The sequence below is a fragment of the Littorina saxatilis genome, linkage group LG1, assembly GCF_037325665.1.
Source record: "Littorina saxatilis isolate snail1 linkage group LG1, US_GU_Lsax_2.0, whole genome shotgun sequence".
Lineage (NCBI taxonomy): Eukaryota > Metazoa > Mollusca > Gastropoda > Littorinimorpha > Littorinidae > Littorina > Littorina saxatilis.
In genome coordinates this window covers 104,997,886-105,126,185 of record NC_090245.1, presented here as the reverse complement: position 1 = coordinate 105,126,185, position 128,300 = coordinate 104,997,886, and the positions used below count along the sequence as shown (strand labels likewise).

General features: G+C 44.1%; 3 protein-coding genes and 2 non-coding genes across 7 annotated transcripts; all 5 read left to right on the top strand.

Annotated features, from left to right (window-relative positions):
* The first annotated feature begins 10,960 nt into the window (after positions 1-10,960).
* Positions 10,961-88,466, top strand: LOC138948762 (alpha-2-macroglobulin-like protein 1). 3 transcript variants are annotated; one of them, XM_070320373.1, is made up of 39 exons: positions 10,961-11,090; positions 14,548-14,762; positions 17,311-17,478; positions 18,151-18,203; positions 18,517-18,586; positions 20,373-20,486; positions 22,418-22,502; positions 22,985-23,084; positions 23,446-23,557; positions 24,114-24,229; positions 24,780-24,956; positions 28,187-28,405; positions 29,758-30,169; positions 30,737-30,939; positions 31,122-31,271; positions 32,178-32,277; positions 34,103-34,233; positions 34,529-34,604; positions 45,132-45,285; positions 46,272-46,500; positions 48,997-49,146; positions 50,452-50,547; positions 51,081-51,132; positions 51,581-51,667; positions 54,001-54,177; positions 70,814-71,042; positions 71,946-72,057; positions 72,797-72,968; positions 73,810-74,024; positions 74,530-74,757; positions 75,518-75,651; positions 76,373-76,466; positions 77,537-77,620; positions 78,482-78,590; positions 79,243-79,365; positions 80,756-80,805; positions 81,565-81,646; positions 82,308-82,451; positions 86,596-88,466. In XM_070320373.1, the coding sequence occupies exons 1-39, from the start codon at positions 11,017-11,019 to the stop codon at positions 86,742-86,744; spliced, it is 5,445 nt and encodes a 1,814-aa protein (XP_070176474.1). In that variant the 5' UTR covers positions 10,961-11,016; the 3' UTR covers positions 86,745-88,466. The 3 variants fall into 3 exon arrangements, with proteins under 3 accessions (XP_070176474.1, XP_070176481.1, XP_070176490.1); XM_070320380.1 differs by lacking the exon at positions 45,132-45,285 and adding an exon at positions 42,668-42,809; XM_070320389.1 differs by lacking the exon at positions 45,132-45,285 and adding an exon at positions 37,928-38,042.
* LOC138951387 (5S ribosomal RNA) lies at positions 56,851-56,969 on the top strand. Its single transcript, XR_011451108.1, has one exon. It is a non-coding gene; the product is annotated as a 5S ribosomal RNA (ribosomal RNA).
* Positions 63,447-63,565, top strand: LOC138951379 (5S ribosomal RNA). The gene has a single exon (XR_011451107.1). It is a non-coding gene; the product is annotated as a 5S ribosomal RNA (ribosomal RNA).
* Positions 88,467-94,603: 6,137 nt separating the features above from the next.
* LOC138948751 (metabotropic glutamate receptor-like) lies at positions 94,604-109,112 on the top strand. The gene is made up of 7 exons (XM_070320361.1): positions 94,604-94,912; positions 101,498-101,739; positions 102,082-102,195; positions 103,339-103,508; positions 106,165-106,491; positions 107,960-108,484; positions 108,727-109,112. The coding sequence occupies exons 1-7, from the start codon at positions 94,890-94,892 to the stop codon at positions 109,012-109,014; spliced, it is 1,689 nt and encodes a 562-aa protein (XP_070176462.1). The 5' UTR covers positions 94,604-94,889; the 3' UTR covers positions 109,015-109,112.
* Positions 109,113-109,243: 131 nt separating this feature from the next.
* On the top strand, positions 109,244-121,778 carry LOC138958022 (metabotropic glutamate receptor 7-like). Its single transcript, XM_070329055.1, has 9 exons — positions 109,244-109,294; positions 109,625-109,771; positions 110,629-110,967; positions 111,845-111,997; positions 112,706-113,170; positions 114,358-114,498; positions 115,290-115,438; positions 116,378-116,562; positions 117,482-121,778. Exons 1-9 carry the CDS (start codon positions 109,244-109,246, stop codon positions 117,844-117,846), a joined length of 1,995 nt encoding a protein of 664 aa, XP_070185156.1. The 3' UTR covers positions 117,847-121,778.
* The last annotated feature ends 6,522 nt before the right edge of the window (positions 121,779-128,300 follow it).

Below are 128,300 nucleotides of genomic sequence, written 5' to 3'. Positions count from 1 at the left end.
CCGAAAATAACTTTGTTAGGGGTTTAAGCGGTGTGGCATAGTAAGAGCCCCTTTTAGTGACCAAAGCTTTTTTCTCTAGCAATTCGCTCGCTATTGACCGGCCCGCATTACGACGATCAACTTTGTCTGATGTGTATCAGAAACTTGTACTTTACAGTCTCTGTGTCTATGTTATGCAGTGTGCTCTCACTATGATACCCTTATCTTTCGCAAATATGCACATCAGAGCAACGAATCTCCGCCGATTCCTTGCCGATCACTGGCATCTGATCATCAAATAAAACACCTTTCTCATCGAATGTATATAAATCATCATAACATGATTGTACTTCCTTTATTATTTGCGGCCCTATGCTCCACAGGGAGTCTACAGGAATAAGTCAAGTCAAGTAAGTCAAGTCCTTTATTATTACATGTCTAATTTGTTTTAAATTACAAAAATATTCACCGTCCGAAATCCATTTTGTACGGGTTCTTATAATCATTCCGTCAATTTTCTTTTGTCGAATTGCAAAATAAACAAAATATTTTCACTAAAAGTTGTCTCTAAATGTTTAATTTCGTCCACCAATTTACTTTCCCGCTGTACGCTTTCTTTCTTTTTAAAGGATGCTTATGTCATTTTGTTGACAACATGTGTAAATACATCGATCCGTGCAAATGGAAACAAATATGAAACGTTTGTTCAGTCACACACCACTACATTTTAAGTTGTTGTTAATTGGTCTGTGATTATATAGCCTGCTGTTTCCCAAAAGCTAATTATCAACCATTGCCCAACAACCTCCATTCTTCTCTCGTTTGCCATTGTCCCCAGATACATCAGCAAGCAAAGTGCAAAAGCACGCAAAACACTTAGATGGTTTTGTCTCTCGCTGCGTGCACATTGTTGTCAGTTACGAGCTGCCAGCTATATCATTCGACTAACAGCATGGCGTCCATCAGGAACATTTTCCATTTTTATGTAATATTTTAATGGACAAAAAAGTGCTGTTATTGTTATTATTATGTCACAGGTGCAGAGAGAGAGAGAGAGAAAGAGAAAGAGAAAGAGAGAGAGAGAGAGAGAGAGAGAGAGAGAGAGAGAAAGAGAGAGAGAGAATTGAATTGAATTGAATTGAATTGAATAGAACTTTATTTCAAGGATTAAGATTTAAGGCTACGCCTTTTCTTACAATCTGTCCTTGGGACGCACAGACACACAATGATAAAATTGCAAAAATTAAAAAGTTAAAAAGTTTACCATCAAAAGGAGGTCAGAAAACTTCAGCAAAACAGTCTAAGAGTGAGTGTGTGTGTGTGTGTGTGTGTGTGTGTGTGTGTGTGTGTGTGTGTTTGTATGTGTGCGTGTGTGTGTGTGGGTGTCTGTTTATGAGTGTGTGTGTGTGTGTGTGTGTGTGTGTGTGTGTGTGTGTGTGTGTGTGTGTGTGTGTGTGTGTGTGTGTGTGTGTGTGTTTGAAAGAAAACGTTTTTTGCAATGACTTTTTCATGTTATTTCTATAAAGCTGAAATTGATTCATAAGACATTTGCATTTATGAACAAACATTCTGCACTTACATGAAGAAACATTAGTTCTTAGATTGTCTTTCTTATGTTAATCTACCTTGTATATATATGGAAACAATAAAGCAAGAGCAATTATATGTAAGGGACAGTTAGATTAGATGTCTATATCTGAACACTTTGTTTTATTTTAGTCTTGAGAAGAGAATAATAATGTTGTAGTTCTGTTAAAAGATGGACAAAGGAACTATTTTGGTCGTCAATGTGATTACTTTTGGTATTTAATTGGAAAACAGTGAGAAGTTATCATGAATATTTGATGAAAAATGTTTTTGACATTTTCCTAAAATTTCACGTTTAGGGGGTAGGGGAGAAATATCTCATCTGGTGTCGCAACAAATCCTCTCAGGAATTCCAAATGGGGCTTGAAATGATCCAAAGGCATTGTAGTTTCTAAAAAATGAAGCAGAAAACCCAAATTTGCTGAAACCTTTTTCTTATCAAAGTTGACAAGCTTTGCGCACTGTGAAAATGACGGTTCGCGCCTATCAAGCATCACTACAGCCAACCTATCAAACATTGAACACTGTAATGGGTATTTTTTACAAGATTAATGATCAACTTAACTGTTTTGATTTCAAAAAGTGGTTCTCTGTTCATTAATTGCAGCTGTGCATTGTTGTGATTGCACAGATAAATTTAGCGTTCAAGGGGGTACCCTTAAACAAAGGGGCATAATTAGTAGTGGGAATGAGTTTTTTCGTGGCGAACTTGTTAAAACGTGTTCAGTAGACCCAAATGAATATCTCTAGCCTAATGAAGCTGGATCCTGAGGGGGGTGCACGGTAGGCCTAGCTGGCTTGGAGCCTACAGGCCATCGAAATGCTCAGCCTACAGGATATGCGTTTGTTAATGACCTACACTCTTCTTGTCAAAGTGTTCTTTCTTCATGTGCCTGTGCTCTATACGACCTTCATCCTCTTGTGAAGTCCACTCCACCCCAGAGGCGCGTTAATGAAGTCCATTTATGGGCTCTCATCTCAAACGGCTCTGGCATTGCATGGCGCCTGGTTCCGCAGAAGTGGGCCGCTACTACAAACGTTCGCCGGATCAGAAGCACGATCTCGACTCGCTGCTGATGAAAGTTTAATAACATCAAAGGGCATGGTGTTATCTGAAGGAGACCTCGCAATTAGCCAACAGAAAGCGAAACTGCACTGATGATGGTTAATGCAATTAGCCTAAAGGGACGCAGAAGCGGTATAGGCCCTGTGCTTTTCTCTGTTTGATTTGCGCGTATGTGTGTGTGTGTGTGTGCGTGTGTGTTTGTATGCGTGTGCGTGTGTGTGTGTGTGTGCGCGTGTGTGTGTGTGTGTGCGCGCGCGCGCGCGTGTGCCGGTGTGTGTGTGTGTGTGTGTGTGCCGTGCGTGCGTGCGTCACTGCGCACGTGTGTGTGTGTGTGTGTGTGTGTGTGAGTGTGTGCGTGCGTGCGTGCGTGCGTGCATGCGCGCGTGCGTTTGTGTGTGTGTGTGTGTGTCTCACTGTGTGCATTTTCCGGCCCGTCTGCTGCTTTTTCTATGATATTTTGATATGCATTATTTCTGGAGCATCGGTGCATTAATGTTGTGCTTGTACCGGGCTTCCACAAGGAGCACACTTTTTGTGACCTTGGAATACCCAATACTAATTGTCGACCAACAAATCGTGAGAAATGGATAAAGCCCACCCAAGTAGTATAGGTAGAGCACTGGACTTGTGATCCTAAGGTCTGTGTTTTTTGTGTGTGTCTTATTTAAAATGTTTCATAACTTTAACTTGGATACAGTTTTTACTTCCAGCACATGGCGAATGTTGTCCACTCCCCACAAACGTACAGCCAGGAAACGAACAAACACAGACAGACATTTATTACCAACACTTCTTCGAATCCAGTAGGCTACTCTCTTTCTCATTTGCCCCAACACTAAAACAACCAAACGAAACAACACCAAGTGCACAAGAACGACAAAATCGTCGATCTTTGCAGTTCAAAGTTCAGGTCTGTTTATGATCGAAGCTCCGGATAAAACTGACTGATAACAGAGTGAATTTGTAGATGAAAAGTAAAGCAAAATGGAACGCCAACCTCCTCCTGCTTGACACATCTTTCATTTGCGATCCTTGGTTTGTTTTTACTTTCGGATTTCAAAAAAACTGAACATTCTCATTGATTCGGTTTACAGCACTGTTGTTCGAACCCATAAAACAGCTTTTAACGCAGCAACGCATTCCTTTCTCAGGCATTTTGGTGGCAGATTTGACGATCACAACAGACAGATAGCGTACTTTTGAATTATGGACCTTATCAACATGGCGACGCGCAATGCGTGCTGGGATTGACTGACGTCACACGCTCGGTGCCTATTGAGCAAAGCTGCTCAGCACAAAAATGTAGGACTTTTGGTGTAATACCATCCGGGCCTGTTGCCTTCTTAGCATTAGACTTCTTGAGCTGTTTCACAACATCCTCCTCAGTCACAGACATGATTTCGCCCTGCTCATTCATAGGAGTGTTCACGAGTCGATCGGTCAGTTCAGTCCTGGTCTGGCTGAAATCATGCCTGTCAAACCGTTTGTAAAACGCATTGAGATCGTTCACATCATAGTCACTTGGAACAGAGCCACACATTATAAGTGGGTATAACCATACAAAACAAGAAATTCCTCCGAGGTAGGAAAACCACCCCCGTCAAAGGGAAATAACCTTCTCAGTTGGTGGCAGTGAGAATGGTTATTTCCCTTTGACCATTAATATGTCCCTCTATAAGTCCTTGTATAATTTTAATCCACCAATAACTCCCTAACCGTGTGTTTGACTGGTCCCAATTTTTGTAAGGACCGTCTCAGGAATGTATAGAACCTGTTCACCAAGTTTGGTGACGATCGGTCCGTTCATTCTTGAGATCTATATGCGAACACAAACACACAAACAAACAAACACATCGACCGAATCCTATACACACCCCTATACCGGGGGTGTAAACACCCCTATACCGGGGGTGTAATAATTACTGATACACGGTGTACTGAGTTGACTCTGCTGTTGCGTCGTAACAGGGAGCCAGTTTTGTTCAATTGCAGAATAACGTTTAGTTGTGCACACGTGTGTGAGTGAGTGGTTGTTACGGGACTTAGATGGTGTGACTGCACCATTAGGGTCCTTGTTCCAGGCGCCCGCTTCCAGACTCTTTTACTGCAAACGTTAGTGTTTTTATCTCTTTTATCCCTACGCTTTTTGTTGGGGTGGGGGGGGGGGGAGTGTTTGTATTGCCTCCAAATGCCAGGATATGGATTTTCATGTCGGCAATAAGGACTACTGAATAAGCTCATGCTTTATGTGTCCTCCGCCAACCCTCATAATTCTTTTTCTTACTCTTTTACTCCATAACGGCATCAACTTTGCTTCGTCTGAGATACCCCCCGCGGGTTAGGGGGAAGAATTTACCCGATGCTCCCAAGCATGTCGTAAGAGGCGACTAACGGATTCTGTTTCTCCTTTTACCCTTGTTAAGTGTTTCTTGTATAGAATATAGTCAATGTTTGTAAAGATTTTAGTCAAGCAGTATGTAAGAAATGTTAAGTCTTTTGTACTGGAAACTTGCATTCTCCCAGTAAGGTAATATATTGTACTACGTTGCAAGCCCCTGGAGCAATTTTTTATTAGTGCTTTTGTGAACAAGAAACAATTAACAAGTGGCTCTATCCCATTCCCCCCCCCCCCCCCCCCCCCCCCTTTCCCCGTCGCGATATAACCTTCGTGGTTGAAAACGACGTTAAACACCAAATATAGAAACATTCGTCTGAGCACTGCCACACGGAGAGAGAGAGAGAGAGAGAGAGAGAGAGAGAGAGAGACAGAGAGAGACAGAGAGAGACAGAGAGAGACAGAGAGAGAGAGAGAGAGAGAGACAGAGCTCGGAGAAAGAGACTGTAGACAGACAGACAGAGACAGAGAGAAACAGAGAGAGAGAGAGATTATGTGTGTGCAAGATTATTGTCTCTGTACAGCACATTTTCCATAGCGACCACCTGTATATAAAGACCACTCTTTGTCGGTCTCTTGCGTGGTCGTTATGTAAATTTTTGACTGCAGTAGGTTTCTATCGCTAACATCATACAGAAATTGACAATCCGGCTCAAGTGTATCAAAGTTATGAGAGGCACCGCTGCACACCAAACCCTCAACAATGATTCCGTACACTCCCTGACCCCCATTTTCAACACCCCCACCCCCCCCCCTCGAATTTTCCGGACTGTCGTAGAAATGATCGATCAAAAGAATCTAGAAAAAAAAAGTTTGTTTTAGATATATATCTGTCAAGCGAGACTCGCGCGCAAAAGGAATAAGGTTTATGTCGAAGAAGTAAGCCGGCAAGATTATCGCCTCATCCTCAATTCCTGGCTGCCACCCTGCGACTGATTTAGACTGCACTTTTTTCTTGTGACAGAATTCGGAGCGACGGTGTCTGAAAGCTTTTCTCACTTGTTGGTCCAAGCGGCAAGTTCCGGACTTTCCACATTGTTGTTTGTTCCGGCCTTGACGTCGGAGTTGAGCCCCTGTGGACGGGCGCCATCTTCCGGCCGGAAGTCGTCTGCTTCAGCGAGTCGACTTGGCTGCGAAGAGGGCTCACGGTCTTCAAGTCTTAGACGTGGTGTTGCCCGCGGAATGATAACGAGAAACGAAAACGACGCGTTCGATTTCGAAACTATTTTAAGCTAGCTGACAAACTTAGATTGATTTAGGAGAAGATTGGTTTGAAAAACGTGTTTTGAACCCTGTGGAAACTATATGTTCAAATGTCATACTTGGCCAAAATGACCGTCTAAACACAGAGTCTGTTCTTAGCCCGACTTACTAATGAGAGAAAAATAGTCATACACATCTAATGCCTTGAACCCCGGCGTCAGATACGCAACATTACGTAATGATGATTTGACTGATTCTAAAATATTGTGTTCGTGATTTGACCAAAGCAAATAACCCCTCAAAGACAGCATCCTTCCGGTGTAAACCATAGCCGAAATTCGTCCCGGATTTTACAAGCGCTATAACAGCATCCTTCCACTCAAACACGTCATTTTCTCAGCCTGTTTTTTTTCTGAGCTGAAGTCTTCCATGGGGGTTACTGAATAAGATCAATTTCGTGTCATTTCACGCATGTGAAACTTTTGTAAACATACACCTGCCCAACCAGGTTCGCCTGGGAGTCAGAAAAATGATCAACGGTCAAGGTTTATATTTATAATCTTACTTGTTAGTTTTGCAATGACCCGTTGATATTATAATGAATGGACCAGAAGACCTATTTTCCCTAATATTCGCTTTATTCCTGAATATCATGCAGCCACCTTGTATGAGTCAAATAAGTCGAAGCAGGATGGATCTGCAAGCCAAATATATGGAAATCGTAACTGCGTCGATGTGTAAACAAAGAATATGGCAGTCAAAATAGAATTGCTTAAATACGTGCCAGTCGAAAGAGCATTGCTCTTCTAGCCAAATGGATGGCAGTAGACACGGTAGTGATATGTTAGCAAAATAATGGCAGTCAGAACAGCATTGATCTGTGAGCCAACTAAATTATGTATGGCAGTCGAAACAGCAAAGGTCTGTCAGTGAGTCAAATATATGGCAGTCGCAACAAAACTGGGCTGTGACTGATACAGACTATGGCAGTCAAAACAGCAATGATCTGGGGGCCAACAGGCTATGCATATATTGCAGTCGAAACGATCTGTCATTCAAATATATGGCAGTCGCAACGAAACTGGGCAAATAACTGCAGTCAAAACACAGCTTTTGTGATCGGCGAACCAAACTACATACGGCAGTCGATACAGCATCATTTGATGTGTATTTGAGTCAAATATTTGGCAGTCGATACAGCACCGAGCTGTGAGTTAAACGGTATGGCCGTCGAAACAGTAATGGTCGTGTAACTTGCAATTTGCTGGACGAATGAAAGACAACGCCGAGAAAAGATAATGCATCGTGACTGTGACTTTAAACTGAAGCTACTTCGCCGAAAAGCAGCTTAGTGCGGCAGGGTTTGTTACTGGTTTGCTGTCCATGCACTTCCTCTAAAGAGCATTAACTTCTTGAGTGATTAGCCTAATTGAAGCAACAACAACAAACTTTTTTTTAAGCTCTGAAGGATAATAACTAAGGTTGACTGTAGCCATTGACTGATCGGGACAGTCGAGGAAAACTAACGCTTTCGTTATGACAAAATGACAAACTGAAACACAAATAATCAATCGCCACGAAGGCGGGGAAAGACTTAGGCCTAAAGCTTTCAATCAGTTGCCATAATATCGCAATAGCTGGCCGTCTTCCATGATTCGGTAAGTTGACATCAGTCCATGGCACTTCAAGTTAACGTCGAGTCACAATGTATTCAAAGTCAAATTGACACTGGGACACGTAACCTTAGGTAAAAGCCGGCTAGGCCGTTATACCCTCAGTGTTTAGCCGGGTCAGTTTCCACGGCCACCCCGGCCAAAGTCAGTTTTCCCAACTCAGGTTATGCCTTGTACATATATGTATTACACCTCAGCGGATTGTGAAGACTTTAATGAATAGCACTTGATTAATGCCATGTTTGATCGGTATATGTGTCTAGCCATGAATGCAACGCTCTTGTCTGGGTAACAACAACATTTTGAGTACGTATTACGTGTTTACGCGTCAACAGTATCTGACGACTGAGTCTGACACAACTGACCCAGACTGAGGGGAACTGTACTGATGTACAACGCCTCACACAGCGGCCAATTAGTCACTCTACACTCTTTGCTCTTAGTGCCGGTTGGCTGTCCCACGGTAGTGTCGAAAACAACTGAAACCAAACAACACAAAGCATAAAGAAAACAAAACGAAGGCCAAAACTGAAACATGCAAAGAAGTGTAGAAAATACTGCGGGTCCCTTTTCAGTGAAGGCTGTGTCGCAACTCAGTGGCGGCGGTGTGGTCCACAATCGGTAGGCCTATAGAAAAAACAAGTCGCGAAAGGCGAAATTACTACATTTAGTCAAGCTGTGGAATTCACAGAATGAAACTGAACGCACTGCATTTTTTCACAATGACCGTAGTCCGCCGCTTGTGCGTAACGGAGTGAAACTGACGAGCCTGTTTAGCGCGGTAGTGGTTTCGCTGTGCTGCATAGCACGCTTTTTATATTTAGTCAAGTTTTGACTAAATATTTTAACATCGAGGGGGAATCGAAACGAGGGTCGTGGTGTATGTGCGTCTGTCTGTGTGTGTGTGTGTGTGTGTAGAGCGATTCAGACTAAACTACTGGACCGATCTTTATGAAATTTGACATGAGAGTTCCTGGGTATGAAATCCCCGAACGTTTTTTTCATTTTTTTGATAAATGTCTTTGATGACGTCATATCCGGCTTTTCGTGAAAGTTGAGGCGGCACTGTCACGCCCTCATTTTTCAACCAAATTGGTTGAAATTTTGGTCAAGTAATCTTCGACGAAGCCCGGGGTTCGGTATTGCATTTCAGCTTGGTGGCTTAAAAATTAATTAATGACTTTGGTCATTAAAAATCGGAAAATTGTAAAAAAAAATAAAAATTTATAAAACGATCCAAATTTACGTTTATCTTATTCTCCATCATTTGCTGATTCCAAAAACATATAAATATGTTATATTCGAATTAAAAACAAGCTCTGAAAATTAAATATATAAAAATTATTATCAAAATTAAATTGTCCAAATCAATTTAAAAACACTTTCATCTCATTCCTTGTCGGTTCCTGATTCCAAAAACATATAGATATGATATGTTTGGATTAAAAACACGCTCAGAAAGTTAAAACAAAGAGAGCTACAGAAAAGCGTGCTATCCTTCTTAGCGCAACTACTACCCCGCTCTTCTTGTCAATTTCACTGCCTTTGCCATGAGCGGTGGACTGACGATGCTACGAGTATACGGTCTTGCTGAAAAATGGCATTGCGTTCAGTTTCATTCTGTGAGTTCGACAGCTACTTGACTAAATATTGTATTTTCGCCTTACGCGACTTGTTTGTACCTCTCTTGGTTTAAACAATGTTTTATTAAATCAAACATTTAACTTTCTGAGCGTGTTTTTAATCCAAACATATCATATCTATATGTTTTTAGAATCAGGAACCGACAAGGAATAAGATGAAATTGTTTCTAAATCGATTTCGGAAATATAATTTTGATCATAATTTTTATATTTTTAATTTTCAGAGCTTGTTTTTAATCCAAATATAACATATTTATATGTTTTTGGAATCAGGAAATGATGTAGAATAAGATGAACGTAAATTTGGATCGTTTTATATAAAACAAATTATTACAATTTTCAGATTTTTAATGACCAAAGTCATTAATTAATTTTCAAGCCACCAAGCTGAAATGCAATACCGAAGTCCGGCCTTCGTCGAAGATTGCTTTACAAAAATGTCAATCAATTTGATTGAAAAATGAGGGTGTGACAGTGCCGCCTCAACTTTTACAAAAAGCCGGATATGACGTCATCAAAAGTATTTATCGAAAAAAAGAAAAAAACATCCGGGGATATCATTCCCAGGAACTCTCATGTCAAATTTCATAAAGATCGGTCCAGTAGTTTGGTCTGAATCGCTCTACACACACACACGCACAGATGAAGAATAAAATAAAAGTAATTTTGGATCGTTTTATACAAAATTAATTTTAATTACAATTTTCAGATTTTTAATGACCAAAGTCATTAATTAATTTTTAAGCCTCCATGCTGAAATGCAATACCGAAGTCCGGCCTTCGTCGAAGATTGCTTGGCCAAAATTTCAATCAATTTGATTGAAAATTGAGGGTGTGACAGTGCCGCCTCAACTTTTACAAAAAGCCGGATATGACGTCATAAAAGACATTTATCGAAAAAATGAAAAAAAACGTCTGGGGATATCATACCCAGGAACTCTCATGTAAAATTTCATAAAGATCGGTCCAGTAGTTTACTCTGAATCGCTCTACACACACACACGCACAGACACACACACACACACACACACATACACCACGACTCTCGTCTCGATTCCCCCCTCTATGTTAAAACATTTAGTCAAAACTTGACTAAATGTAAAAAGTAAGCCAGTGTCAGTTTGTGTGGGTGGTATCCTTTTCTTTAAACTTGTCAGTCAACAAACTTGATCTTTCTCGGCTTATTTCCCAGTTGGGAACGTTCCTTTTGAATGAGTTTCCACCTACGGAATTGTTTGCCTGCTGCACCATCAAAAACATCCGATTCGAAAATTGAGGAGGAAACAAATTCTAGCTAAGCAGTCCCATAGCTGAATGGCCAATCCCACACTCAATGCGAACACTCTCAATTGCGCACAAAACCGGGAACGGGGCTAACCGGCACTAATCACGTGACTTTCCTGGCCGACAGCGCGCGAGTAGCAGACGGCGTTTGATCGTCGACTCGTCCACACTGTACACAGAGCGAGGATGGAGAATTACCACGTTCTTTACCAAGCTGTTGCAGCATTGTGTCTCACATGCTGTGGTCTTAGTAATGCCTCGTAAGTGCTATGGATTATTTTTTGTATTTTGTGCCCTTCGTACTTGTGTGTATTTTGGATTTTCCTTCGCAGCATCGACGCAGTCAAGTTTCTTCTGTCCAGTGACCCCCTCCCCTCCTCTTCCTCCGTTCTCTTCTGGTTCTCTGACTTGATTTGTGGAAGAAGTTTCCGATGTGCGGTGTCGACACACACTAAAGTTGAATGGTGGGACAAAGAACTTATTGATTCGGATTGGAAGTTTTCCTCTAAATCAGTGGAGAATATTACGGGAGCTGACTCCTCCTCTTCCGACTCGCAGGCTGAACTGGAATGGAAACAGGAGTCCGTGGCTGTCCGGATACCTTGCCGCGGCTTTGGGATGGCTGGATTTTGTTGTTGTTGATGATCATTATCGTTCCATTTACTTTTGTCTCTTTGCATCTTTCATTTGTCTTGTTTTTCTTCTTCTTTTTATATTTAGTCAAGTTTTGACTAAATATTTTAACATCGAGGGGGAATCGAAACGAGGGTCGTGGTGTATGTGCGTGCGTGTGTGTGTGTGTGTGTGTGTGTGTGTGTGTGTAGAGCGATTCAGACTAAACTACTGGACCGATCTTTATGAAATTTGACATGAGAGTTCCTGGGTATGAAATCCCCGAACGTTTTTTTCATTTTTTTGATAAATGTCTTTGATGACGTTGAGGCGTTGACGATGAAAGTTGAGGCGGCACTGTCACGCCCTCATTTTTCAACCAAATTGGTTGAAATTTTGGTCAAGTAATCTTCGACGAAGCCCGGGGTTCGGTATTGCATTTCAGCTTGGTGGCTTAAAAATTAATTAATGACTTTGGTCATAAAAAATCGGAAAATTGTAAAAAAAAAAAAAAAATTATAAAACGATCCAAATTTACGTTTATCTTATTCTCCATCATTTGCTGATTCCAAAAACATATAAATATGTTATATTCGGATTAAAAACAAGCTCTGAAAATTAAATATATAAAAATTATTATCAAAATTAAATTGTCCAAATCAATTTAAAAACGGCGAAGTCGGCTACCCGGCGAAGCGGGTATTCATCTAGTATATATATATATGTAGATAGATTTATATATACACAGAATTCAAGAAACTCTTTTTCCTCTGCACCACTCCACACTAAGACTTTAAAATTGGCAATCTAGTGGCTGTTCCGCATGGCGTCTGGCATTATGGGGTTAATGCTAGGACTGGTTGGTCCGGTGTCGAATAATGTGACTGGGTGAGACATGAAGCCTGTGCTGCGACTTCTGTCTTGTGTGTGGCGCACGTTAAAATTAATGTCAAAGCAGCACCGCCCTGATATGGCCCTTCGTGGTCGGCTGGGCGTTAAACAAACTCTCTGATAAACTCAGACTCTCTCTCTCTCTCTCTCTCTCTCTCTCTCTCTCTCTCTCTCTCTCTCTCTCTCTCTCTCTCTCTCTCATACACACACAGTAACAACGACATGATTGTAGCTGAGATCTGTCAGCTTGGACTAACAGTTGCATTTGCAGAGTGTTTGTCTCCTTAGAACTGGTCAGCAGTACACATAAATGATTCAGGTTGTCAAGGGACTTTGTTTCCCAGCTAATTGCCTTTGACATGGGGCCTGTTACAGAGGACACTCGCCCATTACTGAAAATCCCATCAGAGAATTGGGCTCATTTGGACTTGGAGTGGCGGACAGCAGTAAACTGAACCTTCCAGAAAGAGGAGGAATGCCCGAATGGCATATCTTGCAATTTCAGTTTTCTTTTATTCCTTGAATTTGACAGCATCATGAATGTGCCTGTCTAGTACATACAAGATCTCATGTTGGTTGCCTTTACCTTAACAATGGAGTGCGCCTCATAAAAGTGGCCACAAAAGTAACTGCAATTTTGGAAAGTTAAGAAACCTTCCCATCTTTCCCCAACCATGAAAAGGTTTGGCGGCTGTGCAAAATTGATGAATTTCTTTTCGCAATCTAAAATATAAGATTTGGCATTCTTCCAGCGTTGAACAACATCCCTGCAAGAACAAATTAGCCAATGGTTTCCAACTTCTGAGACTTAGTGACAGTGGAGTCGAGAAGTAAATTTCAAGTCTGACTTTGGAGGTACTAACTGACCAAACATTTGTATCCCACGCTTAGTTTTCCAGCTGAGACCAGGAGGAAAGCTCCATCCCTTGAGAAATTATGAGTGTTTGCTGGGTTTCTATAGCTAGAGACAGCTGCACCAGCAAAGTCTTGCCCAGTCCAGGTAATTGGGTGGCTGTGCTGGGGTTAAACCCTTAAATGTCACCTTTGGTACATTTGGGAAGTAGGCGTGCTTTGTTACTGTTACTAGCCTCTAAGTGCCATTCCCCCTATGGTATTACACGCTCTCGCAAACTTTTAAGCATGTGGTACAGCTATCTCGCGCGAGCTGCAAAAGACGAGGTTTGACGTTCTTGCGACGTTCAAAGCATACAAAGAGTGTCTCATGGATATCTCGCGAGAGCTGCTCAGATGCCGAAAAGGGTATATTGAGTTTAACGTGAAGTTTATTACGAGTACGATATTGTATTATACTTGGTGATATTGCTTACTGGTATTCTCTTTTGTTAATGTTGGTAAGACTAAGAGGCAGAAGTAAGAATGCCATTTTACTTTGTTCCTGCTTTGCAAATTATATTGTGAAATCCTACTGTGCATTTGCCCTGCACCAACATCCACCCCGCCCACCCCACCTTTTCTCCCCTACCTTCCCACATGCAGTTGCAAAAATAATCCCTCAGGATGAAGATGAGTATTCTGTCAGGGTGTCACTAGTTTCAGCACAAATTTGTATGTAGGTATTTATAGCCTCATGCACTATCACATCCAGATACATTATTATATGTTTTTCTCTTTAGCATAGGATTTGAGAATGCACGTGTATGCTTTTTAATTTCATGTCGATAGACTGCCTGATAATATATTCAATAGAATTTACGGATGTGGGACATTAAGATGATGACATGTGACCCGTCCTCAGAGCAGAAATGGCGTGTGATTGAATGAGTGATTGTGATATATATATATATACTAGATGAATACCCGCTTCGCCGGGTACGGCTGCGCCGGGAAGAAGTCGAGCCGAATACCCGGCTGCGCCGGGGACCACCGCACAGAGGAAGGGAGACAAACGCGGCTGAAAACACTGGAGAAGATAAGGAAGAGTTACTGGGAATGGATCCAGAGAAAAACCAAAATCGGTTCAGCGCTGCGCGCTGAGAGCATGTGTTGAAATATCTCATCGATGAGGTTGTGTCCGGGGTGTAGCTGAATACGGACTCCAAATTTGAAAAAGATCCACCGAGAACTTTGGCTGTGCATCGCGGACACACACACACAGACAGACAGACAGACAGACACAAGTCGTATATGTATATATATACATAGATAGATAGATATACTGATATTGACACCTGTTGCATAATGTTCTTCTTGTAGGCCCACCTTGATACCCCCAACTCCCCCAGCCCCATCACAGATGGGGGGAGAAGAGCTGGGGTACCTGCTGACCATGCCACAGACACTGCAGGCAGGTTCTAGGGAGCAGTACTGTGTGACCCTGCAAGGCAACGCCCAGGATACGACCATCACCTTGGAGCTCTTAGAGGTCGAAAAGGGCATTGTAGATGAGTTCACCCACACTTATGTTAATGGTGAGAGTTTCTTTCTTCTTCTTCTATTTTGTGAATACTGTATTATGTATACCCGGGATGAGAGGTGGAAAAGAGAGTCTTTCTGGATTACAAAATTAAAAACTTTGGTGCCGAGTGGACTCAATTCTGATCCGTAAACACTCTTTTACAGCTTTCGTTTAGACCATGCAATTTGTGTTTGTGTGTGTGTGTGTCTGTGTGTTAGAGAGAAAGAGGGAGAGAGATAGTATAAGAATTTGTCATCGAAGATGGTTGTCCGAATGTTTATCAAAAGTCCATGAGCATGAAGATGTCTAAATCTTAGTGTATCTTCTGTATCGGTCTTCGAATACATCTACAGTGGAGTCCGGGTACAACGAATCTCAAGGGAGATACATTTTAGTTCGTTATATCAGTAATTCGCTGTATAGTTTTCAACCCTAAATGGCCTTAAGACAAGTTTTCCGACTCACCTTCAAATGATCGTCCCATCGATCTTTCCTTGGAGAGTACAATCTCTGCATGTTTTCAACATCTTCATAATATAATCCATAGAGGCATAGTTCAAATTCACAATTTTAGAAGTAAAATTTAAAAAGTCGTGTAAAAGCATGTACATGTACATTCTGATCAATCTCCGATTTCATGGTGTCCCAGTTCTGGTGCATGTACTACCCTGGCCAAGTTTCCTCTCAAGACATCAAAGAGACTGCCCCATAGGTTAAACTCCCCACTGACCGGGGTGCAGGAAGTGTTTCCTCTCTCATATGAAAGGGGAACCACCTCTCATAGCTAAAACTGGGTCAATGACCCCTGGGAAGAAGGTCAGTGTCTATAAACAAGACCACCCAGCTATCACAATGGACCTGCTTTTGATCTCGCCTCACACAGATCGTTGTAGCCTTGTGACTTTTTAGAGCACAGTCTTAGCTTAGCAGCTGATTGGAATAGTGAAAACACAGCGGCGGTGGCTGTTCCGTGCACCTCCCGCTGTTTGTTCAGAGTTCGCTCATGACGCGATGTGCACTTGTGTTTGTGTATTTTTGTCTTTGGAGACAATTATTGACATCAGTTCGTTGTAGCCTTGTGACTTTTAGAGACAAAACGGCTCTGGGGCGATGAAAACGTGTTTGTTATAAAAGGGGTTCGTTATGCAAATGAGTTCAAAAGGTTCGTTGTCGGAAAGTAACAAGTAAGAAATAGAAGGCTGTCTGCCGGGAAATCAATGGCAGTTCGTTAAAAGCGGGATTTTGTTATACCCAGGTTCGTTATAGCTGGACTCCACTGTAGTTGCGATACATTATTGTTTATCTATTCTGTCCGAAGGGTTAAGTGTTGTATCTTTATGCAAACCTTTGGCATAAAAAAATGCGTTAAAGTACTTATGCATAAGTGAAGAGACATTGGAATGATAATTTTGCCTGTTCACGCGAAAAAGTATCCATTTTGTTCGAACTTTGAAATTACGTCACCAGCGACGAATACGTCACTACAAGATAGGTATACCTTTGACGTAATAACTTTGGAATTCGCACGTGTACATTTGTTTTGATTACAATCAAAACGAAAGTAGATCTAAGCTTGAATGTAAATGTTATCTTTGAAATATGTGACCCTCCACCACGGAGTGAGTCACATGTCACCTCGCGCGGTTCTGCGCTAGGCTTAATATAAGTCCGGGGGGACTGTGGTAACAGTGTGAGGCCTGAGGGTCACCTTAGTCACAGGCTTATAACTCGAAAGATTTTCGCTCTTTTCTAAAACAGTTTTCACCACTGGATAGAGCATAAAAGTTAAACACTCTTCAGGAAAATGTAAAAATATGAAAATCATGCAAAGGTGACATGCGACTCATTCCGTGGTGGAGGGTCACATATTTGCTTTGTGATTCGTAACTGAAATAACCATGGTATTGTGTTGCTTAGTAATTGATGCATTAATTTGCAAATTAATTGAGCTGGAACATAGACCAAGCTATGTGTATGTATTATATATACATGTACATTTAAAATGAAACATTAAGCAATGACAGTATTAAAGTTGAATAGCTTGTTGATAATTCTAAAGCTTTGTGTTTGTTCTGTAAATCATTGAGAAAGATTAAAATTCAGACGCTTTAAATTGACAAATTAAAGTTTCTGACACGTCCGAACTGTGTTGATGTTTACATACATGTGTACTAAATAATGTATGCCAACCAGCATGCTTACAAATGAGATGTGTGGCGTCATTTGTTTGTTTTACTGAGCTGGAAACTCGTGTGTAAAATATATTAATATTTGTTGGAAGTGTGCACCCATTCTTGTATGCAGTCTTGCTGTCATATATATAATTGACAGAAACTTCAAGGGTGTCTGAATCCGATGTGATAGTTAGTTAATTTTTATAAGTACATGTACACACTTCAACTTCACAAATCTATTGAGTTGAAAATTTGACATTTTCCTGTTTTTAAACTGCATGTTAGAAGCTTTCTGAAGGCAGGTTAAAATAATCATTGAAATTCATCCGCATTAATGCGGGAGGAAGTCGTTACATCCAGTTTTCAACGATCACTTTTATTTGGCAGGTGAAAGTCAGTGCAACACTTTCACAGTGCCAAATGAACCTGGCACCTACGAGGTGAACCTGCAGGATGACACCCGCACCCTTGCCACCTCCCAGGTGCAGGTGCTGGGAAACAACCTCATCACCTTTGTACAGACTGACAAACCCATGTATAAACCTGGCCAGACAGGTGAGTTAATTTGTGAACAGATCCAATTTTCGCTCTTGCTTGAGTTATTTGTTTAAAATAAACTTTGCATGACATGTTTGCAATTTGAATAGTCTGACAAACTATGCCTGTGTTCTTGCTCACTTAGTTCTCTGTTGTGTGTTTTGTGATTGAATTAGTGACCCATAATATGGGGAAATTTTTTTGAGGTGATAGATTAGAAAATTGTATTACTGTCTCCCATCCAAATAAATAAGGATTTTTGTATTGTGAGTGTTTCAGTTGTAAATAAAAGGTTTTGAGTGTAACATGGACATTTTAGTTCAATTATATCTCCCAATTTTTTTCTTAACCCAGTACCCCTTGATGAGAATCCAACTTATCTGTATGGAGGGAAGCATGCAGAGCTGAAAGGAAAATTAATGATCATTGTATTGCATTGTGGAAGGGACAGAAATGCAAGTGGAAGAGAACCTAATAGCTAGCGGGTGCTACTGGGCATTTAACCTACACGGGACCACGCAGTTGGACTATACAGTCCGGATTATGTGGTCGACATGTGCGACGTCCCGTAGGCGAATTAGTATCCCGTCTTCGTTTTACATTCAAACACAAAATGATTAAAAACTTTTTAAAATAAAGAAGATTTCAAGCCTTTTTGGAAATAAATATGTATGTACATTTTTCTATCAGTCAAATTCAGGATACTGACGATGACAAGAAATCTACGCGCAAGAGTTGGAGAGGTATGATGTTTTTCCTTCTAATTTCCCGTGTGACTATACTGTATCTAGAATATTGTGGATGGATTCAATCTGCATAATAGAGATGGACAGTAATGGATGTGGTATGGGTGTTTAGTGGTGATAATAAAAGATAATCAGTGTATTTATTTATACATACATGTACGTGTGTTTGTATTTGTACAGAAAAGGGGATTGGGAGCAGCTGCAAGCGGGGGGGGGGGGGGTCTATTTTTTGTTAGCTACAACAACGTCTGTAGGAAATGTGTTTGATTTTGATCTTGTCCCTTTTAGTTTTAATCTCACTTTCTTGCAGATTGAGACAGTTTTTATCAAAGATCCAAACTCATTCAAAGTGAAGCAGTACAAAAATGTGGAATCAGAAGGTGAGTAGATTTGACAGTTTTGTAGGCAAGTTGTAAATGTAATACCGGCCGCGTGATCGGGAGGTCAAGGGTTCGAACCCCGGCCGGGTCATACCTAAGACTTTAAAATTGGCAATCTAGTGGCTGCTCCGCCTGGTGTCTGGCATTATGGGGTTAGTGCTAGGACTGGTTGGTCCGGTGTCAGAATAATGTGACTGGGTGAGACATGAAGCCTGTGCTGCGACTTCTGTCTTGTGTGTGGCGCACGTTATAATTATGTCAAAGCAGCACCGCCCTGATATGGCCCTTCGTGGTCGGCTGGGTGTTAAGCAAACAAACAAACAAACAACAACAACAAAAACTTACTATTGAGGTTGTGCAGGGTAGCATCAGACCTGCTGAAGTATTGATGCTATCCTCTATTTTTCCAATTGCAGTCTGAATGCTATGACCTAAAAAGAGTTTCAAGAAAACACAAGTAGGATGTTCTATAAACTGTTCCTGCATGTTGTAAACTTAAAAGATAATCTTCTTCTTCTTCTTCTGTGTTCGTGGGCTGAAACTCCCACGTACACTCGTGTTTTTGCACGAGTGGATTTTTACGTGTATGACCGTTTTTACCCTGCCATTTAGGCAGCCATACGCCGCTTTCGGAGGAAGCATGGTGGGTATTTTCGTGTTTCTATAACCCACCGAACTCTGACATGGATTACAGGATCTTTTCCGTGCGCACTTGGTCTTGTGCTTGCGTGTACACATGAAGCGGGATAAGCCACTAGCAGGTCGGCACATAAGTTGACCTGGGAGATCGAAAAAATCTCCACACTTAACCCACCCGCGGCCAGGATTTGAACCCTCGACCTTCTGATTAAGAGGCCGACGTCTTACCACCCCGCCACAGCGCCCATTTCATCATACTGTACTTTCATCATACCATCCTGAAGAAGGCAGTTTATCGCTGCCAAAATATTGATGAAGAATAACCAAACTTGCTTTCCTGTTGTGTCCTCTTTTTGTTTAGATAATAACATTGTATGAAATAGTATAATTATCATTGTTGGAGCATAATTATCAGCGTCAAACTGTACATGTGGGAGATTAATATATACATATGTAGTGTGTTTGCTGAAGTAACTTTTTGTACAGATCTCTTATTTTCAGTGGAGGAATTAAGTTTTACATTTTTTACCTGCATGCTGAACAAAAATTGAAACTGAATATATATATATATATCTTTTTGAGTCACTTGAGAAAAAGTGACTCTATGTAATCGGTCAGTGTTAGTCTGTCCGGCCGGCCGTCCGGCCGGCCGGCCGTAGACACCACCTTAACGTTGGACTTTTCTCGGAAACTATCAAAGCGATCGGGCTCATATTTTGTTTAGTCGTGACCTCCAATGACCTCTACACTTTAACGATGGTTTCGTTGACCTTTGACCTTTTTCAAGGTCACAGGTCAGCGTCAAAGGAAAAATTAGACATTTTATATCTTTGACAAAGTTCATCGGATGTGATTGAAACTTTGTAGGATTATTCTTTACATCAAAGTATTTACATCTGTAGCCTTTTACGAACGTTATCAGAAAAACAAGGGAGATAACTAGCCTTTTCTGTTCGGCAACACACAACTTAACGTTGGGCTTTTCTCGGAAACTATAAAAGTGACCGGGCTCAAATTTTATGTGAACGTGACTCATTGTGTTGTGAATAGCAATTTCTTCCTGTCCATCTGATGCCTCATATAATATTCAGAACTGCGAAAGTGACTCGATCGAGCGTTTGCTCTTCTTGTTTCACTTTATCTTCAGGGATGGCCAGCCTAGAATTCCAGCTAATCAGTGACGCAAAACTTGGCACATGGGCTATCGAGGTGACAATGGATGGGGAAGTAACGACGCAGCACTTTAAAGTGGAAGAATATGGTGAGTTGTCTTTGTTTCTCACAGTAAATGTCCTACTGCTGGACTATATGATGGTATCAAATCAGCGTAACTGTTTTCGATCCTTTTTTTGTTGTTGAGAGTTTACTGTAGTGTAGTTCAGTATACTAGATATGTATAAATGTGTCCGCCGTCGACCCCATCATCATCAAGGGCGAACCAGTCGAGATGGTGGATACCTACAAGTATCTGGGCACCATCATCGACAACCAGCTCGACTGGTCGCCAAACGTGGACGCCGTGTGCAAGCGGGCAAACCAGAGGCTCTTCTTCCTGAGGAAGCTGCGGCAGTTCCACGTCAACCCACAGATCCTCCACCTCTTCTACCAGGCGACTATTCAGAGTGTCGTCTCCTTCAACCAGCTCTGCTACCACAGCAGTGCAAAGAAAGGCGACATGGAAAGGTTGGAGAAGATTGTGAAGAGAGCAGGCTCCATCATTGGCTCTGAGCTTCAGCCTCTCAGCACTCGATTCCCGAGTGTGGCGCTGAAGAAGCTGAGCATGATCCGCTCTGACGACCGCCACCCTCTGCACCAGGCGCTCGCATCGTGCGAGCCCACGCGTGAGTCATCACGCCGTTTGGGGTGCTGGCGGGCCAGGACGAACCGAATGAGGGACTCGTTCCTCCCGATGGCTGTACGACTCTACAACCAGTCCCTGTGAATGTGACAGTATGCTAGATAGACTTGAGTGCTGTGAAATTTGACTGTGAGGACTATGGGTGATGTGAACTGTGATGTGAGGACTATGGGTGATGTGAACTGTGACTGCGGAAGGACAATGAGTGCTGTGAACTGTGACTTGGAGGACTATGGGTGATGTGTAGTAGGTGTGAGCGATGGTAGAGTAGAGGACGTGTGATTGGCGGGGGGGGGGTAAGAGTGAAATGTTGACGTCTGTTTACTTTGTATGATGGGGGGGGGGGGGGGGGGGGTGTTATAATGTAATGTATGATGATGTACTATGTGTTGATTGCGTATGTATGGGGGTTATGATGTAATGTATATGTATGATGATGTATTCTGTGTCGATTGTGAATGTATGGTGGGGTGGGGGGGTATGATGTAATTTAATGTACGATGATATATTTGGTGTTTGATAGTGTATGATTGTTTGTTAGTTGTAGATTATAGTACGATGTTTGATGTTGTAATGTTTGTGCGTGTGTTATAATGCAATATGTTATGATGTAATGTGTGATGATGTATTCGGTGTTTGATAGTGGATGTATGCTTGTTAGTTGTAGATCTAGTACGATGTTTGAGGCTGTAATGTTTGTGCGGGTGTCATATGTAGCCGTACGAGGGTTCCAGTGTGTGAGTTGTGCATGGCCGGGCGCTAGAGTGCTGCATGAATGAGTAAGTGCATGTGGAGTTGTATGGCTGGGTGAATTGTGGGTTGCGTACGTCCGAGGGGCACATGTAGCCTGTGTGTCTGAAGTAGTGGGTATGTGTGCGTAAGGGTGTGCTGATATTGAACTTCAGTTGTTGCTTTGTAAATGTCTATGTATCGGTGTATTATGTCTTGCCACACACATGCCAAATTTCCTTGTATTGATGAGGACAATTAAATTTCTTGTATCTTGTATCTTGTATATGTGTCCATTTTCTGGAGATAAGTATCCTGAATACACTTTGCTGATACGTACATGTATGTTACAATGTATGTATGTGGACTTGCATGGGTCGGAGTCGTCAAACTGTACATGTGGGAGATTAATATACATATGTAGTGTGTTTGCTGAAGTAACTTTATGTACAGATCTCTTTTCAGTGGAGGCATTAAATTTTACATTTTTTACCTGCATGCTGAACAAAAATTGAATTTACCTGTAACATACATATGCCTGATGTATTGTTTCATGCAGAACTGTTCTTGTGAGTTATGTGAAATCGCCCTTCGTATATTTTCAGTTTTACCGCGGTTTGAAGTGACAGTTGAGCCACCCTCTTATTTCCTTGTCACGTCAGAAACCTTTGATGGAACAATCTGTGCCAAGTAGGTGTTATTTCGTTTGTAGCAGCTGTGTTCTGTTTGCTTCGTTAAATGAAGTCATTTCACTTTCTGTCTACGTCGTGTACATTCAATCATGTTGAATTTGTTTGTGGTTAAAGTGCTTTAGTTGAGCTTATTCTTAAGAAAACAATTATTTGGGGGACATTTATCATGAGATTGAGATAGAGTATGCAATGTATGTTCTGTTGATCTCTCTAACCAGCCACGAGGTGGTTTATCATTGAAAGTTCTTGCTGTCTGTTGTGTATGCCTATATATGTATTGTATTTGTATTATATATGGATTATGAACGTATTTTTCTTATCTGATGTGGAACCCCCCATTTAGGACCCTGTGTAATTAAATAGGGCGGTTCCATTTCAATCTGTTCTGGTTGATGGAGATGCACAAGGTTCGCACAGTAGGTTATTGTAAGCATCTTGCTTTGCTTTCTATTATGGCTATGATTTTCATTTTTCTTCTAGATACACGTATGGAAAACCAGTCAAAGGATTCCTAACAGTCCAGGTGTGCCCATCTGGCTATGGGGCGTTTGGTCAGGCCTGTGCTATACGCCAGACACAGGTTTGTACACTGAATTTAAATCACATTGGTGCATCTTCAACAGGATAGGATAGTGAGGATGTGTGTGTGTAATGAGGGGGAGAGAGCAAATGTGTGGAGTGGTTGGAGGTGTAGTGTGTGTGTGTGTATGTGCAGAAATGTTTGAAGATTTTCTGTCTGATATGCGTGTATACTTATTGTGTGCATGATTTCTTTTGCATTGATTACTTAAATTCACATCGCACACAGAATGTTGTGTGTAAATGCAAATGAACAATGGAACAAAATTAAATAGTTGATGCAAGTTTATGTTACAAAATTGTCTTTTGAAGTTTCTTAATTTTTCCTAATTTCTTTTTCTTCTCTTTTAATTTTGGTGTAGATTGACGGCTGTCACAAGTTCTCGATCAATTCCTCGGAGATTCTATCGACAGACAGATACTTCTACGGCAGATCTTTCTCCATTGACGCCTCTGTCAGGGAGGCTGATACTGGTTTGTGTCTTATTGTTCTTTGCATCAGCAGTTAGAATGTGGAGAGTTTTGACTGCATATTGTACTCTTTGGGTCAACACCTAGAATATGAAATGTTTTAACGCCATGTACTCTTTGTGTCATCACTTATTATGTGAAAAGTTTGATCTCATTTACTTGCAGCTGCATCTGTTCCACAGAAAGCTACATTATTATTGTGCTATGCTAAATCCTTTGTGTACCCGCTCTGACTCGTCTGAGGTTATAAAAACCTTGTTATTTTGAGGTACTTGTTTGTGCAGCTTGGCAAGATGATTCAGCTTGCTGCTCGAGGCACATGTTGTCTGTGTTTATTTTTAGTGCAGTTTTCATGCCGGATGGCAAATGAAAAAAATAGTGCTACTGAGCAGGCCCCTAAAACTTTTTTCCTGTGCATTTTGCTATCACATTTAATAGGTCTGATTTTCCTACATAAACAAGGCAAGGTGAAAAGGCATATTTATCATTGTTAAAGAAAAATCATGATCTACTTCCACAGAAAAGGTTACTTCCAACTAAAACGAACTGTTTTGTTCAGGTGTGCAGGTGAACGGGACTGCACAGGGACCAGAGGTGTCCTACGATCCACTCAAGATGGAATTTCTGGATGATACCAATGGCTACTTCAAACCTGGCCTGCCTGTCTATGGGAAAGTGAGTTTGTTCTTTGCATAGTGTCATTCCCGCCCTGTACATACACATGCACATGCACACACACACACACACATGCACGCACACACACACACACACACACACACGCCCTCACACACACACGCCCTCACACAAACATGCCCTCACACACTCACACAATGAGATGTACACACACATTATACAAACAGCTTTCATGCAGTGATGTTTTTTGTTTTCCATTTACATAGTGTATGTGTGTGTTGATACTGTTTTCATTGTTCATTAAAACTTGCTCAATCTGCAAGCCATTTTTTTTGTTGAAGATTTGTTTGCAGGTTTACCAAGCTTGTATTATTTTAGTTTCTTGCCTCGTACAGAGAGTAGAATGGCTTACTACAGTGAGCAGTGTTTGCATTTCACTTCTGAGTTTTTTACCCTTGATCTAATATTTCTTTTAAATCATTTGATGACTTTGCTGTCCCTAATACATTTCATTTCAGAGTCATGCAGTAACAAACATTTACCCAACTTTTTTGTTAGATAATTTTAATCGTTTACCGGCTATCTCGTTCAGGTGAAGGTGTCAAAACCCGACGGCAGTCCGGCCGAGGGAGAGGATGTTCTGGTGACTGCACGTGACCACAGCAACAGCATTTACTTGGAGAAGGTGTTCAAGGTTAACGAGCTGGGGGAAATCCACTACAGTGTCTGCCAGGGCGTCATGGAGAACACGTCTTCTCTGTCCATGTTTGTAAGTACATGTGGTCTCTGTAATCTCTGTCAATTTAAATGTCGACTCAGTGGTCACTGCTCCCACAGTCTACAGCCTCAAGTGTAGACTGGATGCACACTGGCACAATCTTCCTTCAAAATATTACCCACATTGCCAGATCGTGACAGAGATTTCTTTTTACACCGCCGTGCATTGCCACCTTTTTGTGTATTTTTTCATCAACTTTGGAACCATGAACCGGCCCTCTAGGCCTCAACCACTGATCAAATCAAGTCAAAGTCAAGTTCATGTATGGGGTAAGGTGTAAGGCCTGCACTTGCACTCACCTACACTTGGCTTTTGCTTTGGAGATTAGGTTGACAGAGTCGCCTACACTTGGCTTTTGCTTTGGAGATTAGGTTGACAGAGTCGCCTACACTTGGCTTTTGCTTTGGAGATTAGGTTGACAGAGTCGCCATTTCACATGTGCGGGGGCATACTTTCTCTGCTAAAAAACCCCTAATATATATATGCAGACCTGTTTACCAGTACGATTTGGGCGTATTTTGTATGCCAAATTATTATCAGTACGCAAATACGCGACACACGCACAAAATACGCATAAGAAAAAGTCTAGAATACGTTTTCCGTTGTTGGTGTGCTGATTACGGAATGGTACAACTGATACCGGTTTCGGTCGAAGGGAGATAACCATGACAGCGAGTCTTCAGCTGTGGAAACCTTGTTCAGTTGTTAGCACGTGCGATCGTCTGGACAATCGTGGCAAAATGAAACGGAACAATGTGCCATTTTGGATGACTGTTCCAAGTCTAAACAGCAGAAGCAGTAGATTTTCTTGGAGAAATATAAGAAAGAGCCAGGAATTGTGGAGTCTACTATGGGAAAAAGTCATGCACACTGCAAGTATTGTAAATCAGATTTCTCCGTTGCCCATGGCTGGGAAATATGACATCGAACGACACTGCAGTTCCAAAACTTACCTGGACAAGGTTGCTGCCAAGGAATTATGAAGTTCATTCCCGCAAAGCAAATCCTGCCAGAAGAAAAGGCTGTAGTCCGCGCTGAAGCAATGTTTTCTGAGATGATAGTAAAAATGAACTTGCCACTGTCAACCGCAGATGTTATTTCACGAACTTCATCTTTTCATTATCAATCTGTTTGGAAGACACTGGTTATTATGATAATGCTATAAACTGACAGGTAAATAAAATTGTTTTATTCCTGTTGTATTGGAAGGAGTTAAATTCTGAAGGTGTTCACAAGTGACATGCTATTCTTACACAAACACGTTTGCACCCACGCGTACATTTTCCCTAGCCCATATGGCTTTGCTTGCAAAGTACACCAACTTTTTGAAAAATACACTCAACTTTTTGGGAAAGTACTCTTGCCTCGAGTGGAGGGTAAACAGGTCTGTATAATATGTGACAGGGAGACTACCGTCGCCCTTCACAGCAGACTCTGCAGAGTTGTTCGCCTTAGAAGTAGGCAACACCTGTGGATTGTAGAGTTCTGTTTGTGATGGGGTCTGGCGGCTTTTGTCTCTCTGTATGTTCATGGATTCCTTTGCGAATGCATAACAGTTTTTATAGGACTTAGAAATAAGCTCTAAAATTCTCAATCCTGTTTGATTGGACTTCGCCTCCAAAGGTGATTGTGGTGTTTTGGCACTCGGTTACATATAGGAGGCACCAAATGCCTTTATGGAAGTGATACCATTGTCTATCAAACAGAAGTTTGAAAAAAAAAGGTTCTTTCCGTATTGTTTTTCTTTACTTGTGAAATCCCCTTTTCAAGGGAATCCCCACTTGTCGCCTGTTGTAATCAAGCAGGTTTTTTTTAATGTGTTTTAACACAGCATTGATGATGTTTACTTTAATCTCACTCTAAATTGGTCCTTTCCTTTTCACATTCTGTCAACATTTGACTCATTGTCATGCTATAGACCCGGAATCAAGTGTGTGGTGAGGGTGTATATGTGTGTGTATGTAGAGCGATTCACAGAAAACTACACCACAGCTCTTCATGCAGCTTAACATATAAATTCATCCAGATGATATCCCAACAGGTGTTTTAGAGAAAAATATTGTTGATAAATGTCTTTGATGACGTTGACGGTTGTATCCGTCTGTTCTGAAAAATGTATGTGACGCTGGTAAGGCTGCTTTTTGAATCAATTGTATTGAAAATTTAATTTATTTGGTTGATGGGTTATGGTCAAGCCAAGACACAGTTTCGGTGAAGAGTGTTACAGTTCAGTTTCTATTTTGAAGCCCAAAGATTGACAATATTTTTCTATATCGCAAAACACACGTAGATTTCAAATTTAATGTTGTAAAGTACTTGGAGCTGTTTTGGGTCTCATACAATTATAAAGTTATTCTTCATCTTTTTCTTCCTTTTTCTGTTCTTTTCCTTGTATTTATTGTTAGTTCTACTCATAGCACAGTAGCATACCATTCCCCATCCCAATGCCCCTTTTAAGATCCCCCCCCCCCTCCTCTAGTTAAAGACTTCCCTCTTTTTAAGAACTTGCTGTTTGAGATTTACTGTTCATTATCTCATAAATTTACCACCATTTAAAAAAAATCCTTCCTTTTTAAGACCTGGTTTTCTCAGATATGTAAAGGTCTTGAAAGGTTCCCCCCCCCCCCCCCCCCCCCTCCCCCCCCTGCGGGTTAGGGGGAAGAATTTACCCGATGCTCCCCAGCATGTCGTAAGAGGCGACTAACGGATTCTGTTTCTCCTTTTACCCTTGTTAAGTGTTTCTTGTATAGAATATAGTCAATGTTTGTAAAGATTTTAGTCAAGCAGTATGTAAGAAATGTTAAGTCCTTTGTACTGGAAACTTAAGGTAATATATTGTACTACGTTGCAAGCCCCTGGAGCAATTTTTTGATTAGTGCTTTTGTGAACAAGAAACAATTAACAAGTGGCTCTATCCCATCTCCCCCCTTTCCCCGTCGCGATATAACCTTCGTGGTTGAAAACGACGTTAAACACCAAATAAAGAAAGTAAAGAAAGTCTTGAAAGGTGGTTTGATCTGTACCTGTATTCAAAACTACAGGGAGTATTTTAGTTCCATGTCAACAAAATGGAAAAAGACAAAACCTGTGGCCTGGAGATATCATCTGGATGAATTTACATGTATAGTTGCGTGAGGATCTGTGGTGTAGTTTTCTGGGAATCTGGTGGGTTGTTTTGTACCTGTTTTCAAAACTACAGGTAGTATTTTGGTTCCATGCAGGCGGAGGCCAAGAATTTCAAAGTGAACGAAGAGGCTTCCTACGGTCGTCGCCTGTACACGCCCACCGCCCACGGCAGTTTCCGCCAGTGGTTCTCTCCATCGTTCAGCTACATCCAGATCCCATCACTGAGAGCTCCCATACAGTGTGGAGAAGAGCTCAGTCTGAACATACCGTTCACACACGACGGCAGTAAACCCTACGTCAAATTCCACTACCAGGTGAGAAATGTCACCCATCCGTGATATCATATTTATATTAAAAAAACAAACCTAGCTGAGATATTTCATAATGTTATAACACAACACAAATCTTTACTCGCCAAGAAACACAGTAAAATTCCAGTATAATTTCTGATTTTTTCAAAAATACAAATAGTACTTTTAAAAAAAAATGGGAATAGTGCTGTGTCTCGTGTCTAGGTGAATAAAGATTTCTTGTGTTTTTTAATTAACATCCAGGGATGGCCAAATCTGAAAACATTCACTGGCCATCCGGCCGACTTACTTCAAGAGTTTTAGTTACTAGCCCATCAGAAATTTCACTGACCCGGTACATGCCACAGTTGCTGCATCTGGCATGTTTATTTGACTTTGAAACTCGATATTACAACCAAAAAGTGTTGCATTGGACCAGAATTTTCACTGGCCAGCTGGGCGAGTTGCCAGGTGTTTTTTTACCAGCCCTGTGGATTGTTTACTCGCTCCTGGCGATCGCACAGACAATTTGGCCATCCCTGACATCGGTGAAATAGTTAGGCAAAAAACAAGTCTGTTTACGGTATCCCGACCGACCCTATTTTTTTCGCACGACCCTAGACTTTTTTTTGGCATTTGGGGAAAAAAAAGAAGAAAAAAAATCTGTTTTTTGGAAAAATAACTTGAAAATATGTTTTTGGGGGGAAAAAAAGAAGAAAAAAATCCCGACCTACCGACCCTATTTTTTGGCCTATGTTACCGTAAACAGACTTTTTTTTTTTGTTGGCCTTAGAGGTATCAACCTCTGGGCCAGAAATGTACAGGGTACTCGTGCCTCCTGCCCCATAATTCAAGGGGAACCAACGTACTATCCGCGGCAGGAAATCACAGTTGATAACTATATAAATCACTGATACAGTGAAATCAACATTCTGTAACAATGTAAGACAGAAAAACAAGAACGGTATGTTGTTGGAACATTCCAGTGATATACCTTTCTTGTCTTTTGATTTTGGTCTCACGTGAGAGAGATGGTGAAATTGGTGCATGTGCTTTTTCACACCTCTGTCTATAGCAAGTAGTTGGGTAACCAACATTAATCTGAGAGAGCTTTTTGGGGGAAGAAAACACTTGCAACTAAAAGTTTTTACACCATAAACCATAATGTGGTTGGATGGGCCCCATTCAGTAGCAGACGAATTTTTGCGGCGGAATAGACACATCTCTTTAAGTGGGTAGTTTATGCACCAATCAGGAGCATACAATTGTTTGGGTCATACTGCGCATGTGCCATACACGTTGTTGACATTCCCAACGAAATTGGAGAAAGTAAGTTTCTGTTCTCAATTTCCTTGCGTTGTTTTTGTGTGACACAGGTCATGTCGAGAGGGCGCATCGTGCACACAGGAACCACGACAGCGCCAACACTGCCACGACCTCTGGATTTCATGGAGCCCTTAATGGAACACTGCCTGGAGGTCGGGGAGGAACCCACGCGACCCCCCTTGGTCACCGATATTCCGGAACCCCGAATATATGAAAATATGACTGACTCATCAGAGATGGCCCCCCGCCCTCCTGTCATGGTAGGTGAACCGGAAGCCTTTGATGAATCGTCCCTGTCGGTGGTGCTTCCCCCAGAACGAACGGCAGCAGTGGCGGAAGTGTACAACGAGCCGGAGATGGTCACTGCACCGGAGTTGCCTCTCTTGGAGCCCATGAGGATTGAGCCCATCTCCGAGTCACTGGACCTTGGAGATGAGCAGGTGCGACGAAAGAGAAGCATCAGTAAGTGTGAAAAAAGACAAGATTTAGTAGAGTGGAATGCCCCTCACCGCTGTTCCCAGGGCTTCACTTCTGCCTCTTTAGCTGCAGGCAGGCTGAGCTATTTTTTAGCACCCACCCTTATCCCACAGCAGACATAACACAGCAGCTTGGTGCCAGCCACTGATAAGTCCCATCTCCCGGTGCAGTGGGGAAGCATTTGGGTAAAACAAGCAAGCGAGCTTAACAGTGTGCTGGCTGCAGCTGTTGGTAGCCAAATGATTCCCTCTGCCTTGGCTATTTGTAACTCGTCCCTTCCCCAACTAATATGCAAGCCAGGAACAGCTGTGCCCTTATAGATCCACTGGTGTTAGACTTCTCTCCTTTTAGAATGTGTATTTCACTGATTCCCTGCTCACATTTACCTCAGTTCTCAGTGGAACCTTGTTTTATCAGTAGACCACAGCATGGAGTAATGACAGGGAGAAAGGCAATAGCAGTTGACTTGTGTACCCAGAACATTTTGGGATCTTGTTTTTAAAGAGTGTAAAAAAGGCCCCCTGAAACTTAAGCCCTCTTTTTTTTCTCCAGTGCCACCCTTTGGCGGTGGAGAAGAGGAGAAAATCGTGCGGTCAGAGAGCATCTCCGACCAGGTGTCCAGTGTGCAACTGGACATTCCAGTCACAGCCGAAATGTCACCTTCCTTCAGCATCCTTCTCTTCTACGTCCGAGATGATGGGGAGACAGTCGCCGACAGTATGGAGTTCTCAGTGGAACCCTGTTTTCAGAATGAGGTGTTTGTTTTTTCCACTGGGTTGCGTTGCGCTTTTGAACATGTCATGTCTAAACGAACTTCTTTTTCTTCTTCTTCTGCGTTCCCAATCTTTACGAACAATTCTGAAAAGCGTGTTGTTGCTGTGTTTTTTTGTCTGTTGTCTGTTTAAAGTGTTTGACAGCATATTCTTCTTTGTTCCAGGTGAAAATGGAGTTTGCAGACAAGACAGTGGCACCAGGGGAACAGACGGTGATCCAGTTGGAAGCGGCAGCAGGCTCAGTGTGTGGTGTGGGGGTGGTGGACAAGAGCATCAACATCCTGGGGGGTGACCACCAGATCACACCTGCACAGGTACTGCTCTGTTGTTTGTGGCTTTTTACCTTTTACTTTTAGCTCTTTTGCTTATAGAAGCAAGGATGGAGTTCCTTCTGTTTTATTGAGTCACTTGAGAAAAAGTGACTCTATGTAATCGGTCAGTGTTAGTCTGTCCGGCCGGCCGTCCGTCCAGCCGGCCGTCCGTCCGTAGACACCACCTTAACGTTGGACTTTTCTCGGAAACTATCAAAGCGATCCGGCTCATATTTTGTTTAGTCGTGACCTCCAATGACCTCTACACTTTAACGATGGTTTCGTTGACCTTTGACCTTTTTCAAGGTCACAGGTCAGCGTCAAAGGAAAAATTAGACATTTTATATCTTTGACAAAGTTCATCGGATGTGATTGAAACTTTGTAGGATTATTCTTTACATCAAAGTATTTACATCTGTAGCCTTTTACGAACGTTATCAGAAAAACAAGGGAGATAACTAGCCTTTTCTGTTCGGCAACACACAACTTAACGTTGGGCTTTTCTCGGAAACTATAAAAGTGACCGGGCTCAAATTTTATGTGAACGTGACTCCCAGTGACCTCTACACTTTGACGTCTGCTTTGGTGACCTTTGACCTTTTTTAAGGTCACAGGTATGTCTTGAAGGAAAAAAATTGAAATATCATATCTCTGAAACTATTCATCGGATTTGATTCAAACTTTATAGGATTATTCTTTACATCAAATTATTTACATCTGTATTGTGTTGTGAATAGCAATTTCTTCCTGTCCATCTGATACCTCATATAATATTCAGAACTGCGAAAGTGACTCGATCGAGCGTTTGCTCTTCTTGTATTTGAAAAAGGTGTTTTTGCTTCCCACTCTGTGTAGCGGTCACAAAACATTGTTTACACTGAAATAAGACTACATGTTTGAACATTGCAGGTGTTTGAAAAACTGAAAGAATACAGTTTGTCCTCGCGCAACCGCTACACATACTTCAGGAATGACAACAACTACTGCAAAGAAAAGATGGAGAAGAAAGGTGAGCACTCCCCTAATGCCTTGCCTGCACTAACAACAAAGGTTGCATATAATTATTCTGTTGCATGGGGTTCGGCACCCAAAATATGTGGGGATATGTGGGGTGTAACGTTTATCCCACTCCATCCTCCTCCTCCTGATCCTCCTGATCCTCCTCATCATCATCATATGCTTATTTTTTACACACCTTTTTTAGTTTTTAAGTTTAAACAAAATTTGTATTGTGTGTTTGTGCGCCCCAATGATAGATTGTAAGAAAAGGCCGAGCCTTAAATCTTAATCATTGTAAAATAAAGTTCAACTCAATTCAATTCAATTCAATTCAATTCTCCCCCTTCCTGATCTTGTTGCACAAGCCTCCGCTTGACTACCAGCTTATTAAGCAAATAAACAATGGCGACTGCACCGCAATGTCGTTTCTTAACCGCAATGTCATCACAAATTCCCAACCTTGGGCAATTAAAGATTCTGTATTCTGTATTCTGTGAGAGTCAAAGACCAAAAAGCACTGTACACACGTTAAAATGACGAACACGGAACAAATAACGGCGACGTTTTGACCTATGGGTCTTCTTCAGGAAGGAAAGAAGTGCACACTTACTAACACGACGGATACGAAACAACAAAGGGGTATAGTCAAGGTGATATGGCGAAAGCAAATAAACAATGGCGACTGCACGTGACCCAAAGGTCGAAACGTCGCCGTTATTTGTTCTGTGTTTGTCATTTTAACGGGAGTACAGTGCTTTTTGGTCTTTTTGTTACCAGCTTATTGTTTTTCAGAGTACCATGCTTATGTTTGCTAATTTCAATAACACTCAAATTCATGGTAATCTCATGGTACAGAACATGACCAGCTACTTGTGTGGTGAACTGGTTTTAGTGCAACTGAGTGCTATTTATAAAATTTGTTTTCAAAACATTCACACTTTTTGATGGAAACTAATCATGATAATCAAGGACTGGGTGGCCGAGTGGTACTTGCGCTCGGAAGCGAGAGGTTGCGAGTTCGACCCTGGGTCAGGGCGTTAGCAATTTTCTCCCCCCTTTCCTAACCTAGTGCTAGTCTTTCGGATGAGATGAAAAACCGAGGTCCCTTCGTGTACACTACATTGGGGTGTGCATGTTAAAGATCCCACGATTGACAAAAGGGTCTTTCCTGGCAAAATTGTATAGGCATAGATAAAAATGTCCACCAAAATACCCGTGTGACTTGGAATAATAGGGCGTGAAAAGTAGGATATGCGCCGAAATGGCTGCGATCTGCTGGCCGATGTGAATGCGGAATGTATTGTGTAAAAAAATTCCATCTCACACGGCATAAATAAATCCCTGCGCCTTGAATATGTGCACGATATAAATTGCATAAAATGATAAAATAAAAATAAATCCCTGCGCTTAGAACTGTACCCACGGAATACGCGCGATATAAGCCTCATATTGATTGATTGATGATGGAATTATTTCTCCTGCTGGTCGAGACCCTCGTCAGAAGGTAAATGTAATGCATTCTGGATGTTGGCTGTGGTAGCCAAACAGCTAAGCTTGTTTGTTACTTGTACAATGGTACCCGCCATGTAGGACACCCAGGGCACCAGCCAAAATGTCCATACACTGGAGGTGTCAAGTCGTGACAGGTATATTTCGGTCTGGGTTATAGACGGAAGGGACAACGGAATGTGTCCTTTCATGGGAGGTGTCCTCTCACCGGAGGGTCCACGCATCTCAGGCACCACTGTATTTTCATCTTCACTTTCATCACGATAACTCAGCTAAGCATGCTTCGCTATCCTCAACTTTGTCTGCATGTTTTATTTTCACTTTAGCAAAGTTGGAGGCTGCTGCGAACAGGGATGGTGAAGAAGGCGAGGAAGAAGAAGATGCTGAAGAGGGATTTGTTCGATTCCCCGACTACTGGTACAGGTCCAACTACGTTGATGCCATTGAGGCTTTCAAGGTCAGTTGATTCTTATGTTTTGATGTGTATGTGTGTTTGTGCGTGTGTGTTTGTGAGTGTGTATGTGTGTACAAATGCATATTCAAATGAATGTGCACACGCAGTTGTAGATGTGTTTGAGGGTATGGATGTCAGGCTCCTTTTCAATGATTTCAAACATGGTCTGCATACTGACAACAGTATGTGCACAAGCTGTTGTTTGTGGGTGGGTGTGTGTTACTGTGTGTTACTATGTGTTACTATGTGTGTGAGTGTTTTCAGTGGTTTCAATTGTGTAAAATAAATGTTTGTGCAGCAAATGGGCATGTTGGTCCTGACTAATCTTGCTGTAGAAACACGGCCATGTGCCAAGGACATACCTGTCTATTATGGTGAGTCCTTCATCTCAGACTGAATCATGCTTTATGTCTGTCTGTCCATCTGTCTGTTTGTATGTCTGTGTTTCACATCCTATGTGTTAATTTGCCACTTGCTTGTAAAGTGCTATGGTTTTGTAGTTGTATTGTGTCTCGCTTGAATTAATAGGAGTCTGTGTTGTTCTTTGAGGGTGTGTGTGTGTTTGTGTGCTGGCATGTCAATTTCTTCTTCCTTATTTTTACAAGGACTTGGCTTTCTGTCTTTCTGTCTATAGCTCTCTCTTTGTCTGGATCCCTAATGGGCTAAATTCTGAGTACATTATTCTATGCTCTGTTTGGCTAGTTTTGTTTGTTTTTTTGTTCTTAATGATATATAGTACAGTATACTACACAATCTGTGTACAGTTCAGTTAAGTTCATTATAATTTGGCCTTTTGTGTCTAATATATATAAATTTTGTAGAAGTTATATTTAGAAAAAAATGTTTTCTTTTCATAGAAGATGCTGAGAAAAGCTTAAAATGTGTTTGAATTTTGTATGTTGTTTCTTGTTAATGTTATCATTCAGAGTGCAATTTTCTTTCTTTTGAAGGATGGTTTGCTTCTCTTGTAAATTTCTCATGTGAACAAGTATAACTGATCTCTCTACTAACACTTCTTGCATTTGAACTGTTTTGGATTGTGTCTATTTATTCTATTAGTGCAGTTGCACCTGTCTGTAATAAACACCCAAGGGACCAACCAGAAGGGGTCCTGCTAGACAGGTAGTTTCTATGGAAAGGTGAATTATAACAGGGAAACAAGTCCTTGGAAACCCTTTGGAGTGGTTGTAATGGGCAGGTGGTTGTTAGGCCTAAAAAAAAATAGGTGTGGTTACGGTAACCCGACCTACCCTATTTTTAGGGGCCGACCCTATAACTTTTTATTACAATTGTCAACAACAACAAAAACAAGAGGCGAAGCCTTCAAGGCTCCCGTAAGAAATCGACAAACAGTAACATAACACAAACTCACTCACTCCGTAACACACACACACAAACACACACACACACACACACACACACACACACACACACACACACACGCACACACACACACACAGTTAAAACTAACGCATCATATCAACTCCATGTATAATTTTCAAAAGAAGGCAAACAGATAAAATGACTAGGGTAATAGGTTAGGTACCTGCCATGTGGGCACTTTTTCCACTGCTGTCCTCAGTCCTATACTTTTCATCAAGACTTGTCACCATGCCGAGTAGATCTAAATTCGGAAGTCTTCATGTGGCTGAGGCATATATCTGACATAGCGTCGATCTTGTTGTAGGTTAACCTCCTTTCTGAAACAAATGGCAAAATGCGATTAGTTATGATGACTACAACCTACACAAATATAAACAGTGTTTTGAAACAGAATAGTCAGGTTATACAAGCCACTTTACCTATGCAGCATGGTAACCCTACAATATGCGAAACATGTCGACTGCAGCAGCCTGGTTCTTAAAATAATTCTGACGGTCAACACAGCCAGAAATGCCAACAAAGACAAGAAAGCTGTGGCAAGGTAAGCTTACCAAACGTTACATAGCGAATCATATGATAGTGCGTAAACAGCAAACAGTAGATCTACAATCAAAGAGAGGATCGAGTCTGGAATGAAACGCGATACAGATCTAGCATTCAAAAACTGTCTTTCACGTTCAAGGAAGTTGTTGCAAAGTACTTAAGACTTACTAAATTGTACAGACAAAACCATGACAGTGCATGTTTTGAATCTGAGGAAAAAATCGTGATCATTTTGACTTTGAGAACAGATTCATTCCGTTTCCTTATATCTGCATGTTCAAGTAAATGGTGGACAGTTTTTTTCGGGCAGAGTAAACTTAACTTGAGACTCTACTGCAAGTCTTGAAATTCACATAAATCGAACCACGAGCAAAGACATCCAAACATTACAGGCACTTTAGATCAACTCATTTCACTAGAGGTGACTGCCTAGCACTGTGTTTGACATCCGTGTCTGCTGAAATAAAAAGAAATTAAAACAAAACGGATTAACAGTAGGTGACACGTTATCAGAGTGGGAGACACTAGATCTGTCTCTGAACTTACCGGGATACAGCTGCAAGATCGACACTGACTGCCGCGCTTTCGACAGCTCTTCCTCGCGTGGACATTGGAAACACGCTGTGCAGATCAAATTGTAGGAAATCTCCCTTTGGTATCTTCTTTATTTACTTTTCTGGAGCTTAGAAACCGAACAACATGAAATCGTCTTCCCCGGCGAATCGGCGAGGTGAGAACTGGACCACAATCCTTCGCGCGACCCCTGACCTGATCTTGACACCTGACCTGCCGTCTACATGCCAAACACGACACAAATCAGTCAACTGCTTGTACCCCTTCAAAACCCCCCACCACCCGTTTTCTTTGGATACACGCTTTAACTACACACATGCCGACACAATGTTGATCATTGCTTCAATAATTTGAAGATGGTGCTTGAAAATTAACCACGTGAAATGAGTATTTCGGTGTTTAGCCAAAAATGTTAAAGTTTCTACCACAGACATACACACATACATACATACGCACGCACGCACAGACAGACAAAGTTTACCATCGCATAGGCTACACTTACGTGAGCCAAAAACAAAACCACACACAAGAAAATGAGTGCAGAAAACACAATGAAAGCGAAAGCGCCCGAGTCGCACACTTATTATTTCCCTGTCAAGTAGGTTTAATTTGTACACATTAGAAAAAAAAAGTGATTGCCTACCTTCCTACCCTATTTTTTTTGGCTATGTTACCGTAACCACACCTTTTTTTTTTTTTTTGGCCTTATCAAGAGGATAGCCTTCTTCCCCTGGTTGTAGACTAGAAAGGACGTGACTGAAAAATCTCTGTTCTCCACAGGAAAAAAAAGAAAAAAATAAGAAAAAGATTCAAAGATGACATACATAGAAGTTTGGAGACAAAAAGGCGGTCACCACGGCAGGTTCGACTCTACTATATACTCTATTAACATGAACAGTTCCTATTGGGTACTTTGTGAACTTCTCCATCGAAAATGTGAGAGTGAAAAAATCATATGATCTTGGTAGAAACCCACAATACTGGGCTAAGCAATATTCCCTCTGGTGATCGAACTCTCAAATTTCTCTGTCACACTTTTAACGGAGAAGGACACATTTTGTGCATGCCTCTTTTAACTTTGCATTGTGTACAAGGTCTTGCAAGTCTTGTCTATCCCTAACACTTAAATGTATCTCTCTGTCCTCTCCTTGACACTCACTCACACATCCATCGCTGCTTCAATTCATCGTGCAAGCAGCTGCCAGGATGGAAAACGTGGGAGCTGGCAGTAGGGTTCTGAAAAGTGGAGATGATGATACAAGGGTGCGAACTGACTTCCCCGAGACTTGGTTGTGGAGTGTGGAATATGTGGGGTAGGTTGATATTGGGTACTATTGTAATTAGAGAGGTATGGTGATTCAAAGCTATGTCACTGACTTCCCCTATAGCTGTTGTTGAAGAGTAGAGTATGTAGGGTAAGTTGATATATGTCGCTATTGTTATTAGAGAGGTATGATGATACAAGGGTGCGAACTGACTTCCCCGAGACTTGGTTGTGGAGTGTGGAATATGTGGGGTAGGTTGATATTGGGTACTATTGTAATTAGAGAGGTATGGTGATTGGAGGATATGAACTGACTTCCCCTAGGCGTGGTTGAAGAGTGCAATATGTAGGGTAGGTGGAGTATATATATGTGAATAGTGTTAACAGAGGGGTCTGGTGATTGGAGGATATGAACTGACTTCCCCTAGGTGTGGTTGAAGAGTGCAATATGTAGGGTAGGTGGAGTATATATATCAATCAATCAATCAATGAGGCTTATATCGCGCATATTCCGTGGGTACAGTTCTAGGCGCTCTGCAGTGATGCCGTGTGAGATGAAATTTTATATCGCCAGTAATTGCAGCCATTTCGGCGCATATTTACCTTTCACGGCCTATTATTCCAAGTCACACGGGTATAGGTAGACAATTATTAACTGTGCCTAAGCAATTTTTGCCAGGAAAGACCCTTTTGTCAATCGTGGGATCTTTAACGTGCACACCCAATGTAGTGTACACGGGGGGGAGTTGGACACCGAAGAGAGTCTGCACACAAATTTGACTCTGAAATAAATTTCCGCCGAACCTGGGATCGAACTCACGCTGACAGCGGCCAACTGAATACAAATCCAGCGCGCTACCTACTGAGCTATACTGTTCAAAAAAAGAAACGCATAGTTGCTACTTGCCAAATTTGTTTTATTTTTCGAAAAAATTAACAGAAAATCCAATATTTAGATTATTTGTTTGAAATTTGGTATGGACACAGTTGAATGCACACACAGTTCATTTGCATCTTCAAATCAATCAGTCAATCAATACGATTGGGTGCCGAGGCTGTCAAGTCAGTAGGGGGTGTGACTGCCTTGAGCAGCAACAACTGCCCGGCACCTTCTGGGCATGGACTGGATCAGATGCCGGATATCTTGCTGTGGGATGGTGTCCCACTCTTCCTGAAGTGCCTGCAATAGATCGCGGTGATTTGCCGGCGCTTCTTCTCGCCTGCGCACACGTCTGTCCAATTCATCCCAGAGGTGTTCTATCGGGTTCATGTCTGGCGACATGGATGGCCAGGGAAGCACCTGGACATGGTGGTCGGTGAGGAACTGGGTGGTGAGTCGTGCTGTGTGCGGGCGAGCGTTGTCCTGCTGGAATATGGCATCCTGGTCAGCCAGAAGAGGAAGGGCGTGTGGGCGCAGAATTTCCTCCACGTATCGCTGGGCAGTTATGCGCCCTTGGACGTGCACCAGGGTGCTCCTTCCAGCGGTATTGATCGCCCCCCACACCATGACGCCTCCACCACCATGAACGGGTGCCTCATCCACACAGTTGGGCGCGTAACGTTCGTTTACTCTCCGGTAGACCCTCCTCCGACCATCATGTCGCTGGAGCAGGAAGTAGGACTCGTCGCTGAACCACACGTGTCTCCAGTGATTCCGGACGGTCCAGCGAAGGTGCTGGTTGCCCCACTGCACTCGGTTCTGGCGATGGCGGCGGGTGAGGACAGCTCCTCTGTGAGGTCTGCGAGCTCTCAAACCAGCTTCATGCAGGCGGTTCCGCACGGTCTGGTCCGATAATCGGTGTGGCCCGGGGAGAGCCTGGACAGAAGATGAGGCCGACAGGAAACGATTCCGGAGGTGGCGGAGCCGTATGAAGCGGTCGTGAGCAGCAGTTGTCGCCCTTGGTCTTCCCGCTCGTGGCAAGTCAGCAACGGAGCCAGTGGCTTGAAACCTGACCCACAGTCTACTGATGGTGCTCTGGGACACGTGGAAGTGCCTGGCGATTGCACTTTGACCTTGGCCTGCTTGTAAACGACCCAATGCAATTTGGCGGTCTTCTCTGCTCAATCGGGCCATCTTTCGTCGCTGAATTGTCGTCTGATTTCTTTGTGGCGAACAATCCGCTTTTATGGGTTTTGGAAGACATGGTGAGAGCTCAATATTCCCCGAGTTTCACGAGATTACACTGAAGCATGACGAGTGGTCATGCCAAATGAGCAATTTTGACATTGTAGCCACTGATAACGCATGCGTCACGTGCAGAGCTCACTTGTGGCAATGGACGAAAGGTCGACGACCAGATAAACATTTTCTGCAGTTTGGTGGATATCCTTGTAGCCATATAACTAAATTAACCAAATATTACAAGCTATGCGTTTCTTTTTTTGAACAGTATATATCCCCGCCCCATATATATGTGAATAGTGTTAACAGAGGGGTCTGGTGATTGGAGGATATGAACTGACTTCCCTGTAACTTGGTTGTGGAACATGTCCGGTAGACGGAGAAAGTGTGGATATCATTAATCAGAGGGGGAGTGGTGTCTCTTCCTGCTGTCGAGACCTTTTGCGTGCACTCTTCTTCTTCTTCTTCTTCGTTCGTGGGCTGAAACTCCCACGTATTTACGTGTATGACCGTTTTTACCCCGCCATTTAGGCAGCCATACGCCGCTTTCGGAGGAAGCATGCTGGGTATTTTCGTGTTTCTATAACCCACCAAACTCTGACATGGATTACAGGATCTTTTCCGTGCGCACTTGGTCTTGTGCTTGCGTGTACACACGAAGGGGGATAAGCCACTAGCAGGTCTGCACATAAGTTGACCTGGGAGATCGGAAAAATCTCCACACTTAACCCACCAGGCGGCCGCGGCCGGGATTCGAACCCTCGACCTTCCGATTAAGAGGCCGACGTCTTACCACCACGCCACAGCGCCCGTCGAGCGTGCACTCTAAAACCAAGTGTCCTTCTCTGCCCACCTTGTCTGCGTCCTCTCTGCAAAGTGCTTTGGGGGATGGTTTTGGGGAGGCTTTCATAACGAGTAATGTGTGTAAACTAAGTCGGTTTTCAACATTTTACCTTTTTCTTAAAAGGTACTTCAGAGCTTACAAAGGTGTTACTGTTAATTACTTTCTTTCATTTATTTTATTATCCTGATGCTGGGAAATTCGAGTCGCTAATTCGTCCCAGTGGAAAGCTAGCAGCAACAAGAGTCGCGCTACCCAGGTGTGTGGGTGTACTTATGGCGGAGTGACCCAGGTCTTTTACGTTCCACTTTGGTGACACGGGGGTGGGACATAGATACCATCTCTGAGTCTGCACATAAAGTTGACTCGTGTCTGTCCCGACCTGGATTTGAACCCGTGAACCTAATCCAGTGCTCTGCCACCTGAGCCACCTGAGCTACCTGAGCTACCTGGTCCCCGGTGCTGCACAAATGTGTTGGTCTCGTGACCCTAATCCAGTGCTCTGCCACCTGAGCTACCCGGTCCCCGGTGCTGCACAAATGTGTTGGTCTCGTGAACCTAATCCAGTGCTCTGCCACCTGAGCCACCTGAGCTACCTGAGCTACCTGGTCCCCGGTGCTGCACAAATGTGTTGGTCTTGTGTTGAGAGTATAATATTAAGATGTTGAGTATATGTCTCAGGGTGATTGGTCCAACAGTGTGCCTTACATTGACATTCTTCACACTACACTGAAGCTTTCTTCTTCTTCTTCTTCTCCCCGTCGCGATATAACCTTCGTGGTTGAAAACGACGTTAAACACTAAATAAAAAAAGAAAGTTCTTTTTCTTCTTCGTTCATGGGCTTAGACTCCCATGTTCACTCATGTTTTTAGCGTGTATGACCGTTTTTACCCCGCCATTCAGGCAGCATACGCCGATTTCGGGGGCGGCATGCTGGGTATTTTCGTGTTTCTATGACCCACCGAACTCTGACATGGATTACAGGATCTTTTCCGTGCGCACTTGGTCTTGTGCTTGCGTGTACACACGAAGGGGGTTAACTCACTAGCAGGTTTGCACATACGTTGACCTGGGAGATCAGAAAAATCTCCACACTTAACCCACCAGGCGGCAGCGACCGAGATTCGAACTCACGACCTCCCGATTAGGAAGCCGACGTCTTACCACCATGCCACTGCGCCCGTCCACTGAAGCTTTCAAACTCTGGCAGTCTTTGTTTCTGACATCCTGTCTGCAAGCAGTGTGTTGAAAACTGAAACAACTTTGCTACTGGATCGTACTCTCAGTCTCCCTCGTTCTGTCTTTGTATCAACAAACATTGGCTAGACAAAGCAGCTTCAATCTCGTTGGCGTTTTCTGACCTGGCTGAAAAATGTGTGGTACATTTCCCCAGAGAATGGCATCATCATCATCATCATCATCATCATCATCATCATCATCATCATCATCATCATCATTGGGCACAAACAACGCAGCTCTTGTTCCTCTTTTGCCAATACTTGTGCTCTTGTTTTCTTTCACTCAGTCTTTTACACAGAAATAAGTTCCCAACGAACGATTGTGCATTTCTGTGCTCCACTTCAGACTATTTCTCTGCAAGTTTGTTTACTAATCCAACTTACCAATCGATCAAAATGTCTGTTTGAATCAACTGGAAAGTGGGGTTTATTGCCATTCCCTGTTTCAAATGATTGCTTCTGCTTGGGAAAGATGAAGGTCGCTTTGATGAACGTCCTGAAGAAGCCATTGTACCATTGGCAGCTACAGATATACTGCGTGGATCAGCTGCAGAAAAAGTAGATCTTCGTTCACACTTTCCGGAAACATGGCTTTGGGAGCTGCATACCATTGGGTAGGTGTTGAGAGTCATGTGCAGCAGTTTTGGGTGGGTTTTGTTAGTGACTCTAAATCCATGAGCCAGAGCTAGATCGTAAAGAGACTACTTGAAGGGTAAGATTCACTTTGCAACACACGTGCAGTGAGCGTTGAGATTGGCTTATAATTATCAGCTGCAGCATGAGCAGATCTAATACCATTTGCGATAACTAACATCTGTGTACACATGGACATATGCATGCTTACTCTCTCTCCATCCACCACCCCCCAACCCAACAACCTCGGTCTCTGGGCAATATGCTATATGTCAGCCCAGAGTATAACTCTCTTTTGTTTTTGATACTTGCAATTACTTCTTACCATTACAGTCTGGCAGTGACTCATTTTTACATTATACCGGTACACTTTTGCTGGGAGACAATATTCCTTTAACTCATTGTCTCCCAGGTACGGATATATCCGTACCCACTCATATGGCTCTATCTGACCTGTTACGGATATATCCGTACACACAGTCACTTCAGTCGCTTCCTGTAACGTCGATCTAACGTCTGCATTCCATCGTGTTGATACACAGTTACTACAATTCTGAGTGACCTGCTGCAGAACAACTGATCTTGGCTTAAAAAAAACTTGGTCAACATAGGTGGGGTAGAAAGTGTTAAAGGCTGAGAACTGGGTGGTCTTCTGAATGATTGGCCACGGTTGCTGTTTATTCTAAATCTGACTGGTTTGTGCGCTAACCTCACAATTTCCTCTGGATATAATCCCTTTCCTGTACCTGACAGTGAAAAATATTGCACTTACCTTACAATTTATTTTTTTTACACGTTTTTAATTCTTTTTGGTACACGACATCAACATCAGACAGCAACATCAAATAACATCAACCATGCAAAACTGCATCTTCAAAAAAATAAAATAAAAAATAAAAAATAAAATTAAAGAAATAAATAAAGAAATAAAAAAAATAAATAAAGAAATAAAAATAAAGCATAAAAAAATTTAAAAAAACCAACGGGAAAACACAATAAAGCATACAATCACACAGCCCATATTCAGCACTTACCTTACATAGATGACACAATTATCCTCTTGATTATTCTTGTTTCTCAGACTTAATTCTGTGCTGATCACCAGGCTGTGAACGTGTTTGGTCATAAACCTTGCCTCTGGAAACAGTCCAGCTCTTTACCACATGCATCACTTGCCATACCTCTGACAATCTTGCATTCACTCTGTTTCACTACTATAACCACTGCAGTAACTGCAAGAACATTTTAAAACCAGGAAAGTGTCTGATAGCTAGGTACTCATTGGCAGCATAGGCTATCTTATGTACCATGCATGCCACCAACAGTCTTACATTACAGTGGAGTCCGGGTACAACGAATCTCAAGGGAGATACATTTTAGTTTGTTATATCAGCAATTCGCTGTGGAGTTTTCAACCCTAAATGGCTTTAAGACAAGTTTTCCCACTCACCTTCAAATGATCGTCCCATCGATCTTTCCTTGGAGAGTACAATCTCTGCATGTTTTCAACAGCTTCATAATATAATCCATAGAGAGAGGCATAGTTCAAATGTTCACTTTACTGTCACAATTTTAGAAGTAAAATTTAAAAAGTCGTGTAAAAGCATGTACATGTACATTCTGATCAATCTCCGTGTTCGTCAAAAAAGACACTGCACACACTGACACTGCCGCGACACACGTACTAAGCTGTTTTGAAAAAATCCAGAATGTTTGTCTGACGCTGCTCAGAACTGGCACACTTCTCCACTGTACACTCCAATTTGGAGATCATATCCAAGTCACAGACATCGCTGCACTTTGCCTGCAAGTAGGGACGTAGGGTATTGGCAGCAACAGGTGCTTTTGTGGCAGTTGGTGTTGGGAGCGGTTCTGGGTCAACACAGCGGCCGTGGCTGTTCCGTGCACCTCCCGCTGTTTGTTCAGAGTTCGCCCATCACTCGATGTGCACTTGTGTTTGTGTATTTTTGTCTTTGGAGACAATTATTGACATCAGTTCGTTGTAGCCTTGTGATTTTTAGAGACAAAACGACTCTGGGGCGATGAAAATAAGCTATTTCGTGTACCATGCATGTCACTGACAGGTTTGCAAAAGCTCTGTTTCACTAACCACAGTAACTGCAAGCAAATTAACATTAAGGCAAGTGTGATAGGCACTCATTGGCAGCATGAACTATCTCGTGTACCATGCATGCCACTGACAGGTTTGCAAAAGTTGTTTCACTAACCGGAGCAACGACAAATGAACATGAGGCAAGCGCATGTGATCTTGAATCTGTGGTTTTGCTTGGGAAATGATGCAGCCTATGCCGTAGACTCGGGTATTCCGGGACCTGTGGCCTCAGTAATCCAAGACTCTGAGGATGAGAGAGGACTTCAAGTTCCACTAGCTTCAGCAAAAGCGGATGTTCGTTCTCACTTTCCTGAAACTTGGCTCTGGGATCTGTTTACCCTTGGGTACGTGCACCCAGACAGTTCTGATATGTTAATAAAATGAAAACACACCAGTAACCAGGTTAGGTACGTTTATATCTATAATCAATATTTCGGCACGTTGCTGCCTTCTTCGGGATGGTAAGCTTATGGAAAGAATATATATAAATAAATAAATAAAGAATTTATATATATAGATAAATATATATAAATAGATAAAGAAAGTTCTGATATGTGTATACTACTGTGATGTGTATAGGTGCTGAAGACAATGTGTTTACCATTGGTTCCTTTAAGACATATTATGACCCTCTACCCCCACCCCTTTTCCACAATGTTATATTGTATTGTAAACAAAAAATCTAAAAAATAGGAAGGGGGGAAGTTGTAAAAGGAATGGTGTGTGTGTCGGGGGTTGGGGTCCTTAATGGAGGGTTGCACTGAAGGGCTCTGTTCCTGCTCAGAAAGCCCTGTTCAGAGGTGTTTACTGATACGCTGCCATTTTAACAAGTTTTCTGGAATTGATACAGCCCAGGTTTTCCTTTCCTTTTCTTATATATATGGCCATGTGCATATCCAGAAAGTGGTCCTATCAGAAAACAATTAGTTTTGATTTTACTCTTTGGGTAGCTTAGATAGACAGCACAGTTGTCCTTTCCTGAAATGTTTAATTGTTTTCCAGATGTTGATGCTTTTCTTTTGTTTTAAACATCAGTTAGTTGCTGCGCTAGTATTTTACTGTTTTGATGAGATCCCATGTCACACTTACAACTGTCGAGTACTTGAATGAGCTCTGTGAATATTTATTTTTATTTTGAGCAATCCAGTGATTGTCACTTAAAAAAAAGAAGAAATTGGAATAGCAGATCAGAAATCAGTGTTACTCTGTTGCTAATACAGCGGTACCTGTCATAAGGGGCTGGTCAAAAGTGTTCCTTCTACAATGACATTGTTGAGAAATAATATGACGCTGGACTAGGCGTACACTGTTACCCTTAATTTTATTTCAGTGAGAGTGGAGCTCGCAACATCTCTGTCACCGTGCCAGACACTATCACGCAATGGGTGGGCAACTCTCTCTGCATCAACGAAAAGGCTGGCTTCGGGCTGTCCTCGGTGACCTCCCTTACCACCTTCCAGCCCTTCTTTTTGTCCTTCAACCTCCCCTACAATGCTGTCCGAGGCGAGCGGCTCCCCATCACCGTCACCATCTATAACTATCTGGACAAGTGCTTGCACGTAAGTTAGAAGGGAGAGTGGGTGTGGGCATGATCACTGTCACCATCTATAACTATCTGGACAAGGGCTTGCACGTAAGTTAGAAGGGAGAGATGGTGTGGGCTTGATCACTGTCACCATCTATAACTATCTGGACAAGGGCTTGCACGTAAGTAAGAAGGGAGAGTGGGTGTGGGCTTGATCACTGTCACCATCTATAACTATCTGGACAAGGGCTTGCACGTAAGTTAGAAGGGAGAGATGGTGTGGGCTTGATCACTGTCACCATCTATAACTATCTGGACAAGGGCTTGCACGTAAGTTAGAAGGGAGAGTGGGTGTGGGCTTGATCACTGTCACCATCTATAACTATCTGGACAAGGGCTTGCACGTAAGTTAGAAGGGAGAGATGGTGTGGACATGATCACTGTCACCATCTATAACTATCTGGACAAGGGCTTGCACGTAAGTTAGAAGGGAGAGATGGTGTGGGCATGATCACTGTCACCATCTATAACTATCTGGACAAGGGCTTGCACGTAAGTTAGAAGGGAGAGATGGTGTGGACATGAGTGTTTGATAAGCTGGGTGGCCGAGTGGTAACGTACTTGCGCTCGGAAGCGAGAGGTTGCGAGTTCGACCCTGGGTCAGGGCGTTAGCAATTTTCTCCCCCCTTTCCTAACCTAGGTGGTGGGTTCAAGTGCTAGTCTTTCGGATGAGACGAAAAACCGAGGTCCCTTCGTGTACAATACATTGGGGTGTGCACGTTAAAGATCCCACGATTGACAAAAGGGTCTTTCCTGGCAAAATTGGTTAGGCATAGTACAAAATGTCCACCAAAATACCCGTGTGACTTGGAATAATAGGCCGTGAAAAGTAGGATATGCGCCGAAATGGCTGTGATCTGCTGGTCGATGTGAATGCGTGATGTATTGTGTAAAAAATTTCATCTCACACGGCATAAATAGATCCCTGCGCCTTGAGTCCGAGTCTGGAGATACGCGCGCGATATGACTTCATATAAGCGTCACTATTGGGGGATGAACTTTTTCTTTTGTGCTGTTTGTTGGTCAACCTATGACGGGCGCAGTGGCGTGGTGGTAAGACGTCGGCCTCCTAATCGGGAGGTCGTGAGTTCGAATCCCGGTCGCTGCCGCCTGGTGGGTTAAGAGTGGAGATTTTTCCGATCTCCCAGGTCAACTTATGTGCAGACCTGCTTAGTGACTTAACCCCCTTCGTGTGCGCACGCAAGCACCAGACCAAGTGCGCACGGAAAAGATCCTGTAATCCATGTCAGAGTTTGGTGGGTTATGGAAACACGAAAATACCCAGCATACCTACTCAACGAAAGCGGAGTGAAGCTGACTAAGCTCTCAGAGTGGGCAAACGAGCTCACACGTAACCAGACAATTCTGGAACGCTGAAGAAGAAGAAGAAGGTCAACCTCCCCTTCAGTGCTGTACGAGTTCAGCATATCTTATGCAATCAGCGTCACTATCTATAAACTATCTGGATAAAGTGCGTGCAAAAGCAGGAAGCGTAAGTATAGTCTGTCCGGGGGGCTAGCGGAGGACGTTTTTAATTATTTAAAAAATCATCAAGGCAACTTTTATGAATTGATCAAGAAGAAAAGTTGTTTAGAACGATCAGTACTATCTTATGTTAAAATGGCTTGCTTCCAGCTCTCGCAGTTTGAGTCCTGCACACGTAAATTATCGCAGATCATGAGGAAAACGCTCACATTTTAACCTGAAAAGAGCCCCACGCTCAATGTCACATTTTAATATATTCGTTTTAGCTCTCATGCTTCTCAAAACTGTCACGCTCACGCCCCTGTCTGTAACTATCTGGTTAATTCTGTGCTCGCGTGATAACGAGCAAGAAAAGTGGGTGTGGATTTGAGCATTTGAAGCGTTACTTTTTGAGATGAAAGGAGCTGCTTTTCTTGTCACAAATCTTCAAAGTTAGCTGGCCGTCATACAAAACAGAATGTAAACTGTCTAATGTTTGGGGATACAAAATGAAGGCAGACTTAAATCATCAACAAGCATCTGCTGAAGCTGAGTTTTGCAGTTGCTGTTTTGAATACGGAGACGCAGAATTACTGCAGTGGTACAAGGATCGAGCTCTCTTATGACTGTACGGAAGTGGTGTCCTTACATGTCAGGTATATACTGATGAAGTTAATAGACAAAGTGACAAAAGGTGTCCTTTATTGGCAGGTGTGGCTGCGATCTGCTGGCCGATGTGAATGCGTGATGTATTGTGTAAAAAAATTCCATCTCACACGGCATAAATAAATCCCTGCGCCTTGAATATGTGCGCGATATAAATTGCATAAAATAAAAAATTAAAAAATTAAATAAATCCCTGCGCTTAGAACTGTACCCACGGAATACGCGCGATATAAGCCTCATATTGATTGATTGATTGATTGAGGTGTCCTGACATCGGAGGGGCCTTACACTGCAGGTACCACTGTATAGATATCTGTACGTTTCGCTCTGTTGTTATTAGATGCAGTTGAGAGTGGACGGAAAGAAGGGGTTCAAAGTTCACGGAGCACGAGCCAACAGAGATCCATTCTGTTTGTGTGGCGGCTTGTCGAAGACCACGAAATTCTTCATCACTGCTCAGGACATTGGCAAGCTGCCAATCTTTGCTCAGGTAATTCAAACAGTCAGCCTTAACCTTTTTTGTTTACACAGAGTTGCCTGTATAATGTGAATTGACTGCTTACAATGTGTCCTTGATGTATAAATGAATACACCTCACACACGCACATTCTTTGTTGTTATTCTTGTTCTTCTTTGTAGGTTATTTAACAGGTTTTTTGCCCTTTAAAGCAAGTTACCCAGGACTTCCGCTGAAGTCATACAGGCAATGAAAGGGTTAACCATTGATATTTAAGATTTGTCCATACAGTTGTATAAGAAATAACTGCATGCTTGGGGCTGGTTTCATTTCTTTCACTGAAGTCATACAGGCAATGAAAGGGTTAACCATTGATATTTAAGATTTGTCCATACAGTTGTATAAGAAATAACTGCATGCTTGGGGCTGGTTTCATTTCTTTCACTGACACATTTCTATGGGAAACAGGATTTATACTTACTATTAAACCTGAAGAGGAATAATAAGAGAATGCAGAGGCAAACAGCTTTGATTATATGTGTGTTGAAATGGCATTTTACTACATTATATTTGGTCATTTTGGACATTGCAACCTTGTTGTTGCAGGGTTTTTTTTGGTCTGTATTCTATTGGTAATGAAATTGCAATGAACTGCATTGTGTTAGATTGTATTATGATACTCTTGCTTAATGTTGTGTTATTGTATTTTATTACCAATTCAGTGCCCCATATGGGTTTTTGACCAATCAGGACGGATTCTAGGTGACCCTCTAAATGTTATAATGTTCAGGCAGGGACCCCTTTTGTTTATCAAGGTCACGAGAATTCTTTGACTGACAGGCATAATCAGGTAGGAGCGCTCAAGTTCCCATTGTGGCTGTTCAGTCTAATTTGCGGGGTTGCTTCGAAATTTGTTTTGGTCGAATTAAACGGTTATAAATTCGTTATTTCTGATATGCTGACTGTTAGCAAATGATAACAGACATGTCTCACAAACGATATCAGGATTCGCCTAAAAGGCTCATGCTTGATATCTTTTTTCTCGACATGCCTGTTATGTATCATTTGCTAACAGTCAGCATATTAAAAATAACTCATAGTATTGTGTTGTGCTGTGCTGTGCTGTGCTGTATTGTATTATACATTGCATTGTATTGTATTGTACTATGCTGTCTTATATTATATATTGTATTTTATTGTATTCTACTGTACTGTGCTGTATTGTATTGTGTTGTGTTGTACTGTGTTGTATTGTATTATATATTACATTGTATTGTATTGTATTCTACTGTACTGTTCTGTATTATATTATATATTGCATTATATTGTTCTGTGCAGGCTGAGATTGTGCCGGGCGAGTGCGGCAACTCTGTGGTTATGGACACACAGTACGTTGGTATGACGGATGCTGTGCAGAGGGAAGTCCTGGTCAAGGTATGCCAAGATGTTTTGTCACATTATAGAATAGAATTGTTGAACAATTGACGAATTCTGGAAATAACTCTCTCAATTATATAGCCTCTATTTGTTATGAACTTCGTTTTATTAACTGTTAAAACTAATGGAGTACTTTTTTTCATTTCTGTGGCAGAAAAGCTAAATTTACCTTGTCAAACCATAGACTGTGACTTTTTTTGGTTTTTTTGTACGGTTTTGGGCTTTGCACTTCATGCATGCACATTTAAGAGAAAAGTGTGTAAAAAGTTTGCATTATAGTTTTATAGCTGAAAATAGGTGATGACTGACTTGTGACAGCTCTCTATTAAAATTCACAGAATTTAGATTTTATTTGATAATAGCGTAATATACATAATCAAAAACTGCATGTACAACTTTGCTCATGTGACTTAGTTTTGGGATAACTGACAAAATCAGCTCTTGGCTGGTTTTGTTTGTGATTGATCTATTTTTGGTTGGTGCTGTATTTGTGACTGTACTCAGAATGTGTTTGTATCTGTGTGTTTCAGGCTGAGGGTGTGACCCAGAGATACAGTCACAGCCACTACATCTGTCCCACAGGTATGTCTTTCTTTTGGCCTTCCTTATAGAGGTTAAAGGTATTTTGGGACTCAACTTTTCCTGTTACAGAAGTTTTCAAAATTTTTAGACGGATGTAGGTGGTGTGTGTGTTGGAGAGGGGGGGGTGGGGTTAGAATGTTTGCCATTGCAAGTTATTGAGATTGCACGGTCAAGATGTCAGTGTCTATGCAGTTGATGATAATTAATTCAGGTATGTTTCTTTTTACATTTAGTCAAGTTTTGATTTATTTGTCTCCCCTTTTCCCTGGATGTGTGGCTGTTGGTGTTCTAATCTAGCTTCTCTTAGTGTGTCTCTCTTCCTCTTCTTCTTTCTAGTGTACACGTTGATATTTCTGTGGTCAGTCTTGTCTGTTTGTTTATGCTTTTGTCCTCCTCTTCCTCACTAGTTTTGTCTATGTCGCATGTATGTCTGTATCTATCTGTGCAGGAGATGAGATGTACAGAGACAACTTCCGACTGCCCCTTCCATCTGACATGGTCCCCGACTCTGCTCGTGGGGACGTCACTGTCATTGGTGAGCATCTGCAGAATTAGATTTTATCTGTCTTTGTACTGCCTCAGGTATGGCCGAATCGCTCCTTTAATTAATGAGTTCAGGCCGTTAAATCTGCACTGATTTGCTGAGAGTGTATTTCATAGCAGTCAGATCTTGCTATCCATGAGCTCACATGACTATCACAAAATATCTGATAAACAAAGGGAGGTAAGCGCTCTAAATGCATACCACATGTGTAATAGAGCAAGTGAGAGTTATTCGGAACCCATCCGATGAAAGTCGCTTGTTCATTTCAATGCTGGTGCCAGGAGATTGGTTCCGAATAACTGTCACTTACTCATTACACATGTGGTATGCATTTAGAGCGCTTACTTCCCTTTGTTTATCAGACCTCTAAACAGCAGTCGGCCTCATTTGTTTGAGATTATCACAAAATATGTACAGATCAGGTATTCAAATAGTGTAGGTCCATCATTTCTGAGCTATAAGTCTCAGTCATTCCTAGAAGTGTAAAGCAGTCTGTCCAACCAGGTATGTGTTTTCAGGGGTCGACACTAACTTATTTGGCCTGGGGCCACACTGGCCCCAGAGATGGACATTGCTGGGGCGGAAAACAAAAATCTGGGGCCCACTCTCAGTATTCACGTGCGGCAATGCATTGTCTGTTTTTCTTCATCGTACTGAAGCCAGGGAAATTCTTTCAACCATTTGACATTGAAATTACGACAGCGCTTCGCGCTTTTGGCTGCATCAGTCTCCTTTTTTCGTTTCTCTCCACCCTGTTCTTCATCTTCATTTCCATGTCTTTTTACACCAGGGATGTGTCGCCACATTTTGCGTTTGGCATTTGAAGGCGATACTTATCTCTCACGCTAAAGAGCGCAATCTGGGAGTTATTTCCCTTGCGGCATTGTCCTTCGACGATTTCAATTTTTTTTTCTTGACTGCGGCATTGATCGTAACGCAAATTTCAGTGATGACTTTGACTGGCGATTTTTAGTGATTGGCTCTGGCATTAGAATTTTCTTTTTGTCATTGTTGGAATTTATTCTGGGGCGGAGTGGGCCCCAAGCTTCGGCAATGTTTGGGGCGGAACACAAAACTCGCCCCCCGCTAGTGTCGAACCCTGGTTTTTACAAAGCCGTATATATACAGGTTGTGTATTCGTTTCACTCTGTCTGTCTGTCTGTTTCATTATTTGTCTGTAGACTTGTATCTCTGGTACTTATGGGTCGATTGAGCTGAAATATGGCGTGTAGCTTTCAGAGGAAGCCTACGGACAGACTAGAATAGAACATGCACATAACACAGAATGTCTGCACAGCACACACACACACACAGCAATACAGCACACCGTCTTGTACCTCCTTCTGCCCTGCCGAAGTCGGGGTATCCTTTTTAATCCACCGAACAATTAATATCCACAGCCATGTGTGTCTCCTGCCTCCGAACACACACGCTACAGAGCTCGACTCGATGTGCGCAGTTTCGTATAAAAATTATTTTCCAAATTTCCCCACTGTGTTTTATAAAATAATCATATTATGAAAGCACATACATTCTTATCTTAGTTGTTATGTATTCATTGTTAGTAAACATCGGCATTATTCATGTTTTACTTTAAACGCAATCATTGTTATTTATAGATCACAGGCACCTGATGTAAGTAGGTCACACACGTGTAAATGTTGTGCCCAGTCCTTGTTTTTGTTTCTGTTATTATTTTAGTTAGCAGGTCTAGTTGAGCACGTATTAAGTATCATGTACCCACTACTAGTCATTGTGCATTTTAGTTAATGGACTGATGATGTCATTTGTATGGAGTCGACGCACGTGCGAGGATATGTATGTGTGGGAGGGGGGGGAGGGGGGCGCGGGAGATGGAAGCTTGCTGTATGTTATGTAATGTATATATTGTGTGTGATACGTGGAAATGTGATACTATTTATTTGCATGTATGATACAGGTACAAATGTGATAATTGTAGGCTTATACTAGTGATTACTGTGTGTGATACATGAAATGTGATATGAATGCTGTTTTTATATGTTATACTCTTACTTTCTCCCAAGCGCAAGACAAATTCTTCTATGAAAATTGAAGCCAATAAAATTTGAGTTGAGTTGAGTTGAGTTGAATTGGGGTACATACCGTGTTTGGCAAAAATTAGATTCCTACCTGTAGTAAAAGAGGAGATATGAGCTTTACACGCCTTTACACCGCCAGCAAGGGAGTGAAGTCGACGATTAAGCGCTTTATGATGGTGACGCGTCTCAACCAAACAATTGACGTTGGAATAATTTGCAGTGAGCAATTTAAAATCTCTTAACAGCTAGTGAAACCTTTTTCAGGTGACATCATGGGGCCGGCACTGTCCAACCTGGACGGGTTGGTGCGCATGCCCACAGGCTGTGGCGAACAGAACATGGTCGGTTTCACGCCCAACATCTACGTTCTCAAATATCTCACGGCCACTGGCAGACTGACTGAAGTTGTTCAGGATAAGGCCAAAAACTTCATGGAGATCGGTGAGTTACAACGTCTGTTTCTGTCCGTTACTACAGTTGAACTTCAGACTCCCTCCCTTTTTAGACCTTCATTTCTTCCATTTTCTGTTCTTAACCTCTGTAAATGTACCCCCATTTTCTGTTCATAACCTCTGTAAATGTACCCCCATTTTCTGTTCTTAACCTCTGTAAATGTACCCCCATTTTCTGTTCTTAACCTCTGTAAATGTACCCCCATTTTCTGTTCATAACCTCTGTAAATGTACCCCCATTTTCTGTTCATAACCTCTGTAAATGTACCCCCATTTTCTGTTCATAACCTCTGTAAATGTACCCCCATTTTCTGTTCTTAACCTCTGTAAATGTACCCCCATTTTCTGTTCATAACCTCTGTAAATGTACCCCCATTTTCTGTTCATAACCTCTGTAAATGAACAGAAAATGGGGGTACATTTACAGAGGGAGGTGATAAATATTGTTCAATGACATATCTAGTCCTGTGATAATGATAGTTTTTAGCGGTAAACTTTTAGCTAAAGCTGATGGCAATTAACCTATTTGGAATCATGTTACTATTCCTGTTAGTGTACATATGCGTGCGCGAGTGTAGTATGCTTCGTATGGTATTTTTATCTGTTGTCTTATTATTTGTTTTGTCTTTTAATGTGCACCACACTGAAATTTCTCTGTATGAGATAATAAAGTATTCGTATTCGTATTCGTATTCGTAAATGTACCCCCATTTTCTGTTCATAACCTCTGTAAATGTACCCCCATTTTCTGTTCATAACCTCTGTAAATGTACCCCCATTTTCTGTTCTTAACCTCTGTAAATGTACCCCCATTTTCTGTTCTTAACCTCTGTAAATGTACCCCCATTTTCTGTTCTTAACCTCTGTAAATGTACCCCCATTTTCTGTTCATAACCTCTGTAAATGTACCCCCATTTTCTGTTCTTAACCTCTGTAAATGTACCCCATTTTCTGTTCATAACCTCTGTAAATGTACCCCCATTTTCTGTTCTTAACCTCTGTAAATGTACCCCCATTTTCTGTTCTTAACCTCTGTAAATGTACCCCCATTTTAAGACCAGAGTTTGTCAGATGCTTTGAGGTCTTAAAAGGGGGTTCCACTGTACTGTTCATCGCTACTGTTGTCTTGGGTGGGTTTTTCCTGACAAGACTGTCAATGCAAAACGGTCCGTAAAGGAGCCTGTTGATACAGAAACGCTAATTCAAACACAGCAGAACACCCCTTTTTAAGACTCCCTCCTTTTTAACTCATTGTCTCCTAGGTACGGATATATCCGTACCCACTCATATGGCTCTATCTGACCTGGTGCGGATATATATATACTCTCAGACTGTTAGCTTCAGTCACTTCCTGTAACGTCCATCTAACGCCTGCATTCCAGCGTGTTGATACAGTTACTTCACAGTTACTACAATTCTGAGTGACCTGCTGCAGCACAGCTGGTCTCGGCTGAAAAAAACTTGGTCAACATAGGTGGGGTAGAAAGGGTTAGGACCCTGTTTTTTCAGAGTTTTTGTTCATAAGTTGTGTAAATTGTAAAACTCCTGGCATAGTCCCTAATCAACCCTGTAGAAGTGATGTCACATACTGAAAGACAAGCTACTGTTTAAAATTCACTCAGTGGGACCATGAGCCTCACACAACGGTAAGGCCAAAAAGAAAAATATGTCTGTCAATATAACACTTACCTCGACAGTACTATTCTTGCACATTATCTATTATAGGCCGAAAAAATTGGACAAAACGCTGAGTGGGTACAATTATCTCCCATAACCATGCGCCACCGTGGATCCCAAGCACTGTCCGAGTGCTTCCCCCTTACAGGATGTAGGTGGCGCGTCCTCTTTCTTTTTTCGCGCGTGTCAGACCGGCTGTGTTTCTGCTACGCTCCCGGATTATTTTGGACTAAGAGGCTTCTTTTCTGTGTGGACTATCACCTGTTGGATTATTGTGTGTTATTCCACTTCTGGCTTGAGGCTACGTTGTGTTTCCTTCAACTTGTGCCTCCGTTTTTGTGTGGCGGACTCGGCGTGCCTCCCGTCCTACTTCGTGGTGACCGGTCGTCTGCTTCTCGTTTCGCCGCATTCACTTGAGTATTGACCTAAATTTTCTTTGAATTTTGTTAATTCTCGGTCTTTAAGGGTACGTACAGGGCGAGGTAGGATGTCTCGTCCTGTTTTGGGCTCTGGTTCTACGGAACCAGAGTCTGCCGGGGGCAACCCTTCTCCGGGCGCCCAGCGTCATGTTTTACGCACGGAGAAGGGGATCTTTCGGCGCTCCGACTCTCCCTCCCCAAACGCTTTGCGTTTGCGGCGAGGGAGGGCGGAGAAAGCCTGTTTGAGCAAGCTCAATGCGAGCTTGCTCAAACAGGCTGGGCTTGAGCCTGGGACTTCGGGCGGGGCTGCGCCGTCGAAGGTTCGGGGAAGGTCGAGGAGAAAGAAAAAGCTTCTTTCTCCTTCTCCTTCAGTGGAACAGGCTTCCCCCCCTTCGACGCCGTTGTCCGGCCCTCAGTCTCAGGCTTCAGCTCCTCCCGGTTTCAAGCCTGGGGGGAAGGTTTCCTTCTCCTCCCTGGCTCGAATCCGGGGGCAGGTCGATTCCCAACCCTCTTTGGGGGTTGGTGAATCCGATCTAGGGGCTACTGGAGAGACTCAGGTTTTGACAGCCAACGGCCATACCACGTTGTAAACACCGGTTCTCGTCCGACCACCGAAGTTAAGCAACGTCGGGCCCGGTTAGTACTTGGATGGGTGACCGCCTGGGAACACCGGGTGCAGTTGGCATTAAAATCTTCCTTTTTCCGGTGCCTCTCCTGTGCCCTCCTCGGTTTCCACCGCTGTGGAAGCCAGGAGGGACACGGGTCCTCCTCTGAACTCCCTCGCTGGGTCGTCTGCTGCTGTTTCGACAGTAGTTTCGGCCTCCTGGGGGGGGGAGATCGGAGGAGATGACGGGGTCTCTGAATTCCCTCCCCGCTGGGGTTGGGATGCGAATTGACCCCGTTCAGGGCGGTCCTGTGGGGGCAGGGGTTTCAGGCTTCGTGCCTACGACCACTGCTACTACGGTTCCCTCTGACGTCCGTGTGACTGGTGGCTGTCCCTCTTGTTAAGACGCTCCGGCCGACTAGTTACTGGACGTGGAGGTGTTCGACAGAACGTGGTACTTCTGTCGAATGGTCAGGGCGACGGGAACATTGTTTCTGTTGCTCAGACCGACACCTCCGACCGGACCGTCTTGACCCCACGCCATTCCTTAGCGTCTGGTGTTCGGGTGACGGATGGTCCGGACCAAGGGTCCGGAACGTTCCAGGCTTACGGGTCGGGATCGAACCGGACCCACGGGTCCCGACTGGACTTGACCTCCGGGTTTGGTCCGGACGGGACCCATGGTACGGGACCGTACCGGACCTTAGGGTCCGGTGCGGGACAGTACCTCTGGCCCTTGCCGGACCCCCGGACCTACGGGTCCGGATGGTACGGTACGGGACCAGTGGTTCGGTCGGGACCGGACCACCCGACCACCTCTGTTGGTCTGGGTGGTCTGGCACCGAACCGGAACACACCGGACCACCGGACCTACGGGTCCGGATGGTACGGTACCGGACCAGTGGTCCGGTCGGGGCCGGACCACTCGACCACCTCTGTTGGTCCGGGTGGTCTGGCACCGAACCGGACCATGCCGGACCTACGGGTCCGGATGGTACGGTATGTCCACGTCCGACCGAGCCACCCGAACACTTCTGTGGGTACGGATGGTTCGGTACCGAACGGGACCTCCGGATGCTACGGGACCGGACCGAACCTACGGGTTCGGATGGTCCGGTACCGGACCAGTGGTCCGGTCCGAACCGGACCACCCGACCACCTCTGTTGGTCCGGATGGTCTGTCACCGAACCGGACCATACCGGACCACCGGACCTACGGGTCCGGATGGTACGGTAGGTCCACGTCCGGACCGAACCACCCGAACACTTCTGTGGGTACGGATGGTTCGGTGCCGTACGGGACCTCCGGATGGTACGGGACCGGACCACAGGACCGGAACACCGGACCACCCTATCGGATCGGTCTGGACCACCGGACCACCCTATCGGATCGGTCCGGACCACCCGACCACCTCTGTTGGTCCGGATGGTCTGGCACCGAACCGAACCTACGGGTCCGGATGGTACGGTATGTCCACGTCCGGACCGAGCCGCCCGAACACTTCTGTGGGTACGGGTGGTTCGGTGCCGAACGGGACCTCCGGATGGTACGGGACCGGACCGGACCTACGGGTCCGGATGGTCCGGTACTGGACCGGTGGTCCGGTCCGGACCGGACCACGCGACCACTTCTGTTGGTCCGGATGGTCTGGCACCGGACCACCGGACTTACGGGTCCGGATGGTACGGTATGTCCACGTCCGGACCGAACCATCCGAACACTTCTGTGGTACGGATGGTTCGGTGCCGAACGGGACCTCCGGATGGTACGGGACCGGACCGGAACACCGGACCACCCTACCGGACCGGATCGGACCACCCGACCACCTCTGTTGGTCCGGATGGTCTGGCACCGAACCGGACCTACGGGTCCGGATGGTACGGTACGTCCACGCCTGGACCGAGCCACCCGAACACTTCTGTGCGTACGGATGGTTCGATGTCGAACAGGACCTCCGGATGGTACCGGACCTACGGGTCCGGACCTACGGGTCCGGATGGCCCGGTGCCGGACCACCCGACCACCTCTGTTGGTCTGGATGGTCTGGCACCGAACCGGACCATACCGGACCACGGGTCCGGATGGTACGGTATGTCCACGTCCGGACCTAACCACCCGAACACTTCTGTGGGTACGATGGTTCGGTGCCGAACGGGACCTCCGGATGGTCCGGCACCGGACCGGAACACCGGACCACCCTACCGGACCGGATCGGCACCCCCGACCGGACCGGACCATTTCTTTTCTGATCAGACCCGATGGGTTCCTGTTCAGTCTATAAATGGCGGGGGTTCGTTGGCTGGGCTGACCCAACAGTCGCAGGGTTGTTGTTTTTCTCCCCCTTCGGCTGCTGGAGACGTTTCGTCTTTGGGGCAGGGGTCTTCGCGGCCTCTTGCTTCTGTGGGCGTTTCTTCACAGCCTGCTTCATCGCTTTCGGCTCTTCCCCCTCAAGCTCCCTACACTCCTGCTTTTGAGGAGTTGTCGGGAAGTGAAGAGGAGAGTGAGTCGGAGGACGATAGGGAGGAGGATCAGGGTCGCCCTGAGGTTAACACTGATCCTCTACCCTTGCCGGTTTCTGATGGAACTTCCGAAGCTATGCTTCGTACTTTCCAACAGTACATGACAGACATCACGCGGCGTCTTGACGTCACGGATGCCTCTCTTAAGCGTCTGTCGTCTAGTGTTGACACACAGGACCTGGACCCGGGGTCTGAGGACGAGAGGCAGGAGGCTCGTCCTCGCACAGCTAGAAGGACGTTTGAACAGTTTCAGGACGTCCTTCCCTGAGACGCCCTCTCGTCCTTTGAGTCCGCTTCGGCCCGGGCGTAGGAGGCTCACGCCGCGTCTGCCGGCGGCTCGTTTTATGAACGATCCGTCCGCCGGCAATTCGCGTTCCACCCTAGTCTTAGTGCCACGGTGGAAGCGGCAGCACATCGCCTGAGGAGTACAGATTCACGTGCAAACGCGACCTATGTTCCTCGGGAGGACGCGGGTTCAGTGCCATGCTTTCCTTTGGGAGGCGCACCTCCACTGTTTCCTCGTGTCCAATCTGTTTCGTCCCTCCCTTTTCCCTTTGACTCTCGAACTCTCCCTTTCCAGACTTCGAGTGTTTAGGGTGGGGCTGACGGTGATGTGTTCGTTGGGGAGGTGCCTTCGGTCAAGAAGGTGGAACTGAGCTCTGCTTCGTTCCACAATCTTGAGGCCACCGTTTCTTCCACAGTCGAGGCCCAATCACAGGCCTTGACATGGATGAGCACGCTGTCCACACTGTTGGACCCTCCCGATCGGGCAGAGTCCGATTCCACTCGGGTCCTTGACACGGTTCGAGTGGATCGGGCTTTGCATGCCGTGCGATCGTGCGTGACGTCTGCGGCAGAATTGGCCATTGGAACACGGGTCCACTTTATTGGCCCTGTTCCGTGATCATTTTCTGCCTACTTCTATAGTGCCTCCGGATATGAGGAAGAGTCTGAGGAACACGTTTCCTCAGCCTTCTTCCCTCTTTCATCCGGACACTGTTCGTTCTGTGGTGGAGTCCACACGCCAGAGGAACACTGATTCTCTGATGGTTGGCCTCGCTGCTTCGGCGACGGCGGCGGGGAGTAAGAGAAGTGCTACAGTCACCTCCAGCTCCCAGCCTCAGAAGAAGAAGAAGAAGCCAGTTTCACTGCCTCCTTCTTCCTCCTCTTAGGCGCCTGTTGCGTTCCCAAGCAAGACGAAGGGTGCTCAGACAGGTAAGGGGAAGCACCACCACCAGGGGGGGTGGTCGCAAGCCTGCGCCTGCCCGCCAGCAGAATTTTCAGTGAGTCCCGGCCCTACGTTGACGCCCCCTCAAGTTGCCCCTCTTTCGTCCGTCGGTTCCCTTTTTCGGGCCCGCGGCATGTGGGGCAGACTGGTCTCCAACCAGTTTTTCTTGAGGGTGGTGTGGTCGGGGTTTTCTCTACCGCTGTCGTCACAACCTCCATTGTCCGCTCTACCCTGGACGTTCCCCCCTCCTCGAGACCCTGCCAGATGGCAGGCTCTTCAGGACGAGGTGAACTCGTTGGTCGAGAAGAAGGCGGTCTACCCCCTTTCTCAGCCTTCTCGGGGGTTCTGCTCCCGCCTGTTCACCGCCCCCAAAAAGGACGGCCGGTTCAGGCCGGTGTTGGACCTCTCCACCTTGAACTTGTACCTTCACAGGTGCAAGTTCAAGATGGAAACCCCTTCGTCGGTCCGGTTGGTCATCCGGCCAAACGTTTGGGCCATGTCTGGGACCTCCAGGATGCTTACTTCCACATCCTGGTGGCCCCGGGGTACTGACATCTGCTCCGGTTCGTTTGGGAGGGCACAGTGTTCGAGTTTCGGGCCCTCCCATTCGGCCTGTCCTTGGCCCCTCTGATTTTCAACGGGGACAACAACACCACATGCTTAGCTTACCTTCGCCACCAGGGGGGCACCAATTCTCGGTCCCTCTCCCTGTTGGCGGAGGAGATTCTGCTCTGGTGCCAGACCAATCAGGTCCGGATGTCAGTCCAGTTCGTTCCGGGGAAAATGAACGCCCTGGCCGACATTCTCAGTCGGGGCGATCAGGTTCTCTCCACAGAATGGACCATCGCTCACAACGTTCTACAGCGTCTGTGGGCAAGGTGGGACCGTCCTCTGATCGATCGGTTCGCAACTCGATTCAGCGCTCGGCTTCCCAGGTACGTCAGCCCCTTTCGAGACATGAATGCGTTCCACTTGGACGCATTCACTCTCTTGTGGAGGCTCCTCGATGCTTACGCCTATCCCCCGACATCTCTGATTCCGAGGGTGCTGGCAAAATATCTGCAGGAACGACCAAGACTGATTTTGGTCGCGCCTTACTGGCCAACAGCTCCGTGGTTTCCAGATCTTCGCGGTCTCACCCACGTAGACCCTCTACCTCTGGATCTGGACGGGGGAGGTCTGCTCCAGCCTCGATCATGCCTCCCTCATCCACGTCCAGAGAGTCTGTGCTTGACCGCATGGCTCTTGTGCGCTCCAAACTGCTTGCACTAGGATTGCACAAGAGTTCAGTAGAGTTTTCCTTGAACGCTAAGAGGCGATCAACTAATCAGCTCTACGACTTACGCTGGAGAGCTTGGGCCACCTTCGCCTTGTCCAAGGGGATAAAGCCGCTTTATCCCTCAACACAGGACTTGGCCAACTTCCTGGTGGAAGTGTATCAAAAGAAGAGTCTTTCTTCTAAGACTCTTCTTGGATACAGATCTGCCATCGCTTCCACGATTGCGGCCGCTACTGGTCGCAGATCTGAACACTTGATCAGGTCCTCCCTCATCGCTAATGTCCTTTCGGGTATTAGCAATGCAGCGGTGTCTAAACCTCGGGTTTCATTTCCCAAGGGGGATGTCTTTCTGGTCCTCAAACTCCTGCGTAGCAATGAGTTTGAACCCCTGGCAGGCATCAGTATCAAGTTGCTGATTTTTAAGACTAATTGTTCCTCATCGCTTTAGCCACTTGCCGTAGACTCAGTGGTATTCAAGCTTTGAGTGGCCTGGACTTTGACATTGAGTTCACCACACAGCAGTGGTTGCCAGCATGGTCACGTCAATATAACACTTACCACGACAGTACTATTCTTGCACATTATCTATTATAGGCCGAAAAAATTGGACAAAACGCTGAGTGGGTACAATTATCTCCCATAACCATGCGCCACCGTGGATCCCAAGCACTGTCCGAGTGCTTCCCCCTTACAGGATGTAGGTGGCGCGTCCTCTTTCTTTTTTCGCGCGTGTCAGACCGGCTGTGTTTCTGCTACGCTCCCGGATTATTTTGGACTAAGAGGCTTCTTTTCTGTGTGGACTATCACCTGTTGGATTATTGTGTGTTATTCCACTTCTGGCTTGAGGCTACGTTGTGTTTCCTTCAACTTGTGCCTCCGTTTTTGTGTGGCGGACTCGGCGTGCCTCCCGTCCTACTTCGTGGTGACCGGTCGTCTGCTTCTCGTTTCGCCGCATTCACTTGAGTATTGACCTAAATTTTCTTTGAATTTTGTTAATTCTCGGTCTTTAAGGGTACGTACAGGGCGAGGTAGGATGTCTCGTCCTGTTTTGGGCTCTGGTTCTACGGAACCAGAGTCTGCCGGGGGCAACCCTTCTCCGGGCGCCCAGCGTCATGTTTTACGCACGGAGAAGGGGATCTTTCGGCGCTCCGACTCTCCCTCCCCAAACGCTTTGCATTTGCGGCGAGGGAGGGCGGAGAAAGCCTGTTTGAGCAAGCTCAATGCGAGCTTGCTCAAACAGGCTGGGCTTGAGCCTGGGACTTCGGGCGGGGCTGCGCCGTCGAAGGTTCGGGGAAGGTCGAGGAGAAAGAAAAAGCTTCTTTCTCCTTCTCCTTCAGTGGAACAGGCTTCCCCCCCTTCGACGCCGTTGTCCGGCCCTCAGTCTCAGGCTTCAGCTCCTCCCGGTTTCAAGCCTGGGGGGAAGGTTTCCTTCTCCTCCCTGGCTCGAATCCGGGGGCAGGTCGATTCCCAACCCTCTTTGGGGGTTGGTGAATCCGATCTAGGGGCTACTGGAGAGACTCAGGTTTTGACAGCCAACGGCCATACCACGTTGTAAACACCGGTTCTCGTCCGACCACCGAAGTTAAGCAACGTCGGGCCCGGTTAGTACTTGGATGGGTGACCGCCTGGGAACACCGGGTGCAGTTGGCATTAAAATCTTCCTTTTTCCGGTGCCTCTCCTGTGCCCTCCTCGGTTTCCACCGCTGTGGAAGCCAGGAGGGACACGGGTCCTCCTCTGAACTCCCTCGCTGGGTCGTCTGCTGCTGTTTCGACAGTAGTTTCGGCCTCCTGGGGGGGGGAGATCGGAGGAGATGACGGGGTCTCTGAATTCCCTCCCCGCTGGGGTTGGGATGCGAATTGACCCCGTTCAGGGCGGTCCTGTGGGGGCAGGGGTTTCAGGCTTCGTGCCTACGACCACTGCTACTACGGTTCCCTCTGACGTCCGTGTGACTGGTGGCTGTCCCTCTTGTTAAGACGCTCCGGCCGACTAGTTACTGGACGTGGAGGTGTTCGACAGAACGTGGTACTTCTGTCGAATGGTCAGGGCGACGGGAACATTGTTTCTGTTGCTCAGACCGACACCTCCGACCGGACCGTCTTGACCCCACGCCATTCCTTAGCGTCTGGTGTTCGGGTGACGGATGGTCCGGACCAAGGGTCCGGAACGTTCCAGGCTTACGGGTCGGGATCGAACCGGACCCACGGGTCCCGACTGGACTTGACCTCCGGGTTTGGTCCGGACGGGACCCATGGTACGGGACCGTACCGGACCTTAGGGTCCGGTGCGGGACAGTACCTCTGGCCCTTGCCGGACCCCCGGACCTACGGGTCCGGATGGTACGGTACGGGACCAGTGGTTCGGTCGGGACCGGACCACCCGACCACCTCTGTTGGTCTGGGTGGTCTGGCACCGAACTGGAACACACCGGACCACCGGACCTACGGGTCCGGATGGTACGGTACCGGACCAGTGGTCCGGTCGGGGCCGGACCACTCGACCACCTCTGTTGGTCCGGGTGGTCTGGCACCGAACCGGACCATGCCGGACCTACGGGTCCGGATGGTACGGTATGTCCACGTCCGACCGAGCCACCCGAACACTTCTGTGGGTACGGATGGTTCGGTACCGAACGGGACCTCCGGATGCTACGGGACCGGACCGAACCTACGGGTTCGGATGGTCCGGTACCGGACCAGTGGTCCGGTCCGAACCGGACCACCCGACCACCTCTGTTGGTCCGGATGGTCTGTCACCGAACCGGACCATACCGGACCACCGGACCTACGGGTCCGGATGGTACGGTAGGTCCACGTCCGGACCGAACCACCCGAACACTTCTGTGGGTACGGATGGTTCGGTGCCGTACGGGACCTCCGGATGGTACGGGACCGGACCACAGGACCGGAACACCGGACCACCCTATCGGATCGGTCCGGACCACCCGACCACCTCTGTTGGTCCGGATGGTCTGGCACCGAACCGGACCTACGGGTCCGGATGGTACGGTATGTCCACGTCCGGACCGAGCCACCCGAACACTTCTGTGGGTACGGGTGGTTCGGTGCCGAACGGGACCTCCGGATGGTACGGGACCGGACCGGACCTACGGGTCCGGATGGTCCGGTACTGGACCGGTGGTCCGGTCCGGACCGGACCACCCGACCACCTCTGTTGGTCCGGATGGTCTGGCACCGGACCACCGGACTTACGGGTCCGGATGGTGCGGTGTGTCCACGTCCGGACCGAACCACCCGAACACTTCTGTGGGTACGGATGGTTCGGCACGGGACCTCCGGATGGTACGGGACCGGACCGGAACACCGGACCGGAACACCGGACCACCCTACCGGACCGGTCCGGACCACCCGACCACCTCTGTTGGTCCGGATGGTCTGGCACCGAACCGGACCTACGGGTCCGGATGGTACGGTACGTCCACGCCCGGACCGAGCCACCCGAACACTTCTGTGCGTACGGATGGTTCGATGTCGAACAGGACCTCCGGATGGTACCGGACCTACGGGTCCGGACCTACGGGTCCGGACCTACGGGTCCGGATGGCCCGGTGCCGGACCACCCGACCACCTCTGTTGGTCTGGATGGTCTGGCACCGAACCGGACCATACCGGACCACGGGTCCGTATGGTACGGTATGTCCACGTCCGGACCTAACCACCCGAACACTTCTGTGGGTACGATGGTTCGGTGCCGAACGGGACCTCCGGATGGTCCGGCACCGGACCGGAACACCGGACCACCCTACCGGACCGGATCGGCACCCCCGACCGGACCGGACCATTTCTTTTCTGATCAGACCCGATGGGTTCCTGTTCAGTCTATAAATGGCGGGGGTTCGTTGGCTGGGCTGACCCAACAGTCGCAGGGTTGTTGTTTTTCTCCCCCTTCGGCTGCTGGAGACGTTTCGTCTTTGGGGCAGGGGTCTTCGCGGCCTCTTGCTTCTGTGGGCGTTTCTTCACAGCCTGCTTCATCGCTTTCGGCTCTTCCCCCTCAAGCTCCCTACACTCCTGCTTTTGAGGAGTTGTCGGGAAGTGAAGAGGAGAGTGAGTCGGAGGACGATAGGGAGGAGGATCAGGGTCGCCCTGAGGTTAACACTGATCCTCTACCCTTGCCGGTTCTGATGGAACTTCCGAAGCTATGCTTCGTACTTTCCAACAGTACATGACAGACATCACGCGGCGTCTTGACGTCACGGATGCCTCTCTTAAGCGTCTGTCGTCTAGTGTTGACACACAGGACCTGGACCCGGGGTCTGAGGACGAGAGGCAGGAGGCTCGTCCTCGCACAGCTAGAAGGACGTTTGAACAGTTTCAGGACGTCCTTCCCTGAGACGCCCTCTCGTCCTTTGAGTCCGCTTCGGCCCGGGCGTGGGAGGCTCACGCCGCGTCTGCCGGCGGCTCGTTTTATGAACGATCCGTCCGCCGGCAATTCGCGTTCCACCCTAGTCTTAGTGCCACGGTGGAAGCGGCAGCACATCGCCTGAGGAGTACAGATTCACGTGCAAACGCGACCTATGTTCCTCGGGAGGACGCGGGTTCAGTGCCATGCTTTCCTTTGGGAGGCGCACCTCCACTGTTTCCTCGTGTCCAATCTGTTTCGTCCCTCCCTTTTCCCTTTGACTCTCGAACTCTCCCTTTCCAGACTTCGAGTGTTTAGGGTGGGGCTGACGGTGATGTGTTCGTTGGGGAGGTGCCTTCGGTCAAGAAGGTGGAACTGAGCTCTGCTTCGTTCCACAATCTTGAGGCCACCGTTTCTTCCACAGTCGAGGCCCAATCACAGGCCTTGACATGGATGAGCACGCTGTCCACACTGTTGAACCCTCCCGATCGGGCAGAGTCCGATTCCACTCGGGTCCTTGACACGGTTCGAGTGGATCGGGCTTTGCATGCCGTGCGATCGTGCGTGACGTCTGCGGCAGAATTGGCCATTGGAACACGGGTCCACTTTATTGGCCCTGTTCCGTGATCATTTTCTGCCTACTTCTATAGTGCCTCCGGATATGAGGAAGAGTCTGAGGAACACGTTTCCTCAGCCTTCTTCCCTCTTTCATCCGGACACTGTTCGTTCTGTGGTGGAGTCCACACGCCAGAGGAACACTGATTCTCTGATGGTTGGCCTCGCTGCTTCGGCGACGGCGGCGGGGAGTAAGAGAAGTGCTACAGTCACCTCCAGCTCCCAGCCTCAGAAGAAGAAGAAGAAGCCAGTTTCACTGCCTCCTTCTTCCTCCTCTTAGGCGCCTGTTGCGTTCCCAAGCAAGACGAAGGGTGCTCAGACAGGTAAGGGGAAGCACCACCACAGGGGGGGTGGTCGCAAGCCTGCGCCTGCCCGCCAGCAGAATTTTCAGTGAGTCCCGGCCCTACGTTGACGCCCCCTCAAGTTGCCCCTCTTTCGTCCGTCGGTTCCCTTTTTCGGGCCCGCGGCATGTGGGGCAGACTGGTCTCCAACCAGTTTTTCTTGAGGGTGGTGTGGTCGGGGTTTTCTCTACCGCTGTCGTCACAACCTCCATTGTCCGCTCTACCCTGGACGTTCCCCCCTCCTCGAGACCCTGCCAGATGGCAGGCTCTTCAGGACGAGGTGAACTCGTTGGTCGAGAAGAAGGCGGTCTACCCCCTTTCTCAGCCTTCTCGGGGGTTCTGCTCCCGCCTGTTCACCGTCCCCAAAAAGGACGGCCGGTTCAGGCCGGTGTTGGACCTCTCCACCTTGAACTTGTACCTTCACAGGTGCAAGTTCAAGATGGAAACCCCTTCGTCGGTCCGGTTGGTCATCCGGCCAAACGTTTGGGCCATGTCTGGGACCTCCAGGATGCTTACTTCCACATCCTGGTGGCCCCGGGGTACCGACATCTGCTCCGGTTCGTTTGGGAGGGCACAGTGTTCGAGTTTCGGGCCCTCCCATTCGGCCTGTCCTTGGCCCCTCTGATTTTCAACGGGGACAACAACACCACATGCTTAGCTTACCTTCGCCACCAGGGGGGCACCAATTCTCGGTCCCTCTCCCTGTTGGCGGAGGAGATTCTGCTCTGGTGCCAGACCAATCAGGTCCGGATGTCAGTCCAGTTCGTTCCGGGGAAAATGAACGCCCTGGCCGACATTCTCAGTCGGGGCGATCAGGTTCTCTCCACAGAATGGACCATCGCTCACAACGTTCTACAGCGTCTGTGGGCAAGGTGGGACCGTCCTCTGATCGATCGGTTCGCAACTCGATTCAGCGCTCGGCTTCCCAGGTACGTCAGCCCCTTTCGAGACATGAATGCGTTCCACTTGGACGCATTCACTCTCTTGTGGAGGCTCCTCGATGCTTACGCCTATCCCCCGACATCTCTGATTCCGAGGGTGCTGGCAAAATATCTGCAGGAACGACCAAGACTGATTTTGGTCGCGCCTTACTGGCCAACAGCTCCGTGGTTTCCAGATCTTCGCGGTCTCACCCACGTAGACCCTCTACCTCTGGATCTGGACGGGGGAGGTCTGCTCCAGCCTCGATCATGCCTCCCTCATCCACGTCCAGAGAGTCTGTGCTTGACCGCATGGCTCTTGTGCGCTCCAAACTGCTTGCACTAGGATTGCACAAGAGTTCAGTAGAGTTTTCCTTGAACGCTAAGAGGCGATCAACTAATCAGCTCTACGACTTACGCTGGAGAGCTTGGGCCACCTTCGCCTTGTCCAAGGGGATAAAGCCGCTTTATCCCTCAACACAGGACTTGGCCAACTTCCTGGTGGAAGTGTATCAAAAGAAGAGTCTTTCTTCTAAGACTCTTCTTGGATACAGATCTGCCATCGCTTCCACGATTGCGGCCGCTACTGGTCGCAGATCTGAACACTTGATCAGGTCCTCCCTCATCGCTAATGTCCTTTCGGGTATTAGCAATGCAGCGGTGTCTAAACCTCGGGTTTCATTTCCCAAGGGGGATGTCTTTCTGGTCCTCAAACTCCTGCGTAGCAATGAGTTTGAACCCCTGGCAGGCATCAGTATCAAGTTGCTGATTTTTAAGACTAATTGTTCCTCATCGCTTTAGCCACTTGCCGTAGACTCAGTGGTATTCAAGCTTTGAGTGGCCTGGACTTTGACATTGAGTTCACCACACAGCAGTGGTTGCCAGCATGGTCACGTCAGTCTAAGGTATGTTTCTTGGGTATATTTTCTTTTACGGTAGTACTGTTCGAAAATTGCCTGGGTATCTTAATCCTTGGATTTAAGTGATTTTGATTAAGGAGTTTAATACTCTACATATCACCCTCACACCACTCTGGTATTCTGTGCAAGAATAGTACTGTCGAGGTAAGTGTTATATTGACTGTAAGGCTTCTTTTTAAGCCTACTGTCTATATGATACTTACCGAGACAGTACTATTAGAGTTTCCCTCCCGCCTCCCCTCTTGATATGTTATGGGCTTTTTGAGGGTCTGCAGCTCATAAAGAAAGAGGACGCGCCACCTACATCCTGTAAGGGGGAAGCACTCGGACAGTGCTTGGGATCCACGGTGGCGCATGGTTATGGGAGATAATTGTACCCACTCAGCGTTTTGTCCAATTTTTTCGGCCTATAATAGATAATGTGCAAGAATAGTACTGTCTCGGTAAGTATCATATAGACAGTAGGCTTAAAAAGAAGCCTTACAGTCAGTCTAAGGTATGTTTCTTGGGTATATTTTCTTTTACGGTAGTACTGTTCGAAAATTGCCTGGGTATCTTAATCCTTGGATTTAAGTGATTTTGATTAAGGAGTTTAATACTCTACATATCACCCTCACACCACTCTGGTATTCTGTGCAAGAATAGTACTGTCGAGGTAAGTGTTATATTGACTGTAAGGCTTCTTTTTAAGCCTACTGTCTATATGATACTTACCGAGACAGTACTATTAGAGTTTCCCTCCCGCCTCCCCTCTTGATATGTTATGGGCTTTTTGAGGGTCTGCAGCTCATAAAGAAAGAGGACGCGCCACCTACATCCTGTAAGGGGGAAGCACTCGGACAGTGCTTGGGATCCACGGTGGCGCATGGTTATGGGAGATAATTGTACCCACTCAGCGTTTTGTCCAATTTTTTCGGCCTATAATAGATAATGTGCAAGAATAGTACTGTCTCGGTAAGTATCATATAGACAGTAGGCTTAAAAAGAAGCCTTACAGTTTACGGTATCCCGACCGACCCTATTTTTAAGCGCCGACCCTAAAGGTTTTTTTCGCTTTTCGCAAAAACAAACAAAAAAAGACAAAAAAAATATGAAGTCAAGTATACTTTATTTAGTTTCAATATATCTAGGTCAAAAAAACATATGCTAAATAATTGTAAGTAAACTAAGGAAGCGTTTAAAAAAACAAAAACAAAAAAAACGTAAAAAGACGTTAACAAAACGTAAAAAAAAGGTTTTATAAAAAAAAATTTTTTTTTTAAAACCGACCGCCCCTATTTTTTTCGGCGATGTTACCGGAAACAGACATATTTTTCTTTTTGGCCTAAGTCGGGTATTGCCAGACCCTCCCTGTCAAGACTTGGATTTTTTGTACAGTGAAATCCCCCTTTTAAGACCTTACTTTTTCAGACTTTCTGTTTATAACCTGTACATTTACCTCCCTTTTAAGACCCCCTCCCTTTTAAGACCTGATTTTCTCAGACTTGTTGAGGTCTTAAAAGGGGGGTTCCACTGTCTACTTAAAATGGGAATGCTTGTAGCAGTAGTATGAACATAAATTGTGTATGACTGTAATTGTTAGGGTTTGAAAGTTACTGTTTTGGAGCTGAAATGAACGGGTGGTTGTCCTCATTTCATTTCTCTGTCATTTACGTTTCATCCTTAAATTCAATGTAATATATAATATAAATTTAATAAATATGCACTTCTTCCAAAAAGTTGATGTGTACGTTTTTTCTGCACAGGCTACCAAAGAGAACTGAAGTACCGCCACTCAGATGGTTCGTACAGCGCATACGGTGAGAAGGGAAATAAACCAGGCAGCACATGGCTGACGGCATTTGTGGTGAAGTCTTTTGCCCAGGCTCGACCTTACATCTTCATTGACGAGGACGACCTCAACCTTAGCATGGACTACCTGAAGAGTGTCCAGAATCCCGAGGAAGGACCGCTCACGGGCTGTTTCTTTGAGAAGTACTGGTTGGCTCACGAAGTGTAGCCTATGCGATCGTAACTTTGTCTGTCTGTGCGTTTGTGCGTGTGTGTGTGCGTGTGTGTGTGTGTTTGTGCGTGTGTATGTCTGTGGTAGAAACTTTAACATTTCCGAGTCTATGTGTGAGTGGTTATCCAAGACTATGGATAAAGCTCGCATAAGATTACGTCACGGTCAAAAGTGTTTGACGTCAATTAATGCATCATGACGGCATTCCTCCCTGTAGTCTTTCTCTCTCGCGTGGTGTGTGTGGTCTCGGTCATTGTTATTTTGAGCGGGCCGAGACTATTTGGCAGTCGTGTCCCTGAAAGTAGGCTACATGCAGACAGACAGATCTAGATCTAGTGTCTCTCTTTCTTGCACAGTGTCACCTAAGCTTACTGTGTGTGTGGGTGTGTATGTGTGACGGAGTGATTGAGTTTGTGTTACTGTTTGTCTATTTCTTACGTGAGCCTTGAAGGCTTCGCCTCTTGTTTTTCTTTGGTGATCATTTCAGTTTGAGTTTGGTCATGAAAAAGAGGGTACAGTACCATTGTACTGGTGATCGTGTTAAATAAGTTTAATTGAACATGGCACAGTTTGAAAATAATAAGACAGTTTTGTGTTGTTTGCAGTGGTGAGGTGTTCAGCAGCTACAAGCAGGGAGGGCAAGGGAGGGGTTAGAGAAATGACAATGTCATGTAAAATTAGCACCGTAGAACGTGCACATGTTGACGATGATTAGACAGTATCTTGTGTGTTGTGTGCAGTGGTGAGGTGGTCAGCAACTGACCCTTAGGGAGGGCAAGGGAGGGGTAAAGAAATGACAATGTCATGAGAAATTAGCACTGTTGAACGTGCACATGTTTACAATGATTAGACAGTGTCATGTGTGTTGTGTGCAGTGGTGAGGTGTTCAGCAGCTACATGCAGGGAGGGCTCGGGAGGGACGGCAACGACGCAGCCTTGTCGGCATACGTTCTTATTGCTCTGCTGGAAGGTGGACTCACCCCTGAGGTAGGTGTACATGGCTTGCACTGCTTGTTGAATCCTTAAGTGCATCTGGCTATGACAAGCCAGAATACTGGCAGTGTGATAAGCATTCCCGCAGATAGTCGCTGAGAGAGAATAAGAGTCTGTGCCAAGGCAAGACAATATATTCATTTTTAAAAAAAACTAGGGTTACATGAATGTGGAAAACAAAAATTACAAGAAAAAAAAGACAACATTTCGTTATTGATAACCAGAAATAGGTAAATCTGAATTAATAACTAATTAATTATAATCACACATGTGTTAACAGGACAGAATACCAAGGGAGAGCAACAGTTATCCTGTGCCCTTGGTAACATGAATATAAATCGGACTGCGTTTTTGTACCAACATGCGCTCCTGTGCATCACGGAGGCTTGGGTAGCGGTATCATATAGAGAAAGAATTTTGAAATCATGAGTCCATCAAGCCAGTAGTGGTAAGCGTTGCAGAAAAGTAAAAAAAACCAAGAAACTCAGCTTGTCCCTTCTTTAACAGTATCATTGTGTGAAGGAAAACAACTGTTGGAACAGAAAACTTTTAAACAAAAAGAATACACCACAGCAACCACTTTTGGTAAATTCTTCATCAAATTTTTGTCGGACAGTCGCTGACTTCTTCAGGACGGCAATCTTTTAATCAGAAAACTTTAATTCATTTTTGACAAATTTAGCGCACACATTTTTATTGCCATCCTTGACATGTTTGGTTTGTGCCTTCTCAGGATGCATCGGCTGTGGATGCCATTGACTGCATCAACAGACAACTGTCGAACAGCCCTCAAGTTGACGTGTACTCGCTGTCGCTGGTGGCCTACGTCAACGCCCTCTACAACTCCTCAAGTCCCGTCACCACACAGGTCATGGACAGACTCAACAACGCTACCACCGTTTCTGGTAGGTCACCCCTCACTGACTAGTATGATGAATCAGTGACAAGGTTTTTCCAATGTTTTTTTGTGCTTAATACATTGGAGGCGCTTCCGATTCCCTCTGGCATGTAGGACGGCCATCATTTTTATTTCTCTTAAATGGTTGCCATATGTCAAAGACCTGCATTTAACATCAATTGCTTTGTTAAGGCTGTAACTTTTTTGGTGGTTTTTTTAATGGTTATCACATTTTGTCTTCAGTGTGAAGTCATTGTCCATGTACAATTTTCCATGTTTGTTTGGATTACAATGATTAATTCCATCTAATTTGGCGCATTGTACTTTATACTGTATGAATAAAGGAGGATGTTAACCAAGGTTTTGAAAATGGCTACAATGATCACTGGTTAGTGCAAAAATTCATAAAACCAATACAGCAAAAAAATTCCCACTCTGCACGGAAAACAGTGAGACTGTGGATGGTTGGCATGAGACTAAGTAGAAGGATATTCTCTCGCCTGGGTGAATCTGTCATGATATAAAAAATGGTCTCCATGGGAAGGAAGGTAGCCTTAAAAGGGCAATCCAAATCTCCACGATTTTGCAGATTTCTGCAAAAGGAGAAGAGAAAAAAACTACACGCAAAAAGTGATAGTTTAACCCAGGTGAGAGGGACAGTAAAGTGTCTTTCTGTACATGCACAATTTATCTGTCTCCAGAGGGGGTTAAATTCATATTTACAAGGCCAAAATGCTTCAGCTTCTGAACGCGGCTCCCTGGACCCCCAGCGTTATTTATTTCCTTGAAACTCATTCTTTTATTTTTGAATGGATTGCCTGTTTAAAACACACAGCATGTTCTATCAGGTGACCTCAAGTACTGGAAGCGACGGGGAGAGCAACCCAAGCCAGTCAACTCTTGGTACTACTACTCCGCTCCATCAGCAGAGGTGGAGATGACGGCCTACGGTCTGCTGGCCACGCTCAAGTTCTACGACGATGATGCCATCGGAAAGGCACAGTCCATCGCTTTTTGGCTGTCCAGTCAGCAGAGCGCTTTCGGCGGGTTCTCGTCCACCCAGGTACAGCCTTGTTTGCTGCATTAAAGTCTTGTTCACTGCATTGTAGTTAGATTATTCAGTGGAACACCCCTTCTTTGAACATCCAAACATTAGAGAAAATCAGGTCCTCTGAGAGGGAATTTTGAAATGGTGATAACGATTTGATTTGAAGAAATCTGAGAAAATAAGATTTCAAAAGTCTTAAAATGTAGGGTCTTATAATAAGGAGTCCACCAGCTAGACCTTCATTCATCTCCAAAGTCAGACAGACTGCCAATGTTCCAAAATCCAGAATCAAATGAAGGAATTTTAGTTTAATAAAGGAACATTTAATTTTCAAATTAAAAATGTCTTGAAAGTGTGTGCATATCCTGTTTTGTCAAAAATGTAACGTTCCATTAACTAACATTTCTTGTTTTGGGATTCTTCACACAAATCATCATTTTTATTTCGGGAGAATTTTCAATCTTCCATTAGCTAATTTTGAATACTTCAGTCAATGAAAAATATGTGTTTTAATGACCAGGACACAGTGCTTGGACTGAACGCTCTGTCAGAGTTTGCGGAGCTTGCTTACTCCGACGCACCCACTGACCTTGAGCTGATGGTGGGAGTGACAGAGGGCGCTGAATTCCAGAAAATCTTCATGGTTACCGATGACAACAGCCTAGAGCTGCAGCGACACACTTTTGACATGACAGACAATGCCGTCATGCTTCTGTCCGCCACTGGGACAGGATGTGCTTTGCTCCAGGTATGAGGGTTGGGTAGGGGTGGAGGGGGTTGAAGAAGGGGAGATGGGGGGTACATATGTGTATGATTTTTAACTGCAATGTCAAGGCAAATTCCCAACCTTGGGCAATTAAAGATTCTGTATTCTGTGTTTGCCTGCACAGACCGGGAAGTTTATGGTCAACTTATGTGCAGACCTGCTAGTGCCTTATCCTCCTTCATGTGTACAAAAAAGCACAAGACCAAGTGCGCACAGAAAAGATCCTGTAATCCATCGCAGATTTCGGTGGGTTATAGAAACAAAAAAATACGCAACAAGCAATCCGCCGAAATTGGAGTATGGCTGCCTAAATTCCGGGGGCAAAACAGTCATACACGTAAAAACCAGCTTGCAAAAAAAAAAGTGCATGAAAAGAGTGTGCTTTGGAGTTTCAGCCCATGAACGCAGAAGAAGAAGACATGGAACTACAGCAAGTGTTTTATTTGTTTTTACTGTTTTTAACCCCTGTTAACATGTTCAGAAAATGTAAATGAAAGCATGGCTCAGCTGAAATCGAATTTAGGGGTTAGTCTAGTTGTGTTTTTACAAGTGTGACCTTTCATAGACAGTTTTTGAACACAGAAGTTTTTTTGTCTTGTTCTTTTTTCATTGTTTGATTATTATGCTGTATCCTGTCTGTACTCCTGGCAGTGAACCAGATAGGTGTTGTAGTTGTCTTTTTTACCAGCTTGCTGCATATTTTCTGATATTATCATCACTAATGTAACTTTTTGTTGTTCAGGCAAACGTTCGGTACAACAAGATGCCGGACAAGCTGGGAATTGACGACCCCAAGTTCCAGCTGAGAGTTGACCCTAGACTCTACCAACATGATAGAAATCAGTGTGGCCGTCGTACCATCTACGTCACTTTTGGGTATGTGTGTCACAGACACAGAGAGAGAGAGAGAGAGAGAGAGAGAGAGAGAGAGAGAGAGAGAGAGAGAGAGAGAGACAGAGAGAGACAGAGAGAGACAGAGAGAGAGAGACAGAGACAGAGAGACAGAGAGAGACAGAGACAGAGAGAGACAGAGACAGAGAGAGACAGAGACAGAGAGAGAGAGACAGAGACAGACAGAGAGACAGAGAGACAGAGAGAGAGAGAGAGAGAGCAGAACTGAACTTTATTTACAAAAATAAAGATTTAAGGCTAGGCATTTTCTTACAATCTGTGAGAAAGAGAGAGTGTATGGGCATGTTTGTGTGTGTGTGTGTGTGGGGGGGTATTGGGTGTGTGTGTGTGTGTGTGTCAGTGTGTGGTCATGGGAATGTGTGTGTCAGTGTGTGTTGGAATTGGCATTTGTGTGAGCATGCATTTGTGTGTATAAGTGTGAGTGTGAGTATGCAGATGTTAGTGTGGCTTCCCCATGCATCGTGCCAGTTCTTTCACCAAGAGTAAGGATTTTTGTTAAAATTTTGCTCTTTTGTTTTAGAATGAAATTGTAAAGCGCCTGGAGCCAATTGCTGGGACTCGCGCTATAATAAAGCTATCTATTATTATTACTACTATTAATATTATTAAGAAACTGTATGATAGGGTGATCTGTGCATCAAATGTCATGTATTTATGTGTGGTTTGTTTATTTTGATGGCTACAGTCAGAGTAACTCGGAGCAGTTCAGCACGGGCATGACAATGCTGACGGTCAGAATGGTCACTGGCTGGTCTGCCATTCCCGAGTCTCTCAGAGAGGTCAGTTGATCATCTGCATGTCGACGTCATCATGGAATTTTGGTGTAACTCATTTAGACAGCTTATTTTTATTATGAAATAGTGTTTGTGATGGTATGGTTAGAAAGATAAAAAAAAAGTGAAATCATGTATTGTCAATCGTATTGTAGAGACTATTTCTCATGGAGAATGATTTACTTAGTCTGAAGCACAAAAACATCCAAAACGCCAAGAATCTAGTTACGCCAACATTCCTGCACGACGACGATGTGTTCTACTGAGGTGTGCAGGTGTGTGGCTTATCAGTGTGTGTGTATGAGTGTGTCTGTGTGTTACTTTATATGAGAGAGAGAGAGAGTCTGTGTGTCTGTGTGTGTGTGTTTGCAAGTGAGAGAGATTGAGGATGTAAATGATAAAGTGTGTTTGTGTGTACAATTGCGTTGCTGTATGTATTGGCAAAGCATTTGTGGACTGGGTGGCCAAGTGGTAACGCACTTGCGCTCGGAAGCGAGAGGTTGCGAGTTCGACCCTGGGTCAGGGCGTTAGCAATTTTCTCCCCCCTTTCCTAACCTAGGTGGTGGGTTCAAGTGCTAGTCTTTCGGATGAGACGAAAAACCGAGGTCCCTTCGTGTACACTACATTGGTGTGTGCACGTTAAAGATCCCACGATTGACAAAAGGGTCTTTCCTGGCAAAATTGTGTAGGCATAGATAAAAAATGTCCACCAAAATACCCGTGTGACTTGGAATAATAGGCCGTGAAAAGTAGGATATGCGCCGAAATGGCTGCGATCTGCTGATCGATGTGAATGCGTGATGTATTGTGTAAAAAAATTCCCATCTCACACGGCATAAATAGATCCCTGCACCTTGAGTACGAGTCTGGAGATACGCGCGCGATATAAGACTTCATATAATTTGTGTTTGTGTGTACAATAGTGAGTGTGTGTTTGTGTGTATGTGAGAGTCTGTCTCGGTCCGTGTGCACAGGGGCCTGGTATGGTGAATAAATTCATTAGCAAAGTGTGTGCAGGTAAAAAAAATTTTTTTAACTTTAATCTATGTTTTACTGAAAGCCATCTTTTGTTGCAGCTAAGGAGTAGATTCGCCCTTCTCGGCATAGAGCGACTTGAGGAGAAGGTAGAGGAAGGAGTCATTAATTTCTACCTGGACCAGGTAAGGCTTTTCACCTGAAACCTATAGCGGGCCTTGAGCTAAGAAGGGGTAATGGAAAGTGGGAATTATAAAAGCACGGTGAATAAAAGTTTTGTCTTTCCAGTCTTCAGTTAGCCTGAAACTACAATATAAGTGAAGTTATTTGGAATTTTGGAATTTCCATTTTAAAATGTTAACCTTAATTAAAATTTTCAGACAAAAATATGAGCATGATGTACATTGAGTTGAGGGTTTAACTACTCTCTGTCTCTGTCTCTCTCTTTCTCGCTCTCTCTCTCCGCCCTATCTCTTTTTTCTGTTGCTGAATTGCGAAGCAAAGCAAAAACCAATAAACACTACTATACTACTCAGCTGTGGAATCAAAAAACAAGAATTGTTGGGTTTTGGAACGTTTAGTTATTGACAAAACAAAACGTTACAGTACATTACGTCGACCCACTGGTCTTTTATGTATGTGACAGGGGAGGCTACCGCTCCTTTCACAGCAGACTCTGCACCCGAGTTGTTGGCCTTTAAGTCAACACTGGTGGATTGTGGAATTCTGTTTGTGATGGGGTCTGGTGGTTTCCGATTGTCAGTATGTTCATGGAAACCTTCGGGTTTGCATAACAGTTTTTATAGGGCTAAGAAATTAGCCCTAACATTCTCAATCCTGTTTGATTGCACTTCGCCTCCCGAGGTGATCGTAGTGTTACGGCACTCGGTTACATGTAGACAAACAGACAAGCACTTGATACAAATAATGAATTTATTTCAAAATCATCGATGCCAGTGAGGCAATGAGATTTCTAGTCATGCAGCTCTACTAGATAACTACTTGGACATTTTGCTGATTGAGATCACTGTGAATGACTTGTGCAGCTGGACACCAGGGTTCGGCGGTTCGCCTTGGACGTCGAGCAAGACAGGGACCTCCTGGTCAGCGCTCCCAAACCTGCCGAGGTTCAGATCTACCAGTATTACGAGAAAGGTGAGATGGCTTTCAAGTACATGCAGAGCTGCCAACTGCTTCGCTTTCTGCGTAGCATGCTATGTTTTTAGAGCAATTATTGCTAAGCCAAGCTAAAGATTACTACGCTTAAAATAATAATCACAAGCGTGCAACAGTTCTCTTTTTTGTGTGAGTCCTGGTACTCATTTCTGCTTCCTACTCCGTATAGTGGTCACAAAATGGGCCATAAAACATTGTGTACACTGAAAAGTGGCACTGCATATACTGTCTTTTGGGAATTTTATGTTTCTGCATTCTCATGAAACTTTATTAAAAATGTCTGTTCTTGTGCATGGGCTATAAATAAATACGGATGTGGGAATAATTTTTTTTAAATGCTACACTCAAACACCATTTGCTACACTGAAAATTCTAAAATAATCTAATTTGCTACACTTGAGGCTTGACAATGGTTGGCAGGTCTGCACATATCACTAGCCTGCCTTCTACGGTTGCATGCATTTTAAGCGCTTACTTCCCTTTGTTTTTCAGATCTCCAAACTGTGAGTGCTCTGCCTCATTTGTTCAAGATTCTCTTTATTTTTGCCTATACAGAAAGAAAATTACCGTATGCTTCAGAGTCATTGAGACCTTAGAAAGTGCGCTGAAGTGTTTTAATGGTTGTTTTCAGATGTGACAGTGATTAAGTCGTACGAACTAAGGACGACGTGCGGGACGAAGGAAGAGCTATCGTATGATGAACCTGAAGACGATGGCGCTGATGACAACGGATTTGTTGTGCAAAGGAGACAGCGTAAGTCCTTTACTGCGCATGCTGTTGAACAACAAAAGAAATTGGTACTCACCAACACAAAGACAGCACAAACACAAGGTCCAATTTTCCCGTAGGAGGCTTCTTCGGGACAACGGATACACAGAAAAAGCAAAAGCAAAAAACAAAAGCAGTGAGCAGAAGACAATCATCAAGGCATTGATGAGGCCAAGGACAAACAGAGATGACTACCACACATTGTCCAGAGAGCAGCAAGTCAACCTCATCAGGCTGCGTACTTGCCACAACAGGCTCAATGCTCACATGAACCGAAAGTTCAAGCTGGCGCCATCACCAACCTGTGCCTGCGGTCAAGAAGACCAAACAGCGGAACACATCTTACAGCGATGTCCCTTACTAGATGAGGAACGAAAAGAAGTGTGGCCGTCACCAACTCCCTTGCAGACCAAACTATATGGCAGTCGACAGGAGTTGGAGAAAACGACAACATTTATCACCAGTGCTGGACTGATCGTGTAACCTCTGCGAACGCCAAGAAGAAGAAGAAGAAGAAGAAAAACAAAAGCAGCACAAAATCAAAATGGGGTTACAATATGGAGGGAAACATGCATGCTGTGTGCTGAACACATCTGTGGTGGTGCACCGTTATCATTTAAACCAGAAGGAAGGTAGGACTGAGGAGCAAGATGGGATTGGGAAGCACAGGAGAGTTTTAATAAAATGGCACAAGATGTGGTTGTGTGTGTGCGTGCGTGCTTGTGTGCATGCTTGTGAGTGTTTGTGCGAGTGTGCGTGCATGCGTGTTCATTCATCTCATATTTGTGTGTGCGTGCGTGTGTTCATTTGTCTCACATCCAAAGGAAAGCCTAGTGGTAATGTTTTTGGGTGTAAATTCTCATACTTGGATACCTTTGCTTTCTTAGTGAGCAGTGTTAGTATGTTTAGATCAGCATGTTCTGTAACTGTACTGCATACCTGGGAACCCGTATGATTTTGCCATATTTTGTACGCTTGATTGGACGTGAGCAAATCATTTGAATCATGGATGTTTAAATGCTGTGGAGTACACTAAATTTTCTGAAAATATACCAAGTTTTTTTGAGACTACAAGTGCAAAACAGGGGTTTCCAGGTCTGGTACTGACAATTGATGCAGTCCTGCTGTGGAGTACACTAAATTTTCTGAAAATATACCAAGTTTTTTTGCGACCACAAGTGCAAAACAGGGGTTTCCAGGTCTGGTACTGACAATTGATGCAGTCCTGCATGTAAAGCAGCAACAAAGGACCAGTTAATGGGAATTTTAAAAGAATATAATTAGCCCTCGAGATTCAAAGCTAAGATCTCAAAAGATGTGAACTTTATGTCGGTAGAACGTTTTAATACAAATTGCTATCATCATCTCATTCCAGCGATTGGTGGTGCACCTGTCAGGATTGGAGCCAGTGTAAGTCAGCCTCAGGTGAGTGATGATTACTTATTTTACCTGTATTGCCAGTGTGTGTGTGTGTGTGTGTGTGTGTGTGTGTGTGTGTGTGTGTGTGTCCATATAGCTGTCTGTATATATCTGGGTCGGCCATTGAACATGCAGATGTGTGTTCATCTGTCTCTGGGTCTATGTTTACCATATATTGTAAAGATCATTAGTCCATTGTGTCTGTGTCTGTGTGTGTCCTTCTGGCTGTCTGACTCTGAATATCTGGATCTGCCGTGCAACATGAAGATGTGTGTTCATTTGTCTGTCTATCTATCTTGGTCTTGGTTACCATATATTAGGGAGACAATTAGTTTATTGTGTGTGTGTCCATCTGGCTGTCTGTATATCTGGGCCTGCTGTGTAACATGAAGATGTTTGTTCATTGGGCGGTCTATCAGGGTGTATGTTTACTATATATTGTGGTGATGATTAGTTTATTGTGTGTGTGTCCTGTTTGTCTGTATATCTGGGTGAGTGAGTGTGTGTGTGAGTATGTGTCTGTGTGTCTGTATGCATTACTGGGTGTGGTGGCATTATTCCTAGCCCAAAACCAAACCATGGAACACCATTAATTTTGAGATTTAAAAAAAATTGTTGTTTGGTTTGATGTGTAGTGTTGCTTTGGACAAGCAAGAGCATTCATTTATATATTTGCCATCTGCTATGAAGTAAATCTTAGTTGGAAACAAAGGCCATGTTGATTTGTGTTATAATCATTCTTTGTGTATGTTTTAAACATTGCAGGCTAACAGTAACAACTGCCCAGTTTGCGACCTGGAGACAGCCCCCCCTAATTACAACGAGATCATTTGCAATTCTACAGTAGGTAAGTTGTCTGAAAAAACACCACCAGCTAACATTAGCTGTACAAATCAGGACGTATGATTCATTCTTAGTTGGGTTTGCCATATTAGCTTCCCCCCTCAAACTCTCGCCTTCACCTTCTCGATCCATCCCACCACCATTATCATATTTGATTGAGTGACTAACCCTGTAGGACATCAGATGACGTCCTGGGTACCTTGCTTTAACGGGCAACACACCGTTCTATACACACACACAAAACAGTAGAACAAACAATGTGTATGTGTGAGTGGTGTATTCATTTATACATGTAAGTTGTCAATTCAGGTACATACAGGTAATGCTTTGTATGCAAATATTTACTGGTAATGAAAAGGTTAAGACTCCCTTTTTAAGACCCTGCTTTCTCAGACTTTCTGTTTCCAACCTCTGAATTTATCCCCAATTTCAGACTCCATTGTTTTTAAGGCCTGATTTTCTCACATTTTTGTAGTTCTTAATAGGAGGGTTCTATTGTATTTGACTGAGCTATTACAAATGTTTATTCTAGATGCTCACATCACTTGTATTTTTAGATGTCACCCTCTTGATTATCTCCCCTCCTCCACTGCCGGTACATATATTGCATTCTGAACAGGTTCTACCGTGAAAAGAATCCTCATACAATGTCCCTCATGTTACAGTGTACAAAGTCCGCGCTGGGCGCAACAAGAAGTACTCGATGAAAATCAAGGCTAACCTGCGGCCCATCAAAAAAGTCCGACTCAACCTGTTCGCCAATGTCCGCATGGATTCAAGCTGCAAGTGTCCCCTCCTGCAAAAGCCATGTGAGTATAGTATGGTGCTACTGCGCAACATGCTTTAGCTTTGTTGTGAAAATACAGTCAAACCTGTCATAACGACCACTCAAGGGAAAAAAAAGTAAATTTTAAGGGGCTTATTGTCCGTCAGGTCTTAATTGCCTATATTGGACATGAATTGGTTTATACGATTCGAGTTTTACGCCCTCACGGCTTTTTGATGTTTGCGTGTTTAGGTGGTATCAGCCATCTGCACTTATGGTAGAATGACCAAGATCTTTAACGTGCCATTGTGGTGACACGGGTGGGAGATGGATACCGTCTCTGGGTCTGCACATAAAGTTGACCCGTGTCCGTCCCGGCCCGGATTCGAACCAGCGACCTCTCGATCACAAGTCCAGTGCTCTACCACCTGAGCTACCCGGGCCCCCCACTCAAGGGATCAAACAAAAGTGAATTTTGTAGACAGGTGGTCACTATGGAAAGGTCAGCTATTGAAGAAAAAGCCTGGTGAGGGATCCTTAGGGGGTGGTCGTAATAGGCAGGTGTGAATGGTACGGCCCACACTGTTTACAGATAACTATAATCTTTCTCATGTAAACCATCCATTAAATTACATATTCTTACTCCGAATCACATAAAGCATTGACGTAGTCTGAGATGCTAAGGTCTGAAAAGGCTACCCGTCTTAAACAATTTTAAAGGGAAGCAACCCCACCACAAAAAGTGTAAAGGTAGCCATGGTAATGACCACAGACCAGGGGAGTTACCTCCCATTGGTGTGTACTACGTCACTACCGCTCCTCAACACGTGGTCAAGATCATACGACTTTTTCAGCTCTGAGGAGAAGGTCGTGGATTTTTGGCGCTCTCGTGGCTGAGCTGTTTGGTGTTTGCTTGACACCCACCGGCCACACACCCGTCTGGCTTGCCTTCTGCATTGTAGTTGGTGAGCTCGTTCCGTTTAGTCATTATTCTGACAAAATTTTGTTGTAAGTTGCTGACTTTTCGTCCAGTTTTTGGACTCGTAAATTTTTCAGTAACTTTCTTGTTTGGCGGCCATTTTTTGTTGGTCAGCATGGCTGACAGTGATAAAAAAACGTGGCAAGGCTGATGTCAAGGGCAGGGTTAAGCCTAAATCTTCAACGTCATCTTCCAAATCGCCTGTACTTGTTGTCTCGGACGAGGCACGTGATACCGTTTTGTCCGTACCTATTTCTGCCCCCAAGGACCATGGGGTTGGGGGGCAGCCAAGCACTTCTTTGTCTTCTATGTCTTCTTGCTCTCCCTCTGTGTCGGCACCGGAGCAAGGTGCTCTCGTGTCGACGCTGCTTAGTTCTTTAGTTCCAGGAATTCGCAGCATGGTCAGGGAAGAATTGAAACGTTCCACTCCGCCGGCCAGCATTGTTTTCCCTCCAGCAGCTTACTCTTTGGCGACGATTTCCAGGGAGAATTTCCTGGCTGCTTCGTCTTCCACCAGTCCTCGTGAGGCTACCGGATACTCCCTTTTGGGAAGCAGTTCCTTGGTGCGGGATCACAACTCGCAAACTTCTGTTCTGACTCACCCAATTCACACTGCGTGCACGTGCACGGGCGTTTCAGAGCAAGGGCGGCATCCGTTTTCGGCAGCTGCGTTTCCGGTTTTTACCGGAAGCATAGGTCCTCCCGCGCAAGCACACGTAGAGGTCTTGACTGGAGTTGACCGAGGACTGGCCTATGGGCGTTCGGGCTTCCGGCCCCAGTCCGCGCAACCTTCGCTTCCGCATTGTGCGGCTTCGTCTGTTGCTTTTCCGGCTCTGTCCGGATACACTGTTCCTCTTTCTGACGCTTCCTCTCGGATGGCTGTTAGTGAGGAACAGCGGCTGGCCTACGGGCATTCAGGCTTTTAGCCTCGGTCGGGGCAGTCGTCACTCCACCCGTCGGGTGTTGCGTCTACTGCCTATTCAGTTCCAGTGGCTACGGATGTTCCCCCCTCTTACTCTTACCCGCCTGCTAGTCAGGGGATGAGTCCGGACGGGTTCCGGTTGGACGGGTTTCCGGTTTCCGGTCATCCAGTTCATCAGCCTACCACCAGCAACTGTGACTTTGGTCCGTGTCCGTCGCTTGACTATTCTGATGTACAGTCAGTAGCCAGCGAGCAGACACGTTCTGGATTTCCGTCGAGGGTCAGGGCTGCCCTTGAAGCTGCGGCGGAGGTTACTTCCAGATATTTCCCAGAGGGTGCATCGGCTTCGGCGGCTTCCGCTTCGGTCGCTCCGTTGGCGATGTCGGACTTCCGTTCCGCGAAGGAGGAGGATTCCTACTTCCGGTTCGAGGAGTCACCTTTGGTGGCGTACCACCTTTCTCAGGTTTTGGCTAGACCATCTCCTGCCGGAAGTGGTATCCCCTGTGTTCCTGTTCCACTACTCGTTCCGCACGGTCCAGTTCCGGAATAGGCTCAGCCTTGGCTGGCTTCGGCTGCACAGACTTCGACTTTTGCTCCTTCTTGTCATAAGAAGTTCACCTTGCCGAAGCCTGGCCGGAACTTGTTGTCTTCCTTTGCTCTTCGGCGTACACCTCTACCGGTTACACAGGGACTCGGTTGTTGTGTTTCCAGACCACACTCTCGTCTCTTCAGAGGAGATTGGACGCCAGCTTTTGGAACTTGCCTCAATCTCTGAGACGATCATCAGAGCTCTCTCTCGTTTTCTCACTGAGTCACTGGATCCTTTCACACTTAGTGCCGATCAGGACGCTGATGATATCTAAAAAAAATCAGGCTCCGGAACAAGCATCTCCGCTGGTTCATATCAGACCTCCAACCAACATCCTGGCTCCCGGAGATCCAGATTTGGACAATTGTCCGGTCCGAGCCCTTGACATCTACCTTGCCCGTTCACAGCCGCTAAGATCAGAATCTCAAAAGCTTTTATTCATCTCCCTTAATACGGTGAGACAAAAAGACATTTCGACAGGCTTACGAGTGGAGCCGTTCGGACAAGGGGGGGACGCAGCCTGTCTTTCCCCTTGACTCGGCCCGAGTCCACGAAACCAGGGCTTGGGCCTCCTCCTTGGCCGTTTTACGGTCAAGGAGGCTGGAGGAAGTTTTGTGCACGGCTTACTGGTGCTCTGACGATGTCTTCATAAATTATTACCTCAGAGACATTGCGGCTGTCCGTCAGGACGGTTCTAGAGCCCTTCCTGCCTTGGTTGCAGGAGCCAGTGCCTGGCAAGGATTTAAGAGTGAGGTAGATTTTTCTTTCCCACCGCCTTGTTGAAGCTATCTGCTTTATGTTATTCGAAGTAAGAATATGTAATTTAATCGAAAATTTTAGTTGTAAATTTTCATTTGATTAATATACTTACCCGAATCACATAGTTTATGTTCTCCCGCCAACCCCGCTTTTGGTTTTTTAGTTTTCTTTAAAGCCATATGATCTTGACCACGTGTTGAGGAGCGGGAGTGACGTAGTACACACCAATGGGAGGTAACTCCCCTGGTCTGTGGTCATTACCATGGCTACCTTTACACTTTTTGTGGTGGGGTTGCTTCCCTTTAAAATTTTCAGACCTTAGCATCTCAGACTACGTCAATGCTTTATGATGCGGGTGAGTATATTAATCAAATGAAAATGTACTACTAAAATGTTCGAGCTTGTAAACCACAGCGAATCAATCCAGACAATGACATGCGATATTGACCTATTTTCTCAGGGACACTTACCAAAGCTTGTTGTTTTCTGTGCAGGGTGGGGATGTCTTGCTGTACATTGCATTCTTATTGCAGATTGACATTCGTGTCGATCCTGTTGTGTTAAAGTCAAGACACTGCTGATTTTGACCCAAGCAACCCAAAGTCATTCTAGGCGTCCGGATTGTGACTTGTTTTCAGTGAAGCCTACTGATTTTGGCCCAGGGAACCCAATTTCATCCTGTGACTTGTGTTTTCAGTTAAGCCTGCTGATTTTTCCCCAGGCAACCCAATTTCATACTGTGACTTGTGTTTTCAGTCAAGACAGTGCTGATTTTGACCCAGGCAACCCAATTTCATCCTGTGACTTGTATTTTCAGTGAAAACAGTGCTGGTTTTGACCAAGGCAACCCAATTTCATCCTGTGACTTGTGTTTTCAGTCAAGACAGTGCTGGTTTTGACCCAGGCAACCCAATTTATCCTGTGACTTGTGTTTTCAGTGAAAACAGTGCTGATTTTGACCAAGGCTACCAACCTCCAGGGAAAGACTATGACTCTGGACGCCAGAACATACGTCTTCAGCGTGAGAAAAGATCGCACCCTGGAGAGAAAGGCACGCAAGGCTCAGCGCAAGTGTCGTATGCCCTGATTCATGATTTAAAAGGCATTTCTGTGTGTATGTGCTTGTTTGTCTTGTTTCTCTCTTTTCCCAGCTTTTTGTTGCTGGCTGGCAAATATCTGTTGTTGTTTTTTTACAACAGAAATTAAAGTGTTTGTTTATGTAAATTCAGTGTTACAGAGTGTATGTCTTCTTGAATAATGTTGCTTTTGTACTGCGGCTTCTTCGGCTATCGTGAACTTTCTTCTTCTTTTGCGTTCGATGATCGTGAACTTTCAAGATTTAAGAAAAGAGAAAATTCCAGCGATAGGTTTTGTGTCTTTTGTCTTTCTATGTCGTTATGTATGTCTCTCATTCTGCCCCCAACAGTTTTTGTCAGTCATTATTTCCCTTAATTGGAGATAAGGCTTTTGTTCTCTTGCTCACAGTGAGTTTTAAGGAAAGGTGACTGTGTTAATGTTTGTTCTGTTCACCATAAGCATTTTTAATTAATTTAAATGTTGTCTAAATTAACCTCTTTTAAAAATTGTGAAGGTTTCTCTTTTACACTGAACAATTTTCAGCTTCTTGCAAAAACAAATGAACTGTTTTAGAAAGAGAGTCCCAGACTTAATTTTTTTTATTTTTCATGTTCGTAACCAGTTCAATTCTGTATAGCCAATATTGCATTTGCTGTGTAGTTTTATATAATATATGTCAATTCTCTTTTAATTTTTCTTGCTGTGGTGTAGTTTTATATAAATGTCACTGTTATAAATAATTCTCATGATCTCTTCCACGTGTATACTATTTTCAGTGTATGGTCTTTGGGTGACGCCATGTGATGCTATCAATTGAAACCGAGTTGAAGAAGTGAAAGAGAAGACATGACATGAGATTCATACATGCATTTACTCACAGAATTGCGTGTGTTATACATGTATTCACAGACCTAAGTACATAACCAGTTTCTAAATGTGTGTGTTATTGAAAAATGAAACAAATTGCAAATGCCGGATATTAAACATCTGTCTGATGTGACAACACGCATGCATGTGCACGTGCACTCTCAATGTCAAGCTTAGAATGGCAACACTCATGGTAAAGATACAGGGCTAACACCTTTCCGGTTCTTGCCGGAAATCCGATTTTTGAAAACTTAAAACTGGAAAATCCGGTTTCTTAAGTAAAACTTTGTTCTTTGTCCCTACAAGATAATAAAAAAAAGCCTCAGGTTCTGGGGGGCGCCGCCGTGGACCCTGGCCTTTCAGGTTTTTCTTTTTTTGTGTGTGTGTTAGCCCTGAAGATAGATTCTCCATGTGATAAAGGGAGAATCCTTAAGAAATGCCTTGAATCTATATAAAAAAAAAATGGCTTGGCTTACTTCACATATTGATAAATAAAAACCCACCAAAAACGACTTATACTCAGACTACCTAATAATAAATATACATTTATGCTCTCTGACTCCATTGTTTGAGTCTTCTCTCATCATTTTTATTGAAAAAGTTGAAAAGTTATTGACAGTTTTTAAAGTTGAAATTTTTCTTTTTTTCTTTTCCCTGTCAGGCTTAACAATAGAGGGCATTTTTTGTTTAGTGGTGTGCAGTTTCATCTGTGTTAACTGATGTTGTGCACTGTCGAATATGCATTCCCATATCATTTGTAAATATAAACTTCTCATTGCACAATCTGTTAAATATGTAGCTCTGTTTGTACTATTTGTGTACTTTCATGGTTTCCACTCTAATAAATACACATTGTTTAAACCAATACCGTACCAGAGTTGTGCTATTTGTTGTTGCATTTGTGGAGAGGGAGAGAGTGTGAATGTGGGTCTGTGTCTGTATGATGCCTTTTTACATTTAGTCAAGTTTTGACTAAATGTTTTAACGTAGAGGGGGAATTGAGACGAGGGTCGTGGTGTATGTGTGTGTGTCTGTCTGTCTGTCTGTCTGTGCGTGTGTGTGTGTAGAGCGATTCAGACCAAACTACTGGACCGATCTTTATGAAATTTGACATGAGAGTTCCTGGGAATGATATCCCCGAACGTTTTTTTTTCTTTTTTTTTGATAACTACCTTTGATGACGTCATATCCGGCTTTTTGTAAAAGTTGAGGCGGCACTGTCACACCTTCATTTTTCAATCAAATTGATTGAAATTTTGGCCAAACAATCTTCGACGAAGGCCGGACTTCGGTATTGCATTTCAGCTTGGTGGCTTAAAAATTAATTAATGACTTTGGTCATTAAAAATCTAAAAATTGTAAAAAAAATAATTTGTTTTTAAAACGATCCAAATGTACGTTCATCTTATTCTTCATCATTTTCTGATTCCAAAAACATATAAATATGTTATATTCGGATTAAAAACAAGCTCTGAAAATTAAAAATATAAAAATTATTATTAAAAAAAATTTCCGAAATCGATTTAAAAACAATTTCATCTTATTCCTTGTGGGTTCCTGATTCCAAAAACATATAGATGTGATATGTTCGGATTAAAAACACGCTCAGAAAGTTAAAAAGAATAGCGATAAAAAGAAGCGTGCTATCCTTCTCAGTGCAACTACTACCCCGCTCTCCTTGTCAATTTCACTGCCTTTGCATCGAGCGGTGGACTGACGATGCTACGAGTATACGCTCTTGCTGTAAAAATGCAGTGAGTTCAGTTTCATTCTGTTAGTTTGACAGCTTGACTAAATGTTGTAATTTCGCCTTACGCGACTTGTTATATTTTGTATTTAGTTATGTCTTTCAAAGCAGTTTTCATACACTTGTTGGTTGACCATGTAAAACTGTTAAAACTTTCAGATAAACGTAGAAAATTGTGAGTTAAACCTGAACAAATTCGGTACCAGTGGCCTTTACTCGCGTCGAAGATCATGATTCGTGACCCTAACTTTCAAAGAAAAAAAAATCAAAATCAAAGTTGTCTTTGAGTCAGATTGTTGTTTTTACAGTAATCCAAGTGAATGAATGTAAACAGAAGTGATCTTCAACTTGACACAAGGTTTGACCAAACACCGCATACGAATCAAATGTTGTAAGATGAAGTCAATTTGTTCACTGATCGAAAATAATTAAAACAAGAAATTCCTCCGAGGTAGGAAAAACACCCCCGTCCTTAGCATTCTCACTGCCACCAACTGAGCAGGCACTGCTAACAAGTGTGGTTATTTCCCTTTGACCATTAATATGTCCCTCTATAAGTCCTTGTAGAATCTTAATCCACCAATAACTCCCTAACCGTGTGTTTGACTGGTCCCAATTTTTGTAAGGACCGTCTCAGGAATGTATAGAACCTGTTCACCAAGTTTGGTGACGATCGGTCCGTTCATTCTTGAGATCTATATGCGAACACAAACAAACAAACAAACAAACACATCGAGCGAAACCTATACACACCCCTATACCGGGGGTGTAATAATGTGTCTGCATTTGCAGAAACTAATAAATACACAGGCGCACGCACGTACACACTCACGCACACACGCCCACACTCACAGTCACGAACAGGCACACAGACTCATTCTCTCTCACACGCTCGCACGAATACACACACACAGCGAACAGGTTAGAATAGAGATAACTTGGCAGTCTTTAAGTAAAGATCGAACGTCTAAAACAACATGGTCTGAAAACAAATTTCAAAACGCAGTCTTAAAACACCTATATATACGCATCAAGTTCAGGCGGGAATACACACCCAGCCGCCGTTTCACACGAATGACTACATAATTCTTTAAAACAAATATAACAGACGGAAGGAAATTGAATACGTATCCTAGAAAAGGCATACCGGTAGCGAAAAGTGGGACACCCGGATAGGCAAGAGTGCAGTTGATCGTGACCTGAGATTTACCCCAAACAAGACAGGCAACCCGATCAAGGTGGAGACCCCCCCCATGCAAGTGTATGGTTAAGGGATTCCCCACAGTTCCTCGTCTTCAAGCACAAACGAACACACACACACGCACGCACACACATACACACACGCATGCACTCACACACGCATGCACACACATACACACACGCATGCACTCACACACGCACGCACACACATACACACACGCATGCACTCACACACGCACGCACACACACAGACGCACACACACAAACAAACACACACACACACGCACGCACACACATACCCACACGCATGCACTCACTCACACACACAGACCGGCACACACACAAACACAAAACACGCACGCATACACACACGCATGCACTCACACACGCACGCACACACACAGACGCGCACACACCCACAAACAAACACACACAGACGCACACGTACATACACACACGCATGCACTCACACACGCACGCACACACACAGACGCGCACACACACACAAACAAACACACACAGACGCACACGTACATACACACACGCATGCACTCACACACGCACGCACACACACAGACGCGCACACACACACAAACAAACACACACAGACGCACACGTACATACACACACGCATGCACTCACACACGCACGCACACACACAGACGCGCACACACACACAAACAAACACACACAGACGCACACGTACATACACACACGCATGCACTCACACACGCACGCACACACACAGACGCGCACACACACACAAACAAACACACACAGACGCACACGTACATACACACACGCATGCACTCACACACGCACGCACACACACAGACGCGCACACACACACAAACAAACACACACAGACGCACACGTACATACACACACGCATGCACTCACACACGCACGCACACACACAGACGCGCACACACACACAAACAAACACACACAGACGCACACGTACATACACACACGCATGCACTCACACACGCACGCACACACACAGACGCGCACACACACACAAACAAACACACACAGACGCACACGTACATACACACACGCATGCACTCACACACGCACGCACACACACAGACGCGCACACACACACAAACAAACACACACAGACGCACACGTACATACACACACGCATGCACTCACACACGCACGCACACACACAGACGCGCACACACACACAAACAAACACACACAGACGCACACACATACACACACGCATGCACTCACACACGCACGCACACACACAGACGCACACACACAAACACAAACAAACACACACAGACGCACACACACACACACAAATGCACAGACGGACACAGACGCGCGAGAAATTTAGAAATGAAATGGTTCTTTTCAGTTCCCGGTGTCAGATTTTCTCGCTCAGTTCCACACCAATGATAAGGAAAGAGGTTGGACTCCAAGTGTAAACTGAGGCGATCGACATTGAAGAATAAGAAGGAGACAGGGAAAGAGGAAGAGAGAAGGGGGAGCCGTGTCCAGTATCTAGTTCACCAACCTCTCGTGCAACCGACATCCTCTGTATTGTCATATATTTTTATTTTTTCCTCTGTCCTGTTCTACTTTTCCCTTTCGCAAGAAAAAAGCAGTCATGCGCGGTTTGGACTCATCAATGATGTGGTGGTTTTTTGACTCACATGCGAAGCAAAAGTGAGTCTATGTACTCACCCGAGTCGTCCGTCCGTCCGTCCGGACGTCCGTCCGTCCGTCCGTCCGGAAAACTTTAACGTTGGATATTTCTTGGACACTATTCAGTCTATCAGTACCAAATTTGGCAAGATGGTGTATGATGACAAGGCCCCAAAAAACATACATAGCATCTTGACCTTGCTTCAAGGTCAAGGTCGCAGGGGCAATAAATGTTGCCTAAAAAACAGCTATTTTTCACATTTTTCCCATTTTCTCTGAAGTTTTTGAGATTCAATACCTCACCTATATATGATATATAGGGCAAAGTAAGCCCCATCTTTTGATACCAGTTTGGTTTTCCTTGCTTCAAGGTCAAGGTCACAGGAGCTCTTCAAAGTTAGATTGTATACATATTTTGAAGTGACCTTGACCCTGAACTATGGAAGATAACTGTTTCAAACTTAAAAATTATGTGGGGCACATGTTATTCTTTCATCATGAGACACATTTGGTCACATATGATCAAGGTCAAGGTCACTTTGACCCTTATGAAATGTGACGAAAATAAGGTAGTGAACCACTAAAAGTGACCATATCTCATGGTAGAAAGAGCCAAAAAGCACCATTGTACTTCCTATGTCTTGAATTAACAGCTTTGTGTTGCATGACCTTGGATGACCTTGACCTTGGGTCAAGGTCACATGTATTTTGGTAGGAAAAATGTGTAAAGCATGTGAGTCGTATGGGCTTTGCCCTTCTTGTTTGTCCGTGTGCGTGTGTGGTCAGGTTATGAGGTACAATTTGTGTTGGTCTTGTGTGCTTTTCAGCACACACAAAACAAGCAACGATGCGCGCGCTTCGAAAATTTCTGAGTTTAAAATTTTCGTTCCGGTTGAACAACCAGGTAATCATTTAACAGTGCTTTTCTCTGAAATCCATAGCAAAGGAAACAAGAACAATCTTCCATAGCGAAGGTAACAAGGAAAACTTCATCTTCAACGGGCTTCTCATCATTATTTAACAGATGACTGATTCACCAAACACTTGGACGAGTTCTGTGCTGTTTTCGTAGTACCGCTTTTGCTACACCGTGCACAGAATCTTGTGATCTTTTGTTAGGCCTGTCGGCAAAGGGAGCATCTCGTTACTCCCCCGTATCGTTACTCCCCCGGCTCGTTACTCCCCCGTGCCTTTTTATTACACTTAAGTAAGAGAGAGAGAGAGAGAGAGAGAGAGAGAGAGAGAGAGAGAGTAAGAAAGAGAGAGAGAGCAAAAGACAGAGAGAGAGAGAGAGCTCCGTATCGCTACTCCCCCGGCTCGTTGTTCCCCCGGCTCGTTGTTCCCCCGGCTCGTTACTCCCCCGTATCACTACTCCCCCGGCTCGTTACTCCCCCGTACACAGAAAATGACTGGATAACCCTGTGATAGTAAGTTAGCATGAAATATTGTTTTTCCGGAGAAATTGTCTGGATAAACAAACAAACAAAACAGCTGGACAGGGGGGGGGGGGGGGGGGGAGGGAGGGAAACAATATTTCATGCCAACTTAGTATCACAGGGTTATCCAGTCATTTTCTGTGTACGGGGGAGTAACGAGCCGGGGGAGTAGCGATACGGGGGAGTAACGAGTCAGGGGAGTAACGAGACGGGGGAGTATCGAGCCGGGGGCGGAGTAGCGATACGGGGGATTAACGAGCTGATCCCGTCGGCAAACACCTCACACGCACACACATTAGTTACAACAAGTCGCGTAAGGCGAAAATACAACATTTAGTCAAGTAGCTGTCGAACTCACAGAATGAAACTGAACGCAATGCAATTTTTCAGCAAGACCGAATACTCGTAGCATCGTCAGTCCACCGCTCATGGCGAAGGCAGTGAAATTGACAAGAAGAGCGGGGTAGTAGTTGCGCTGAGAAGGATAGCACGCTTTTCTGTACCTCTCTTTGTTTTAACTTTCTGAGCGTGTTTTTAATCCAAACATATCATATCTATATGTTTTTGGAATCAGGATCCGACAAGGAATAAGATGAAATTGTTTTTAAATTGATTTCAAAAATTTAATTTTGATCATAATCTTTATATTTTTAATTTTTAGAGCTTGTTTTTAATCCAAATATAACATATTTATATGTTTTTGGAATCAGAAAATGATGAAGAATAAACTGAACGTAAATTTGGATCGTTTTATAAAATAAATATTTTTTTTACGATTTTCAGATTTTAATGACCAAAGTCATTAATTAATTTTTAAGCCACCAAGCTGAAATGCAATACCGAAGTCCGGCCTTCGTCGAAGATTGCTTGTCCAAAATTTCAATCAATTTGATTGAAAAATGAGGTTGTGACAGTGCCGCCTCAACATTCACAAAAAGCCGAATATGACGTCATCAAAGGTATTTATCGAAAAAAAGAAAAAACATCCCGGGATATCATACCCAGGAACTCTCATGTAAAATTTCATAAAGATCGGTCCAGTAGTTTAGTCTGAATCGCTCTACACACACATACACGCACAGTCACACATACACCACGACCCTCGTCTCGATTGACTAAATGTAAAAAGCATATATTTGGGTCTTGCAACTTTATTCGCTTCTCATCCGTCGTTCTGAAAAGGACGTAGTATAAAGAATGCGGTGAAGATTTGCTGTTCCTTGTCCAACCAGACTGTCGAGGCATGACATCGTTAATTTTCAGGAGGTAAGTGATTCATCGTCAACAGTCTACAACGTGCATTTTTGTTGAGAATTTTATTTGTGGTGAAGGATGACGATGTCTGTCTGTCTGTCTGTGTGTCATCATAGTTTCTGTCCGTATGTCTCTCTCACTCGCTCTCACTCTCTCTTCTCTCTCGCTCTCTCTCTCTCTCTCTCTCTCTCTCTCTCTCTCTCGCTCTCTCTCTCTCTCTCTCTCTCTCTCTCTTCTCTCTATCGTTCTCTCACTCTCTCTCTCTCTTCGCTCTCTCTCGCGCTCTCTCTCTCTCTCTCTCTAGTCTCGCTCTCTCTCTCTCTCTCTCTCTCTCTCTCTCTCTCTCTCTCTCTCTCTCTCTCTCTCTCTCTCTCTCTCTCTCTCTCTCTCTCTCTCTCTCTCTCTCTCTCCTGTGTGTATGTCAACAGCACTGTTCAGTTTGTTTTTCTGTAGACGTTGGGTGAAAAACGCACCCAAATAATCGTCAAAGTTCACCATTCAGTTAGCTTTTTTTGTTTAACCACAGGCGCATGCCACTGGTTCTCTGTTTGTTGTTGTTGTTGTTGTTGTTGTTATTGTTGTTGTTGTTTAAATTGCTTAAAAACACGAACTCTGGATGACTTCAGCGGATCGTTATATCAACTTATATTAAGATAATCTTGCCTTACCTTACCTTACCTTACCTTACCTTACCTTGTCTTGCCTTGCCTTATCTTACCTTACCTTACCTTGCCTTACCTTACCCTACCTTACCTTGCCTAACCTTGCCTTGCCTTGCCTTGCCTTGCCTTACCGTATAGATAATTGTCGAAATGGATGTATCACACAGTGTAAAACATATGGCCATATTTCTTCTAGTCCGGCCTTCCCATCTCTACGTGTAATATATCTATAAAATTATGAAGTCGGCCATTATACTCAATATCCAAAAGCATATTGAGAAAAATGGCCGACGCATGATTCCGGTTTACCCATCTGTACCACGGCGATGTTTCTATCGACAACAGCATACACTGACAACTTAAAAAGCTGTTTCAACAACTGTGTTGTGAAGTCGAATGCACTTGGAGTCAGTTTTCTTCCAAAGTCAGAAAGCGTGTAGCGGTGTGCATGTCTGCGCGAACATGATGCGCGTAAGAAGTTTGTCTGCTATCAAAACCTGAGATCAACGCATCGACGCAAAAACTGTCATTTTGTAAGTTTGGAACAACAAATCAAGGTCAGAACAGCTATATAATCGCTATTGTGTTTTCAGCGTAGCAATAGGGTCCGATATTTAGACTCGAACAAGTATAATGCGACTCGTCTTCGACTCGTCGCATTATACTTGTCTCGTCTAAATATCGGACCCTATTGCTACGCTGAAAACACAATAGCTGGTAATATTTTATATAATATAAACTATTGTTCCGGAACCCCACCCCTGGAAAAAGCATGTACCTTGCTTTGACTTTTACTAGTTTTAGCACCAAAACAATGCTGCTCTTAACCCTCAAAACAAGGCCCAGAATGCACCAGATTGCACAGATTTTAACCGTTTTTCAAAAATTTTCCGGGGGAGACCCCCCTAGTTCGCGCGCCTGCAAACTTCGCTGATTTGCCCCACAAAAAAAGGAGGAACCCCCCCTTACAACTCATTTGGTCCGGCCCTGCATTTAGTCAAGCTGTCGAACTCACAGAATGAAACTGAACGCACTGCAATTTTTCAGCAAGACCGTATACTCGTAGCATCGTCAGTCCACCGCTGGTGGCAAAGGCAGTGAAATTGACAAGAAGAGCGGGGTTTTGTTGTTGCGCTGAGAAGGATAGCACGCTTTTCTGTACCTCTCTTCGTTTTAACTTTCTGAGCGTGTTTTTAATCCAAACATATCATATCTATATTTTTTTGGAATCAGGAACCGACAAGGAATAAGATGAAAGTGTTTTTAAATTGATTTCGAAAATTTAATTTTGATCATAATTTTTGGCTCACGTAAGTGTAGCCTATGCGATGATAAACTTTGTCTGTCTGTGCGTGCGTGCGTGCGTGCGTGCGTGCGTGTGTGTGTGATAGAAACTTTAACATTTCCGAGTCTATGGATAAAGCTCGCATAAGAAGATTACGTCTCGGTCAAAAGTGTTTGACGTGTGTGATAGAAACTATTTGAAGACGTCACATTATGACGTAAGAGGGTTAGACGTCACGCAAAGGAATTACTGAAAGTCTCGGTCATTGTTATTGTGAGCGGGCCGAGACTAATTGGCAGATCCAGGGTCTCGCTTTCTTGCACAGTTTCACCTATGCTTACTGTGTGTGTGTGTGTGTGTGTGTGTGTGTGTGTGTGTGTGTGTGTGTGTGTGTGTGTGTGTGTATGTGTGACGGAGTGATTGAGTTTGTGTTACTGTTTGTCGATTTCTTACGTGAGCCTTGAAGGCTTCGCCTCTTGTTATATTTTTAATTTTCAGAGCTTGTTTTTAATCCAAATATAACATATTTATATGTTTTTGGAATCAGGAAATGATGAAGAATAAGATGAACGTAAATTTGGATCGTTTTTAAATTTTTTATTTTTTGTTACAATTTTCAGATTTTTAATGACCAAAGTCATCAACTAATTTTTAAGCCACCAAGCTGAAATGCAATACCGAAGTCCGGCCTTCGTCGAAAATTGCTTGTCCAAAATTTCAATCAATTTGATTGAAAAATGAGGGCGTGACAGTGCCGCGTCAACGTTTACAAAAAGCCGGATATGACGTCAGGAAAGACATTTATCGAAAAAATGAAAAAAACATCCGGGGATATCATTCCCAGGAACTCTCATGTAAAATTTCATAAAGATCGGTCCAGTAGTTTAGTCTGAATCGCTCTACACACACACACGCACAGACAGACACACACACACATACACACACACACACACACACACACACACACACACGCACACACACACACATACACCACGACCCCCGTCTCGATTCCCCCTCTATGTTAAAACATTTAGTCAAAACTTGACTAAATGTAAAAATATACCACTTAGCGAAATACAAGGACAGCCGTTAGTGTTTTCCGCCCTTCGATCTTAGTCAACGAGCGTTGTTTTCCCCCCGAGTTCATTTTTCCATGTACCCCAATAGGGTTTGTTGATAGGAAGCTTTTGACTTGACATGACTTGCCTTGCCTTCGAGTTTTTACCCGTCCCCTTTTCTGGCAACACAGCCCCGCCCCTTTTCTTGTACTTCCATTCAGAGACCGTAGAGTACACTCTTCAGTCTCTGTTTCAATGACAGTCTGCAGCGTTTCCTGTGCATTACATTACCAGCAGACGGATGCATACGAAAGACAACAGTGCGGTTCAAAATTCAATAAAACGAGCCAGAATAAACTGATTGGCTAAAACCACTTGAATTATAACTGAGTTTTACCAGTCATTTTGTCATCGACCTTGGAAAGAAAAGAATACAAAACGTGTTCCCTTTTTTTCCTGTTTTAAGTTTCAGTTGAAATAGTTTTAATAAAGACCTTGGGTGGCATGCTCCCAAACTTATCGTTAGACTATTGCACATTCACCCACTTGGTGCATGGATATGAAGATATCTTACTGCAACTAACGCCATCGCTTTTCACAGCTACTTTATACTTTTATCAGAACATTAATTTTTAAGAATACCTTTTATATCCAAGTATCTCTTAAATGAGCGAGAGTGTGCGGGGTATAGGGAGGGTGGTGACATACTGTACATAAAGGGAAAGAGTGTGCGCGCCTGTGTGTGTTTTTAATCTAAGACAAAAATTAATGTCACCAATGTTTTAACAGAGTGACGTTAAATAAAAAACGCTCGCGCTGGACCCGAGTAGGCCTACTCTTCAGACTGGCTCGCTCAATCAGGGCCGGACCAAATGAGTTGTAAGGGGGGGGTCCTCCTTTTGTTTTGGGGGGGGGGGGGCAAATCAGCGAAGTGGCGAAGCCACAAGCGCGCGCCTGCAAAGCAGGCGGGAGGTGTACATGATGGGAGGGGAGGTGTACACCTAGGGGAGGTGTACATGATGAACAGCACAGGCCCGAGCACAGAGCCCCGGGGAACGCCAAAAAGGAGGGAGGTTTCCTGGGATGGGACGTCGTTTACAATTACAAATACAGATAGGATCTGAACCAATTTAGAACTGAATTTTGGATGCCGAAAGTGTGCTCAAGGCGGGACAGTAGGATTTCATGATCAATTGTATCGAAAGCGGCCGAAAGGTCTAACAGGAGGAGCAGGGAAATTTTGTTATCGTCTAAAGAAGTCAAAATGTTGTTTAGGATACTAAGGACTGCGGTCTCTGTGCTATGGCCCGTGCGGTAAGCTGACTGGTGCGGAGTGAGGAGGTTGTTGGCAGAGAGGTGGGAGGAGAGCTGGTCTAGGACTATCTTCTCTGGGATTTCAGAAAGGAAGAGAAGGTTGGAAATGGGCCTGTAATTCTTAAGTACGTTGGGATCGAGGGAGCTTTCTTCAGAAGGGGTTTAATGACAGCTTTTTTTAAATCTGAGTGGAAAGGGACTCGTTCAGTATTCTAGTGATGGTGGGTAGAAGAACGTCTAAGTGATCACAGAGGAGGGGGTCAAAGTCACAGGACGTTTTGGCAGACGTCACAATGAGTTTACGAACAAAATCTTCAGAGACTGGGGTGAAAACAGAAAACTAATTTCCAACAAAAGTGGGAGAACGGTCTGAGTCGCTATGCTGGGCGAAGCTGTTGCGGATGGTCAAAATCTTTTCATGAAAATACTTAGAAAAAACATTTGGCAGTTTAGACATGTCATGTACAGTTGGAAGAATTACCTGTTTCGCTTTACCAAGCATGGTTTGTTTGTTTGTTTGTTTGCTTAACGCCCAGTCCACCACGAAGGGTGATATCAGGGCGGTGCTGCATTGACATTTAACGTGCGCCACACACAAGACAGAAGTCGCAGCACAGGCTTCATGTATCACCCAGTCACATTATTCTGACACCGGACCAACCAGTCCTAGCACTAACCCCATAATGCCAGACGCCAGGCGGCGGAGCAGCCACTAGATTGCCAATTTTAAGTCTTAGGTATGACCCGGCCGGGGTTCGAACCCACGACCTCCCGCTCACTGGGCGGACGCCTTACCACTAGGCCACTGTGTTGCGGTACCAAGCATGGTGGTGACAGTCATCCTGAACTCAGGTCAAAATGAGTTCGGCTCATTCTCTCCCTGACAGGATGCCTTGAGTTTCCTTGCCGTCTGGCAAGGAAACCGATTTGTTTACATATTTAGAGCTTTTTGTAATGTATTATTGATATAAGCAGATTCGCGATCGTCGATAATGATTTTTCATAGTGTTTTGTAATTTTTAGATTACAAAGGAATTGATATGTAAGACAGTTTCAAGCGAGCTATTTTTCGCGGCTGTATTTACTGTGCAAACAACTCTAAATATGGCAAAAGTGTCACGTGATAATCAACCGTTTGGTTTCGGCGCTCACTGGAGCAGACGATTTTTTCTGTAACCAGTTGACAGTGAGGAAACCATATCTTACGGTCTCCTTCCGGCAGCAGTCCCAAAATTTCGACTTGTTTTGACCTTAGAACGATGTCTTTATCATAACTGTGAAGAACAGAACGGAGATCACTGTCGAAGTCGGCCAATCTGCAATCATTTTCGTCTCGCGAACACTGATCTCAAATTTAGATCAGTGCTCGCGAAAAACATATGGGAGATAACTCTGTATTTTTGTTTTGATAGATTCGCGTAGGACTGTAGTGTCCGGTCAGAGAGACAACTGACAATAGCCGTGGAGCGATGCTTATCAGAATGGCTGACAGTGTTAAACAACTCTTTACAAGATGAGGATGCTGCGACCTTGGATGGATAAAAAGTGGTCTTGAATCTATGACTTTCTGCTTGGTGGCGTCTTGGACGATTGCTTATTTCCTACAAATGTGTATAAGTCAAGGAAACTCATGGTTTCTCTGTTGTTGATGTTTGTTGTTGTTGTTGTTGTTGTTGTTGTTGTTGTTGTTGTTGTTGGTGGTGGTGGTGGTGGTGCTGTTGTTGTTGTTGTTGTTGTTGTTGTTGTTGTTGTTGTTGTTGTTGTTTTCTCCCACGCTCGCCATAGTCCTTCAATATCTATCCTTCTTTGTTTGTTTGTTTGTTGTTCTTGTTTTGTGTAGGTTTTTACCCCTTATTTTTCAAACATTTTTTTCTTCCTCTGTAGATTCTGCTCTTTGATTTTAGATTTTACTTTAGTTTGTGTTTCGTTTCTTTTTGTCTGATATTGTACTTGTAGTATTTAATGCTGTCACGTCCGTCAAAGTGCTCCTTCCTGTCATTTAGAATTTGTTCAGGCCACGTAAAATTATCTCTTGCCTGAGTTTGTACCCTGATTGTTTGCTTATTATTGTTTCACGATTCTTAATTTAGATAAAATCGTGTTGAAACTAAATGTTCGAATGACTAGTTTTGTGCAATGCAATGTCTTTTTGGGTGATAACAGTATCTTTCAGCTCGAATAAGTTTGTTCTGGACGGTGTCAGTTTGTATTTAAATCCACCATTGCTAAATGATTTGCACACATTCTGTTTCATTTTTTTTATTTCTGTTTATCTTAGTTTACTCCTCTCCCCCCTCTTCTTCTCCTTCACAACTCTTATCCTCACGGGACCCGCCGCGAGCACTGATGACGACATGATACGTCACGACGGTGACGTCATGCTGGCAGCTCTGTTTGAGGGCGGGAAGGCAGGGACATGTGGGACTGAGGACGACCTGTATGACGTGCAGAACGCATTTGCTGTGCAGTGGTTCATTGACAGGCTCAACAAAGACAATTATATTCCTGGGGTGACAATAGGTAAGGATGTTTAAAAGATTGTGTCGGTGCGTTTTCATAGGCAAACATGTGATTATAGTGACTGCCACTCTCTCTCTCTCTCTCTCTCTCTCTCTCTCTCTCTCTCTCTCTCTCTCTCTCTCTCTCTCTCTCTTTTCTCTCTTTCTTTCTCTCTCTCTCCTCTCTCTCTCTCTCTCTCTCTCTCTTTCTCTCCCCCCCACTCCATCTCTATTTCTTTCTTTATTTCTATCTCTCTCTCATACTAAAAACACTCACATTCGAGGGCGCGTACATTTGTTTTCAAATAAACGACAATTAGAAGGCAAAGCACAAAATATAGAAATCTTTTCTATTTTTCTACAGGCCTGGAGATACGACGACTGTGTCACAGTAAAGCACGTGCTGCAAGAGAGGCTATTAAACTGGTTGGAACCTACATCACTAATGACTGCAACACGACGACACCACCTCTTTTTGGTAAGGCTGTGTGGGTGGGTGGAGGGGCAGGATGGGGTGTGGGGTGAACCAGGAGAGTCAGGCTGGCATCGCGCGAAGGTAACACTGCACTAAAGTTGACAACATGCACATGCAGATCAGCGGTCAAATGGTCAGTCTCCTTGCGGAACACAGCGTGGTCAACTTGTGGCAGGCGCCTTATGGTTGGGGGCATTCCTTCCTCAAGACAAAACGTCAGTGTCTGTGCTGTTTCACTATCGTATGTCAATACATTGTGGTCAGATGTTTCTTGCCTCCAGAGAGAGAGAGAGAGAGAGAGAGAGAGAGAGAGAGAGAGAGAGAGAGAGAGAGAGAGAGAGAGAGAGAGAGAGAGAGAGAGAGAGAGAGAGAGAGAGACTGAGAAAGACAGAGACTGAGAGAGAGAGAGACTGAGAGAGAGAGACTGAGAGAGAGAGACTGAGAGAGAGACTGAGAGAGAGAGAGACTGAGAGAGAGAGACTGAGAGAGAGAGACTCAGAGAGAGAGAGAGAGACAGAGATATAGAGAGAGAGAGAGACTGAGAGAGACAGACAGAGAGAGAGACAGTGAGAAGGAGAGGGAGAGACAGAGAGAGGGAGGGGAGAGAGAGAGACTGAGAGAGAGAGACTGAGAGAGACAGACAGACAGAGAGAGAGAGAGACTGAGAGAGAAAGAGACTGAGAGAGAGAAACAGAGAGAGAGACAGAGAGAGAGAGAGACAGAGAGAGAGAGACTGAGAGAGAGAGAGACAGAGAGAGGGAGAGGGGAGAGAGAGAGACAGAGAGAGACAGAGAGAGAGACAGAGAGAGAGAGACAGAGAGAGACTGAGAGACAGAGAGAGAGAGACTGAGAGAGAGAGACTGAGAGAGAGAGAGAGACTGAGAGAGAGAGAGAGAGAGAGAGACAGAGAGAGAGAGAGAGAGACAGAGAGACACACACAATGAGAGAGACAGAGATGGAGGCAAGTAGACAGACAGACAAAGATAGTGACAGAAATAGAGAGGGAGACGTTATGGTGCAAATTTGACCCAAATCACAATTTTTCATTATTTGTCATATTTTGATAAGAAAAAGTGTTCTTGTTCTAATTGTCACAGAGCAGCTTTTACAAACTTTTATTTTATTTTTACCAATTATGATTTTCAGGCGTCATTGGTCCATCAACAATCTCAACCGCCACCAAGGTAACAGAGCAGTTCCGTTATTTCCCAGAGAGTGAGAATATTTCAATCGTCTCGGCTTCAGCTATGGTGGATCAACTCAGCGATTATCCAAACGTCTTCAGGATAATCCCGCCGGAGACCGCTCAGATCAAAGTTAGTTCGACGATAAATTATCCATGTGAACTACACTTAAATTACTGAGATTCTGTTGACTACTACAATACAATACAATACAATACAATACAATACAATAACTTTATTAATCTCTAAAAGAGAAATTACATTGCTGAGCGTTTGTGTCCGTAATAATAACATACATAACACATTCAAAATAAACATTTGTTCTTTGTCCTGAGAAAATATAGCACATTGGTTATCACATAAGAAAGTATATTAAAAATAAATTAACATGCATTCACCATCAACAATGCACAAAAGAAAGTCAGCACCTTGCCGGTTATCACATGTTGTCTAAGATTAAGAGAGTAGAATGCAAAACAAAATCAACAATACTGAAACAATACAGAAACACTGACCCCGTGCATCAGAGCGACAACACCAGCATCTACCGCCCCACCTGAGAATTGAAGATGTGAATTGCAGATGGAATGAACGAATTTCTGTAGCGTGTGGATCTTGCGGTTGGTTGTCTGAATCTGTTGCTCCTGTCTGTCCGTCTACTGTCAAATTCCGGTCTGAGTGGGTGCGAGTCGTCAGCCAAAATCTTCTGTACCTTGTCAGTCAGTCGTCGTTCATGTGTTGATGTGAAATTGTCCTGCTTCCTCCCTACCACCCCACTTGCTTTCCTGATGAATTTATCTAATCTATCCCTGTCTTGCTTGTTGATGTTGCCACCCCAACACACGGAGCCAAAGTACAACACACTATTGCACGTTGAAGTGTAAAACATCTGAAGGATTTCTTGTCTGATGTTAAAAGACCTGAGTTTTCTCAAAAAGTACAGGCGAGAGTGGAGTTTCTTCACAAGGGCATCAGAGTTTGGTTTCCATGTCAACTTATTGTCTATAATCACCCCCAAATACTTATACTGCTCTACCTTCTCTACGACCTCCCCCTTGATCACTATCTCCCTGTGTACATGTTCCCCCCTCCTGTTGTCCATTATCATTTCCTTTGTCTTCCCCACATTAAGCTCTAAATAGTTGTTTTCACACCACCCCACAAACCTATCTACCTCCTGCCTGTAGTCAGAGTCGTCGTCAACAGTCAGCAGTCCGGTCAGTCCAGTGTCGTCAGCAAACTTGGTTATGGGGCAGGAGTCACTAGAACTTCTGAAATCTGCTGTGTAGAGAGAAAAAAAGAAAAGGTGAGAGTACTGTGCCTTGTGGTGCCCCTGTGTTTGTGCAGATTGTGTCTGAAACTGATTGCCCCCCCACCCTAACATACTGTGGCCTGTTTGTCAGGTAGTCCATAACCCAGAGGATGGTTGCTGCTGGGACATTCATGCTAAAAAGCTTCTCCGCCATTAAATGAGGCTGTATAGTATTAAAAGCGCTGGAAAAATCAAAGAACATCAAGCGAATATAAGAGCCAGGCTTTTCTAAATGAGAGTAGATCTTGTTTAAAACATTCAACACAGCATCATCAACACTCCTGTTTTTCCTGTATGCAAACTGACATGGATCAATAAAATCTTTCACACAATCACTCAATTTGAACAAAACAACTCTCTCAAAGACTTTCATACAAACAGAAGTAAGTGCCACAGGTCTCAGGTCATTCATGGTTATCACAGTCTTTTTCTTTGGCACAGGAACAATGCATGAAGTTTTCCATAGGGCCGGTACCCTGCTAGCACCAAGCGACATGTTAAAAATGACTGAAAAAATATAACTAAGTTGCTCTGCACATAGTTTTAAAACTTTGGGCATCATCCCATCTGGTCCCCCCGCCTTGCTAGCATTTTTGGGAAGCACTAGCACTTAAATGAATACTCCTGGCCCCAAATCTGTCTCAAATCGCACAAGTGCTACACAGATGGGTTCAGGGTTCGGAATGATAATCAATGCCACACACGGAATAGCCTACCGGTCTCAAGAATAGCGTTGGATAGTTTAAATCTAAAATGTAGTGTTAGGTAGTGTTTGGAGACAGTGCAATCTTAATGGACGCTGTCTCATTCCTACGTTTGTGTTGCCCTGACACCAATACAACGTGCTTGTACTCTTTAGATTACAGACTCAAATGCCTGAACCTGATAGGTTTTATTTGCTTAGCCGATTGTGTAACCACACTTACAGAATTGAATTTAAAGATGAACAGAATCGGGAAGACCTTGCGTAGGAAAGCCTTTACCATATATATTCACATTCATGTAAGGAATTAGCATAATTACGGAGCATTTTGGGTGTACTTCTTCTTCTTCAGCGTTCCAGAAATTCTGGTGACGTGTGAGCTCGTTTGCCCATTTGGGTTCCCCACACTATACTCTGAGAGCATAGTCAGCTTCACTCAGGTTTCGTTGGGTAGGCATGCTGGGTATTTTCGTGTTTCCATAACCCACCGAACTCCGAAATGGATTACAGGATCTTTTCCGTGCGCACTTGATCTTGTGCTTCCGTGTGGTGTACTGAGCCTATCAGTGTATGTAATTCTAAATTACAGCAGTGTACGTGTGGTTGCCCCCAGACTTCTGAAGGTCTCATACGACAGAAAACGTTTCTATTGAATGGCTTCCTAGATAGTGTCAAGGATAGCATTCCCAAATTGTCAACAGATCGCTTGTGAATCGCCAATGTACAAACAATACATGCAAAAGACAGGAGTTAACTCCTCTTTTATTTTTCAGGCCATCGTGCAGCTGTTACTGAAGCTCCAGTGGAACTACGTGGCCGTGGTGTACGCAGAAGGAGAAGACTACGAACGAAAAGCAGCCGCTCTAAAGCAAGCAGCTGAGAAGGAAAAAATCTGCGTTCCTCTGTATGCAACATTTCCTTTGGTAAAAGATCATGAGGGCAGTGGCCAGGCCTCACCAAAGGAAAACAACATTACCAAGGCCCTGAAAGGTGGAGACAACAAGAAAAGCCAAATTGCAGGGGCCATTTTTCTGGGAGATACAGCAGAAGCTTCTCGTTTTCTGCACCTTTTGAATGACAATTATGCCAAATTTGTGAAGGTAACGCTTTCTGGCTGAGATCTTTCGTTCTTACCCCTGTCTGTGTGTATGTCTGTTGTCTGTCTGTTTCTTTCTACCTGTCTCTGTCCGACTGTCTGCTTTTCTGTCTGTCTCTCTCTCTCCTACATGACCAAGCACCCGAATATCTAACTCACTTGTTCAAATCAACACCTTCTCGGTATTCCACTTTCAAGCATAATCTGGCCTGCCCGAAGCCACGCATTGACATATTTAAAACTAGTCTTTCATACTCGGGAGCTTATGTCTGGAACTCCCTACCTACATGCTTAAAATCGACCAGTAACCTTAAAACATTCAAAACACATCTGCAAAAAATACATTCAAACATCACTTTAATGTAATGTGCCTGGTTGCTCAAACGTATGTGTGCCTTTTATCCTTCTGAAAATGTGCATGTGTGTGTCTTGCGTCAACTTGGTGTGATAAGAATACATTCTCGTGTATTACTCCTTCTAGTATCTAAGATAGTATTACTGCATTTTATATTGGCTTGGTGATTCCTTCATAAATCTTAGGTCACTTTTTTTTTTCTCACTTTGCTACCTGATCCTTTATTTGGTTAGTGTGTCGTGTTATGTTGGCTTGCCTTATAAGTTAGTTGATCTTCTGTGTGTGTGTGCGTGTGCGTGTATATATATATATGTGTGTGTGTTCTGATAATGTATGGTTGTATTGCCCGTATTGTGATATCTGTATATCACATGTCGGTAAAAAATGATCTTATTCTTATATTACTATTATTGCGTGTGTCTGCGTTTCATCATAAAAAGTTTGTTCCTATGTATTCCCATTTCGATTATAACCATTTTGCTTAGATCAGGACTAGCTGTAAGAAAGGTCCTACGGACCTAATGCTATCTTTCCTGTAATAAAGTTCAAAGTTCAAAAGTTCAAAGTTCTCTCTCTCTCTCACTCTCTCTCTCACTCTCTCTCTCTCTCTCTCTCATTCTCTCTCTTTATCTCCGATTTGAAGCTGAGCGAGAGTAATGAGTGAGAAGGAAGCTTTTGTGTCTGTTGTCAATCTCTCTGCAACCGTAAAAGACAGATTTCGATAGCATAACCTGCGTTTGAAGTAGATCTTTATCGCTGCCTACTATCCCACAGATTACATTCAAAATTTTATTGATGTAATTCCCCAAGGACAGTTAGTATATCAATACCCAATAACCCCCCCCCTCACACACAACCCTAACACATTAAATAAACATACACACAGGCACCCTCACAAAGACACGCACGTAAGCACGCACGTACGCACGCAACAACGTATACGTACACACACACACACACACACACACACACACACACACACACACACACACAAGCGCACACACACGCACACGCACGCACGCACGCACACACACACACACACACACACACACACACACACACACACACACACCCACGTGACACGCATGTAAGGCGCGTTGCTTTTATTTTTCCACAGGTGATTTTCACGGATGTCACAGATCTTTCGTCGACGACAGCTGGAACAGAAGGCGTATTGTCGGTCACACTTCCACACAGACAGGTACCAGAGCTCACCAAGGCTTGGAAGAACCTTACAGAAGGCTGCAATGACCTCCCGGAGAAGATTACCAACAACACCTGGCTGGCCACGCTTAAGGAAAGCGTCGGCTGCGCCACCTTGAAGAAACAGTCTGGCAACAAACAGGCGTTGCTCCCGTGGTATCACATTCAGGCCGCCGCCATCTTCGCTGATGCCCTCAAGTCTTTGCATTCCAACCACTGCCGAGATTCCGGTCCTTGTCCAGAGTTTCTCAAAGCTACGAAGAACTATACTGGTACCAATGCCATGCTTCGAAGCAAACACTGGAATCTAACACACGAGTTTCACAGCATCAGCAGCAGTTTCGACGAGTTGGAGTCTTTCGGGTTTGACCAGATTGGCCAACGTTTTGGATATGAACTGCACAACTTGTCTTGTGAGAGCGTTGACTGTTCTGTGAAGGTGGGGTTCTTTTTCTTGCTCGTCCTTAACACTTCTCTCCCTGCTCATTCAAACAAGAATATGACGATTATTTTGAAGTGAAGATTGTTAATAATAAGTGTATGTCCTTGTGTGTGCCTGCTTGTCTCTTTGCCTATCGAGTCTGTGTGCGCCCGTGTGTGTATTTGTGTTTTAACTAACCAATTTGTCTGCCAGTGATACATTTTAAGTGCTTATTTTATGTCATCAACTTCACCCGACAGGTCGGAAACTACACTGCGGACAATAAGTGGTCACTGGACAAATACAACAAAGATGGTACACAAGCTCCATGGAAAAGCCTTCACAACGCACAGTGTGAGGATCAGAAGGACTGCTTGGAATGCATACCGAGGCATCTCTCCGAGTTTGCTCTGGTCATCGAGGGCGATTTCTACTTCGTGGCAAGCGTTCCCGTGCACGCGAAGGCTGACCCCTTGAAATGTGGTGCAGCAAGAGGCAACTTTGGTGCGGAGTTTGTGCAGGCAAGCCAGTTTTCTCTGTCTGACTAGGTGGCCGGGTGGCTGGCTGTATCTTTCTCAGTCTCTGTCTCCCTCTTTTTGTCTATGTGTGTGTATCTCTGTTTCTCTTTCTTTCTTTCTGTCTCTGTTTGCCTTTGTTTGTCTGCCTCACCTTTTCTATCCCACCCACTTCTATCCCTTCTGTCACGTCGTGAGCGGCTCTTTTTATCTTTATCTCTATTTCCTCCTCCTCCTCCTCCTCCTACCCTCTGCATCCTGTATGTCTCCCCTCTTCCACTTCTCCCCCCTCTCCTGCACTCCCACCTCTCCTGCACTCCCACCTCTCCTGCACTCCCACCTCTCCCATTCCCACTTTCCCCCTCTCCCTCCCCCTCTCCTGCACTCCCACCTCTCCCATTCCCACTTTCCCCCTCTCCCTCCCCCCTCTCTTTTCCCTTTTTCTCACTCTTTCCCCCTATCTCTTCCCACTCTACCCCCCCCCCCCTGCCCTTCTTTGTCTGCCTCCTATCTTCCTCTTATCGAGTCTCTCACTCTCTCCCACCCCCCCCCCCCCCTATCTCTTCCCACTCTGCCCGCCCTTCTCTGCCTCCCTCCTATCTTCGCCTTCTCTCTCAGTATTAGAGTTGTGCTGCACGTGCAGGCGATCCTGTTCGCGCTGGAGCAGGTCAACAACCAGACCGAGGGGCGCTGGAAGAGAGAGCTGCCCAACAAAACGCTGGGTGCCATCATCCTAGACTCCTGCAGCAGTTCACTGGTGCTCAAGAATAAGCTGCTGCAGTTACATCAGGTGCGTTTGGTTTAAACGGTGTTTTACTGAACAATGTATTGACATAATATATGATAAGCATGTTTAGGATCAACAACAAGCTAAGCTTATAGTGGTGATCATGTGCGTATATAGTTCATGGTTTTTTTAATGTACATTTCTTACCCTTTTGACTATTATGCTGTGTTTTAGCACCAATCAATCAATCAATCAACATGAGGCTTATATCGCGCGTATTCCGTGGGTACAGTTCTAGGCGCAGGGATTTATTTTATTTTTTCAATTTTTATTCAAGGCGCAGGGATTTATTTATGCCGTGTGAGATAGAATTTTTTTACACAATACATCACGCATTCACATCGGCCAGCAGATCGCAGCCATTTCGGCGCATATCCTACTTTTCACGGCCTATTATTCCAAGTCACACGGGTATTTTGGTGGACATTTTTATCTATGCCTATACAATTTTGCCAGGAAAGACCCTTTTGTCAATCGTGGGATCTTTAACGTGCACACCCCATTCTAGTGTACACGAAGGGACCTCGGTTTTTCGTCTCATCCGCAAGACTAGATTTATCGGTTTAAACAAAACTTTATTCAACTTTAGTATCGTGACATATATATACAATGTTTGACATTGAGAATCCTATGATCTGTGACAACCGTTTTTCAGCAGTCCAGGACTGAAAACGTCGTGTGATTTTTTTGTTTTGTTTTGTTTATTTGGTGCTGAAAGTTAGCCATTGTTGGTGATACCATGATCCATTAGCACAGTCTTAACATTTCATTTTTAATGCTGGTTAGAGGTACTGCACGAACATACAGCACATAATACAGCTACCTGATTCACTATTAATACACGATTTACTGTGTAACAGGGCAACAATCAGTCATACTGGCCTCTGAATTCAACACAAGCCGAACCGCCGATCGCCAGCAGGATTCTAGGCTACATCGGCGGCTTTATCAGTGATGCCAGCTTCGCCATGTCCAATATTTTGGTTCCTCTGCTCCACGACAAGCCCTATGTCCAGTTGAGTCCCACCTCCACCGCCCCCCGCCTGTCGGACAGACAGGAGCATCCCTTCTTCATGCGCCTGGTGGAGTCAGGTGACAGCCTCATCGCCGCCATCTTTGACATGCTCCGCAAGCTTTCTGCTTCCTACGTGCAGATCATCTATGACTCGCAGGACACTTATTCGGAACCTCTTAGAACGGTAAGTCTTGTTCACTCGGTATTGCTTTTTCAGATTGGCTCTATTCGTGTTAAAGACATACAATATCGATTAAAAATAACCAAGACGTCTATTTTTGACCCTCTCTTTCAAAGTCAGTGAAATCTCCGACGTCACAAGCCTTACAAAGTTCGAAAAAACGTCATAACGTGAATAATGGCGTCACGTAAAAATGTTGGACATCACTTCATCTGCATGGCCCCCCAGGAAGTGACAAAGAGTTTCGAGAACAAAGTTTTTCTCGGTGACTTGAACAACAAATGAGCAGTAAAAAATTCACCACGGTATCGTATGTCATTAAAGTCCGAGGTCCAACGGGTCCAAAATACCAATGGGTATAGGAGGAGCCTAAATTCAGTGACCGACAGGTCTCAGGTTACCTCGTCAGTGGCCATGGCTTGTTTAAACAAGCCAACAGCTAGGCGAACGACAAGAAGAAGAAGAACAAGCCAACAGCAGACTGCATGCCTCTGGAGCGGGACACACGTGCGTGTGCTCTAAATAAATATCGACTGAGTTTGTTGACGTTTTTTTGGTTACTAGAGCTCGGAAAGGCAGTGGAGGGCTTGTCATCAGCTTTGTCTAAATGGCTTGCTCGAGGGCTAAAAAGGCAATGATACTGCCCCATCAGTGGTGGTCGATGACAACTAGTTTATATACAGCGGCTGAATCCTAACGCATGGACCAAAGAAGGAAACTCGGCTCCACTTATTTGATATGATGTAAGTTTGCAGAAGAGTAAGTTTAACTTTGTTGATTACAGTACTATAATAAAACATAGTACTGTAACATAGCGCACTCCGCATTTATAGTTGTTAACTTATTCATTCGCTTTTTAATTTTTTAATTCTGTTTGCAGTCATTTCAAGCAAATGCTACGAAGCATGGCGTCTGTCTGGCACAGATCATTAATTATCAAAACCACAGGGTGCCCTCCGTGCTGCAGACACTACGGAATTTTCCTGGAGCCAGAATAATCATCGTTATTCTTCAGTTTCATAAAGTTCAAAAGGTTAGTTTAAGTGGGGTGTGGTGTTTGTGTGTCAGGGGAACGAGAGGGTGGTGGTGTTGCGGGGTGGGGGGGGGGGGTAACTAAACTCTTACATCGTCATAATTTGTTTTTCTTATGATTCTCATAGGAACGGAATTCAAACTCACATACACAGACACACACACATATACATACACACATTCACACACACACACACACACACACACACACACACACACACACACACACACACACACACACACTCACACACACGACGCATTTACACACACGCGCACACACACACACACACACACACACACACACGCACACACACACACACGTACACTCACACACAGCTCACACTCACACCATTGAAGAATCAATAAACCGTCAATAAACCGTCACACAGAGTGTAGCGTGTTAATGGTGATGTATATGCCGCTCTTAAAGTGACCTTCCTTCCCGTGTCAACCATCGTGTTAGTCGTCATAGATTTGTCCAGGTTTTACGTGGAATGACAGCTTCTTTCCATTGGAACACCTGCACAAGATCAACAGCTTGGCTGCTTTCTGTGCCAGGTTGTTGACTCTAGTATTTTTGCTATGTGTCCAAACGAAAGAAAGTGTTTTTTTCCTTATAAAAGCCTGGAATATCTGTGATGCTTTTACCTATTGGTTTTGCGGCGCGGGAAGGCAGGTTTCTTGAAGTCGCTTTCATGTCGGCGTGCAGCTCATGGGGGAGTTACAAAAAATAACCGATGCGGATCCAAAAGTTGGAATCAGTCCTAAAGACAGCTTCGTGTTTCTGGGCACTGACGGCTGGGGGCGAAATATGGACGTCATCAAGGACACAGAAAAGGTGACCTGGGGGTCACTCAGCATCTCAGAAGAAATCGCCCTCGATCCAGGTTTCGCTGACTACTTCAAAACTGTGGACCCGTCCAACACCCCCAATTTCTGGCTGAAGGATTACTGGGAGGAGAAGAAGAAGTGCCACCTAAATCTTAGTTTCAGGCGTCAAGGCAGAAGCGTGTGCAATGCGAACTATCGAGATGACTACACCCAGGACCCAACGGTATCCTACTACATACAGGCAGTGTATGCGTTTGCGTCTGGCGTCGGGGAAGCCATCGCAAAAGAAAATTGTGACATATCCTCCAATTCCATCTGTCGTTATCTGACTTCCAAAGAAATTGTAAGAACATTGGACCGTTATGTCTTGCTTTTAGATTATCCTCGAGATGTTTTGTTTCTCCACTTTGTGTGTGTGTGTGTGTGTGTGTGTGTGTGTGTGTGTGTGTGTGTGTGTGTGCATAGACCATTTATCCTGGACCGCCAACTAGCTCTCTCTCCGCTCTTTCTCTCTATTACGAGGTAGCGGCCTCTCGCATTTAGGAACCTATGCTTACATGGCCTTTCAGAAATCAGGGGGATGTCATATCCGGTGTCGATTGTAACCATGGACGAAGTTGCCGAGGTAAGTTCTGAAAATGCTAAAATAAACTCAGCTAAAGTGCATATGGAACATGTTTTTCCATGAGTTTTGTTAGTTTAGTTTGGAGTTTTGGAAAATCCAGTTCATTGTCACCTCCCATTGTCACAAATAACTGGAGCGTGTTTTCTTTTCACTGTCTTCGAATCGCTGGCCTTTCAAACCGGACGCTAAGCACCCCTGAAAGTCGAGCGTCGTAACCTCGAAGGGTCACGTGACGAGTTGGCGGTCCAGGCTATTTGGTCTATGGTGTGTGTGTGTGTGTGTGTGCGTGCGTGCGTGTGTGCGTGCGTGCGTGCGTGCGTGCGTGCGCCGTGTTTTTTTCTCTTTTCTTCTGAGAGTACCTTTTGGATTACATGACCACATAATATAGTGATTTGGGATTGGACGTAAAGCTGACAGACCTTGTTTAGAAATAGCTCTGCGTAGGTGTGTTATATGGTGTGTAGGATGTGTAGGGAGTTGCGCCCCTTTAAACCAATGAGGCAAACTATTGAAAATACGAAAATGATTTGTGTCAGAGTGGAAAATGAGCTCCGATGTGCCTTTTTGTGTAGCGTCCGCTCGTTATTACGTATACTTTCATCTTCGTGGCGACTTTTCAATCGACACTGAGCTTGCAAGTAATCGTGAGGCAAGTGATCGTGAGCTCCGCTGTTAATATTTTCAGTAGACAAATCATCACCCTATTGAGCGGTCACAGATTTACCCTTTCTTCTCCTTTTACTATGACGCTTATCAAGATTCGGTGACATCATTCATTAGTGTCAGTCTTTGCCTAATTGTTTTGAGGTCGATTTAGATAAGTAAAATTCCTTTTCAGTTTGGAGGATTCTGTCTTGTAACATGATTTCCACTTCAATTATCTGTTGTCTCATTCTGTTCATCAGGTAGACAAAATGACGAACGTCTCGCTGGATTTGTTCAACACCGGAGAAAGCAGGCGTGTGTTTGACTCTAACGGAGACGGGAAAAACGGCTACAAGTTCGTGCAGGCACACCCGGTTAAGGGAACCATGAAGTACAGAGAGGTAAAATGCTAGGGCTCTAGTCAGAAACTCTACCTTTGTTCAAATAGAAAGGAACAATATAATAACGCTCATTGCTGTATACCCGGCGCTACCATTCAGACAGCCCAAAGTTTCAATTCACATTTGGGAAGTTTAACTGCAGACTTTCGTTGGCAATTTGGCTGTGAAAAAACTGCTGTTTTGATCCCAAAGCTTCAAATAGAATAAGCAGTAATATTTTATGCTCACGTTAACCTCAGGAGCCTCAGAGGTATGAGGTGTGTGCAGCTCCACCAGAGGGTATAGTCAGGGAGCTTCTTGTCCAAGGTAAAACGTTAAACCACATTAACTATTCGAAAAATTAAGCGAATCTGGGAAATATGAAGCCATTTTCATGAAAAATATGTTTGTGCTCTTATTACATGACATTTTTTTTAGTGCTAAAATAGATGGTAGGCAACACCCTTAACACGTAAAGGTGCATTAGTGCTTTTGTGAACAAGAAACACTTAACAAGTGGCTCTATCCCATCTCCCCCCTTTCCCCTATCCCATCTCCCCCCTTTCCCCGTCGCGATATAACCTTGAATAGTTAAACGACGTTAAACACCAAATAAAGAAAGAAAGAAAGTCAAGGTGCATGATCTGTTTACGCGACTTAACTTAGGGTATTTTGTATGTGTTTGGAACTTAAAAAAAATAAGTATGTTTTTTTGAAAATATGTACGTTTTTTCCATTCGAATACTTTGAGCCATTGTTTTCATTTTCATTAAGTGTCCGTGCTTCATGTAATGACAACTTTGTCCCAACAGATCGGCAAGTGGACTCAATCTGGCGGACTAGACCTGTCAGTGCCGGTGTCCGAACTTGCCAATCAGCTGCCCAGCCTCTTCACACAGAGGGACTACAATTCAGCGTGTCCTAATTCCCACTACTGTGGGCTTTGTTTATCGTCAGATGGGTATGTTAATCCTACTCTCAGATAAGTTTAAGAGAGAGGCCTTTCTGAGTTTGTTTAAACTTTGTAAAAATGAATAATTGTATCTCCTGATTAGGTTGTTGTTGGGTGTTTATGTACATATTTTATATAAACCTTTTACTTTTAGGCACAAAACTCGGTAAGATAGTTGTCATTTACAAAAATAAATCTTCAACAAAATTGCATTGTTTCCCGATAAAAAAAAAGCAGTCAGATCCTACTTCGTAAATCAATAATCAATTAATAAGAAGCTTATATATATCGCGCGTATCCCGTGGGTACAGTTCTAAGCGCTTGTCGAAGAGCTGTCAACACAGGACTAACAGAAAAAAATAACATCTACAGACGGACATAAACCCTATCACACACTATGAAACCCTAATAAACATACAACAAACAACTGTTTAACAACAATGTACACATCAATACACATTGAAAGGACAAATTATTGTATCTCCTGTTTGCTGTTTGCTGTTGATCTTTTTATGTTGAAATCTTATTATGCTCGTGCACTAACATAAAACATTTTAGGCACAAGACTCTGTGTCAGTTACAAAAAAACAAAAAAAAAACCAGCAACGAAATTGCGCTGTGCGCCGATTAGAAGCACTCAGCTCTTACTGTGTTAGTGTATGTCCAAGTAGTTGGATGTATCCGATGTAAAACCCTGGACGAATCATTCATGACTGCCTTCTTCTTCTTCTTCTGCGTTCGTGGGCTGAAACTCCCACGTACACTCGTGTTTTTTGCACGAGTGGAATTTTACGTGTATGACCGTTTTTTACCCCGCCATTTAGGCAGCCATACGCCGTTTTCGGAGGAGTTCATGACTGCCAAGACGGTTTAAATGAACAGGAGGGTATCTACAAGAACAGTATACGATGCGATTTCTTAAATTATATTCTCTCTTTGAATGCACAGAGTCCCCGAAAGAGTACCCCAGCACCCTGAACTGGCTCGAATTCCTGTCATAACTGGCTTCGTGGTACTGTGTTTCCTGCTGCTGATCTTCGTTGTTGTTGTCATCGTTTTGATTCGACGTCATCGCAACTACGTCAAATCCACGATCAACAAGTCGTCTCACTGTCCAATCAGATTTGAAAACGGTATGTGTATTTTGATTGGTTCAATCAAGAATGTGTACTGCATACTTCTTTGCAAAGAATTGTATATCTTGGAAGTCGTTTGTGGGATCCTCATAACATAAAGAAATAAATGCACAAAATGAGCTTTAATGAAATATAATATCACAGCATAAAGTACCCATAAATCTCAGTCCAGTCGTAAAATACCCGCACTGTACATATCAAATCACATTAGACAATTTTCGGAAAAAAACCTCCGTCGGGTTTGAATGCCAATGGGTTGTGAAAGAGTGACCTTTTCTTGCAAAACCTCGTACAAACATTTGAGGGGCCATTCACAAGCGAGCGGTGTGTCGGAAAGGGCACTTGCGTGTTTCCACGTGTTTCCGACACACCCCTTGCTAGTGATTGGCCCAAGGCCCTCCGATGTTTGTACGAGGTTTGCAAGACAAGGTCACTCTCCCACAACCCACACAAAGTCGACGGAGGTATTTTCGGAATTCGTCTATTAAAACCACCCTTAATCAAGTTAATGCAACACCGGCACGGTGGCCTAGTGGTAAGGCGTCCGCCCTGTGATCGGGAGGTCGTGGGTTCGAACCCCGGCCGGGTCATACCTAAGACTTTAAAATTGGCAATCTAGTGGCTGCTCCGCCTGGCGTCTGGCATTATGGGGTTGGTGCTAGGACTGGTTGGTCCGGTGTCAGAATAATGTGACTGGGTGAGACATGAAGCCTGTGCTGCGACTTCTGTCTTGTGTGTGGCGCACGTTATATGTCAAAGCAGCACCGCCCTGATATGGCCCTTCGTGGTCGGCTGGGCGTAAAGCAAACAAATAAACAAACAAACTGTAAACAAAAGTTAATGCAACCAATTCTCCACTCTCCCTTATTGGATTCGTTTAACGCGTAGTTTTTTTTGTTTTTTTTGTTTTTTGCAGAAGGTATGTCTGAATTTTCCGTCGAGACCTCCTACAGCAGCCAGCGTCCAATCCAGGAAATCCATCCACAGGACTACGCGGGAAGCTTCCTCGAACACTCCGATCTTCAACCCAGGACGTCAGACTACGCCACTATTGTACACCCGGCGAATAGAGAGGATCCTCCTTCACGGACCCCACCCCCACCCCCTCCCTGCCGCGCGAGGTCAACCAGTGCGGCATCGGCGTACCTTACGCCTGCTGAATGTCTGGAGCCTGTCTCCTCACAGGATGACGTGTTCCTGAACGGAGGGCAAGGCGCAGGAAGCCCGACCACACGCACCAGTGGGCACGCGAATGGAGAAGCTCAAAGAACCTATCTGTAGACGTTAAAGGCACGGTCCTCAACTTGTTAACGATTCGTCTTCCAATCTGAGATGTGGCCATGCTTGGATGGAGAAGCACAAAGAACCTATCTGTAGACGTTAAAGACACGGCCCTTCACTTGTTAACGATTCGTCTTCCAATCTCAGATGTAGCCATGCTTGGATGGAGAAGCTCAAAGAACCTATCTGTAGACGTTAAAGGCATGGCCCTTCACTTGTTAACGATTCGTCTTCCAATCTCAGATGTGGCCATGCTTGGATGGAGAAACACAAAAAGAACCTATCTGTAGACGTTAAAGACACGGCCCTTCACTTGTTAACGATTCGTCTTCCAATCTCAGATGTGGCCATGCTTGGATGGAGAAGCTCAAAGAACCTATCTGTAGACGTTAAAGGCACGGCCCTTCACTTGTTAACGATTCGTCTTCCAATCTCAGATGTGGCCATGCTTGGATGGAGAAGCTCAAAGAACCTATCTGTAGACATAAAGGCACGGCCCTTCACTTGTTAACGATTCGTCTCCCAATCTGAGATGTGGCCATGCTTGGATGGAGAAGCACAAAGAACCTATCTGTAGACGTTAAAGGCACGGTCCTCAACTTGTTAACGATTCGTCTTCCAATCTCAGATGTGGACATGCTTGGATGGAGAAGCACAAAGAACCTATCTGTAGACGTTAAAGGCACGGTCCTCAACTTGTTAACGATTCGTCTCCCAATCTGAGATGTGGCCATGCTTGGATGGAGAAGCACAAAGAACCTATCTGTAGACGTTAAAGGCACGGCCCTTCACTTGTTAACGATTCGTCTTCCAATCTCAGATGTGGCCATGCTTGGATGGAGAAGCTCAAAGAACCTATCTGTAGACATAAAGGCACGGCCCTTCACTTGTTAACGATTCGTCTTCCAATCTCAGATGTGGCCATGCTTGGATGGAGAAGCTCAAAGAACCTATCTGTAGACATAAAGGCACGGCCCTTCACTTGTTAACGATTCGTCTTCCAATCTCAGATGTAGCCATGCTTGGATGGAGAAGCTCAAAGAACCTATCTGTAGACATAAAGGCACGGTCCTCAACTTGTTAACGATTCGTCTTCCAATCTCAGATGTGAACAAGCTTGGATGGAGAAGTACAAAGAACCTATCTGTAGACGTTAAAGGCACGGTCCTCAACTTGTTAACGATTCGTCTTCCATCTCAGATGTGGCCATGCTTGGATGGAGAAGCTCAAAGAACCTATCTGTAGACGTTAAAGGCACGGCCCTTCACTTGTTAACGATTCGTCTTCCATCTCAGATGTGGCCATGCTTGGATGGAGAAGCTCAAAGAACCTATCTGTAGACGTTAAAGGCACGGTCCTCAACTTGTTAACGATTCGTCTTCCAATCTGAGATGTGGCCATGCTTGGATGGAGAAGCACAAAGAACCTATCTGTAGACATAAAGGCACGGCCCTTCACTTGTTAACGATTCGTCTCCCAATCTCAGATGTGGCCATGCTTGGATGGAGAAGCTCAAAGAACCTATCTGTAGACGTTAAAGGCACGGCCCTTCACTTGTTAACTTCCAATCGCAGATGTGGACATGCTTGCATGTGTTTCAGGAACATCCCTCCACTTGGACACATACTAAAAACCAGTCTCTTGACTACTTCCTGTGCAGATTGGTATTTTTGATGAATTAATTTCGTACTTTGACACCGGTAGCCTTCAAGAAATTAATTCATCAACAATTCCACTCTCCCCAGAAAGGCTGTTGATTTGAGATAATACAAAGTGGCCTTATATCATACAGGGTGACCTCAATAAAATGCAACCCACAAACATGTTAATAACTTCTACATCTATTGCCCGAATCACTTCATATTTGGGGGACATAAACTTTACCCTATGTATTTCCCCAGAGTGACAATGGTCTGATTTTTGTGCAATTACAAAAAAAGGGTCTCCAATTTCGGTGATCGACTCAACATTTTTGGGGGGTCACCCTGTATTTATTAAAGCCTGGCCTCAGCTGATTTGTTGGACGGAATCGTTCACACGGAAAGGACTGTGCTTTCAGTTCAGCAAACAAAGATCATAGTTTGAGAAGAAAAAAAACACACCACGGATTGATACTTTAATTATATCCAATACCGATGCATGAACAGCCTGGCGGTACCTCAAGATTAATTTAATTCTGCTGATAGGACGAAGTCACCGAGACAGTCTTCTTTCTCGAAGTTGTTTGTTGGTTCCTGGGAGAAGTGACATGATGTTTACATGACATCATGATTGGCATTGAAGATTATTATAATGAACATTAATTGTAATGCGCTTAGAACTATATTAGGATTTGCGCCATATAGGCTAAATAGGCCTACCCTTATTATTGAGTCACTTGAGAAAAAGTGACTCTATGTAATCGGTCAGTGTTAGTCTGTCCGGCCGGCCGTCCGGCCGGCCGGCCGGCCGTAGACACCACCTTAACGTTGGACTTTTCTCGGAAACTATCAAAGCGATCGGGCTCATATTTTGTTTAGTCGTGACCTCCAATGACCTCTACACTTTAACGATGGTTTCGTTGACCTTTGACCTTTTTCAAGGTCACAGGTCAGCGTCAAAGGAAAAATTAGACATTTTATATCTTTGACAAAGTTCATCGGATGTGATTGAAACTTTGTAGGATTATTCTTTATATCAAAGTATTTACATCTGTAGCCTTTTACGAACGTTATCAGAAAAACAAGGGAGATAACTAGCCTTTTCTGTTCGGCAACACACAACTTAACGTTGGGCTTTTCTCGGAAACTATAAAAGTGACCGGGCTCAAATTTTATGTGAACGTGACTCATTGTGTTGTGAATAGCAATTTCTTCCTGTCCATCTGATGCCTCATATAATATTCAGAACTGCGAAAGTGACTCGATCGAGCGTTTGCTCTTCTTGTTATTATTACGTTTTCTCGAACTCTGCTTTGTTAATTACGCCCATGTCAATTTGGAAAACGAGTTCAAGAAGAGAAGTCTTGGTTTGTTGAAAGTCGATATTGTATCTATCTTAAAAGGCACGTTTGTTTGTTTGTTTGCTTAACGCCCAGTCCGGCACCACGAAGGGTGATATCAGGGCGGTGCTGCTTTGACATTTAACGTGCGCCACACACAAGACAGAAGTAGCAGCACAGGCTTCATGTCTCACCCATTCACATTATTCTGACACCGGACCAACCAGTCCTAGCACTAACCCCATAATGCCAGACGCCAGGCGGAACAGCCACTAGATTGTCAATTTTAAAGTCTCAGGTATGACCCGGCCGGGGTTCAAAACCAACGACCTCCCGCTCACTGGGCGGATGCCTTACCACTAGGCCACCGTGTTGCGGTTAAAAGGCACGTGCTGTCCTTTCAACATTACACAACTCACGTTCAAAGCCACAGGTCTGACCTGGTTTTTACGTGGAATAAGAGCATCCTTCACTTAGACACATACCAAAATTCAACGGCCCTTTAGCTGCTGAATTCTTTGCAGTGTGGGAAGTTTGTTTTTATATTATCAATCAATCAATCAATATGAGGCTTATATCGCGCATATTCCGTGGGTACAGTTCTGGGCGCTAGGCGCTCTGCAATGATGCCGTGTGAGATGAAATTTTATACGGCCAGTAATATAGTACTATGGAAGGGAGGGGGGGCTTTCAGTGTGGAGTTTATACAAGATCAACGAGGCCGAAAGAGAAAGCTAAATGCCGGGGGAAAGATGAACGCGTTACACCGGCAGTCGAAAATGTAGGGCTCAACTATAATGGCATCAATTGTAAACAGACTCGATCAAGTAACTAGTGTGTCATGATGTTCATGCGCAGGGCCGGATCAGGTTGTTTGTTAGGGGGGAATTTTGTTTTGTCCAAAGAAGCCAAACGGGGCTATATATCTGATCTTAGAAACTGCTCAATCTGTCTTTTTATATTTAGTCAAGTTTTGACTAAATATTTTAACATCGCGGGGGAATCGAAACGAGGGTCGTGGTGTATGTGCGTGTGTGCGTGTGTGTGTGTGTCTGTGTGTGTGTGTAGAGCGATTCAGACTAAACTACTGGACCGATCTTTATGAAATTTGACATGAGAGTTCCTGGGTATGAAATCCCCGAACGTTTTTTTCATTTTTTTGATAAATGTCTTTGATGACGTCATATCCGGCTTTTCGTGAAAGTTGAGGCGGCACTGTCTCGCCCTCATTTTTCAACCAAATTGGTTGAAATTTTGGTCAAGTAATCTTCGACGAAGCCCGGACTTCGGTATTGCATTTCAGCTTGGTGGCTTAAAAATTAATCAATGACTTTGGTCATTAAAAATCTGAAAATTGTAAAAAAAAAAAGAAAATTTATAAAACGATCCAAATTTACGTTTATCTTATTCTCCATCATTTGCTGATTCTAAAAACATATAAATATGTTATATTCGGATTAAAAACAAGCTTTGAAAATTAAATATATAAAAATTATTATCAAAATTAAATTGTCCAAATCAATTTAAAAACACTTTCATCTTATTCCTTGTCGGTTCCTGATTCCAAAAACATATAGATATGATATGTTTGGATTAAAAACACGCTCAGAAAGTTAAAACAAAGAGAGGGACAGAAAAGCGTGCTATCCTTCTTAGCGCAACTACTACCCCGCTCTTCTTGTCAATTTCACTGCCTTTGCCATGAGCGGTGGACTGACGATGCTACGAGTATACGGTCTTGCTGAAAAATGGCATTGCGTTCAGTTTCATTCTGTGAGTTCGACAGCTACTTGACTAAATATTGTATTTTCGCCTTACGCGACTTGTTTTTTCTCTCCCCCTTTTGGGGGGAAGCAATTTTAACTTTTTTATGTTACCATTTTCTGGCATAGAAATAAAATTTCAATATATGCAACGGCTTTTTAAAACAAAATGGGCTGGGGGAGGTGGGGGGGAGCTTGAGCGCAAAAATCCCCCCCCCCCGCCCCCTCGTTCGGTCCTGGTGCGTGTGTTTGTTTGCCTGTGTGTGTTTGTGCATGCGGCCGAACGCGTGTGTGTGCGTGTATGTGTATACACAAGAAGGAAACATTACGATATGGGAATTACGATATGGGAATTACGATATGGGAATTACGATATGGGAATTACGATATGGGAATTACGATATGGGAATTACCATATGGGAATTACGATATGGGAATTACGATATGGGAATTACGATATGGGAATTACGATATGGGAATTACCACTCAAGCTGTTTTTTGTGATGTGTCAAAAGCATTTGAAAAAGTCTGGCACAAAGGGTTATTATATAAACTGGAACTAGCAGGAATAAGAGGACAATTGTTAAAATGGTTTCACGATTATTTAACAAATCGCCATCAGGCAGTTGTTATTAAGGGTGCTAAGTCTGCATTAAAATGTATCCCGGCAGGTGTTCCACAAGGTTCTGTTCTTGGCCCCTTGTTATTCCTGATATACATTAATGACATTGTGAATGATACTGAATCTGTTATAAAGTTGTTTGCTGAGGACACGAGCATGTCCATGTCCTTAGAAGATCCAATTAGACGAGCGCAGACTTTGAACGCAGACCTAAATGAAATTAGTACCTGGGCAAAGCAGTGGAAAGTTAAATTTAACGAAGCAAAAACGGAATTGTTAGATATAAAACGTGATAATATACCAACCGAACCAATCGTTTTTAATAATGTTGTTTTGGAAAACGTGAACCAACATAAACATCTTGGCGTAATTTTGCAGAATAATTGTAAATGGGACTTCCAAGTGAGAAGCATCGTAAAAAAGGTCACCCTCTTAATTAATTGTTTAAGATATTATAAATACAGATTAAATCGTAAAAGTCTGGAAACTATGTACAAATCCTTCGTTCTTCCACATTTTGACTATGCAGACATCCTATGGGACAACTGCACCGAGTACTGGTCAACTGCACTGGAAAAATTACATTTGGAAGCCATTCGGACTATAATCGGTGGTGTACGCGGCACCAGCCACGAAAAGCTGTATAAAGAAAGCGGATTTTGTAACCTAAAAGAAAGACGGAACAGACACAAACTAATTTTATATTACAAGATGGTATTTGGCAAATGTCCTCATTACTTATCACAACTTTTGCCACCTTTAACTTCTGATGTTAACCCCTATCATCGAAGAAGACCATCAGAAAGAAGATTTCCCACTTGCAAAACTGAATTATACCGTCGATCTTTTATACCATCTACCACTGTCCTTTGGAACAACTTGCCAGACAACATCAAAACAACTAACTCAATTAGCGAATTCAAACACTATCTAACTATTCCTGATTATAACGTACCTGCCTATTACTACAGTCTACTGTGATAAACGACTGGAAGAGATTCATCACTGCAGAATGCGCCTAAACATGAGTAACTTGAATTCTGACCTGTGCAAACGCCACTTACAGGAAAATCCGCAGTGCGCTTGCGGCTACCTGCACGAAACAGCTGACCATTACTTGACACATTGCCCTCTGTATGTAGACGCTCGCCTATCTACAATAAATGCACTACCTGTACATTACAGACATGTTGAAATATTGTTAAATGGTAGCGAAAACCTTTCTCTTCGCACCAACAAGCTTATTTTTGAAAGTGTCCAATCGTTTATCTGTAAATCTGGTCGTTTTTATATTTAGTCAAGTTTTGACTAAATATTTTAACATCGAGGGGGAATCGAAACGAGGGTCGTGGTGTATGTGCGTCTGTCTGTCTGTGTGTGTGTGTGTGTGTGTAGAGCGATTCAGACTAAACTACTGGACCGATCTTTATGAAATTTGACATGAGAGTTCCTGGGTATGAAATCCCCGAACGTTTTTTTCATTTTTTTGATAAATGTCTTTGATGACGTCATATCCGGCTTTTCGTGAAAGTTGAGGCGGCACTGTCACGCCCTCATTTTTCAACCAAATTGGTTGAAATTTTGGTCAAGTAATCTTCGACGAAGCCCGGACTTCGGTATTGCATTTCAGCTTGGTGGCTTAAAAATTAATTAATGACTTTGGTCATTAAAAATCTGAAAATTGTAAAAAAAAAATAAAAATTTATAAAACGATCCAAATTTACGTTTATCTTATTCTCCATCATTTGCTGATTCCAAAAACATATAAATATGTTATATTCGGATTAAAAACAAGCTCTGAAAATTAAATATATAAAAATTATTATCAAAATATTTTTTTCGAAATCAATTTAAAAACACTTTCATCTTATTCCTTGTCGGTTCCTGATTCCAAAAACATATAGATATGATATGTTTGGATTAAAAACACGCTCAGAAAGTTAAAACAAAGAGAGGTACAGAAAAGCGTGCTATCCTTCTTAGCGCAACTACTACCCCGCTCTTCTTGTCAATTTCACTGCCTTTGCCATGAGCGGTGGACTGACGATGCTACGAGTATACGGTCTTGCTGAAAAATGGCAGCTACTTGACTAAATATTGTATTTTCGCCTTACGCGACTTGTTGTTAATTTGACTCAGTCAACAACCCTTATATTATATACATTTTTCAATTATATATTCAGCGAACTACTGCTTATTTGCCACTGGATTACAGTTTATAATGTACTATGTATATTCTTTTTGTATGCGCTAACCACCTTCATCTTTCATATGTACCTACCGTTCTTTCCTCCCACCTCCACCCTCCCCTCTCTTCCTCCTGTTAGCTTTTTATATTTAGTCAAGTTTTGACTAAATATTTTAACATCGAGGGGGAATCGAAACGAGGGTCGTGGTGTATGTGCGTGTGTGTGTGCGTGCGTGTGTGCGTGTGTGCGTGTGTGTGTGTGTGTAGAGCGATTCAGACTAAACTACTGGACCGATCTTTATGAAATTTGACATGAGAGTTCCTGGGTATGAAATCCCCGAACGTTTTTTTCATTTTTTTGATAAATGTCTTTGATGACGTCATATCCGGCTTTTCGTGAAAGTTGAGGCGGCACTGTCACGCCCTCATTTTTCAACCAAATTGGTTGAAATTTTGGTCAAGTACTCTTCGACGAAGCCCGGGGTTCGGTATTGCATTTCAGCTTGGTGGCTTAAAAATTAATTAATGACTTTGGTCATTAAAAATCTGAAAATTGTAAAAAAAAATAAAAATTTATAAAACGATCCAAATTTACGTTTATCTTATTCTCCATCATTTGCTGATTCCAAAAACATATAAATATGTTATATTCGGATTAAAAACAAGCTCTGAAAATTAAATATATATAACAATTATTATCAAATTATTTTTTTTCGAAATCAATTTAAAAACACTTTCATCTTATTCCTTGTCGGTTCCTGATTCCAAAAATATATAGATATGATATGTTTGGATTAAAAACACGCTCAGAAAGTTAAAACGAAGAGAGGTACAGAAAAGCGTGCTATCCTTTTCAGCGCAACGAATACCCCGCTCTTCTTGTCAATTCCACGTGCACTGCCTTTGCCACGGGCGGTGGAGTGACGATGCTACGAGTATACGGTCTTGCTGCGTTGCGTTGCGTTGAGTTTCATTCTGTGAGTTCGACAGCTACTTGACTAAATATTGTATTTTCGCCTTACGCGACTTGTTCCTGTTCTTTTTGGTTTGCTTCAACTATGCTGTTGACCTAGATAGTTCCATAGTTTATAAGTAATGTTTATCCGACATCATATTTTTGTTAATTTGTAACTACGTAGGGCGCGTAATATAAGCGTTCGCTTGAGTTCGTGTCCCTATTGTTTATCGTTGTATTGTTATACCATGTTTGATTTAATAAAACATTGTTTAAACCAAGAAGGAAACATGGCCGCTCAATCAGTCCCAATTTGACAGCAACTTGACTCAGTGTGAAATGGATCTATACATTATGTTAAAATATACTATGCCTCTACCACTCAGTGCGCATTTGTGTGTGCAGTGTGTGCGTGCGTGTGTGTGTGTGTGTGTGTGTGTGGAGGGCCCCAAAGGGGGGGTATCATCACGATCACGGGAAGGGAAATTTTCGCTTTCACGATCACAGTTACCTTGATTTTTGTTTTCACGATCACGAACACCAGTGGCAAATCACGGTCACGGTAAAAGTTGCATGTACAGAAAGCACGTGTCAAAGTAAACACAACCACACAGTTATTCGCTCCTCTGGATCTATTGTTTATTCAACACAAAGTGACAACTGTTGCACTTTTTGACTCACATGCGAAGCAAAAGTGAGTCTATGTACTCACCCGAGTCGTCCGTCCGTCCGTCCGGACGTCCGGACGTCCGGACGTCCGTCCGTCCGTCCGGAAAACTTTAACGTTGGATATTTCTTGGACACTATTCAGTCTATCAGTACCAAATTTGGCAAGATGGTGTATGATGACAAGGCCCCAAAAAACATACATAGCATCTTGACCTTGCTTCAAGGTCAAGGTCGCAGGGGCCATAAATGTTGTCTAAAAAACAGCTATTTTTCACATTTTTCACATTTTCTCTGAAGTTTTTGAGATTGAATACCTCACCTATATATGATATAAAGGGCAAAGTAAGCCCCATCTTTTGATACTAGTTTGGTTTACCTTGCTTCAAGGTCAAGGTCACAGGAGCTCTTCAAAGTTGGATTGTATACATATTTTGAAGTGACCTTGACCCTGAACTATGGAAGATAACTGTTTCAAACTTAAAAATTATGTGGGGCACATGTTATGCTTTCATCATGAGACACATTTGGTCACATATGATCAAGGTCAAGGTCACTTTGACCCTTATGAAATGTGACCAAAATAAGGTAGTGAACCACTAAAAGTGACCATATCTCATGGTAGAAAGAGACAATAAAGGTCATGTAAAGGTCAAGGTCAAGCATGTGAGTCGTATGGGCTTTGCCCTTCTTGTTTATAATTATTTTTTGAATTCTCTTTCATACACACATATAAATACATATCATGATTTGTAATCAGTAACAAGAATGTTGTTTTCATTGGTTTTTTTTCTCTCTCTCTCTCTCTCTCTCTCTCTCTCTCTCTCTCTCTCTCTCTCTCTCTCTCGTTCTCTCTCTCTCTCTCTCTCTCTCTCTCTCTCTCTCTCTCTCTCTCTCTCTCTCTCTCTCTCTCTCTCTCTCTACACTCATACACATTCAACCCCCACACCCTCACTCACACACATGAATATATACTTGCACAATTTCACATTTCCAGAGCTAAATCTTGAAAACCCATTTTCTCAAAAACTATTGGGTGGATTGAAATTAAAGTACATGTATGTGTGATGGGTTTTTTATTTTCAACTTTGCCGTACAATTTGAGGTACACCATCGCCTGGTTCCATGGCCTTGAATAAAAAACAGGAATGCTACAGGCCAAAAACGGTTTTACCTGAAAGAAGCGCGCAGTACCAGTAGCGAAGCCACAAGCTTGAGCCTGCGAAGCAGGCGGCGCGAGCCAACTTGGGGGGTCCGGGGGCATGCCCCCCCGGAACTTT

Coding starts and splice junctions, on each gene's coding strand:
- LOC138958022 (XM_070329055.1), top strand. CDS start 109,244: ATGTCTCCCCTCTTCCACTTCTCCCCCCTCTCCTGCACTCCCACCTCT. Junction 113,171..114,357: donor ATCTGACTTCCAAAGAAATT/GTAAGAACATTG, acceptor TCTGTTCATCAG/GTAGACAAAATGACGAACGT. Junction 116,563..117,481: donor TCCAATCAGATTTGAAAACG/GTATGTGTATTT, acceptor TGTTTTTTGCAG/AAGGTATGTCTGAATTTTCC.
- LOC138948762 (XM_070320373.1), top strand. CDS start 11,017: ATGGAGAATTACCACGTTCTTTACCAAGCTGTTGCAGCATTGTGTCTC. Junction 30,170..30,736: donor GCGACGAAAGAGAAGCATCA/GTAAGTGTGAAA, acceptor TTTTTTCTCCAG/TGCCACCCTTTGGCGGTGGA. Junction 74,025..74,529: donor GCGGGTTCTCGTCCACCCAG/GTACAGCCTTGT, acceptor TTTAATGACCAG/GACACAGTGCTTGGACTGAA.
- LOC138948751 (XM_070320361.1), top strand. CDS start 94,890: ATGACATCGTTAATTTTCAGGAG. Junction 94,913..101,497: donor ACATCGTTAATTTTCAGGAG/GTAAGTGATTCA, acceptor TGTTTATCTTAG/TTTACTCCTCTCCCCCCTCT. Junction 101,740..102,081: donor TATTCCTGGGGTGACAATAG/GTAAGGATGTTT, acceptor ATTTTTCTACAG/GCCTGGAGATACGACGACTG.